At 39.0% G+C, this 144179-nt stretch overlaps 5 protein-coding genes across 5 annotated transcripts; 2 read left to right on the forward strand and 3 right to left on the reverse strand.

Moving 5' to 3' along the window:
• The first annotated feature begins 11213 nt into the window (after window positions 1-11213).
• supt16h.L (SPT16 homolog, facilitates chromatin remodeling subunit L homeolog) lies at window positions 11214-30872 on the forward strand. The gene is made up of 26 exons (XM_018259826.2): window positions 11214-11552; window positions 15801-15893; window positions 16246-16416; window positions 16811-16966; window positions 17624-17770; window positions 18013-18164; window positions 18465-18637; window positions 19359-19449; window positions 20242-20315; window positions 20713-20825; window positions 21445-21510; window positions 21685-21783; window positions 21960-22075; window positions 22402-22555; window positions 22866-22993; window positions 23362-23497; window positions 23583-23709; window positions 23791-23909; window positions 23997-24122; window positions 25836-25948; window positions 26858-26933; window positions 27298-27467; window positions 28177-28306; window positions 28882-29011; window positions 29101-29178; window positions 30020-30872. Exons 1-26 carry the CDS (start codon window positions 11487-11489, stop codon window positions 30124-30126), a joined length of 3111 nt encoding a protein of 1036 aa, XP_018115315.1. The 5' UTR covers window positions 11214-11486; the 3' UTR covers window positions 30127-30872.
• Window positions 30873-34326: 3454 nt separating this feature from the next.
• On the reverse strand, window positions 34327-54658 carry rpgrip1.L (RPGR interacting protein 1 L homeolog). The gene is made up of 25 exons (XM_018259832.2): window positions 54125-54658; window positions 53885-53944; window positions 53580-53712; window positions 52999-53288; window positions 52175-52277; window positions 51765-51908; window positions 51145-51250; window positions 50912-50935; window positions 50154-50300; window positions 48769-48842; window positions 43739-43875; window positions 43199-43362; window positions 42509-42811; window positions 41227-41344; window positions 39762-40202; window positions 39274-39413; window positions 38503-38851; window positions 38249-38370; window positions 37924-38157; window positions 37765-37828; window positions 37577-37665; window positions 36298-36490; window positions 36122-36212; window positions 35174-35301; window positions 34327-34891 (listed from the first exon to the last, which is right to left on the reverse strand). Exons 1-25 carry the CDS (start codon window positions 54210-54212, stop codon window positions 34779-34781), a joined length of 3855 nt encoding a protein of 1284 aa, XP_018115321.1. The 5' UTR covers window positions 54213-54658; the 3' UTR covers window positions 34327-34778.
• Window positions 54659-59601: 4943 nt separating this feature from the next.
• LOC121401400 (ovarian cancer G-protein coupled receptor 1-like) lies at window positions 59602-61297 on the forward strand. The gene is made up of 2 exons (XM_041586002.1): window positions 59602-59700; window positions 60017-61297. The coding sequence occupies exon 2, from the start codon at window positions 60031-60033 to the stop codon at window positions 60994-60996; it is 966 nt and encodes a 321-aa protein (XP_041441936.1). The 5' UTR covers window positions 59602-59700; window positions 60017-60030; the 3' UTR covers window positions 60997-61297.
• Window positions 61298-64298: 3001 nt separating this feature from the next.
• On the reverse strand, window positions 64299-95906 carry LOC121394448. Its single transcript, XM_041565454.1, has 14 exons — window positions 95633-95906; window positions 92980-93273; window positions 91928-92200; window positions 90582-90875; window positions 85745-86047; window positions 83633-83917; window positions 81852-82139; window positions 80688-80987; window positions 77620-77721; window positions 75643-75670; window positions 75046-75084; window positions 73309-73364; window positions 71171-71211; window positions 64299-65242 (listed from the first exon to the last, which is right to left on the reverse strand). The coding sequence occupies exons 1-14, from the start codon at window positions 95877-95879 to the stop codon at window positions 65132-65134; spliced, it is 2661 nt and encodes an 886-aa protein (XP_041421388.1). The 5' UTR covers window positions 95880-95906; the 3' UTR covers window positions 64299-65131.
• Window positions 95907-96129: 223 nt separating this feature from the next.
• Window positions 96130-105993, reverse strand: LOC121400926 (Fc receptor-like A). The gene is made up of 5 exons (XM_041584866.1): window positions 105852-105993; window positions 99662-99697; window positions 97873-98157; window positions 96507-96791; window positions 96130-96152 (listed from the first exon to the last, which is right to left on the reverse strand). The coding sequence occupies exons 1-5, from the start codon at window positions 105991-105993 to the stop codon at window positions 96130-96132; spliced, it is 771 nt and encodes a 256-aa protein (XP_041440800.1).
• Between the last annotated feature and the right edge of the window lie 38186 nt (window positions 105994-144179).

Below are 144179 nucleotides of genomic sequence, written 5' to 3' on the forward strand. Positions count from 1 at the left end.
GAAATGGATTTCAGTGCAGAATTCTGCTGGAGCAGCACTATTAACTGATTCATTTTGAAAATTTTTTTTTTCCCATGACAGTATCCCTTTAAGACAGAATCCGCTATATGCTAAAATTGAAAAATTCACCTTTAGGTATCCTCTATTCATTTTCTGGGGTACATTATTTCACAAAAGGGCTTAGAGATGGAGCCAGTCACGGTTCAGGCCATTTTAGACTGGGTGCAGCCCTTTTTTTTGCCCACCATTCAAAGGTTCTTAGAGTTAAACAATTATTGCAGACAATTTATTAAAAAAAAAAAAGAAATCTTCTCTGGTGGCTCCAATCGCCCCTTACCAAAAATGGGACGGATCCTAGTATCTGGTCTGATGAGGCTGTAAGGGTCTTTGAGCAATTGAAAAAATGCATTCACCTCTCTGGTGCTCCAGCATCCAGATTCTACTCTTGCTTTCCTGGTAGATGTGGATGCCTCATAACAGCATACATGTACTCGTACTGATCTGATCTTACTGGCTGCTAGTTACACCTCCCTCTCTAAAGGCATCTTCCAAACTTGAGCATTCTGTTCACAATTAGGTAAGTTACTTCCGACAAAAACTTCAGTAGCACAAACAGAAATTTTTGATTAAAGGAACCGTAACTCCAAAAAATGAATGTGTTTCCAGTAATTAGCACTTCACCTACCAAGCACCTGCTGGCAAGCAAAGACTCAGCCAAAAATATATCTACGTTCAAGCTTTTGCTGCAAGTTCAGTGGGAGAGGAGTGATGCCAGCCCTGTGGCTTGATTATTGCAGGGCCGACCCCCCAGACAGCAGCCATATTGGAACCACATATCTGCTGTTTGGGCTTCTGCTGCATATGGACATATTTACAAATAGACATACAGTATTTACCAATTTTGGATTTTCTGGGTCTTTGTACAGTTAAGACACATAATATATAGACCGGAGACTTTTCAGAATTTTCAGTTGAAAAAATTCATATGCACTATTTTCATATTTGGTCACATACTTTGGTAATCTATACATATTTTGCTTCAAGCTGTTCAGTAGACCTATGGTGTGCATATTTAGGGTGTTTTACCTTTGCAAGTAGCACAATTGTGTCAGATAATGGCAGCAAGTAATATTAGCAAGCAATATTTTTAGATGATTTTCAGAAATGTCATAAAACCTCTAACTTTACCATTTGCATTCATGAGAAGCATTAAGCATTTGCAATCATTAGAATGTGTACATTTCAAAACTGTGGTTTTCTTAGGACTTTGTACAGGTATAAGAATGAATAGAAAGTTTATTAAGGTCTAAACTCACATTTTGATAAATCTGCCCATAATATGCAGCCGGGGGGTCATTTATCAACACTGGGCAAATTTGCCCATGGGCAATAACCCATTGCAACCAATCAGATCGTTGCATTCATTGTTCTACTTGCAGCTGGCTTTAAAAAACTAATCCCTGATTGGTTGCTATGGGTAACTGCCCATGGGCAAATTTGCCCAATGTTGATAAATGAGCCCCAGTGTCTTTATTTGCAGCATCTGAATTGCCAGATGAGAATTGATATGCACGATTTGCAAGTCCCTACCTGCCACATACTTTGGGAAATCTGTGTACATTAGGCATCAAATTATTCAGTATACATCTGGCATTCATATTTAGGGAGTTATATCTTTGCAAAAAGTTGAGCATAATAAAAGTAGCATAATGAGTGGGATAACTGCAGCAAATTGCAGATGTTTGCTTTCATTGTTTGCCTTGCAGCTGGCTGAAAAAAATCACTGATTGGTCGCTATGGGTTACTGCCCAGGTGCAAATTTGCCTAGTTTTTATAAAAAAACATTTTTCTCTGTTGTCTCAAGGGGGACACAGGGACTATGGGGTTAAGCTCCACCCTCCAGGAGGCAGGACACTTATTCAAATGAAAAAAGGGGGCGTGCCAGTACTGCGGCTTAACCCCAGGCTAGAGCCAATGTATTCAGTTTTTAAGTGTCCTGCTTACTAGGAGGATGGACATCCTGCAAGCTCCAAGCTTCAAGTAGACAGGGGTGCTACCACAATCAGGGATACCTGTTTCTGTTGCGTACACCCCCTCCGTGGGAGCCCCACTGGAGTCATTCCCTGGCCTCTAGGCTATACCAGACTCGGTTAGGCATACCTGCACTCCTTGAGGGAGAGCAGAGGGCCTTACAGTGCGGCTGCATGTGAGTACAAAGCATTACTTTCATCTCACCTTGGTTGCTCTCCCCCCTACCCTTCTAATCCTGCTCTGGCTGTTGTGCTGCGTAGGGTCCGTGCTGCCTTGTCTCCCAGGTCGCCTGATGTGCCTCCCCCCCCCCCTCCTTCATCCTTCCAGGGTCGGTTTTTTCCCCTTTACGCTGCTCAGGGGGTGTTTCTACTGGCTCCTCAATTCATTTGGGCCCATTTGCGCTTCGGCGCGCTTCCTCTGGAACGCATGGCTGGGAAGGGGGCGGAACCGCGTTCCAAGCCTCTATTTCACGCCGCATCTCGCGCCCTTTTGCTATGCGGCGGCCATTTTTTGTGCTTCCATTCACCTGCGCACATTCCTCTTTTCTCTGCCTGTTTCTGCCTCAAAAGTGGCCGTTTTTGGAGCGCATCTCCTGGGCAGCGTTCTGTAGTGATTGGGGAACAAGCTGCTTAACCTTTTTCAAGAATCATCATTTTTTAGTGCACACAGCCAGTGTTTTCAGCAGGTACCACAGGCACTGCTCATGGCAGAAGGTAAGTCTGGGGGACTATTCCCCAGGGCGGGGGGGGGGGCAGAGCACCAGCAACAGCAGGACAGATCACCTATTTTGCCTGCAAGAATTGCCAATCCAAAATACCAGGGAGGCAGGGGGATCCTCTCTGCAGATCTTGCTCCAAGGGTGCTGCTGTTGTACCTGTCTCAGGGGGCTCTAATTTTCCTCACACAGAATCACCGGGTCCCCCATCAGGAGATGACACTCCTCAAGACAGCGCAGCTGGGCCCTCTTCTGAACCCCCTGCTCCTCTGTGGGCTCTTCAACTCTCACAGTCTCTAGCCTCCCTTCAACATCTACCTGCTATTGCAGATAATTTGGGGAAAGCCTTATCTAGACTGGGCCACAGATCCAGCGCAAAACGCAAGAGACCAGAACCACACACTGGGACCCATACTCCCTCTGATGGTTCAACCGCAGGTGGGGATTCCTCTCACTCTGAGGGTGAACTCCTCCCCTCCGAACTGTCGTCGGAGGATGAAGAGGAACTTGAAGATGAGGCTAAAGGCCATGAGGTTCAACACGATATTGAACATATCATCAAGGGTGTGTCTGATGTGTTGAAGGTTTCTCAGTCAAAGGAGCAAGCTCAATCCTCCAGCTTGTTCAAGAGACAACACAAATCCTCCATCTGTTTTCCATCTCACGATCAGCTCCTAGCTATCATACAAGAAGAGTGGAATTATCCTGAACGAAAATTTCAAGCCACTCGCAAGTTCTCTAAATCCTACCCTTTTCCTAAGGAATTGGTTGACAAGTGGTCTATGCCTCCCACAGTTGATGCCCCTGTTTCTCGTTTGTCAAAATCAACTACACTTCCAGTCACAGACGCGGCGGCATTCAAAGACCCATCTGACCGACGTCTTGAAGGGTTTCTAAAAGCCGTTTACTCCTCGGCCGGTTCTACCCTTCGCCCAGTCCTGGCATCGGCCTGGGTAGCCAGAGCCATTCAAGCATGGGCCGACTCTCTCCTTACTGATATTCAGGAGGGTGTTCCCAGAGTGGACCTAGTCTCGTCTGTTCAATCTATCGCTGAGGCATCGGCCTATCTTTCCGAAACCACTCTAGATACCGCACAGATCACCGCACGGATTTCAGCTCTATCAGTAGCCGCTAGGCGAACTCTCTGGTTGAAAAATTGGTCTGCTGACCTCAGCTCTAAGAAGTCCCTAACTTCTATTCCCTTTAAGGGACAGAGACTTTTCGGTGAGGAACTCGAGAAAATTATTTCCCAAGCCACTGGGGGAAAGAGCACGTTCCTTCCACAAGCTAAGAATAGACCTACTCAGTCCTTTCGTCAAAGGAAATTTTTTCGTGGCCAATCTGGACGATCTTCAAGAAGATACAGTCCGCCTCGACGCTCCAACTTTCGCTCCAAACCTTCTGATAAGGGACGCCCAACTTGGAAAAATTCTAAATTCCAGAACAAGTCTTCCTCCGACAAGCCAGTTTCAGGCTGACGGGCCACCCCCTCCGGAACCGCAGCAGTCCTTGGGGGGAAGACTTCTGCAATTCCCGGGAGGTGTGGAGTCGACACTCCTCAGACGCCTGGGTCAACGAGATCATCACAGAGGGTTATCATCTAGATTTTTCGTCCCTTCCCCCACGAAAATTCCTCATGTCCAGAATTCCAACCAGTCCCTCCAAGGGTCGGGCCTTCCTGGATTGCATCTCCAAGATGGAACGAAGTGGGGTCATTGTACCGGTGCCCCCGTCAGAGACTTTCTCCGGTTTCTACTCCAACCTCTTTCTAGTCCCCAAGAAAGACGGGTCCTTCAGGCCGGTACTAGACCTGAAGTTCCTCAACAAGTACATCCGCTCGGTTCGTTTCAAAATGGAAACCCTGCGATCAGTCATTCGGGGCATGGAGTCGAAGGAATTTCTGATGTCCCTCGACATCAAGGATGCTTACCTTCACGTCCCTATTTGGCCTCCTCATCATCGGTTTCTGAGGTTCGCCTTCAAGAATCATCACTTCCAGTTTGTGGCGCTCCCCTTCGGTCTCACGTCAGCCCCCAGGGTGTTCACCAAACTCATGGCGGTGACGGCCGCAGCGTTGCGTCTTCAGGGGATTTCGGTGACCCCTTATCTGGACGATCTGCTCCTCAAGGCCAGCACAGCGGAGAGGAGCAAGGAGAATCTCCGACGAGCAATTGTCCTTCTACAGGAGTTCGGTTGGACCATCAACTGGAAGAAATCCAACCTCTTGCCCAGTCACCAGATGACCTTCCTGGGTCTCGAGTTCAATACTCTCACACAACGTGTCCTTCTCCCCCTCGAGAAACAGGAGAAACTACACTCTCTGACCAGACTCCTACTGCATTCTCAGTCCCCCACTGTCCACCTGGCCATGAAAGTCCTGGGTTCGATGGTGTCCACCATAGAGGCGGTGCCCTTTGCTCAACTTCACCTACGCCCACTTCAAGCCAACATTCTCACTGCCTGGAAGGGGGGATCTCTCCTTCAGAAGATGACTCTCCTGCCATCCACCAGGCTATCTCTCCAGTGGTGGCTCAAGCCCAGCAATCTCGCCAGGGGTCAATCCTGGGCGACGCCGGATTGGACGATTCTCACGACCGACGCCAGTCTTCTAGGGTGGGGCGCCACATTCGACTCCCTATCCGCACAAGGTCTATGGTCTCCCGCGGAGTCCAAACTCTCCATAAACGTCCTGGAACTCCGCGCTGTAAAGTTGGCGCTCCGGCACTGGTCCTCTCTTCTCCGGGCCAAAGCGATCAGAGTCCAAAGCGACAACTCCACCACAGTCGCATACATCAACCGCCAAGGAGGAACCCGCAGCAGCGCAGCGTTGGCGGAGGTTCAACAGATTCTGGGTTGGGCAGAATCGAATGCGGCAAGACTCTCAGCCATTCACATCCCGGGAGTCGACAACACACGAGCCGATTTTCTCAGCCACAATCTACTGGACCCAGGGGAATGGGAACTTCACCCGGAAGCCTTTGCGGACCTCGTTCATCGTTGGGGGCGTCCTCAAATCGACCTGATGGCCTCCAGGACCAACCGCAAAGTGAACACTTTCTTCGCTCGCTCACGGGATCCTCTCGCTGCCGGGGTGGACGCCATGACTCAACGTTGGCTATTCGACCTGGCCTACGTCTTCCCGCCTCTTCCCATGCTCCCACGAGTGCTAAAGAAGATCAAGCGGTCTCCGGCCACTGTCATGGTCATAGCTCCCTTCTGGCCCAGAAGAACCTGGTTCTCGGATCTCCGGGACATGTCCGTAGCTCCGCCAGTTCGCTTAGCCCTCCGGACCGACCTACTCCGTCAGGGCCCCATCTACCACCACAACCCGGGCCTCTTCGTTTTGACGGGATGGCTATTGAGGCGGCCATCTGGAAACGACAGGGAATAGCGGAGGATGTCATTGCTACTATGCTGCAATCACGCAAGCCTACGTCCTCTAAAGCTTATCACAGAGTTTGGCGCAACTATTGGAATTGGTGCAACGAGACCGCAATTCCCTTCACCAGCCCTTTTTCCTTCACTGACTGTAACGTCCCTAGAGTACTGTCCTTTCTTCAACGGGGGCTGCAGTTGGGCCTGAAACTCAGTTCCTTAAAGGTCAAGTCTCAGCTCTTTCCGTATTGTTTCAACACCGTTTGGCTCTGGATGACTCCGTCCGCACCTTTCTCCAAGGCGTAGCGCACATCAGTCCTCCCTTCCGTCCACCGGTTCCCGGCTGGGACCTGAATACTGTTTTGGATGCTCTGTTGGATCCCCCCTTCGAGCCTCTCGGGACTGTTTCTGAACAATGGCTTACCTGGAAAGTTGTCTTCCTTGTGGCAATCTCATCTACTCGGAGAGTCTCTGAACTCAGCGCCTTATCTTGCGATCCTGCCTTCCTTGTTTTTCACAAAGACAAAGCGGTGCTTCGCACCTTACCGTCCTTTCTGCCTAAGGTGGTGTCGTCCTTTCACATTAATCAGGAGATTGTATTGCCTTCGCTGTGCCCTGATCCCAAGAACGACAAGGAGCGTAGACTTCATGGTCTGGACGTTGTTCGAGCGCTGCGCTGGTATATTCAGCGATCCAAGGATTTTCGACTGTCTCAAAATCTGTTCGTCATGCCTTCTGGAGCCCGCAAAGGTCTGGCAGCTTCCAAGACTTCCATTGCTCGATGGTTACGGGAGACCATTCGTCAGGCTTACCTAGCCAAAGGTAAATCTCCGCCTGAGGGCGTCCGAGCCCATTCCACGAGGTCGGTTGGAGCCTCCTGGGCTTGGCGCAACTCGGCTTCCTTGGACCAGATCTGCAGAGCTGCTACCTGGTCCTCCGTTCACACCTTCACAAAATTTTACAAAATTGACACGTTTTCCTCTGCGGAAGCCGCTTTTGGCCGCAAGGTGTTGCACTCGGTAGTGCAATAATGTGTCTCTTTTTATCTCGCTCCCACCCTGCTGTTCTGGGGCTGCTTTGTTAAGTCCCTGTGTCCCCCTTGAGACAACAGAGAAAACAGGATTTTTGATACTCACCGTTAAATCTGTTTCTCTGTGGTCGATAGGGGGACACAGGGCTTCCCGCCCTATGCGAGTTGTTTGACCAGTTTGGTTTGGGTGGATTTTCTTCCTGAGTTATCTGTTCTGCCGTTAATATTCATATGAGCTTTCCTTATTTCTTTTTGATTAGCAGGTCTTTGGTACCAACTGAATACATTGGCTCTAGCCTGGGGTTAAGCCGCAGTACTGGCACGTCCCCTTTTTTCATTTGAATAAGTGTCCTGCCTCCTGGAGGGTGGAGCTTAACCCCATAGTCCCTGTGTCCCCCTATCGACCACAGAGAAACAGATTTAACGGTGAGTATCAAAAATCCTGTTTTCCTGAAAGGGGTCTCTACATGCTACACGTACTTCAATATGGGTGATCTTTATTACTTTTTTTATGGCTTCACCCCACAAAAAATACTGTAAATATATTGACTTTGTAGTCAGAATGACAGAAATGATAGATTATATGGAATATTTTCATTTTGGGGCCCCTTACATGCCCCATACTTCGGTAAACCTATGCACATTGGGGCATTAAACTCTGGCATTTATATTTAGGATGTTTAATTCTGTCGCTATGGTCTGTGAAGCCCAGCAACTAGTAACAGACTCTCTCTCGTATTCGTCTTCCAGTGTCCCTGCATTTATCTGCATTTATTTTGTTAAATTTTTTTTTAACTGCCTGATTATTAGTGTAACTAGGACCCTGTCAACCTGATAGCAGTGTATAATAAAGAGCTAAACAACAACTGTTTAATAATTTTAAAACCACAAATAAATAAAATAAAAAAAAGCCCATTGTGAATTGTCCTAGAGCAGTGGTCCCCAACCTTTTTTACCCGTGAGCCACATTCAAATGTAAAAAGAGTTGAGGAGCAACACAAGCATGAAAAAGTCCCCTGGGGTGCCAAATAAGTGCTGGGATTGGTTACTTGGTTGCCCGTAAATTCACTTGCAGATAAATGGTTAAAACCACTTTGCTCCGTGCACCGTTCCTATGTTCAGATGTGATTCTAGCCCAGTCTCAACCAAAAAGAGGCAGTGGTCCCTTGATATACCAACGCTGAGCCCAACAAAGCAGTGTGGAGATGAGGAATATTCAATCAGGAAAGCTGCCTGCATGATGTTTTTGGGGGTAGATATTGTACCACACTGTTTCTGTCATAAAATGCTCTTGGCCAGACAAATGCTTAGTGCCAGACTATGACATGAATATGAAATGCTGATGATGGTAATTGCTTGCAACAGTTGGTGTGCTTTGGTTAAATGGGCATGGTATTGTGGGGGAGGAGCAACCATTTTACCACAGAGTGCTCCCCCTTTTCATTTTCAGTTATAATAAGTATAAAATACCAAAAACCACAAAAGGACAGAAAGCACATGATGTTCCATAGTCCTAGCATTATGAAATAAAATGCCTTCAGAGTCCTGGTCTCCAACCAGCTGACTTGCAATGTGTAGATTCCGGGAAATGCCAGAGGGACTCTTGTAAGATCCCATGGACACAGAGCTGCCAATCCACCATTTTTTTTTTTTGGCAGTTACCTGATTTTGGCTTCTCTTCCCCCAGTCTCGTGTCCACATGATAATATTCTCCCAATTTTTTAAAAGTTTGCTTAAAATTCTGGGTGCACATGTGCTGTAAGCATTTGATAAGTGCATAGGAAGTATATGCATAGGAAGCATTCAACGGCTTCAGGAAGGCATTCGTATATATGCATGGCGCCACTTTGGGGTCTCGGCGAAGAGCAAGGTCCCCCACAAATAACGGAACCTGGGGCTGGTTGGCAGCTCTGTAGACAGTCACTATTAATTGGGCCTTTGGAGGGCTGTTTGCATAGGCCCTGGAATTTCAAGTACACAAGAGGCCCAAACTACCCCCCCACTAAATAGTGAGTGTCTGTGGCATCTTACAGCAGCCCCTCTGCCATTTAACAGAACCCACAGACAGCCAGACCTCTGTGTTCATGAATAACTAGTGCCTATTTTAAATCTCAGTTTAGACCTGCATGTGGAATGATTCTGCGAATTCTACCAATAACATTTCTTATGGAAAGCCTTTTTAGAGAATGTTAACAGCACTAAATAAAAGAGCAATCTAATATTAATACCCTTGGTTTGGGAATGAGAAGTGGTAGTCCCAGTACTTCTGGTGATATCTAGAGAAACACCCCGTCCCTGTAATGCTGTATGGATGCTGTGTTTTATTTGGAGGATAACAGAAACTGGAGAGTCTTCAAATGTGAATTGATTTTATTACAGCGCTACATGTTTCGGACCTCTACGGTCCTTCCTCTGGTGCAAGTTACAAAGTGTGAATAAAATGACCTTTTAAACACTTCTTTTACCCATAATCCCCAGTGTACCCACAGCTTCATCTAATGGCCAGTGGAAAGAATGCATCAGCATAATTACAAGCATATGAATACTATGTTGCCATCTATTCAATAAACACCAATAATACTTCTTAGTAGTGTTACAAAAGTATCAATAGTAATAGAAATTAAGAATTAAGAAATAACATACTAAAGGCCTGACAGCTTCCATGCCCCTAACACTATAAAAGGCATTCCCAAAGGTCGATTCTTAAGGGTGAGAAGAATAGCCTCAGACGACATAAAATACTTGGATGCCGCTAAGAAACTAATAAAAAAGTTTGCAGCCAGAGGCTACAATAAAGATACTTTGTGTGAGATAAGGGATGAGGTCCTAGCCTTACCTAGGACGACACTATTGAAAGAAAAGAAAACACGCAAAGGGGATAGAAGGATACCCTTTGTGACTGAATACGGTGTCCTCAGTAAACAAATTGAAGGAATCGTTAGAAAACATTGGTCCATTTTAGGACATGACCATAATTTTGGCAAATTATTCCGTGAACGCCCACTCTTTTCATATAAAAGAGGTAGGAATATCTCCAACCATTTGGTCAGAGCAGATATTGGGACACAGAAACCCACCACAAGATTCTTAAAGGGATACTGTCATGGGAAAAAAAAACATTTTCAAAATGAATCAGTTAATAGTGCTGCTCCAGCAGAATTCTGCACTGAAATCCATTTCTCAAAAGAGCAAACAGATTTTTTTATATTCATTTTTGAAATCTGACATGGGGCTAGACATTTTGTCAATTTCCCAGCTGCCCCATGTCATGTGACGTGTGCCTGCACTTTAGGAGAGAAATGCTTTCTGGCAGGCTGCTGTTTTTCCTTCTCAATGTAACTGAATGTGTCTCAGTGGGACATGGGTTTTTACTATTGAGTGTTGTTCTTAGATCTACCAGGCAGCTGTTATCTTGTGTTAGGGAGCTGTTATCTGGTTACCTTCCCATTGTTCTTTTGTTTGGCTGCCGAGGGGGAAAAGGGAGGGGGGTGATATCACTCCAACTTGCCATACAGCAGTAAAGAGTGATTGAAGTTTATCAGAGCACAAGTCACATGACTTGGGGCAGCTGGGAAATTGACAATATGTCTAGCCCCATGTCAGATTTCAAAATTGAATATAAAAAAATCTCTTTGCTCTTTTGAGAAATGGATTTTAGTGCAGAATTCTGCTGGAGCAGCACTATTAACTGATTCATTTTGAAAAAAAATGTTTTTACCATGACAGTATCCCTTTACTTACACCTAAGAATGGCACCTTCCCTTGTCTCAATGGCGACATGCAACGTTATGTTATTGCTGCTTGGCTCTTATTGGACTACAAGTCCCGAGCTGTACACAAGGAGCTTCTTGGTGACACCGTATTCGCAACATTTCATTGAATCCTTGTGCTTTACAGAATAAAGGTACAGGCCACGAATAATTTATCGCGACCTCGTCGCATCTTCTTGGACTACATCCCCCACCATACCGCTGTTTTGGTGGAATTGTGGGAATCGTAGTTCAGACATGACAGGAGCTTTGGTACCATCACCGTGTGTGTATGTCGAAGCGCTAGGGGGCGCTGTGAGGATGGCTCGTTGCTCCGCCTCTCACGGCCCTTTGCGCCCCCTCGGTACCCCTGTGTTAGGCTCCCGGTGTGAGTTTCCCGCTCTCTCTGTCATCATTTTGTCTTATTACGGTGTCCCGCCTTGGCAGGCCTTTCTGAGTCTACAGCCTTTGCACATTTCTACCCCGTGAAAAGGAAGGGAGCCCCCGGCCAGGAGAGCAGGAAAGACACGCGGGAAGCCCGGCCTGCTCCGGGCGGGAGGAGAGACGTCCCAGGTCGGGCCACAGGATGGCGGTCACTCTAGACAAAGAAGCCTATTATAGACGAATCAAACGTCTCTTCGGCAGTTGGAAGGTGTGCATCCTCCGTACAATAGACATGGTGTTTGTGTGATTGTGATTTACAACGACACGCGTGTATTCCATTGTATCAGTCGCATCATGCGAGACTTGTGTAAATTGGTCCCACCTCCGGGAACGGCATCTTTTTGGCCTAACATGGCTTTTGTTTTCTGTTCTACCCACTCACGTGACCTTACCGTAATACATTAGTTGTGTAGCGACAGCCGTATTCTCTCAGGTCGCTCACCTTCACCTTACACATGCTGCAATGGCTCCCCTGTACTCAACACCACTAATAACTGATGCCTGTCCCTTCTGGAGTGATCACATACTGACACATTATCAGTCAAACAAGTGCAGCAGGACTGCATACACAGGGGATTGCGCTCAACTGCATTCTTTTCATTCAATCAGACTATATCTTGTTTATGTGAGGGATGCTCAACCTGCAGCTCTTCTGCTACTATTACTGATGATGGTTGCAGTTCATCAGCCGGCTGTATAGGGTAGTGCCATGTAATTCTCTATTTGTGGGGAGTCCTGTGCATGTATTGCAGAGTCTAAAGCTTTCTCCATCCTATAGTCCTCCTGCTGGTGCTGAATCAGTATCACACAACAGCTACTGGATGGTTTAGTTCTAATATCTAAACCTGTGGTCCTACCCCAGCCCATCTCTCCCATGTTCTGATCAAATGACCCACAGGCTGAAGTATTGAGACTGTATGAGGGGCCACACATGGATTGCCATCTGTTTATTGCTCTGATCATTCATTTTAAAGGGGAACTCCCGCTTCCAAGCCAAAATTTGATAAAGAACACAAGAAATCCCTAATATACCCATCACTGTTACCTGTTTCTTCAAAAAATATGAATAAATGCCATTTTCTATGCTGAAATCCAGCTTTTTAACAGTTCTTTTCTTTCTGCATCATTTGAAATCCTGGCAGGGAAGAAGGGACACTGATGTTACAAATTGTAACAACTTCTCCACAGCTTACAGACAACATGCAGGAGCTACATAACACACAATGCATTGCACCAGGCCCTGACTGAGAGTCAAAATTGGCCCTGGCATTTCAGGTACACAGTGGCCCCACCAGCCCACTAAATACTGACTTTCAATGGAACCTTATAGCAGCCCCTCTGGCATTTGCCAGAACCCACAGATTGCCAGTCCGGTCCTGCATTGCACTGTGATGTTCTGTTCCTTATTGAAATCACGTGTACAAGGAATTGTGGGGTTTGGAGGATGCAGGCTGAGGACTGCTGGCTGTTGATACAAAGTAATCAGCCAGCTCAGAAAAGTAGTCAGACAGATCAGCAGCGGAGCAGGAGGCTAGGCTTAGGGAACTGTTCCAAACCATTAAATATCATGAAAAGTCTGCATATTTTTTAATTGATCTATATTGCAAAGTTGCTTGAAATTATGTTTACTTTTCGAAAAGCTTAAGTTATGTTTGTGTGGAGTTCCCCTTTAAAGTGCATGAACTACCGGAGAGAAGAGGCGCTGCAGCAGCTTGCTGATGTATTGTGCACTGGCCAATGTATTGTGCACTGGCCAACATGGTGCATAAGCAGATGAAATTTTGAAACCTGGCTAATCCCCGAAAGGAATGGCAAAGGCTGCCATTCATGTATAGATAAAACACATGTTGTTGGTGTGTCTCTGCCCACCTTTAAAGGGGTTGTTCACCTTCAAACACCTACATGTATTCAGATTGTTCACCAGAAATAATGACTTTTTCCAGTTACTTTCTATTTTCTGTGTGTGCCTGTTTTTCTAATATTGAAGTTTAAAACAGAATTTTTCACCTACTGAAGCAGCTTTGGGGGGGGTCGCCAACCCTGCAAACGTTCTAAATTGATACATTTAGTTGATAGATTTTTTTATCTTTTGACCCTGCTGAGCAGAATCCTTGAATTTAATTACAGGAAGCTGTTGGAATTGATACAGTAGTTGCTAATATTCCTGAGATGCTGCTGAAAAATGTATCAACTAAATGTTGCAAAATTGTAACAGTTTACAGTCTGCACCTGAACTACTGAGCTGCCAGACTCAAACACCAGAGACAGGGACATTTAACTTAAAGGAGTTGTTCACCTTCTAAACACTTTTTTCAGTTCAGTTGTTTTCAGATTGTTCCCTAGAAATAAAGACTTTTTTTCAATTACTTTCCTTTATTTATTTTTTACTGTTTTTCAAAATCTAAGTTTAAAGTTGAACGTTCCTGTGTTTGAGTCTGGCAGTTCAGTAATTCAGGTGCAGATTCTGAACTGTTACAATTTTGCAACATTTAGTTGATAGATTTCTACTGTTGTATCAATTTCTACTGTTGTATCAATTCTACTATTGTATCAATTCTAACAGCTGCCTGTAATGAAATCCAGAGATTCTGCTCAGCAGGGACAAAGATAAGAAATATATCAACTAAATGTATCCATTTAGAACAGTTTACAGGGTCGGCGACCCCCCTTCCAGAGCTGCTTTAGAAGGTGAAAAATTCTGAAAACAATTGAACTGTAAAAAGTGTTTGGAAGGTGAGCAACCCTAAGGGTAAGGCCGACACGAGGAGATTCGGGGAGATTTTGTCGCCTGGCGACTAATCGCCTCGTCTTTTGCGCGACTATCTCTCCGAACTGCCTCTGCGTTTTTCCCCATAGGCTAGAATGAAAAGTCGCCTGCGCTAATGCACACGCGGCGATGCGTTTTCAATAGTCGCCCAAAGTTGCCTCAGTGAGGCCTTGTCCTGAATCCTGCCTAGTTTACTTCCCCTCCCCATTTTTTTTGTTTTCTTACATATGGTTAGCTATGGTATATTTGTTAATCTAGAACAAGCTTCTAATTGTTCCAGCTGGTCACATTTTTGAAAAGTTTAGGCAAGCGTTTCTATTTAATGCCTTATGGATTTCTTATTATCTTATATTATCTTAGTTTGTGCAGATGAGATGATGCTATATGATCTGTGCTGTGTCTTATTTTATAGGTTAGAATCTTTTTAACTTTTTTTTTAAGGGAATGTTCATTCTGTTTCACTAAGGGGGAAGAGACAGAGCCACTAGAAGCAGCTTCTAGTATCGGCTACAAAATAGAGAATAGTGATAATTGGCTTTGCTAAGGCACTCCGTGTGTTTTAGGGCAGTGTCCGACAGGGAGATTGTTGCAAATCTCCTGAAAATGCCTCTCCATTTCAAGTAATTTCAATTGCTGGCGGTATGCCCAACATATTCATAAATTGCTGAAAGTTTCCTCCTGAGACAACTTCGGCTGATTTAGTGATAAGTTGGGCATACTGCCAGTGATTTCAATTATTTTCAATGGAGAGGCGTTTTCAGGAGATTTGTCGCCTGCAGTCATAAAAAATGCAGATGACAAAGCTCCCAGTCAGCCACTGCCCTTGATGCAATCCTTTGTATAGTCTATGGCAAGATATTTGTTTGGCATTTTGTAGCCACCACAAGTAGCTGCTACCAGTAGCTCTGGGTATTCGCCCTAGTACTTTTACTATTTGTTGGCTTAGGTTTTTATAATATATTTGAATTCCTCAGCGTAATTTTTTTTTCTAGCTGAAAGTGCACTTATGCTGCCAGATTTTATCTGATCTGATTCCTTTTGCAATGCATGTTAGTTTGAACAAGCAAACAAATCCACTATTTGTAACTTTAGAATTTATGAATAAAAAAATCAAAAACCGGTTTGTGAACAAGAATTCTACATCCTGTGCAGTTCTGGTGCATGTTTCTACATATGTTTTTGAAACAGTGATACCACGTGCCAAGCAGTCAGTTTGGTACTGTCTTAGAAGCATCACTATATTATCACTATATACAGCTCACAAGTTCCACCTAATTATCTCATTTGTTGTAAGCAATGTGTGTACTTTGCATGCATTTTATAGAAGGAACTTTATGTAATATCTCAAATGTTATTTTATACAAAACAAATGTTCTGTTTACACAAACAGTGATTTTATTATGTGTATATTTCATAATGCTACATCTCATCTGCTCAAACTAAAATAATATAATCTCTATCTGTGACTTCACCTCATTGCCATTCTTGTGTTTTTCCTGCTTTTCTTTCTTTTCTTTTTTTTTGGTCATTGAGATGCAGGTATTCAGTGATTAACATACAATAAGCTTGTCTTCAAGTACTAAACCCGTATATTTTGACAAAAAAAATTCATTTTTGTTAACTGATGTTTTTAGTTTGTTCTAAAATTGGTGATTTCTTTTATATAATTGCCATTTTTGTTTTCAACAGAAAGGAGAAGATGAATTTGCCAATGTGGATGCCATTGTGGTGTCTGTGGGAGTGGATGAAGAAATTGTTTATGCAAAATCTACTGCCTTACAGGTGAGTAGAATTATTGTAATAGTTTTTGCACTTTCTGTGATTGTTGGCTGGTATAGTTGAATCAGACATGTCTGTCATGGGAGGCCCAAATTGCTTTAAGTTTTTTTGGGAATGGTAAATGAACAAACAGTTCACTTTGTGCTATTTTGTGGAATGCTGATCATGATAGATGACCAGTATTATAGAATTTGAAAATCTTAGTCCAGAGTGTGTACCAAGATTACCATATACTTATCTTTTTTTCTGGATTGTGGGTTTTTGGATTAGAAATCCCATGCCTATATTTGCAATCATTTTCAAACTGTATATGTACGTGTATTTGTTTTATACAATAAATATCTTTGTCTTTAAGACCTGGTTGTTTGGCTATGAGCTTACGGACACCATAATGGTATTTTGTGACGAGAAAATCCTCTTTATGGCCAGCAAGAAGAAAGTGGAATTCCTCAAGCAGATTGCTAACACCAAGGGGAATGAGAATGCTAATGGTACTCCAACAATCACACTGCTCATCCGAGAGAAGGTGAGGGGGGATGTTAACTGTGCACAATTTTGCCTTTCACAAAGGACATTTAAAAGTAAAGTTGAAACGTAGTTAGGCTGCCTTATACTATTTGCAATCAACACGCAGGGAATGATTCATGGGATCTGAAATACTAGTACAGCCAAAGCAAAGCAGTACTTCTGTTGACTTAATGGTACTAAGATGTTGAGTTATTCACTTGTCAGATATGATATTTTCAATAGGTAAAATTAAAAATGGCAGCCGAAACGGGGTCTGTTTAACCTATAAAATATTTTAAAGCTCTGCAGTGAAATAAATATAGCCCCTTCTTGTATGTTTCTCTCCTTGTGATCCTTTGCCTGCTTTGTTGCCTGTTTATCACTAGATGAAAGAATTTCTCATTTTTTTCCAGCAAAATGAAAGCAATAAAGCTAACTTTGATAAGATGATCGAAGCCATAAAAGGTAGCAAGAAGGGCAAACGCATTGGTGTTTTCATAAAGGATAAATTCCCAGGGGATTTTATGAAGAGTTGGTATGACATCCTGAATAAAGAGGGCTTTGAAAAGGTTAGTGTCTGCCTTGAATTTCTTGTAACATGGAAGCACTCTTTTTTTGCATAACAAAAGAAAATCAAATTCTTGGCCTCTTTCTAGTATATATTGGTTAAAAAAGTGTGAATGATTTTTTTGATATGTAAAGGTAATTGCATTTGAAAGCAGCATTTGTTGATCCCTTTCTGGTTTTTAGTTCTTAAACAAGGTAGCAGAAGCCAATACTCTTCCAGGTCTTTTGAACTGCTGGCTTCAGCTACATTGTTTCAGGATACAGAACAACTAGTGTTGAGAGTAGCAAAGAACATACCGATCATGCTTTCAATAGCAATTACATTTAGAAATAACTTCAAAAGTACTGAAAGTTATTGTGTGGACATTTATGCATTGATATTCTTTTGCTTAATTTTTTTTTTCTTTTTTTAACCTGTAGTGCTCTGACTATTATGTTTAGGTTTCTCATATGAGTTTCTTATATATTCCAAAATTAATTATAGACTTGTAGAATTTTAACTAAGGTTTGGCATTCTTAGTTACTTATATAATGACTATGTCAACGACAATGTGTCATCTGGCCATTGTTTCCTGTTCTATGTATCACCGTTCCTTAATATTCAACTTTGTAACATACCTTCTATCTTTTCTATTTTGTCTATTTTCTCACACATTCAGGTGGATATCGGTGCTTCAGTAGCATATACCATAGCAGTCAAAGAAGAGGGTGAACTAAATCTTATGAGGAAAGCAGCTTCTATCTCATCTGATGTCTTCAGCAAGTTTTTTAAAGATCGAGTGATGGAAATTGTGGACGCAGATGAGGTTAGCATGATTTAAAGGTTCATTCTATCCAGATAACATTTTGTCTAAAAAAACAGACTAGTACATGGTTTTCTGCACTTTCTGTAAAGTTTTCTGCTTTGGATTATGCACTGTTTCTCAGTGTTGGGATAAAAGTACTCTTGCTACTTTTTTTTTATTGATTATCCATACAGTATTTGCATTATTTTTACATACAGCATTCAAATGCTGCTTTTCTAATTGTGTTGACCCCCATATTCCAGAAAGTACGGCATAGCAAATTGGCTGAGTCAGTGGAGAAAGCCATAGAAGACAAAAAATACCTAGGTGGGACAGATCCATCCACAATTGAAATGTGCTATCCTCCCATAATACAAAGTGGAGGCAACTACAACCTTAAATTCAGTGTTGTCAGGTGAGTCTCTATTAGATCATGTTTGTCTTATTGGCATTTTCTGCTGAAGGGTTCTTCAGTTTTACAATACACATGAGAGAATCATGAAGTGGGTTAAACATGTCTCCACCACAAGATTTTGTTTCCACATGAGAGCAAGTTGTCTTTTTTTTTTTTTTTTTTTTGCTTGTGCGTTTGGCCTGATCTATTGCTTCAATGGATGTTGGTTCTGACAGACGACCCCTTTTGTATACATAGCTGACAAAAGTTGAACGTTGAAACATCATAGTTTATGTATATAATCGTCTGTTTCACTTACAGTGACAAGAATCACATGCATTTTGGAGCAGTTACATGTGCTATGGGAATCCGTTACAAGTCATACTGTTCTAATCTAGTCCGAACCCTCATGGTGGATCCCACACAGGAAATGCAAGACAATTACAACTTTCTACTGCAGTTGCAAGAAGAGCTGCTAAAGGAGCTTAAACACGGTATTCAACGGCACAATACATTTACAAAGATTTATTTTGTGTCCGCAAAATCAAACTTTGAATTTAGTGCCTCTGGATATTTTTTTTTTATTTTTAAAGTGGATGTTTGCCTTAAAACACAATGATAGCTTTTCCCATTTTAGATAATATTGTCCGTTTAACACATTTTTGCCATCTTCGAAGTGTGGCTGAAACAGCAAAAGTTTGTAACCTTGTTATGGATTAAGGAGGGCACTGACCAAATGTTGGCCCTTAAATGGTGGTGAACCAGAAAAATCAGTGGAATGATATTAAGGGAAATGAGAGGTGTTTATAGATGTGGTTACAAGCAAAGTAGAGAAACCTGACTAATATAATGTGCCAGGGTTTCATTGTTTTTGTTATGAAGGCATCTTAACTCTGGTTTGTCTTGTGATTGAATCATGCTTTTGATATTAGTTGCATGTTCATTTTATTTATTTCTTCTGTACTAAATGAACCGTTTGTCTGCTAAAGCTGCCAATTCTATGTCACTGACAAGAGGACAAGTAACATCCTGCCATTTATGTAGAATCTATATTTGTAGGTTTACGTTTATGCTACGGGGAAAAGTAACCATCTTTCTTGCCAAGTGAACCTCAACTAGGCTCAACTGCCAGGGACAGGGTGAAAGGGCATGTTCTCAGCAGTCTTCTATTAAATTTGTTGCTCACTGACAAGTACACTGCTGTCTTCTTACCAGGTGCCAAAATATGTGATGCCTATCAGATAATCATGGATCAAGTAAAGAAACAGAAACCAGATCTCATGAGCAAGATTACAAAAAATCTGGGGTGAGCATTGCATCGAAGGCATTTGTGTTGTATATTTAGCCCTCTGCAAAAGTTACATGTTTGAATCCCACGGGAGTTCAGTTGGGTTGAGATCAAGGCTATCCACTCCCATCTCAAAGTCTGTTCTGATTGTGTATGGGAATTCTTTTACCAACACTGGAATGGGTCTTCCTCCAAAACTGTTAAGGAGGAACGAAATTGTCCGTAATTGAACGATGGAACCAGGGGCCTTAGGACTAGCCATGATAAATCGCCCAGTCCATTATCTTTCTTCCACCTTTCTTTACAGTCGGCATTAGGCACCGAAACAAGAAACTTTTTCTGGTATTCACAAAACGTAGTGATTCCATCACTCGAGAGAATGCATTTCCACTCCTCCAGAGACCAGTAGTGGAGTTCTATACACCACTCCAGCAGACACTTTTTATATCACACAGTGACATTAGGCTAGTTTGTGGTTACTCTTCCTTGAAAATATTCCCAACAAACTGTTCTTGTGCTGATGCTTGCTGAATATTTTGACAGTGTTCAAACAGATGGCATGGAATTTTAGGGGAGTATAGGTAATTTTAACCATATTGTGTTATATAAGCAGCTACTTTGTTGATGGTTGCCAGAACATTCTAATCATGATGAACTGAAAAGTCTGTAGGTAGTAGTTAAACTCTGCAAAATGTGTTTTTGCTAAATACTGGGTGATTGTCATTTTTATAAAAATGTTACAGAAACCATAACTTTACCATTCTGAGCATCTGTCCTAAGCGCCATACACTTTAAAATTTTCTTTCCAAGATTTGCGATGGGTATTGAATTCCGAGAGGGATCACTTGTCATCAACAATAAAAATCAATATAAACTGAAGAAAGGTAAGTTGCTTGCAGCAAACTTTGATTATTAGATTATGCATGATCCATACTTGCTGCTTTGGGATTGATAGATATTATGGCCTCCGTGGATATCAAGGATGTTTATATGGGATTCCTACCACCACTTCCTCTAGTTTTGCTTAGGCTTAATATGACACTCTGCAGTTCATTTTAGTTATGGAACTAGAGATGGGTATTGAGGGTCATGTATGCATTTTTTTGCCTTTGTTTGCATTCATTTCATTAAATTATTGGCATCAAAAATTTGACCACCATTATAATGTAGAATGTATAAATTCAGCTGATAGGGGTTGTACAATTCCTTGTAGACTGTTTTAACCTGAGCCCTCAATTTTGCTGTCTGGGCTTTAAATTAATCTTAAGTATTTTGCTTTAGGCATGGTCTTCAGTGTTCACTTGGGGTTGTCAGAACTTCATAACAAGATGGGAAAGAAGCCTGAAGAAAAGACATATGCTTTGTTTGTAGGTGATACTGTGTTGGTTAATGAGGTAATGATATACCTTTCTATTATTACTGTGATTTACATGTATTTGTAGCTTTAAGGGATCAAAAGTTTTGCCACTTTAACCAAATAACTACTGTGTATAGGCAAAGAGCTTTGATATGTGCAGTATTATATGACTGCACAGAAAGCAGTGTGAATTTTGTGTGCTATTGTCATATCTTGTGCGCACAAGCACACAGATGGGAATGAACACCGGCAAGTAATTGAGTTAGGTTTAAATCTGTCAAAAAAAAAACAAACTTCTCCTTGTGACTTGATTTCTTGTGAGCTGAATTACAGCTCTTTAAGGGCAATCTTTGAGATGTGCATCTTTTCTGTCAGAGGGTTGCTATAGTTATAGGCTCTTTTTGTATCGCCATTGGGTAAAGTAATGCATATTTATATCAGCCTTAGGATTTTATTGTTTTTTTTTTTAATTTAGTGGTAGATCTGATGTTTTCATAGTTAAGCTATTAAATGAAAACTTTCTTATACAAGAGTTTTTCTAATTACATGCCTCATAGTACTGTAGGGTTTTGTTTTTCTTAACATAATTGATCTACCTTTATGCACCATGCAAAAGATTGTACCAAAATGAATATTTAGCTTTTCTTCCACCATAGGAAGGAGCTGCAACTGTTCTCACTCATGTTAAGAAAAAGGTGAAAAATGTGGGCATTTTCTTGAAGGTGAGTTGGGCTTAACTTGTCTTTTAAAACATATATTATAAAATATAAAGGACGTTTGACACTTTTGCTGCATCAACTAAGCTGTTTGTCATTTTGCTTTCATTTATGGAACTGGTTATGCCTTTGTTCGGATAGTATATTTGTTTTTCATTTACCATATGTTTATTTGTGTAGAAGGAAGATGAAGAGGAGGAGGAAGAAGAGAAAGATGAAGTTCAAGACATATTGGGTCGTGGTTCTCGTGCTGCAGCTCTTCTGACAGAGAGGACCAGGGTAATTTTTTTTTCTCCTAAATATATTTGTCAGAAATATTCAAAGGTGAAAGTCTGCACCAGAAATATGTTTTATCACTCAAGGGTAGCAGTAATAGTTTGGATGATAAGTTTCAATGTTTTATATATATATATATATATATATATATATTTTTTTTTTTTACCACCTTTCCATAGAACGAAATGACAGCAGAGGAAAAGCGGCGTACTCATCAAAAGGAGCTTGCTACACATCTTAATGAAGAGGCAAAGAGGAGACTTACAGAACAGAAGGGGGGGCAGCAAACACTGAAGTGAGATTTTACTTTGTCTTTAGGAGAATTTCTTTAGTAATTCCATCATTCCCCCTCCCCTCCTGTTTCTTAAAATAATACTTGAACCTTTAAGACTTCCATTGAGAAAATGTAGACAAGTGAAAAATGAAACCTTGTTTTGAGTTTTAGGGTTTTCTGATCATACCGTCTGGTGTTCCCAAAATACCATAAATGGCACATCCTGATGTTTACTAGCCCATTTATTGAGCTGCAACACCTTATATGTACACGGCAACTGCAGAGTTTGCATGGTTCTCTACATGTTTGAATCTACATGTCTCTTGTGTTGTGTTTTTTCCTTGCAGGGCTCGGAAATCCAATGTTTCATACAAGAATACTTCTCAAATGCCAAAGGAGTCAGATATTCGTGAGATGAAGATTTACATTGACAAAAAATATGAGACTGTCATCATGCCTGTTTTTGGAATCGCAACTCCTTTTCATATTGCCACTATAAAGGTGAGAGCAGAAGAGAATTGGAAAACAGCTAAATATAAAAGGCAATCATGAAATTTTCAATGCTTAAGGGATGGTACTGATATTAAGATATATTTTTAAGTCTGTTTTTTTTAGCTTTTGTAGCTAGCTTTTTGTAATTAGAATTTGGGGGTTATGTCAAGAATGTGATAATTATGTCCACTTAAATGGCGCAGTATGTAAATTGTTATTTTAGGGAAAATTTCATAAAAATGATAATGGAAAAAAAAACAAGACATTCACTTCTTGTTTACATTTTTTGCATTTCATCTGCTAATTGTTTTCTCTGCAGAATATCAGTATGTCTGTTGAAGGTGACTATACCTACCTCAGAATCAATTTCTTCTGCCCAGGCAGTGCTCTAGGGCGAAATGAAGGCAACATCTTTCCCAATCCTGAAGCCACATTTGTCAAAGAAATGTAAGCGTTGTTTTACTTTTTGTGTATATTATGCCTTGCGCTACAGATTTCTTTATGCAGTATGCTCAATTTCCATTCACATTGTACAACTATGTTAAAATCAAGAATTAAGTCCGTTGCAATGGGCAAAATAAAGAGCAAAAGGAGAAACAGATCAAATGATGGCACGTCATTGGCACATATTTTATCAGTTCTGTAACTGCACAGGCCCTCAATTCCCCCACAGTGATTAACTGGCATTTTGTTGCATTATATATTAGCACATTGAACCTGCATGTACGTGGCCAGGCAGATGTGTGATTTCATACCTGACCCTAGGATTTCAAGATATCGTATCTTCACATAGTTTATTTTATTTACATAAACAGAACTTACCGAGCCTCTAATGTGAAAACTCCTGGAGATCCCAGTGTGCCATCACTCAACCTTCAAAATGCATTTCGTATTATCAAGGAGGTGCAAAAACGATACAAGACCAGGGAAGCTGAAGAAAAGGAGAAGGAGGTAAACGGGTAATAGCGTTGTCAGAGAAAATGTTTAATACTTAGTTTTACATGACTAGAAGTATTCATCTCTTCTACTGCAATAGGGCATTGTTAAACAAGACTCCTTAGTCATAAATCTCAACCGCAGTAACCCAAAGCTGAAGGACTTATACATACGGCCAAATATTGCCCAGAAGAGGATGCAGGGTTCACTGGAAGCTCATGTTAATGGTGAGGCAAAATGGCAGTGTGAACCCTAGAACAGTGACATGCAGAAATTATTCTGACACCCCCTTATGCCTCTGTCCACAGGCTTCCGCTTTACATCAGTCCGTGGAGATAAGGTAGACATTCTGTACAACAACATTAAGCATGCCCTCTTCCAGCCTTGTGATGGAGAGATGATTATTGTTCTTCATTTTCACCTTAAGGTAACAATACAAATATGTCAACTTGGCAAGTTTTGTAGGCTTTACATGTGATGTTTTATTGTAAAACCTTGTCTCCTCACTCCATAGAATGCTATTATGTTTGGAAAGAAGAGGCATACCGATGTCCAGTTCTACACAGAAGTTGGGGAAATTACTACAGATCTCGGAAAGCACCAGCACATGCACGATCGTGATGACTTGTATGCTGAACAGGTCAGTTGGCAGAGGTTCAATTGCAAGTTTTAGTGAGCGCGGCAATACATAACATTTAATTCTAGGAATAATAATTTTGAATTGCTATATTTAAAGAGGTAGTGAACCACCAATCATAAATTGGACCTTCTGATTTATTTCCTTCATAAAGCCATGCCAATTGCTACTTATGATGCTGTGATTTCTAAATGCTGCTTAATCCTTAGATGGATATCTAATTGTCATTTGAGAATAAACTTTTTTGAATCTTTGATCTGCTTTCCTCCAATACATTGATACCATACCAGACAGGTGTAAGCCTAAGAAGAGTATACAACCATAGAAGAATATACAGCTTAGTTGAATTAAAACCTGTCCGTTGTTCTTAAGAATTTGTGAGTCTATTCTGGCATGTGGCCTTAGAGACACATTTATTTTGCTTCAAGGGGTTGTTCATCTTCCAAACACTTTTTCCATTTCATTTGTTTTCAGATTGTTCACCAGAAAAACTTTTTTTCATTTGCTTTTCATTTTTGAAAGTTTTTCCAAAATTTTAAGTTTGTTTGCTCCTGTTTCATTTGTTCTGTCTGGCAGCTCATTCATTCAGGTGCAGATTCTGACCTGTCACAATTTGCTACATTAGTTGATACATTTCTCAGCAGCATTTGTGAAATATTTGCAACTATTGTATCAATTATAACAGCTGCCTTGAATGAAACTAGATTTCTTTTGTCCCTGCTGAGCAGAATCCCCAACTAAATGTATCAATTTTGATCAGTTTACAATTGGTAACCCCCCTCTTCCCTTTAAAAAAAAACATAATGAGGTGAAAAATTGAACTTTACATTTATTAAACAATATTAGAAAAACGGTCACAAATAGAATGTTGTTGAAAAAAGTCTATTTCTGGTCAAAACAACTCAACTGTAAAAAACTGTAGGAATGTGAACAATCCCTTTTAAAGGTTTTTAGAACAATGTCCGCCACTGATCATTTGCCTTTGCTAAGCCTTCTTTTTCTGTTTGCTTGTGTTTCTTTTCTGATTCTTCCTTTTGTTTCTTTAGCAATTATAGTGAGAGCTATGACGTTGTAGAATTCTTTCCCCAAATCAATTGTACTGGCAGATACATTAGATAGTAAAAAGGCATCCAAAACCTTCTTAAAATTAAGTGAGAAAAGAGTTATTGAAAATAGCTCTTACTACAAAGTTCATCCATGGACTGGCCGAATTACACAGTTTAGCAGTACATGTGGTTCTCCAAACCAGAAATTAAAAAAAAATAAGCACCTGCTTTGAGGCCACTGGAAACAACATCCAAGAGGTTGGAAAGCAACATGTTCACCAGACTCTGGTTGGGGATCACTGCTCTAGCATTATGGCAGGTTAATAACTGCAGCCTTTAATGGGTGTCCGAACAAGATTTTGGAAAGCAATCACACAATAAGACTGTAAATCAATTTGTTAGGAATGAAAACTTTAAAAAAAAAAAAAAAAAAGTCAGTAAATTTATCATGTTGATTTTTCTTGCTTCAGTTTGGGAGAGACCGAAACACTGGGCTATAACTTCCTCTAATAAAACTTTCATTCAAGGTGGCATATGGAAAGGGTCAGCCTATGTATGGCCACTAGTGTACCAGCTAAATCGGACTCTTTGAGACCTGGGCATCCACTCCATTTAAAAAAAAAAAAAAACACTTATTTAATGTGTTGCTTTTTTTTTTTTTTTTAAACAGATGGAAAGAGAGATGAGGCACAAGTTGAAAACGGCTTTCAAAAATTTTATTGAAAAGGTGGAATCTTTGACAAAAGAGGATTTGGAATTTGAGGTTCCCTTTAGAGACCTGGGGTAATAAATGGCTCTCATTTGATATTATTACATTGTGGAATATTATGTTTTTCTCTTGAACTGTCCATGTGTATACAGTGCTTTGCATAAATATACACTTACACATTTTGTTCTGTTGCAGTCTGTAATTAAAATGGATTTAATTGTAATTTTTACTTTTTTTTTATTGTGACAAGAAGAAATTTGTTGTTTGCATAAGCATTTACTTAAGTTCAGTATTTGCTAGTGTTGCATATTTGGCTGCAGTTATATCTGCAGGATCCTGTAATTCATGATTAAATTACCGGCACACAGGATGCAATGCAAGTGGGGAAACCCCTGCGTGTTTATTGAATTGTAACGTTTCAGGGGCACGCCCCTTCGTCAGATAATTCTTGCCTATTCTTTGCACTGAATGATCCCATCTAATCCAGCCGTCAATCCATCTGTGCAAAAACTTGAAAACCGGACCATATTTTGAAGAGAACCTGTTTTCATGTTTGCTGTGCCTCCTACATGTCATTTGCACAACTCCAAAAGGGTTTTTAGTTGATGGCTTTTTTTCCCACAACTTAAAGCTAAAGCTTTGTGGACTGTCCATTTTATAGTTGCCCCTGATTACCAGAGTAAGGCCTCTGGTTGCTTCCAAGACTAGTGCCCATTAGCTAGAGAGAACTACCAATAAAAAAGCAGTCACACGGGGGCCCAGGGAAAAGGGGGGCCCGGACTGTGGGCTCTGCTTCCTCTATATCTAGTAAAAAAAAAAAAACTCTGGCGGGAGTGGGTGGGGGTTGGAGGCAGGATGTAGGCGGGACTGGAAGTGGGAGGATGAGGATCAGAGTGCGCCTGGACCCACTGAAGATTTTTTTTGCAGGGGATTACAAACCTAAAGTTTCAAATTTGGCTGAGTTGTCTTTTGTTCCATAATAGGTTCAATGGAGCTCCATACAGAAGCACCTGCCTCCTTCAGCCCACTAGCAGTTCACTGGTAAACACCACAGAATGGGTAAGTTTAGTTTTCTGTATAAAGTAAGCAGACTGGAAAGCTTACCTGTAGCTTGACATGTAACTAAATCAGTAATAGAAAATGGTTTACAGTAGCATGCCTCCCTCTGTTTAAAAACTGGAAAGAGGGAAATTCACATTTCACTCCACTCCACTCTACAAATGATCCTCAAAATTGTTAAAAGCTTGATTATGGTTTCTACCATTTTTTTATTTGTTCAAACAGTTAATGCATTGCTGGGGTAATTTGATTATTTTCACTACATTGCTGATAAAATGTTTAATGTGTGGCTTTAGTGGTACACCGTCATAGGCCAACTGCTAAATATAGAAATAGATAACTGATCATTTTTCTTTCCCCTCAGCCCCCATTTGTTGTAACGCTTGATGAGGTGGAGCTTGTACACTTTGAGAGAGTGCAGTTTCATCTGAAGAACTTTGACATGGTTATTGTTTACAAAGAGTACGGCAAGAAAGTCACCATGATTAACGCAATCCCCATGGCTTCACTTGACCCCATCAAGGAATGGCTTAAGTAAGTGTTTCATGGAAAATGAAAGATGTTCCTGCAGTGCTTTTACTTCCATATTAAAAAAAAAATCTTCTTGCATATTTCAATATGAATACCCATGGGCTATTAAGCGTTTACTTTGACCATTACGATCACATGTTATGCTCAGACAGCTGGTTTGTTGGGACATGGATAGTAGAGGCTTTACTGTGCAGAAGAACAGAGCCAGTGAAGATTCATGCAAGAGAATGAAGATTTGGGCTTCTGCTCTTGTGGGACAGACAGGAGATATAACCAGGGAGCAGCCATTTATGGACTTGGAGCCATTTACTAACACCTTCTGCATCTGCTTTATAAGCTGATGTGTGTATTATTTTTCTGCAGACAATTTGGCTCAGGGGAGGGATGGGGAAATGTGCACATCAGAGCATTTAATGCCCGTATACTGTAAAAGAGTGTAGCTGAACTCTTGCTGGTTAAATTTGTAGTGCTTGGGTGGGGGGCAGTGACATCATGTAAACACAAAATGAGGTGAGAGATCCATTGAACATGGCAAAAGACTGAGGAATAAGGGAAAACCGGAGAATGTTGTTCTCACTATCTCCAATAGAATCCAGTCTGCAACATTATATTAATGATGATGAGGACATGGTGACTTTATAGGTGTTCCCTTTAAGATACGGTGCTTCTCATACTACTGGGTAGTGTTCTCATTGAAAGCTTTACTCCGCAGCTCCTGTGACCTTAAATATACTGAAGGTGTACAGTCACTAAACTGGACGAAAATTATGAAGACTATCGTAGATGACCCTGAAGGTTTCTTTGAGCAAGGTGGCTGGTCATTTTTAGAGCCAGACGGAGAGGTGAGTTTTGCATTTTTTAAAAACTTATAATATAATTTTTATTTATGATAAAGTAGGTTTATTCAGTTTTATCCCAATCAATACTTTTTTTTACTTTATTCACATTTCTAAACATTTTAAAAATGTTTGGTATGGGAGGTATTTTTGAATTTAAACTGCAGAATGTCTTGGCTTAACTCTGCTTTCTGGTGTTACAGTATCTTTCAGTTTCACCTTGATTATTAAGAGGAGCCTTCCTCTGTTGCTGTCCCTCCCCCCTGCAAGGCTTGCACCTTTAGCTTGGCAGTGGTGGTGCCTAGTTACCATTCTTAGCCAAGAGCATTTATTGTGCCGTACCGTTTGTTTCTTTTTCTCTTGACATGCTGTTTTTTTTTTATCCAAAAGTTACCTCTAATACTTCATTGGTCTTTTCATGATTTCTTTTGTAAAGATGAGCATGTTATTGATCAGACTAGCCTCTTTTTATTTTTTGGTTCATCATAACATCAAACTTGACTGGTTGTGTTTCTTAAACTGAAAATGATTAGCATTATCAATTTTTAGTATTTGATTGATAATGTATTTTGCTTATACAGGGCAGTGATGCAGAGGTCGGTGACTCTGAGTCCGAAATGGAAGATGAAACATTTAATCCTACTGAGGATGAATATGAAGAAGAGGAGGAGGACAGTGACGAGGATTACTCTGATGAGACAGAGGAGTCAGGTATGTGGGGAGAAAGTTGAAAGTTGATAGATAGATAGTTGAAGTAAGTGAATGAATATTAGCATTGAATGTACCTTTTTTTTTAACAGTTGGCAGTGAAGATTCCCTTGGAAGTGATGAGGAGAGTGGAAAAGACTGGGATGAACTAGAGGAGGAGGCCAGAAAAGGTTAGTTATCTACAGTTTTCAAAATCAAAAATTTTACTAGTTCGAAATTTCAAAAAATTCAGCTAAATTATGACACAACCCCCCTAATTTTCTAATTGTCCATTTATTAAAAATGTCTGTATGTTCACCACTAGCACTGAAAGAGTCATTAGTGTGATGTTTTTACCCTATTGGCTGTATAGGTGTGAGAATCTGTTTTAGATGACCAGTGGTTTAAATTAATTAAAGGAATAGTTATTTTTTTTCTCCCATGGGATTATTATTTCTATGGCATACCAGACAGTGCTCTTAGGGAATACATCATGTGGCCTATATATCCTTTCCACTTCGTATTGTTTTGGCATTCCTTAATGCTTTCTGCCTGACAACACCAGTGTCTATTGCTATTACTCTGAACAAGCCAGGCAGGGGACTACTGAAGTTCTGGAGTTGAAATTGCCTGGCATGCCATAGGCTTCATAATGTATTTAATGAGCATATGTCCATGTTGAAGGACTGGCTACTCCAAATAAGACAAGCTTTCATATGCATTTATATATAATACTTTTTCCCCTGCAGTAGAATACATTGTGTTTTTACTTGAGAAACGTAACTACAGTTTATATAAATCTGCTGTTTAGCTATGGGGCAGCACTTGAAGTGTATAGGTCAAAAAGAATCCAGTTACACAACACTAGAGTGCAATGGTTTTCATTTTTACAAACGTTAAAAAAAAATCTGTTGCATGTTACTGATCCTGTGTTGTGAGATCTTGTGCTTCGTAAAACCACTAATGTCACAGTTAGAGATGTTGATGTTTAGTGCTGTGGTTTTGTGATTCTCATGGCCTAATTTCTTACAGCTGACCGTGAAAGTCTTTACGAGGAAGTGGAGGAGCAGAAAAGTGGAAATAGAAAGAGGAAAGGCCATGCGCCTCCTCCAAAGCCTTCTAAAAAGAGGAAGAAGTGACCCATTCACTCCCTTACGTCCTCCTTATAAATACACCATGATCATCTGTCGTATTAATTCTTCTCCCTTTTAACCACCCACCATGAAGTCAGAATTTCTGACCTTGCCTGAAGTGCATCTTTTGCTTTTGTAAGGTTAAATGGACCAATGCAATATTATTTAAGTGTACTTTTTTACCCAATGTCACCCTTCTAATGAGAAGTGTGTTGGTATTGTATTGCAAGCCTCGTGACTGCTGAAACTGGGCAGTGCTCTTGTGAGTGATGTGTTCAGCATTTATAAATAAGTGGATTGCGTCAGGGACACTCTGCAAGGAAATGAACCGCTTTTTCAGCGACCCTCTCTGCCCCTTGTGCAGGTTTGTTTCTGCTTTCCCTTGTGCGTTTGACTATTTCCCTTATTTTATTGCCGAAGTCTGCTTTCATGAGCTACTCACAATTTACAGTTAAAGTTTACGAAAAAGAAAAAATAATAATATTTGCATAATGTATTTTGTTTTAAATGCCAAGTGTCATAAATTGTTTTCCTCGCTGCTGCTCTAAACTCAAGATATATGGCTTTTTGATGCTCCCCCCCCCACCCTACCCTCAGCTAGGGGGCTGTTATAAATGTGTAGTGTATTTTTACTCTCCTTTCTCTTGTGTCTATTTTTTTCTTATTATTCTCTCCTTAGCAGTGAGGTGTAAACGGTGTTTTTTCAGACTTTAAAGAAATATAAACAAAAAATAAACAATTTTTTTTTTGTACGTTTTCCTCTTGCCATCTTTTGAACCTGTATATGAAACCATTGAATACTGTTATTAATGTGCAAGATACATAGGTTTAACTGCAGCATGTTCTATTCTATAACAATTAAATAAGACTCAGGGATACAAGACACTTTCTTGCTGTTTTCTCCTTGTTTTAAAATGCTACTGTACTGTACATACATAACTTACCTTAGAACATCTAAAGGTACTAAATGTTTGGTTTAAGTATGAAATCTGTATATTAATCTGCATGGGACCACTAAAGTCACAAGTTAAAAAGTTTTAATTGCAAATAATGTGTGTCACTCCACATTATAGGTGCAAGTTATTATGGAATGACATTAATATATAGTAAAACTATATTGAAATAGAGACTCCTGTCCTGTCATTGGAAAACATTTTTTTTCAAAACACATCAGTTAATAGTGCTGCTCCAGCAGAATTCTGCACTGAAATTCATTTTTCAAAAGCGCAAACAGATTTGGTTATATTCAATTTTGAAATCTGACATGGGGCTAGACATAGTGTCAGTTTCCCAGCTGCCCCCAGTCATGTGACTTATGCTCTGATAAACTTCAATCACTCTTTACTGCTATACTGCAAGTTGGAGTGATATCACCCCCCAGCAGCCTAACAGAATAATGGGAAGGTAACTAGATAGCAGCTCCCTAACACAAGATAACTGGAAGATCTAAGTACAGCATTTAATAGTAAAAGTCAAGTACCACTGAGACTGATTCAGTTACATTAAGTAGGAAAAATAACAGCCTGCCAGAAAGTAGTTCCAGCCTAAAGTGCAGGCACAAGTCACATGACTGGGGCAGCTGGGAAACTGACAACATGTCTAGTCCCATGTCAGATTTCAAAATTGAATATAAAAAAATCTGTTTGATCTTTTGAGAAATGGATTTCAGTGCAGAATTCTGCTGGAGCAGCCCTATTAACTGAAGCGTTTTGGGAAAAAACATGTTTTCCCATGACAGTATCCCTTTAAGTTTATCCCCCCAATTGGAAACAATAAAAATATAACACCGCATATGTTTTTATGTTTTACTTGTTGAGCTTTAGGCTAATGGCATTTCCACACTTGTGCACATGAAATCTTCCCTAGATGAGTAGTGACCAATAGATTTCACTTGTGTTCATGTTCACATTTACAAGGCAGTAGGGGGCTGAAAATGTTGTGTGCCATTTAGTCTTGGGGCCCTTACACAAGGGAGCTTCATCACTGGTAATTGCCTGAAAATGCAGAAGGCTGCATTTTTCAGGCAATTACTGGGGTTACCGCATATATTGTGTTTTACATGCTGAGATTCAAAGGAAAGTCAAGGGGCAGGTATACTCTGATGCTTTGGCTGCCACAGGATAGATTTCTTGATGGCCAATGAATCCACCATGTGACATTTGTTTTTCTCTTTGTCAAGCCTTTCCATTGCCTGTGTCAGATTAGCTGAGGATGGGGGGGGCTGTCTTTCGGTTCCCATAAATAAGCCAATAAACCGCAAATGTAGTCTGTAATGCTGGAGTTGCCAGCCAATGTTGGATGTAACCTTTCATGACACAGATCATGAAAGGTCATAGGTCTGCTGTTCCATTCTATGATTTTCCATTAGATGCCAAAATTTGAGTACACCCACCAAAATGTCACCAAAACTATTGCCCCTAAATCACTCTATGATTACAATTGTACTTTTTCAGACAAATTAGGAAGCTATTCTGTATAGCTATAATGTGTAGACTATTTGTTCATAAGAAGCAAGATTGGCTAACCAGAAAATGTTGGGATGAGTTAATTATGATTGGGAGCAATGGGGGACTATGATTTAAATCGTCTGCCATGTTGTTTTGTTTTTATACCAAAATTTGAGTAATTGTTTCTGATCAAAGTCAACCCAAATTTGCGTGTGCTGCTAGTTCTACACCAGCCTTCTAGAAAAACTTGGACCTATTTTTAAATGCTGTGCATCTTTTTATCTGTGTCTATGTTCCGTCTCCAAGTTATACATCATGAATACATCATTCAGCATTGGCTTGAACCCATCCACCACTCTGCTTTAAAAGGTGCACAAAAAAAGATAATGTTCCAATTTCTCTAAATTCTGGGATGAACTGGATGTGTAAGGTGGAAAATTTAAATCACCGTCTGTACTGCAAGGAATATCAGTGCTTCCATTTCAACTGGGAAATTATTATCTGGATACTTTGCCTTCTAAGGAGCATTCTAGCCAGCAAGAGTTTTTAGTCTCTCTTCTGCTGAGCATTAAACTGTTTTGGGAGACTGGACTCTTTATTTTTACCTCCCTTTTCTTCTCCGTTTAGCAGTTTTCCCCCAACTAAGGCACTGGTTACCACAATGTGCTGCATACTTCTTCACAGGTCATCTAAACCGCTTGCAAAACCAATAGTGCAGAGAATTTTAAGAGCGACATGGATACTACATTCAAAAGCAATTACAAATAACTATTTACATTTGTAATTCATGTATATTGGAAGGTTGCTGAGCATTCTATTGCTTAACATAATGCAAATATGATTTATTCTTTTATACAGTTTTTCTCCAGTTCTTTTGTAAGGACGTGATGATCAGTCAGTGCATTGATCAGTGGCTTAATTTCAGTGATGTTTAAGTCTTATCCAGGCAGAGCTTTATTTTGTGTAGACCATTGCAAAAAATTAAGATAAAGGGCATATAACCCAAGAAGCCTGATTGTTGGAGACTGGAAGGGTGAGTTCCACACAGCACCAGCTATAAACTGATGTAAATGAGCCTGGAACTAAACAGTAAGCACATGCTATTCCTCCAAAACTCATTTTAATACACTTGTCGATTTACAGTTAGGTCCATAAATATTTGGACAGACAACTTTTGATTGGGAGGTGTTTCATAATGACCCAAAACATACAGCCAAAGCAACCCAGGAGTTTATTAAGGCAAAGAAGTTGAAGTCAGTCACCTGATCTGAACCTAGGGTTACAGCCTCGGCCTGCCCCCGTTTTGACCGCCCCTTTGTTTCCCTGCCCCCACCAGCCGGTAAAGAAATTTTAAAAAGGCGGCAACCCTATCTGAACCCAATTGAGCATGCATTTCACTTGTTGAAGATTAAACTTCGGGCAGAAAGGCCCACAAACAAACAGCAATTGAAAGCCGCTGCAGTAAAGACCTGGCAGAGCATTAAAAAGGCGGAAACCCATAATCTGGTGATGTCCATGAGTTCAAGACTTCAGGCTGTCATTGGCAGCAAAGGGTTTTCAACCAAATATTAGAAATGAACATTTTATTTTCAGTTTTTTAATTTGTCCAATTACTTTTGAGCCCCTGAAATGAAGCGATTGCATAAAATGTGAGGAACTAAAGCCTTTTTTTTTTTTAACACAATGTTTTTGTTCAACCCACTGAATTAAAGCTGAAAGTCTGCAGTTCAACTGCATCTGAGTTGTTTCATTTAAAATTCATTGTGGTAAGGTACAGAACCAAAATTGAAAAAAGGTTGTCTCTGTCCAAATATTTATGGACCTAACTGTATATGCTGAGGAGAGCCTATAAGATTCTATTTAGCCTTGCCAGCTTTGTATCTTCCTATATTATCATGTCTCTTGGCCCTTTTACCCATCACAGCAAGGAGTGGTTTATGTTTCCCAGTAAAGATTTGGATTATACATGGAAAATATTTGGCTATAACTTTTTGCATTCAGTCTGGAAAACAATTTAGTTTCTTTTAAGCTCATGATTTCTTTTCACCCTAAAAGTAAGAATATCTCTCTAGTTCCATAGGTGAACTGTTTCCAAATGACGGAAATATATTAGTGCTGATAAAAGCATCAAATGCCTGCACTTTTTGGCCTTTGATATTGCATTCTTTCTTCTTTGGGATGTGATGGTTTTTGACACGCTGAGATAAATCTTCACTCTGTTTCCATTGCTCTCCTTGTTCTGTGAACGGCCCGTGCCGCTTCTTTTGCTTCTATTGCTACTCTCAGTGCTCCAATGACTTGTTCTTGATTGGCTACATCTAAAACTAGGATAGAAGACAAAGATATTTACTCTGGTGCTAAGAATATCATTTATTTTTTTTTAGTCAGCCAAAAACCAATCAACTGTTGTGGGTGGGGTTATACTGCACTTCATTAAATAGGTGATTTATTTATGCAGATCCATAGACCAATGTAAGCTGGGCCTGATCTAGGTGTGTACAAATTCAATTTTAATCAAAAACGAACAGGACCATTCAGTAAGAATCAATATAATATATGTATGCTTAACTTTTTTAACCATATATTCAAATTAATGAAACACTAACCTTGTAAAGTTTCCTCAGCTTTGTCTTCCGCTCTTCTTAGTAGAAAGCGGAGGTCCATATAGGCATAGCCCACATCACGACATTCTTCATCCTCGTTAATTGGGTCACTCACCACAGTGAACCTGAGCCTGAAAAATACCCTGGCCATATTAGTATATTATTCTCCTTTGGTATTGCTCTCATGTCTTTATAGAACCCCTGGGATGTATGAATATTAATGAAGAGGAAAGAATTTAAAACTACAACTCACAAGGGACAGAAGCCATTTTAAAATATTTATATATATTTATATTTTCATGATGGCAAACATAGAAAACGAGGAACTGATTGCCTTGCATGCAAAGTCAAACCCCAAATATTTTTTAATTAATAGTGAAACAATACAGGTTGAAAGTGTGGCTCCATTAAACAACGGAAATCGAACAAACTCACAACTCAAATGGTTTCTAATTTAAGAAAAAACTCGAATGTAAAAAAGTCGGAACAGTGAATTGAGTTGAAAAATGCGAAAACTCGAATTGATCGGATTTTCGGCGGAGCAAATAGCTCGAATTGATCTAGTTTTCGGCTGATACCCACTGAAAAAAAACTCAAACATCATGAAGGCTGCAAACATCTTCAAATAATTCAAGGGACATCTGCCATTGACTTCTACATGACCTCGACAGGTTTTAGATGGTGTATTTTTGGATTCAAGCTATTTCCAGGTTCGGGATATAATAAATCTTAAAAAATTTTTTTTTTTTTAAACTGAAATCTATTTTTTGACCAAAAAATACCCTCGAAAACTTGAATTTTTCATGGAAAAACAACTCGACCTTCGATAAATAACCGCCCTCAATGTTGATAAATATCAGGTTATGCATCTGGAATGTAAAAATATGCAAGGCAATTATACCATTACTGGGACTGTATTAGGCTATACTAGTTCACACAATCGTGTTTTACCTGACACTATCTCCATTTGAGTCTGATCCCTCTAATAGCATGTAGAGAAAGTCTCTGCGCTCAGCATGTTCTGACCCATCCAGATGTATCACTGAGTAAAGATAAAACTAGTCATAAATTCATTTTGATGATAAACTTCAGTACGTAGGTTTAGTCTTGATATACAAATTGCAAACCTTTGCTAAAGTGATAGTATAGCTCCTCGCCTTGGTTGGGTTTGCGAAGTGACACAGGGGTCTCGGTTTCCTCTGGAGGGACGCCAGCAAAGCGGAATTCCACAAACAACCTTTGTACTGCGCTGTCGCCCATCACCTCTGAATATGGATATAAGGTCAGAGACATGATTTCAACACGGATCATGGATGAAGGCTGCGATGAGAAAGAATGTATTAGACTGAGGCTGCTCATCTAAAGGTATGAATAGTGGAGTAACTAGATTATACTGGGCCCTACAGCACATTCATTTTAGGGAGATTGTACTGTTTTACCAATATATGTTGAAATTGCTCTTTAATTAGGTACTCATGGGGCCCCCTATAAGTTCCGGGGCCCCTGCAGGTGCAGGGTCTGCTTTTTCTGTACTTACGCCCCTAGTTCTGAAACAGATATGACCCACAGATACATTTTAATGGCACCAAGCCTACCCAATGCCCCCTCTTTTTATGACATCAAATCAAAAATAGAAAAAGAAATGGCAACGTTTGCTCTAGGTCACATAACCCATTACAGTCATCAGTAAACGGCATTTGTTGGTCTGCTGTTTACATGCATTGGTATGTGTAACTAGAGCCCACATAAACCAGGAACCTGTCTTTTTTGATTCATTCTTGGCTTTGATGTTTTGCATTACACGTCATAGATAGGGATGTAGCGAACCGCCGCCGATGTGTTCGCGAACGCCGTTCGCGAACACCGGCATAATTTGCGAACTGTTCGCGAACTGTTCGCGAACTTCGATCATCCGAAAATCGTTCGATTCGAACGATCGAAGGATTTTAATCGTTCGATCGAACGATTTTCGTTCGAATCGAACGAAAATCGTTCGATTTTAGCGATCGAATGGTCGAATGGGCGACCGATTTTGACGCGAACGCCTATTGGCGAACGTCGCGCGACGTTCGCGAACTTGCGGCGGACGCGAACAGTCGAAGTTCGCGCGAACTAGTTCGCCGGCGAACAGTTCGCTACATCCCTAGTCATAGAGTGGGTGTATATCATGGTTACATAAATGAGTCACCCTTGGTATTTGTCTCTTAGAAATCAGTGAATATGTATATAAAACTGATCATGAGCAATAGACTAGTTTATATGGTTGGGTCCATGAAAATATACGCCTATGTGTTGGTACCCCTTTTTAATATTTGATAAATAAAAGCTCAGTTGATGAGAATTCTTCTCTTTTGTTCGCTATAAGTGAGAATTACCTATAGAGCTGTATTTATTTTATATACTCACTGTTTTTTCTGCAACATGTGGTTTTACCACTAAAATTAAGTCCTCATCATCTGTACTTTGTGGGTCATTTGCATCTGCTGTGTGGTCACCTAAGCAAATAACAATATACTTATTTATCTATATTAATTAGAATATAGTTTCCACTTTCAATAAAGAATTGCATATAGTATGTTTTTTATTGTGCTCACCATTGATTTCATCCTCATCCTTTATGTCTTCCATTTTCTCACCTTCCTGCACTTGTACAGCTTCCTGCAGATAAAAAAAATTCTCAACTTTTTTTTTTTTTGAACTAAGCATTTTCTCTAATCCTTATGACCCCCATGTTTGCATTTCTGCCAACCTACCTCCTGTTGTGTGCCCAGATCATTGCTGTTGTATCCAGCTGGCAGAAGATCAGAATTTTGAAAGGTTTGTTTTGTGTTTTGACTGGATGTTGATGGGAAGTCCTTCCGCCCCCTTTTGCTGGAGGTTAAGTCATCTTGTTGATCTTCCTCAGCCTTACGCGTTTTGGACTGCTTCGATTGAGTTAAGTTAACCTTTGGTATAACACTCGGCAGTAATTTCATATGGGTGCAATGCTAGTAAATGAACAAAACGCATGGTAATTCAGTAAATGTTCTACAGCCTCTCAACTGACGTTGAAACTATTTTGGAGACAAGGCTTAATACCTGTGAAAGTGGAACCTCTTGAGTACTTTGATAGCTTGTAGCCTTGATAGGATATTTCCATTCCATACTGAGTTGTATTGATCCAGAGCACTTACCGCAAGGGTCCAGCAGTGCAAAATCTCCTGTAAGGTAGATGGAGAGACATTGACAATGTAAAATACACATTAACTACTAATTGATTAGTATTTTAAAATGGTAGATGCGTTAAGTAAGAATAAACATTGCATTGAGCGAAGTGCATTAGTATGGCTCACCTTGAATGTTGTCTCCCCTTGCTAGGCTGACTAAAGGCACTTCTGCTCTTCCCAGGTAAACTCCAGGCTGCATATCTTCATCGTCAAACACATAGACATATAAGCACTCCTTCTGGAGATATCTCTCAAGGTCATTAGTTATTTGTAACGGATAGACAAATTCATCTCCAAACTGAGGATTGTTGCTGCATGGTATGATAGCAGTAGAATGATCAGGGTGATGGTAGAAACGGTACATAGCATACGGGCTTGGTTGGTATCCCAAATATCCCACCTTCAGCCTTCTACAGCCCCATATTCTGATGCCAAGTTTATTTTGAGTTCCAGTAGAAAAAGGTGATGCCAATGACTGCAAGAAAAAATAAACTCAAACCGTATCTCCTTATATATATTAACACAACACTATCCTTTTGTGTATAGTAAAACTGAATGCTGTCAAACCTCCGATTCTATCTTTTCAGGTTGTTGCTTCATTCAAAACTTAGTTTATGCATTTACTAACAGCAGGCAAAGTATGGCTATGTTTTTTCCTCGGGAATTTCACTATCATTGAGTGATAGATACCCACCCACTGCACTGAACACTCACAATAACACACAAGTGGATTTATATGCCCATGGTCCTGCAAGAAATTCAATACTGGATGATACTAAACATTCACTTTTTAAACATTCTCCCATATATGAAACTCAGAATATAAGATAAATGCAATTTGCTTGGGGCTGCTTTCTTTCTGATCTGTAGATATATCAGCAACAAAAGGAGCCTCACCTTCTCGGAATGGTAATGGCCGCCAGCTGAAAGGTAGCTACGAGCTTTTTTACTCTGCTTCTGCACACGCTGCACCTGAGATATGGATCCATGTAGACAAATCCAGTAATCCAGTTCTCCTATATCTTCCCCAGTGGCATCTTAAAAAGAAAATAAAAACAGTAGAGAATGCCTCTTCTAGTCAATAATTGTTGCTACAATATGCAGGGAATGTAGGCTATTTTCTGTAATAACTTGTCAGTGTTGGTGGATATGGCTCTCCCTATCCATGTTTCAAGCACCAATTGAACGATTGATTGAAGTGTCATGACTTTTTTAGGCCAGAATTAATGAAAATGTCATCAATGCATTATCTTCCAGGTAGGAAGACATGGGCTCTTATTTATTGATCTAAATCACAGATTCTACAACTGGCTCCCTACCATAAGACTTGGGACAAGTACTGTGCAAAAGTCCCACCAGGCTAGAAAGCAATTTATTAACATTACCAGTCAAAGCAACGGCTCCATGTATCTTTTCAGTGCTCTGCAATGTTGCTTCCAGTTTAATGTGCCCCCTTGCCAGCATTCTATGCTCTCCTCCTAAGGCTTGATATAACTCCACGGTTAAAATTCCGACTCTCAAATAGCGAAGAAATTCAGCATCTGGAGTAACTGCATAATGAGAGGTGAAGTTGTACCGAGGGCTGGTGCCAGTTACTACTGGAGTGGCGTGTGTTTCATAGTCACACAAAGAATAAACACAAAAGGTGTTTGGATGAAGGTCACTGACTTCCCTTAGACCCCGTGGTGTGAAGCAGACGGCACCTATATGAACTTCAAAGAGAGTCTCTCCCCGGCGCAGTGATGGAACAGGTGACATATCCACATCAGGAGACTGAGACTCATGTCGGGAGGGAATTGTTCCATATGCAATGTCTTTGAGCTGAGCTGTGGGAAAATATGTGAAAGAAATTATTAAAGCTTGCTAAAGAATTTTTCATATAAATGAATGGGGGGTTTGAGGGTTTATTGCCCAAGTGCTGGGCTGAAAAGTGCCACTGCAACAAAAATATTAAAGTTAAACTAAAGATATGGGGCCTGTCATCTGGAATGTTGGGGACCTAGGTTTTTCCAGATAGGGGTCTTTCTGTAATTTGGATCTCCATATTTGTCTACTAAAAAAATCTTTTAAACATGAATTAATCCATTAGGATTATTTTAGTTGGGATCAAGTACAATGTATTGTTTCATTAATACAGAGAAAAAGGAAATTGTTTAAAAACAAACAACCTTTAATTATTTGATGATAAACTAGGAGTCTATGGGAGGTGGCCTTTCCATAATTCAGAACTTTCTGGATAGTGGGGTGTACAGATAACGGATCCTATACCTGTACTAGGAAACCATGTAAGCATTAAATAGGTTGATTTTGCATCCAATAAGGATTAATTATCTCTTAGTACAAGGCACTGTTTTATTATCACAGAGAAAAGGGAAATAATTGGGAAAAAAATGGATTATATGGATAAAACGGAGTCTATGGGAAACGGCCTTTTGTAATCCGGGGCTTTCTGGATAATGAGTTTCCATATAACAGATCCCATACCTGTACTGTTTTTTTTATTAAAGAGAAGAAGGAAATCATTTTTTAAAATGTGAAATATTTGATGGAGTCCATGGGAGATGGGTAACGGGTTTCTGGATAACAGATGCCATACCTGTACTGGAATTTGTTTCTCATCACAGCACTGTGATGAGCCAGCATAGTTTTATGCACAAAATAGGCTACCCAACAGATCTCACTGGCCTCTGTAAGTAGGTGAGCAGACACGTACACATTGGGGTCAGAGTGGATGTGATTTTATTTATGGGAGAGAGGCTAAAGAGTTGAAATTGATGCCCAGTTGTCTTTTCTCCAAGCTAAATGAAATACAAAGGTAATGCTATGGAGCACAAACAAGGCTAATATTACCTTCTAGAGTGTGGATTCTGGCTCTGTACTTCAAAATGCTAGCCTCATAATGACATTTCTTTTCCTCTTTGTCTCTGCTTTCACTCTCGGCTTTAAGCCTCACTGCCGTCAGTTCCTCCTGAAATACAATCAAGAGACATAAAAAGAAAACTGTAGGGGGGAAGTAAAGGTAACTTAAGTGCACATCCTCGGCTCAGTCACAGTAAAACAATGCTAACGTTTTTAGAAACATGCAGGCCCGGATTTGTGGCGAGGCCACAAAGGCCCAGGCCTAGGGCGGCAGAGTAATAGGGGCGGCATGCTGCTAGGGTTGCCACCTGGCCAGTATTTTACCGGCCTGGCCAGTAAAAATAATGGTTGATCCCAATGTTATTTATAGGGAAAAAAGATAAATATATGGGAAGGCTGTTTACCGGGGAGCACAGCTCCACATCGCTCCGGTGCAGGAGCGCTAGCACAGGAGGGGGGTATGCCGGCGGGCGCTAGGACCAAATTAATTTGTGATAACAGAACATGTATCCATTAATATCTTGGAATTAAATAAAAAAAAAAAAATCAATGTACATTGCAAAAGTGCTTAAAATAGCACCCTTATCAATTTTACATTCACTTATTTTTAAGGTTTACTTATCCTTTAATTTTCATTTTACCTTTGTATTTCCTTTATGCTAGGAGATGAATGTATACTTTCTCCTCTTTTTCATTTCATTAGCTGGTCACCTGGTTACTGCACCTGGTCAAACTTTGTGCCTTTTATTACATACAGGAGTAATAAGTAGCTTCAGCTTTGAATGTTTAAATAGGACGTATGGCATCAATTTTTTTTGTTTACGCTCATTCTGTACTTGTATATCCCAAAAAAAAACTCATTCCATGGTCTGCATGATATTCCTGGGCCAGGTCTATCTGAACGTTGACTTGATATAGACATAGCTGCAGCTGAAGCAATCCTTATGTTTGCTCATAAAACTCCTGTACAAAGAGATAGCATAAAGCTATGCTTCTTCACACTATTGTGGGGTTATGTGATGAAAGCCACTAAGTTGACCCAGGTGCAGTAACCCATAACAACCAATCAGCAGGTAGAATATAGCGGCTCCTGTTTAAAAGCAAACATCTTATTGGTTGCTATGGGTTACTGCTCCTGGGCAAACTTTTATTGCATACGAGGGCATGTGTCTAATAGACCTTTAAAAGTTTCAATTCATATTACGTATGTTAGACCTTAGAATAGATGTGTATCTTGCATTTTTAATTTCAGTGTACATAATGTTTTTAGTACCTGATAGTCATTGTTAATTTTATGTTGCAGGAACAACATTTCCCTTGTCTTTTCCAGCTCCAGGATTGTCTCTGCATGGTCTGCATCCATCTTGCTTATCCATTTCTGCCTCTCTGCTTCCTCTGCCTTTTTCTGCTCCTCTTCCTCTCTTTGCCTTTCACTGTCTCCTCTTTGCCTTTGTTCATCTTCACATCTCATCTGATGTTTCATCTCTTCCATTCTTCGTCTTTCTCTGCCATCAAACCATCTATCCATAACTGCATTGAATTCCCTCATCTGGTGGTAACCTTCTAGTCCGGGAGTCTAATTTATTTAAAAAAATCACATTTGAAGCTGATGAAAATTAGCCATAAGTGGATCTATTATGAATAAGTGCAACATTATGAACACACAAAAGCCCTGTACAAAACACATAACTTATTTGGTGGCAAGTGAATATTATGCAGATGGAATGCATTTAACATAAAGCTCTCTTTATAACCATAAGATACATATGGGCCTCATTAATCAAGATGCACGCCACATTAAGTAGTAGTGAGCAACAATGATTAATCACAACTTACTCACTTGGGCATGAACTGATATAATTAACCATGTAAGTTATGAAATAAGCAAATGACTGTAGTGAGAGCCTCCTGAGAATGCAAAAAAGAGAATCACAAAAAGAAATAAGCTCCAGGGATTTCTCACAGAGGTTCTTTGCAAGGTGACAGCTGGTTGCTCCTGGACAGGGCCATTGACTGATGATGACAGTATGGCTGACACTTTTTCCTGATAACTTTTGACTTCTTGAATCTTTTCCAGGAGCTGAATATGCAGTTGTGAGACTTCCTTCTTTAAATGCTCATTTTGTTCTGAAATCGAATTGGTAAATACACATGTACCAATTTGATAAACATACTTTTTTTTTTTTTAGAACTTTTCACTTCACAGAAGGATAGATATGCATGCAAAAGTAGGTAGAGCTTTTGTTACAGTTCACGTTCTCACTAAAGATGGACTGTAGTACTTACTGGATGATAGTATCAGTATTGAGTGATATCTACTACACGTTAAGTCCACCTATGAGGAACCAGGGGCTACCGAGACGTTGCTGAACTACAACATAAGAGCCTGCCAGTTGGACATGGCAGATCAAGCCCCATCATACACAATATTTTTAAGCAGTTATATTTCGGCTACAATATATGTAAGGTCAGTATTCTTAAACAAGAAATATCTGCTTCTTACCTCTTTCATGCTGAAGCTGTTCATTATTTAGTGTATTGTCAGTCACATGGCAGTGGATTTGCTCCTCCAACAGAGAGATCTTTTGCCGCAATTCATTCTCTGTTGCTTGTCTTAAACCAACTTCTTCATTTAGAGAACTATGGAGGAATAGTAAGTTAAAACAAACAAACAAAAATAGAAACCCAAACTAACTGTTGTGCAATAAAGGGGCTATTCACCTTCAAACACCTAGTTGTTCACCAGAATTAAAGACTTTTTTATTTCTAATTATGTTCTACTTTCTATTTGAGACAGTTTTTCTAATATTGAAGTGTAAAAGATAAATTTCCTATGTCTTTCTGAAGCAGTTTGAGGGGGGGGGGTTGCCGACTCTGCAAACTGATATAAACTGATTCATTAAGTTGATACATTTCTTATCTTCGGCCCTGCTGAGCAGAGTCCCAGAATTCCCCTTCATTAAAGGGATACTGTCATGGGAAAATTTTTTTTTTCAAAACGCATCAGTTAATGCTCAAGCAGAATTCTGCACTGAAATCCATTTCTCAAAAGAGCAAACAGATTTTTTTATATTCAATTTTAAAATCTGACATGGGGCTAGACATATTGTCAATTTCCCAGCTGCCCCAAGTCATGTGACTTGTGCTCCGATAACAAAAGAACAATGGGAAGGTAACCAGATAACAGCTCCCTAACAAAAGATAACAGCTGCCTGGTAGATCAATAGTAAAAACCCATGTCCCACTGAGACTCCTTCAATTACATTGAGAAGGAAAAACAGCAGCCTGCCAGAAAGCATTTCTCTCCTAAAGTGCAGACACAAGTCACATGACATGGGGCAGCTGGGAGATTGACAAAATATCTAGCTCCATGTCAGATTTCAAAATTGAATATAAAAAAATCTGTTTGCTCTTTTGAGAAATGGATTTCAGTGCACAATTCTGCTGGAGTAGCACTATTAACTGATGTGTTTTGAAAAAAACATGTTTTCCCGTGACAGGATCCCTTTAAAGACAGCAGTTATAACGGATACACTAGTTGCTAAAACTCCAGAAATCTTGCTGAGAAATGTAGCAACTAATGTAGCAAATTCTGCTACAATACAATAAGGAAAGGTTGTGGGAGCACTCCATGGCTAAATAAAGATATACTAAAATACAACGGAAGTGCTACTGATCTGCCCAAATTAACTACAGACAGATAAAAGGAGATTAATCAATGCACATTCCCTGGTCCCCTGTCACATAAGTAATCTATGTAGATGCATGTTTACAAAGACAGGGTTTTTTATTTACAAAATTATGCTCATAACATTGATAAGCCACTATACCATGTCAAGGTAAAACCCATATAGCAGTCCCTAACTAATAACCTCTGGTCATAATACTCAAATGAAACCAATAAAGAGAAAGTAGTAAACCCACACTATCTGTTTACTTTATTTGTCACAGTCACTATGAATAGGGATGTAGCGAACGTCGGAAAAAAAGTTCGCGAACATATTCGCGAACTTGCGCAAAAACGCGAGCGGTTCGCGAACGGTTCGCGAACCCCATAGACTTCAATGGGAAGGCGAACTTTAACATCTAGAAAAGACATTTCTGGCCAGAAAAATGATTTTAAAGTTGTTTAAAGGGTGCAACGACCTGGACAGTGGCATGCCAGAGGGGGATCAAGGGCAAAAATGTATCTGAAAAATCTGCCTGTGTGTGCTTGGAAGAGATAGTGTAGGGGGAGAGCTGTTAGTGATTTCAGGGACAGATGATAGTAAGTTTGCTGGCTAGTAATCTGCTTGATACTGCTCTGTATTGGAGGGACAGAAGTCTGCAGGGATTTGAGGGACATTTTAGCTTAGGTAGCTTTGCTGGCTAGTAATCTACTGTTCTCTTTAAACAACTGCCATACGTTGACCTTGTAGGCATTGTTTGCCCAGTTTTTTTGGACGCAGCCACTGAAGCACAGTTGCCAGAAAAAATATGCCATATAAATGCTGAAAATAGTCATTTTTCGCCATACGTTGACCTTGTAGACATTGTTTGCCCAGTTTTTTTGGACGCAGCCACTGAAGCACAGTTGCCAGAAAAATTATGCCATATAAATGCTGAAAATATAAATTTTTTTGGTTGCAGCCACTGAAGCACAGAGGCCAGAAAAATTATGCCATATAAATGCAGAAAATATGCATTTTTTTGGTCGCAGCCACTGAAGCACAGTTGACAGAAAAATTATGCCATATAAATGCTGAAAATATAAACTTTTTTGGTTGCAGCCACTGAAGCACAGAGGCCAGAAAAATTATGCCATATAAATGCAGAAAACATGCATTTTTTGGTCGCAGCCACTGAAGCACAGTTGACAGAAAAATTATGCCATATAAATGCTGAAAATATAAATTTTTTTGGTTGCAGCCACTGAAGCACAGAGGCCAGAAAAATTATGCCATATAAATGCAGAAAATATGCATTTTTTTGGTCGCAGCCACTGAAGCACAGTTGCCAGAAAAAATATGCCATATAAATGCTGAAAATAGTCATTTTTTGCCATATACGTTGAGTCAACGTATGGCAAAAAATGACTATTTTCAGCATTTATATGGCATATTTTTTCTGGCCTCTGTGCTTCAGTGGCTGCGGCCAAAAAAACTGGGCAAACAATGCCTACAAGGTCAACGTATACACTACTACAGCGGTGGATACGGATTACGTAAAATATATGAATGCTGATTGAAAAAAGTGACTCCGGTGTTTTTTCTGGAGACGGTAATATTATGGATATTTAGACAGAATGGGAACAAGGTCACACAGCTCGATGGCGGGTTGAAGAAAACAGTGTGCAAATAATGCCTACAAGGCCAACGTATACACTACTACAGCGGTGGATACGGATTACGTAAAATATATGAATGCTGCTTGAAAAAAGTGACTCCGGTGTTTTTTCTGGAGACGGTAATATTATGGATATTTAGACAGAATGGGAACAAGGTCACACAGCTCGATGGCGGGTTGAAGAAAACAGTGTGCAAATAATGCCTACAAGGCCAACGTATACACTACTACAGCGGTGGATACGGATTACGTAAAATATATTATGGCTGCTTGAAAAAAGTGACTCCGGTGTTTTTTCTGGAGACGGTAATATTATGGATATTTAGACAGAATGTGAACAAGGTCACACAGCTCGATGGCGGGTTGAAGAAAACAGTGTGCAAATAATGCCTACAGGGCAAATAATGCCTAAAAGGTCAACTTATACACTACTACAGCGGTAGTAAAATAAAAAAAAGTAAAATAAAAAAAAATGAATATTAAAAAAAAAAATTAAAGTTGGTGCTGCTGAACTACTAGGAGCAGCAGATTAGCACACCAGTCCCACTCCCCAACACTGCTAGACTAATAGCACTGGGCTCTTATAGTAGTAGTAGTAGTAGTAGTAGTAAAACAACAAAAAAATAAATAAAAGCAGTCCTTACAAGGACTACTGTTATTGCAGCAGTCAGCAGATGAGATCAGAAGCAGGACAGCTGCCCACTGCAGCTACATACAGAGCACTGCAGTAGAAGGTAGATTACTAGCCAGCAAAGCTACCTAAGCTTAAATGTCCCTCAAACCCCTGCAGACTTCTGTCCCTCCAATAACAGAGCAGTATCAAAACGATTACTAGCCAGCAAACTTTCAACTGTCCCTGAAATCACTAACAGGCAGCAGCTCTCTCCCTACACTATCTCTTCAGCACACACAGGCAGAGTGAAAAAACGCTGCAGGGCTTCGGTTTTTATAGGGAAGGGGAGTGGTCCAGGGGAGAGCTTCCTGATTGGCTGCCATGTACCTGCTGGTCTGGGGTGAGAGGGCAAAAAAAAGCGCCAACAATGGCGAACCCAAAATGGCGAACGTCGCGCGACGTTCGCGAACTTCCGGCGAGCGCGAACACCCGATGTTCGCGCGAACAAGTTCGCCGGCGAACAGTTCGCGACATCTCTAACTATGAAACAAGGATTAACAAACAACTAAAGTGAAAAGTTGTAAGGTGCTAAGTGCTTAATATAAGTGCAAAAGATATATACTTAATTAACTGCTATCACACATTTTTAATTAATCTTAGTTAGTTAGTAGTTACAATTAATATGTGAATTCATTTAAACAACTTAATGATTATATTCCAATTAACAATATCAATTAGAGTATAAAATCATCCATAAGTTGATTAAATTACTAAAGACAAATCAAGTATTATTACTTAAAAAATATTAAATAGCTAGCATTTCATGAAATAAAAGATTGAAAATGAAAATAGAGTAAAGGTGGAGTTGTCCCAAAATCTGCTACCTATGTATTTTCTAGGTCCTGGGACACCACACAGGGAGAAAAGAAAGACAAACCCTCAGTACAGAACTCAAAGCCATTCATATCTAATATAAGTAATCTAATCTAAAACAACTGGACTTGCTGATTAATCATTGTTTAACTACTCATCCGAGCAGCTTCTTCAGTTCTCGGCATATAAAATCAAAGCTATTCAGTTGGCTCTGTTTTATTGAGCGGATTGAGCTAGACTGAGTTGAATGCAGCATTAGCAAACAGCTAGTAGCTTTCGAGTAGCCGAGTAATAGGGGAGTTTTGCCGTTTAGAGAGTGGATTGTTGGTATAAAAACAGAGGAAGGGGTTATGCCTCGAAAGCTTGTGCTTTGAATTTTCTGCAAATAAATGTGATCAAGGCTTAATTGCCGAACAAAACCGGTGTGCTTCATCCTTACACGCATCTTGGAAGGTATAAAAACAGAGACATTTTGGAGTGGAATGGTGAAAGACAATATAATTGTAGCAAGGGATGGCTCCATATCTATCAAGGGAGTCTATGTCTTGTGTAAAATATCACATATAATAAATAAGCACAGATATAATGAACCCTCTGCACAGTTCTTCCCCTGAAGTTTGTAGTTGCAGACTTCTTGCGAAGACAAAGCTGCAGTAAAAAGGCAAGACTGCTGTGCTCCAAAGTAAATAAATAAATGCTATTTATGTGTTACACATTCTTACCTTTTAAGTAGGTTCTCATAATTTTCTTTGAGGAGCCCATTTTCCTTTTCTACGTCAGTTACACGCTCCTGGAACTACAAAAAAAAGTTCTTGATACATTTGTGGCAAATATACTGTGGCAATAAGTTCCATTTGAATTTACTAATCACTTCTCATGAAAATGTAGGAAGGAACATGGCAGCTGAGCCTTGTTAGGATTTCAGATATTTTGTTCACAGAATACATAGATTAATTTGAAATTAAAACTGGAGCCCATTCCTACTTAATTTCCTTCTTCAGTTGCCCCATTTTTGTTCCTTTGGGACCAGTGAACCAGTGGCATAATGGTAGAGGGTGCAGCCCAGGGAAGCAGGGGGAATGCAAGGACAAGAGAAGGGGGTTGCAGGTGACTTATGATGTGAGCAAAATTGCAGCTAAAAAAAATATCTGGGCCCCTGAAGTTACACCCCTAAGGAGCACCGACCCAGATGTACAAATTAGTGAGTCTGTTGCCTTTTGTGGATTAGTATTTTTTCCAGAGTTATGTATGCAGTACCCACTGAGCAAAAGACTCAGTATAGGTATGGGACCTGTTATCCAGAATGCAGGACCTGTGGTTTTCCAGATAAAAGATCTTTCCATAATCTGGATCACCATACCTTCTAGTCTACTAAAAAAACATTTAAAGGGGTGGGTCACCTTTGTTAACTTTAAAATCAATGCACGGTTGCTAGGGTAATTTGGACCCTAGCAACCAGACTGCTGAAACTGCAAACTGGAGAGCTGCTGAATAAAAAGCTAAATAACTCAAAAACCACAAACAATAAAAAACTAAAACCAATTGCAAATTGTCTCGGAATATCACTCTATACATCATACACATGGGGAAATGTAATTAAAGGCACTAAGTTTGCCCAGGGGCAGTAACCTATAGCAACCAATCAGCAGGTAGAATTTCCTGGTCACATGTTTAAAAGCAAACATCTTATTGGTTGCTACTGGTTACTGCTCCTGGGCAAACTTAGTGCATTTTATTACATGTGGGGGCAAGAGTTAATTTAAACTTTAATTAAACCCAATAGGCTGGTTTTGCCTCCAGTTAGGATTAAATAAATATTAATTGGGATCAAGTACAAGGTCCCATTTAATTACTACAGCGAAAAAGGAAATCATTTTTAAAAAAAATTTAATTATTTGGTTATAATGGAGTCGATGGGAGATGGCCTTTCTGTAATTTAAAGCTTAATTGATAATGGGTTTCTGGATAACAGATCCTATAACCGTATAATGAACAAAATATTCACAGTATTATCTCACTGTAACCACCAATTAAGGTAAGTCCAAGTGCAACATATATGCAGTTAGGGTGTTTAGTCAATATTTTTATGGCAGCATCATGATGTTACCTCTTGTAATGATCTCTGCAAGTTAAGGACACTTTGTTGTTCAATTTCCATTGCCACCACCTTTGTCCTTTCTGCTTTCAGTTGGGATGTGAGGTCCTCCAGCTGGGTCAAAACAGCCTCATGGCTCAGTGTCAGGGACTTCTGATTCTACAATTGTGACAAAGTCTCAGAGCAGCCGTATAAAGAGATACACAGAAACCAGTCAAGTAGAACACATAATCTGTACCCACAACCCACACGCACGTTTGCCTACTTCAGCCCTCAACTTGTGCCCAGATTGCTATTATTTTACCCAAAGATCAATCTTAAAGGGCAAGTCAACCCCAAAATAAAAATTTGCCCAATAAAAGCAAACATAATTAAGTTATTTGTAAAAACAATTGATATTGAACGTAGCATTTGTGTGTTAATCAGCTGCCTTGTCTTACATTGTATCAACAGTCTGAGCCATCAGGGCAGAGAATAGAAAGGGACAAACATTGCTTTCAATAGTGATACATGTACTGTACACATAACTTACCAACCATAGAACATTTGTAATGTATTTATATTGCAAAGTTGCACAGAAAGATGTCTTCTGTTATTAGGCAAATGTTTATTTTGTGGTTGTCTGGCCCTTTAAATACACTTTCCTACAGCAAGCACTAATGTAACATAAGGGAAATTGGGGGTGGTAAAGGTTCAAGTGCATAGTTAGTCTACATGACTTGCTAATTTTTAATTCAAATGTCCATTATGTCTTATGCAGTTAAACTTACCTGCTGTAGTTCTGTTTCATAAGACTGAAAGTAAAAAAGCAAGAAATAAGCAACCCAAGGTTTGTAATAATAAATTAACATTTGTTTGGTCAGATGTACAGATGAAGACCATACATCACAACTGCAAACTAATGAACCAACATTAGAACAACATGAAATCTAGAACTAAACTCATTAAAAAACATTAATCTATTGTTATGCAGAGAGCACATAATGATATGTGTATTGCTTGCCTCCTTTAGCTGATGGAACTGTTCCCTTAGAGCACATAGAGTTGTGTTCTTCTCTCTCAGCTCTTTCTGAAGTCGTATCACCATTACATTCTCCTGAATAGCGGTCCTGCAGGGATAGGGGGATTTATTTAAGTACTTCATTACAATGGACAACCGGTCTGTAAAAGAGATTTCCAGACATGAGCTGGAAATAATTCTTTTCCATTCATTAGCAGTTTCTTGTATTTTGTGAGTATACAAAATTGCAATAGAAAAACACATCTCGATTTGAACAGCAGAGCACTATAATATTCCAAAGTAGATACAATGTTGTGCATGAGAGCCCTCTAGTGGCCAAATAAAGGTAATGATCAAAATTTAAATACACTTATGCACCTTCATAAGTTAAAAAAGTACATTTATGTGGACATATTCAAATTCAACAAAAAGCTTTCTTGTGGGGACTAGTGCATTTTTATATGTCCAAATAAATGTAATTTTTAACTTATAAAGGTGTATAAGCATATTTAAAGTTTGACAACCCTATCTATGTAACATATGAAGCATGTAATATTATGTTACCTGTGTTATCCCCAAATGTACAAATTGTATTTTCTTTTGGTCAAAGCCATTACGCTTACCGTTGCTTCTCAGCCTGCTGAGTTCTTTGCAGAGAGAGCATCACTTCTGCCACCGCATCCACTGACCTCACGGACTCCATATTATTTAGCAAAACGGCAGACTTGTCATCAGCTCTGTTATTCTGACTTTCAATTAAATTGAATCTAAAGGGCAAGCAATTGATATTAGGTTTTCCAAACAAAGATACACCATACATTTGACTGATTAGAATGTTTTACAGACAGACCAATGATGGATAGGACTTTGTAAAATTGCTAATAACTGGTGTCTTATTGCTTAAATGAAATGAACATAAGAAGTCCTATAAATCCACGATTAAATACACCACACAGGATTTATAAATAGACCATATTGCACAATTTTTACACAATTTGATAAATAGGCTCCCAGGTGCAATAGGGATACATACAGCCTCTCAATCTCTGCTCTGGCTTCATCACTGAGGGTCTCTCCACATGCCTGAACTTGGAAAACTTGGGGCGGCCTCACTTCCAGACTTTGTACCCGCAGACCTAAAAATGATACATTAGACATTAAACCACATTTATCATAGACTGAGGGTGATGTTTATGTTTGGAGAACCTAAATAAGACATTTTCTGCAATTTTTCTGCAATTTTTCTGCAATTTGTTCTGTGAAATTGATTTGATTTCACTGTCTTAGCCTTCCCAAGACTTCATTACAATCCACCTATGACCTAAAAAATGACTTGATGAGCATTGGTGGACGGCAAATGCCATTGTACAAGCTTTAATAAGTCATTGAGCACTGGATATTTCTTAATATTACCATGTAAGACTGCCTTTAATGAATATTAGTGATGGGCGAATTTGGGGCATTTCGCCGAAAAATGTGCGAATTTCCTGCGAAATTCGCGAAACGGTAAAATATCTGCAAAATGGCGTGGGCATCTCGTTTCTGACGCCGGCGTCCATTTTTTTGACACCGGCAGTTTCACAAATTTATTTGGTGGTGGTGAATCGCAGGAATTCGCCACAAATTCGCCCATCACTAATTAATATAAAACTCATCGAAAATAGTGCTTTTTGAAATGGACAAAATGGGCATTTTCCCAGAGCCTATCAGGATAACATCTGCAATTACTTGTTAGTAAAGCATTACCCAAAAATGGCCTGAGGCACCTCTTGGCTGTCATGGAAATTATGAGCTGGGGCACCTTTCATTTTTGTTTTTTTGTACCCAGTGCCTGCAGGCCAGCTAGAGTGCACTCACCTCTTTTAATGTGATCTGGCAGAGCAACGTTTCTTCTGACTCCAGAGTCTGTTCGTGCTGGCACTGTGCTGTAGGGGCAATGTCTGCACCCGCTTTGCACCTGTAATCGCTGCTTGTATGTAACCAGCTTGTGCCTAAGGGTTTCATTTTTATGTTCCAGGTCTCGGACTCTGTCCTGTAAGTCTTCTATAGTCTCCTCAGCGTCTAAATCTCGCCCGTCACGCTTCATTCCAGCTGATTTTCCTGTCTGCACAAGATCTGAAGTTACCCAGAGCATTCTGGTGCCCATTCTGTGGACAAGAATAAGAAACGTACTGTAGCTCTTTTGTTTATGGAGCATTTGAAAAAGCATGGGAAAAAGACTAATAGCTTCATTGTAATGTTAGGAGAAGAAAATATTTCTGAAATGGTGGGGGATGCATGACCGTGATTTGTGATAGAAACAAAAGCAGGGCTAAAACAGGTGAGAGAACTGGCTAAACTGAACTAAAGTACTTGTTATCAATTCCTTTTTCACACTCCATTTAAATGTCACTTTCTTTATCAAGGGACATAACCTATATGATAAATGTGCTTATCACCTTTTTATCTTGTCTTCCATTTTCCTTGCATGGTCCTTGAGGAGTAGATTTTCCTCGTGAATACGGAGGAAGTTGTCCTCTAGTTCATCTCGACCAATAAGGGAGACCCTTCGGCGCATCTTCAGATCCTTATCTAAAATGAATATTACATGGAAAAAATACACTTTAGTATAATAGTGTTACTATTATTGCCTGAACAGAATAACATATGACAGTATGACCATGTACAGAAAACTAAAGCAAGAGTATAACTTCTTCTGTATGATATAATACAAAAATACACTAAATAGTGTACAACTCATTACCTTTTATTTTCATTATTCTCTGGCCCTGTTGTTTCCGAGAGTAGGGAGCGGCTACAACCTCTACAAAAGATTTCGGATTAGTGCAGCACTTTCATAAATAATTACAATAACCTGGGAAGGATAGCAATTATGATAAAGGATAGGGGGCATATGGGGGAGTAAATAAGACACAGATAGGAAGCCTAGGGCAGGGAAGAGAATTTAGGTTTGTGACAGGAGAACTAGTTGCTTTAGTGATACCTTGTATTGCTTTAAACACCGCTGGCTTACAACCTGTATCCCTGACGGGAAGATCTGAGCAAGTCTCATCCAACAGGAGTACTGACATCTTGCCTCTGTTACTTGTTCAGACGTATAAGATAGTAGTGGATTGATAAGAGCTGGGGTTTTAGTTTTCTATCATGCCAGGCTTGTAGTCATTGCCAGAAAGTCTTCTGAAACAGTACTTGTCCCATTGTCCGATATCAGGCAATATCCTGCATATCTGAGTTCTCGCCTTTTTCAGACCTCTCTTTACTATATCACTGTCTTCCTTCTAGTATTCAGTCCATGAGGTTTACGGCTTAAGCTTCTCTTCTTGCACCTTCCTCCCTGTCACTGCTGCATTAAGCCCTTGTTAATCCTTTGGTCCATCTGCTGAGAAAGGAACACTAGCCAATCTACTGAGGGCATTAGCCTGTTTCACACATGAGCCAAATCCTGTCAAAGATTCATTCATAGTCATATATAACGATTATAACACAATGATAAAACGAAATGTACAATATTGAGTCGCCTTAATTGCACACACATTAAAATAGTTATACCCAACTAAAAATATAGATATTACAATTAAAAAAAAAAGATTATAAACTATATATGAAGTAACATAACAGCAAGCACACACTGGCATATTCTGTGTACACATACAAACAAATGCCCAGTTGTTATGGACAGCGAGCCTAGCAACCTGATACCAATTTTAATGTCAAAAAGAAGAATTTATGAAAAAATACCTTCATTTAAAAGAAAAAAATGAAAATATGATTTCAGGCAATAGGGATTATTAACCACAGACACAGGTATGGGACCTGTTTTCCTGAAATCTCAGTACCTGGGGTTTTCTGGATAAGGGGTCTTTCCATAATATAAATCATTTTAACATTAAATAGGATAATTTTGCTTCCAATAAGGATTCATTATATCTTAGTTTGGATCAAGTAGAAGTTACTGTGTTATTATTACAAAAGTTTGAGAAAAGTTTGAATGATATGCTTAAAATGGCATTGATAGGAGATGGCTTTCCTGTTATTTGGATCTTTTTTGATTAACGTGTTCGCGATAACAGAACCATACCTGTATTTGTAATGGAGCCCTAATAGCTGAGCAGAGATCTAAAGGAAGGCAACTAGCATTAAAAGAGTACTAAGCAGTACTGCAGGGCTTTTGTTGCAATGGCAGCCAGCAGTACTGATTTGTTTTAATGGGGTAGAAACTAGTTTTAAGGGTACTAGCTCACAGGATGATTTACAGTGTTTTGTCTCCCTCCCTTGGAGCAATACATCTCTGGGCAAGAAAACTCTGCAATGCTAGTGGCTTTCCAAACCCTTGAAAGGGTCACATTATGGGTAATGGAACATGCAGAAATTAGCAACATTATCACTCCGAGGGTGGGGCACAAAGAAATGCAAACTCCCCTCTATTGAAAGTGAATGGGAAACACTATGATCATAAGTAAGAAGAATTTCACCGGCACACAGGAATTGTAGTAGCAGGGCAAGCCCTTGCAATTTTATTATGCAGTAGTGCACTACTGCATAATAAAATTGCAAGGGCTTGCCCTGCTACTACAATTCCTGTGTGCCGGTGAAATTCTTCTTACCCTTGTTGTGAGGCTGCCGATTCCTCTATCACTGGGCACCAGGATAAGAACCTTTGGGAGTGTGTGGTGTGCGGCTTCTCCATATTCTATTAAACACTATGATCATGCAATAAGGGTGGTTTAGTTGTCAATTATACATAACACATAAGTGGCTGCACCCCAAAAATATCAAGGGAAGTTTACCCCACAAATAGAGTGGACTTGCAACATGACATTTTAGTGTTCTTGTATTATTAATAACATGTATTTAACTATTAGATCCATAGAACGTGTTTCTATGCATGCATTTGCACTCTGTTGGTCAGTGCAGTCTGGACAAGTGAATTTGTACTCCACCCTATTAGCTGAACGTTGCTAGGAGCTAAGCTAAGCTTGGTTTATAGTAGCAATTTTAGATATACATTTACTACAGTGCAAATCTAAAATTGCTACTATAAATCAAGGAAGGAACTACCACGTTTCTTTACCAGACAGGAAATGAGTTAAATACTAGGAAACAATAATAATAATAATGAATGAGTCACACCAGGGTGAGTCGTATCATATTATAATACACAAAAGCCATGAATATCTTGTAAATTATATGCTTATAAACGGTGAGTTCTGATGTCATCAATTATAAACGGTGAGTTCTGATGTCATCACTTATAAACGGTGAGTTCTGATGTCATTTCTGTCACATGACTCACTGAAATTTTTGTATTATAATAAATAAAGTACCCCCAGTTGCAAAATATTAGATATTAGATATTAGAAGTTACCACGGAGTTCCATGACCTGTATAAAAGCACTCGGCCTTCAGCCTCGTGTTTTTATATGGTCATGAAACTACTCGGTAACTTATAATATCCTTATAATTTAAAGGAGGGGGTATTTTATTCACTATATAAAGCCAGTAACCCTAGGGTTAAGTGATTAACAGTAAATGCATAGAGAGTGCATTGCAAGAGTACCACAGAGAAACTTTAATTTGTAAACATCAATTCAGGTTGTCCAGGCTGCGGACCATACGTTTGTCAAGGCCCCCTCATAGTGTGGGCTACTTTAACAAGAACAGCCTAATCATTTGTGATATTTGCTGCCAGTCTGCCATATAAATTTCACTGTATTATTCTATCTACTGGAAGAGTATGACAGTACTTATGATATGGCTTAGCTGAGTGAGAATTGGTCAAGCTAGAGGAAGTTCAATGTTTTAGTTGAAGCAATTGCCAAGTGGATGAGACAGATTTTAAATTCTGCCAAATAAATAGTATAAGACAGAACAACAAGCACTACATACAGACAGTCAATAAATAGAAATAGAAAAAACTTGACATATGTGACAATGACGTGCCCTCCAAGATACCTATGACTACCTTGAGATTATGGAGGCACCTGCCCGAGATGCCCAAAACCAACAAAGCCCCTGGGGCCCACCAGGATATTAAATTGAATGGCAAATATTTGGATTTCAGAGATGTCAACTCACCACATGACTTCAGGGAGATAACGATCCACTCCAGATCTTTCTGAGACTTTATTTCATGTTACCTTAGGGAAAAGAGGAATTTAGGCTTAATAAAATCCCGGACTGTATTTTTTATCTCCCCTTGACATGAAGTTGTTTGACATCTCTTAAATCTACTAGGTTATTTTAAGTATCTGTCTCTTTATGATTGGGTTGGCTGGTTACTTGGCAAAGGTTGCTTGTTTAGGGATCTTCACAGTCTCACCACAGAGCAGCAGGCCAAGTTTTTTTTATAACGGTCTTATATTATACACAGGGATCTCACCTTATTTTGTTTCAGGGAATCCTGTGAAACCGGTGAGTGATGACATAAGTAAATATTTCACTGACAAAGTACATTTGTTTATTATAAAAGAGGAACTCCCCTGATTGAGTTACTTTAATTAAAAAAAATTATAAAGGTCCATATAAAAGAAATGATCCCAGTTTAATATGTTCAAACTGTGAGTGTTTAAATTTTCAAGGGGGGTTGTGACTTTTTTTCTTCTTTGTTTTTCTTATCGAAGCAAAATAAACTTATAAGCTTTCTTTGTTCAAAGGGTTAACATTTAACATTAGCTGACATAATTAGAAAGAAAAGAAACCTTATATACAATGAATACCGCAGGCTGCCTGACTGCACGTAATTTGTGGGGATGATATAGTCATTGATAAGAGGAAGTGGCTATGAACTTTCAGTAGCATCAGAACACTTGACAACAAAACACGAGCAACAGAACAACAGGTATGAGATCTATTATTTCTATATACAGTGAAACCTTGAATTTATATCCCCCGGATTTTAAGTTTTCCCTCATTTTACATTGTTCTTTTGTGGTACCACCTATATATTATACATAGTACATTTCCCTGATTTTACATTTTCCTGGATTCTACACAGTTTTTTCTGGTCCCCTGAAAAACATAAAATTGGGGTCCAAATATATATATATATATATATATATATATATATATATTGGTCTTGTTGCTTTGGTACTGGATTGTGCGAATGTTACTCCTCTTTTTAAATTACAAATATATCACAATAACATTCATGCTAGGAATATTTTAAGGGGAACACTGTGAAAATGAACATTAAACGTAAGCTTCATCATACTGAAATTAGAAACTTTCTAAGTAAAATCAATTGAAAAGTCTGTACCGGTTCAAGTTTATCTTCACTATCCCGCTCTCAGCATCTGTTTCTCTTCATTCTCTCTCTTCGTGCAGCAGTTGGGTGTCCAATATTCATTGACAGTTAGTTCCAATATACTGTATCTTATAGGGTGGACTCCCTTTCCTAGAAAAATGTATTAGATCTCACTCAAATAACCAACTGCAGCACAAACAAAATGTAACTAAATGACTGGCTGGCACAAATGCTGCATGTAGAGAGAGAGAGAGAGAGAGAGAGAGAGAGAGAGAGAGAGAGAGAGAGAGAGAGAGAGATTTTGGGTGATTTTGAATGATGGAGCTTGAATAAATCTTCTAGGCAAAATGAGTCCCCCCCAAGTGCTGTATTAGACTGTCATAATCAGACACCCAGCTCCTGCATGAAGACAGAATGAAGAGAAACAGAAGCTGTGAGGAAGAGAGTGAAAAGTAACTTGATTATTTCAGAAACAGGTCAGAATATTTAATTAATTATACTTGTTCCTGGCTGCAGTAGCCTTAGCTTATATTCTGACTCCCTCTCTGCTATGACAAGCACAGCCACAATAACAGAACAAAATGCAAAGCAGCGTCTTTTTACTTCTATATAACCAAGAACTGAAAGTAAACAGAAGTAACTGATAATGGGAAGCTGAATTTTCCAAAAGGAGAGAAGAGTTCTGCATTTACAAGGTATTCTCTGTAGCACTCAATTTTTTCCAACACTAATCCCCATGTATATGGTAAGATAACATACTGATAAACTATTCTGCAAAATACAACACACAAGGGACGCAACTACAGAGGAAGCAGACCCTGTGGCTGCAGGGAGTGTAGACGGCGCAGTAAGGCCTTAATTATGAGCAATTTCAATATATCTTGGTGAAATTGGCCAATTTAGCAAGTAGTTTTGGAGCATTGAATTTGCTATAGGGCCCAGGAACTAGTTATGCCACTGGAACCCTGGATCAGTATTTCACATGATGTAATATCTAATATATTTATGAGAGTGTAAACCACCACTCATATCACACACAGTAAATGATTTTATATGTTTTACACATTATATTATTCATGTTGTAATATCATAGACGTTAAAGAGATTCTGTCATGATTTTTATGGTTTACTTTTTATTTCTAAATTACGTACATTGCAAATAATTCACTCTGCTATTGAAAATGTTATTCTTGAACCAACAAATGTTTTTTATTCAGCTGTAATATTGGTGTGGAGGCAGCCATCTCAGTGCATTGTGCCTGATCCTGAGGATTGAGAAGGAGCTAGCACTTCATGATGGAACTGCATTGAGACAGGTATTGTTTCTCCCCTTCCTAATTGTATTATACCCCAACATAGGTCGTTTTTACAGTGCTAAACAAGCAGGAAAAAAGCAGAGGTTTTCCTGTTTAAGTGCTATTCTCATGTCTACCACTAGGCAAGGAGCAATTTTAGCAATGCAAACACATCCTTCAGCAGAGGTGTCAGATAGCTGCTATCTGTTTAGGTGTTAGTAAAAATGCAAATTCAAGAAAATGCCATTTCATAGTAATATTGGGACTGCATTTTGAGGACCTCAGATGTATCACAATATCAGACGAAGAAGTCTTAAATATCGTCTTCTTTCCACAGATGCCTGATGCAGGATGTCCGTAGGAATTCATTTGACTACCACCTCCCTGCTCATCACACATATCCCAGACTCATCTTTAGTTCCGCTGTCTTGCAGCTCTGGCTCCGAAGAGTGCCCCCCAGTGCTTTCATGTCTGTACATTGGCATCTCTGTAGTTGCCCTGCCACTTAACATTCTGGTGGTGTGGGCTATATGGCCTCAGGTCAGAGGTTCCTATGGGCTTTCAGTTTTTGTAATTAGTCTTCTATTGGCCAGCCTTATGGAATCTGCTGTCCTAGCCTTTGGAGCAGCGTATACCTCTGGCATCTTGAAATTGGGATCTCTTGCTTGTTCTATTGTCTTTGTTATCCCAGGTTTTACACGAAGGATTGCAACAACATTTGTGGTCTGCATGTTTGTTTTACGTTATTTAGCAGTGGCACATCCAATAAAATACCGTAAATTCTGTTTGGGATGGATAAGGTGGTTAATCAGCCTTTTTGTGTGGTTGATCGCCATTGTACTTTCCATAGTTGAAACATATTTAATAACAGGCAAAACAAATCTTTGTTTCCCTGACTACAACATGGAACCAGAAACAGCCATTTTGGATCTGCTTTTTTCATTCCTCTTTGGCCTGATCCCTTTAGTGATCCTAACAACCTTCTGGGTTCTAATCTGTTGTGCCCTGAAAAACTCTCCATCTGTTACCACTGGCCAACAGACAAGGATCAGAACCCTGCTCATGCTGGTTGTGCTTGGTTTTGCACTGTTCTTTGGTCCAATCAATGGGATTCAAGGATACCAAAGCATTCTTCTTTTATTTGGCCAATCTCCAAGTCTGCTGAAGAAGGATTTGCTCCTTCCATACCAGATACTATTTACCCTCAACGGTTTTTCTTTAATTTTGCCTCCACTTTTCTATGCCTACAGCTGTGGTGAAGTCAAAGAAAGACTAAAAGGTCTTTTTAGCAAATGCAACAGGGATGCATGTGAATAAAACTGTATGCTGCAAAAGCTAAACTGAAAAACGTGTAAGAAAAATAACAATTGGATTGAGATTGCTCTAAAATAAAATACTTTGTGGTTAAAGACCGAGATTATTGAAGATGTGTCCAGACAGAAAATAATGTTTATTGGAGGTTGGTGGAGACAGCACTACTTATTTCTATCCAACAGGCCAGCTAAATGGACAAAATTTATGAATTTATAGTCACATAATAATACCTTGAATACTTGATCCATTAGTATGGATACACATTTAGGGGGTTATTTACTAAACTCTGGTCAGGCTTTTTGGGGCGAAACTCGAATTTTTCATTTTTTTTAAACCTCAAATTTTTCAAGATTTGAAGATCAAAGCCCAATTCTGCAAAAAGCCCGAATCCAAACATTCTCCATGTTAGACCTGCTGAGGTTGTGTATAAGTCAAAGGCAGAGGTCCCTATCCTATTTTGAAGCTACTGTGGTCTGAGCTGGAATTAGCCCAAAAAGTCGACCTTTTTGGACTTTTCTGGCAAAAATACAAAAAATCCAGGTTCTCTGAAGAAAACCTGAAAAAATTTAGCGATTTGTGAAAAAACCCTGAAAAAATTGTATGATTCGGGTTTCGTTTGATTCTGAGATTTTACCTGAACCGATTAAATCGAATTCTTTACATAATAAATAGGATAAAATTGGATATGGAGGTTTGGTTGTGCTTTTTTTATTTAAAATTAGATAAATTCGAACTTTAGTAAATAACCCCCTGCATGATGTTTTCATGGAAAAAAAAAACGAACAATTGCGAATTATATAGTTACAAAGATTTGTAAGAAGTTGCTTTAAACTAACCAACCGATGATACAATATAATATCTATTTAAAGATGTCCCTGGAAAGCAGCATAGTGTGGGAACGTTCGGCTCCTCAAACGGTGTCGTAACTTCGACAACTCTACTTCAATATAGACGCATCTCAAATAAAACAAAAAACAACTTTTTCACGAATTTGCTCTCCAGTGGAATGTTTGTTCAATGAGACAACATATCCAAGACACCCTGTGTAATTCCACATTTATAAACACTGCATGAAGATTTTAGGGGTGATTTGCAAAGTGCAGGATTGCAGACACAGTGGAAATAATGGGCAAAAACCACCATGTTTTTTTGCCTCTCCTGCACAGCCATACCCCAAATGTAAGTGCTCTGTTACTTTTGTCTGTGGTCATAGTAAAAGACTGCTTTTTGTTCATCCTTTTGTGTAGCCACTGATAATTGCGGTAAAATACATTTTGGTATATACTGCTATATTGCTAGCACTTTTGACACCTACGATAAAAAAAACCCAATAAATAAATAAATAAATACTCCAATTTGTAGCAAGTAATGATTTTTAAGATCAAGAAACATGCAGCTAGTTCACACGCATGGACTCTAGCAGTGCACTATAAATATTCTACACTGCTGTTTATAGTTTTTTTATAGAAGGGAATATTAATGATCATACTGTATCCAGAAAATTAAGTTAACCTGAACATTTTGATATGTAGCTACATGGAGAATCTCATCCAAATAGACAGACTTGACAGTTTTCTTTTGTTAAAGGCGGGTTTGGTTGCAGCTTAATGTGTGACATTATAACTGTGGATAATATAAAGGGTCTATGCAAATACCCTGTGTACAGGCTTATTCATCAATACATTTGAAGTAAAAATTGCATAATAGGGTTTGAATGGAGGTTTTCTTTTTCAGGTGTGAATAAGTCAGTCCAAATGAAGCTGTGAAATACTTTCATAGTTAAATAGTTATATTGGGGTTAAAAAAAAAAAAATCTGTCACCCTTATGTGTATCCCTGACTCATATTAGGAAAGGAAAAAACATTGCTGCTCGTGGCTGATTCTTCACCAGATATATCCTAATGGCAGGTATCTTGATTTTTAGAAAATGAGAAAGTGCTGTTAAAGTGGACCTGTCACCCAGCCACAAAAATCTGTATAATAAAGTCCTTTTCAAATTAAACATGAAATCCAATTCCTATTTTTTATTAAAGCATTCATAGCTGTTGTAAGCTCATTTAAAAATCTCAGCTGTCAATCAAATATTGTCTGCTCCTCCTCTATGCCACGGGCATAGAGGCGGGACAAACAATTACTTTCACTTTCCATTCAGCACTTCCTAAATGTCACTGCTCTCCACATATTCCCCCATTCTCTTCACCATTTAATTGTGTAGCCAGGGCATGGGGATGGACATCAGGTCCCCCATTCTGGTGCACAAACAATATTCTGAGCTGATGCAAGACTTGCCTTAATAACAGTGTCCACAAAATGGCTCCTGCCTGCTTGCTATAATTTTGAAATCCCAGACTGAAGGAAACAAGATTCAAATAATTTATATAGTGTAATTAAAGTTCATTTTGCTTGACTAATGTGATAAAAAGTATTTTGAATAATTTTTTTTGGTGACGGGTCCCCTTTAACAAATGTAATACATTGCTGGCTCATGGATTGTATAATGTAAACATTGAAGGCATATTGGATATGGCATTTGGATCATCTAAAAAATAGGATATGTACCTGTGAATTCTTAAATTTGATGAATGTGAGACTTTCTTTGTCTCAGCAACTGTTAGTATGGTAGCACCCAAGTTCATTTTTACCCTGATCAAGTTCTTTACTATCCCCGTTTCCAGTTAGGTACTTATAATGTAGGAGGGTCAATTAATAACTCATTGGTCCAGCAGAAAGGCAGAACAGTGACAAGACTAAGTACCAGTACTTTGTGCTGTCAAAGAGTTAAATCCCAGAGTTAGCTGGCCCAAACAGAGGAGCTAACGGATGGATCAATGGGGTATCTGGAGTAAAGGATAAGTGTTATATCATAAGAACAGTAAGACCAGTGTGTGCACATAGTTTGTTGAAAATGGAGATAAAGGAGGTCCATAGTCAGAGAGTGAAGACATGAGGGCAGCCAGATTCAGAGCCTAAATGGATCCCCAGTCAAGGGAATCAGGAGTTCGAGGGGCAGTTGCATAGAAACAGAGCAAGTGAGAATGGCTAGTACATTTAGGTCCAATAGTAGTTGCAGGGGATTGCATGTATCCTGGGGCTAGTGGGGCAGGTTCACAAGTTATTAGCAGAACTGTAGCTGTGCAGAACTAGTCAGTGAGTGTGGTGATGATCGAGAGCCGCAACATTGCAAAATGACCAGTTAGGCTGAAGGCAAGGTTATAATGCAGTGAGAGTGGTACTAGTGTGACGCCTAGCTGAAGTAATTTCAATCTCAGCATTGAACAGTGTGGAAAAAGAATTTTAGAAGCAGACATGTCTAAAGGGTTTTTTATTTTTATTACAAGGGTCTGTTGAGGTGTGCATCTAAGTGGGATGTTAAGGTAAAGATTATTTTTGAACAATACATCACTGTCAGCTGGTTATGCAGCGGAATATAGTCTGTGGTTAAAAAATTGTGAGACTGTGAATAACCGTTTCTCTCATGGAAACAACAGTAGGCTGGTGGTCATCACGGCAAGGGGAAATAGCAATAAAAGAAGCAAGAAACAAAACGATTTGTTCTGTAGGCTCAGCTTTGTGCAGAGCATTGGCAAATCTCACCTCAGTCTGATGCATTTATCTGCTGTACTTTTAAAATCACCTGTGGGCAATTATTCATTCAAGGACCAATAAAAAAAACATCCTCCCCCAGCTGTAGTCTTTGTTAGGCTTTGAAATAAGGAGCAATTAATTATACAGAGGGTTTCTCAGTTCTTATGAAAAAAAGGTGCTAGACTGCACTTACTGAACGGCTTGTGACGTATTTAGATGCAACAGTCTTTCCATTTATACTTTGAAAACCCATCCTGGATATCATTTTTTATCTCTGGATTATGGGTCAGATTCAGTTCAGTTTGTCATAACAGAATTAAGAATATGCACATTTTCTGTTCCTTACTTTGGAACACAGATTTTTCCAAAATTTACTCAGCTCTAAACCCTGCAATATCATTTTATCACTTATGTTTAGCCTCAACCCCCCCCCCCCCTTTTTGGGTGGGGTGCGGGTGATGACTAAACCAATGTATTTTCTGTTTGTATAATCAGTATCTACCATTCAATGAGGTAAAATAATAAAACGCATCCTGTTGCCTGCAGGTGATATTTAGATAAATGTTGATCCATAGTGAGGCTCCTGTAAGGAGAGGTCTTTCGATTTTCTTGAAAGAGTTTTGAATGTTGACAGCTTGAAAGCGGTTCCTACGTCATCTTCATCCTGTTGAAAGAACAAGAAATTAAATACTGGTGACACTATGACTGTTTTACATTTCTTGTATTAACTACTAAATAAGTGTAACGTCACAATTCTTGCATTCTACAACCACTCATTCCTTCAATAAGTCATAATATACATACTATTCACATATATGTTACTGTAAATCCATTGGAATTTATGCGATTATTTTATATATTTTATTTTATCGTGCAAATGGTCCTAGTAAAGTAAATAAACAAAAGGTCCATTACCCATGCGGAGTATATCCCCCCTTTATATATTAGCAATACAATACTGCTCCCTCACTGCCCTTAGTTGCCCTAGCTGTACTTTCCTTGTAATACAGTTGTACATAATTGACCTTATGGGGCAGATTTATCAAGGGTCGAATTTCGAAGTGCAAAAAACGTTGAAATCCGACCATTGAATAGGCTATTTCAATATTCGAAGTCGAATTCGTAGGATTTTTAAGATCGTACGATCGTACTTCGAATTTAAAAATTCGAACAATTTAATCGTACGATCGTACGATTTTACTTCGACTTCTAACAACGTAGCCAAACAGGTTCCAGGAGGTCCCCATAGGCTAACATAGCAATTCGGCCAGTTTCAGATGGCGAAGTCGAAGTTTTTTGAAAGAGCAAATACTTTGATTATCGAAATGGTCGAATAGTTGAAGCATATTCACTTCGAATCTAAGTCAAAGTCAAATTTGGCCTATTCGATGGTCGAAGTACCCAAAAATGACTTCGAAATTCGAAGTTTTTCAATTCGAATATTCAATTCAAATTCACTTCGACCCTTAATAAATGTGCCCCTATGTATTATCTTGGCTTTGTCAGTAGTTGTTTTAACACAAATGCTTTATTATCACATCCACAAAATCAGCACACATCGCATATTGAAATGAAACGTGGAATGGCACATACAATGACCAGCATTGAAATATTGCTACGCATTGTGAACATTAAACAGAAAACTGTAAATCTCTCACAACTGTGTCTCCTCATTCGAACAACAGCTCTACAGGGTGTCTAGATTCGACTGGGTAGCCACATAAAAGGAAGAACAAAACATAAAAAGGGGGGGTTAGAGAAGGAAAGGGAAGGAAAAGAGAAAAAAAAAAAAAAAGGGAGGGTCGCAAGAGCAGAGAGGGCCTAGGGCGGATCTACCTGGATAGAATTAGTCCTATAGAGCTGCCACGGCAGCCAAATTTTAGTATGCAGATCTCTTTTATCTTCCAGAGTAGCAGCCATCTCTTCCATACGCTCACTGGAAGAAAGTAGGGTGATAAAGTCCGCAAGATCATAATCAGAATCAAGTTTCCATTTCCTAGCAATGATCGTAGCAGCTGCTGTAAAAATGTGGAACAGCAATTTTCTCATAATGGGAGTAGAATCCGGTGGGGCTGCATGAAGGAGTGCTATCTCCGGTTTGATGGGTATTATCCAACCTAAATGGGTCTTGATCCAATCAAAAATCAAAGTCCAAAACCTACGAACTTTCCGGCACTCCCACCACATATGTAACAGAGTACCTGTGTCAGCACAACCCCTCCAGCATTGTGGGCTATAGGTGGGGTTGATACGACCAATCTTAGCGGGTGTCAGGTGCCATCTGAGGAGAATTTTCTTACTGAGTTCAATATGGTTGGTGCACCGAGTCGCGCCCTTAGAGGCCGAAAAAATCAAGTCCCACTCTTTTGGTGCAAGACTGATATTGAGATCCTGTTCCCATCGCAGCTGAAACAATAGTTTCTGATCTGGGACCTTCTGTAAAAGCATTTTGTAACAGTCCGATAGCACTCCTTTGCCATACCTGCTCGATCTGCATAAGTGTTCCATTAAGGTAAGAGGCCTGATGGACCGGTAGGTCGGTAACTGTGTCTGCATCAGGTGACAGATTTGCAGCCAAGGGTATCTAGCCTGCTCTTGCAAGCCATATTTCTTTTGTAAGTCCTCAAAGGATCTCCAAGTGTTGGCGAAGTAGAGGTCACCCAAATTCCTAATACCCTTAGCTTGCCATTCCCCTAAATGAATGAGCGGAACCAAACGTTTAAGTGCCGTGATAGGGGTGAGTTGAGAGGGGAAAGTTCCAAACTGAAATTTCTTACAATGAGCGTCCCAGGTATGAAGTAGTAGTTTAGTCGTCGGTAAGGCTGCAGGCGTAGCCGGCCTGGAAGCCCGAGGAAGCCAGATCAAATCCGCTAGGGAGTGGCCAGCTAGAAAATGGGATTCCAAATCCACCCAAGATTTACAGCCAGGATCGCTATGCATTCTAACCACATTTTCAAGAAGGGCCGCCTTGTGGTATAGGGAGACATTGGGAAATCCTAAACCCCCTGAGTGTGTAGGGTAATGTAATGTATGCAAGGCCAATCTGGGTTTCTTACCCTTCCACACGAAAGCTTGAAGAGCCTTTTGGAGATCTTTAATATATTTGGGCGGTAGGTAGACCTGTAAGGTGCGAAAGAGATAAAGGATACGAGGGAGAATGGTCATCTTAATTGTAGCTATACGGCCCAACCAGGAAAGCTCAAACTTTTGCCATTTGGTGCAGTCAGACTTAATAGAGGTCAGAAGTGAAGGAAAATTTAACTGGTAAGCGTGGTGGAGAGTCTTGGGAATCTTAACCCCCAAATAAGATATATAGTCGTCCCTCCATTCAAATCGGTATTCCTGCTTTAAAGTCGCGACCAAGTCATGGGGAATGCCAATGGGGAGGGCTTGAGTCTTACTACAATTGATTTTATAATGGGAAACATTTTGGAAATCCCGCAGTTCCGCAACCACACTAACTAAAGACGAGGTCGGGCTCGTTAGGGTGAGGACTATATCATCCGCGAACAAACCAATCTTATGCTGTTCATTCGCTACCTCAATGCCCATTATATCTTTGTGAGAGCGGATCCTCTCTGCTAGGGGTTCAACCATAAGAGCAAAGATAAGGGGTGACAGCAGGCACCCCTGTCTGGTCCCATTGGCTATGTCAAAGGCGCTCGACAGGGCCCCGGGTACTCGGACCTTCGCCGAAGGGGCAGTATAAAGGAGCACGATAGCGTTTAGAATATTCCCCCGGAGACCCACCTTCTCCAGTACTTCCCTCATGTACACCCAATTAACCCTATCGAACGCCTTTTCCGCATCCAACGAAAGCACCAGCAGGGGGAGCCTATCCCTTTCCGCAACATGGATAAGGTTTAACAATTTCCGAGTATTATCAGGGGCCTGTCTCCCCGTAACGAACCCGACCTGGTCATTCCTGACAAGTCCCGGAAGAAATGGGGACAGTCTGTTAGCTAGAATCTTGGCGTAGATTTTGACATCTGTATTCAGAAGCGCTATAGGCCTATAGTTGGCACAATTGTCAGGAGCTTTGCCTTGTTTTGGAATAGTAACTATATGGGTGGTTAGGAATTCAGAGTCGATCAAATTGTCAGAGACCCAATGATTATACAATTTTGCGAGTCGGGGAGCTAGAATAGATGAAAACAATTTATAGTAGATGTTAGGGAACCCATCCGGACCCGGTGACTTGCCCACTTTAAGATTCTTAATCGTATCTAAGATCTCAGATTCTGTTATCGGGTCATTTAAAGTCTCCAATTGTTGAGGGGAAAGAGAAGGGAGTGTAATGGTGGCAAGAAACGTACGAATTTCTGCCAATGTGGGGTTATGTTCGTGAGCCTGACCAGAGAGATTGTAGAGTCCCCTATAGTAGTCCGAAAAGGCAGCAGCAATGTCCCTGGGATTGGTAAGATGGTTACCACGATGCGTAAGGTACTTAATTCTAGACTGCGCCTGGACCTCCTTAAGTTTGTTAGCTAGCAATCTGCCAGCCTTGTTGCTTTTAGTATAATATTTCAATTTCAGCAGCTTGAGTCTGAATTCAGTTTTGGCAAGTAATAACCGGTGGAGCTGCTCCTTACATGCTGCAATTTGTTTCCGAATCGCAGCCTGTTCGGAAGGGCCCAGAGGATTCTGAAGAGAAGCCTCAAACTGTTTCAGTTGGGACTCCAAAGAACTTTGTTGGGCCTCCCTAGCGCGTTTGACCTGCTTGCTAAGATTAATCAGGGCCCCCCTAGTGTCAGTAGTTGTTTTGAATGTCAGATTGTGTAGTATATTTCAAGACATTGATAGGACACCCTTTGTCACCCTCCCTTAATCAAAACTCAGTAAATATAAAAAACAAGAATATCCGTAAGAACATGTCAGTATTACTAAAGAGCAGTGGCAAAAAATCTAGCTGGCCAAAAGTCTCCCAAAGTCACCCCAATTCAGCAGTACTTACGATTCTCTGCAGTTGTGCCAGTCACGCTGGGCTGGAGATGGCACAATCCTTTCTGGAGGAATGTTTTAATTTTTAATGGAAGGATTGTGCCTCCCCCAATGCAGCGTGGCACCATAAAACCAGTGTGGCTTCATATACTCTCTGTCCCATTTATGCACCCTGCATGGTTACCCCATACTAACATTGTTTCAGTGTGTCCTGTGTTGTAGGAGATCAGAGGAAGATATTGCCAATTCCCTAGTTAATTGTTTTTTTTCCCTTCTACATTCACTTTACATAATATCAATTTTTCTTATCTATTGACAAAGACCCGTTTCATCTTGTGAGAAGAATTATACAAGTATGTGCCATCTTTCTTTTACCTAAATAGCCACCAATTTCTGTAAGTCTACAACTGTCTCAAATCAGCACTGTTAACAGACTGCACATTCCTGAAACCCATTTTCATAAAAGACTGTTTAGCTCAGCACTGTACCTTGAAATGCTCTCACATCTCATTGCCAGAAATATATTACTGGGTCCCACTGAACCCTTTTTGACAATCTCTGAACAGAGATACAGAACACAAAACAAAGACACGTAGAGGCACAGCAGAGAGGTGAAAATATCCAGACAAGATTTGAGAAGCCAGTGAAAGATTTCAGTAATGGAGCCTTAGGAAAGAGACGTAGTAAGGATCAATCCCAAGGAAATGTAGACGTTGTTCATGGGAAAAGAAAGACACACTTTACAATGACTTGAGCAAATGCATTACAAATTAAAGTACAAAGTAAAAGTAAAACTGTGGAAAAGAAGTTTAAACCAAATGGATAAATCCCTGGGTCAGTGACCTACAAGAGAGGCTGTTTGTGTAACATTGACAAAGAGTAGGTGTGTGATTGCCTTGAATAGAGGAAACTTGTCTCAGGGGGTATTCCTGCCTAGGAGGGAACTGGCTGCACATACGCATGAAGTTTTACATATATTCCTATCGTGCATATGAAACCTCAATAACCAAAGTTCCTTTTGTAAGAGGAAGTTCATTTCTTACAACAGAGGGAGTATATTACAAAAGTCATGCAACAATAAGAGTGGTGTTCTTTAACCCAGGTCCTGCACTTGACAGGTAAGAATGTGGCTCTAGTGGTTAACTTGCTACACATGGCAGAACATCCCACAAAACCCCAAACCTAGATGCCAAGCTGGGAGTGCACCACGGCTATATACGGACAAAGAGCCAAATCCTCTTATTCTAACATTTTTCATTCTCACAGCTTAACTGCATGTATTAGGCTCCTCCTGGGTACATACTCCATTTTCATTGGTTTAAAGGTTATTTGTAACTGTAATGGACACCAAAAGAAGGTAACAGAATACAGTTCTTGCCTAAATCTGTCAGATGGCTTCTGCTACACGTTTTACGGTTATCAGAGAATATACATATGCTACTTAGATTTACAAATTGATGCATTATGCAAAAGACTGGAGGTGGAAAGTTTGGGTGGAGAATTTTAACCTATGGGTACGGACAAAAAAAATGAATAAATAAAAATTAAAATAAAGTTAAAATCCAGTAACATGCCAAAGAAACAATGACCTCTATAGTGTGTGGGGGTGCGTGCATACAGTGAGGGGATAACAGATATGTATATGACATACCTTGACAGTTGCAATCGACAACGGCTTCTTATTTAGTGAATCTGTAAAAGAGAGACAGCACTACTGTGGTAAAAACAGACACTAATTTGTGCATGCATTGACCATATTCATTAAGCAGCAAAAGCAGACACTAATGCATTTTTTGTGTACCATGGAAGCGACAGAATCCCTACTCTGAACATGCGCTAACCACAACCCCTTTACTTGCAAGGTGCGCCGCATGCATTTTGAAATATTGTGTGCATTTGTATTTGCATGGACAATGCAATGACTGCAAATTCTGGGAAGAATACTTTTGAAGATTAACAGTTGGTAATTGTGCGGGCCGAAAAAGACTGGAAGTTGTCCCATGTAGCATTGGTCTAACCTTACCTTGGCCTAAATCAAACCCATATCCTTTGGGTATTGTAAGCAGTGTTTAATGGTTTGTTGCCCAAGAGTTCTGTAACTCAATTACAAATTATTTTCATCTCCTCCAAGTGACTGGTTGCTCATCACTATCCAGGGTACACACCAGCATCAGTCGCATTTCATGATACCCATTAACTTTGAATAGGGGGCGATTATGATCATTTGCTCCCCCATTTGTAGACCAAAAAACCTTCAGGAGATAAAAAGCTTGAAATCACTGTGTCTGCTATTACTGTTAAAGCCATGTGATTGTAACTCTAGACCAAGGTTCTTCAATCTTTCTTACCTTTCTTACCTGTGAGCCACATTCAAATGTTAAAAGAGTAGCAACATAAAGCATGAAAAGAGTCACAGGCTGTAATTGGCTATTTTGTAGCCCTTATGTGGTCTGTCAGAGGCTCTGTTTGGCCATGCCGCCAAAACTTGCCTCCAAGTCTGGAATTCAAAAATATGCACCTGCTTTGATGTCACTGGGAGCAACATCCAAGGAGTTGGTGAGCAACATGTTACTCATGAGCCACTGGTTGGGGATCCCTGCTGTAGACAATGGAATGTGACAATTACAGATTCAATGCATCCCTAAGTGTTGCACTTATAAGCTTTGTCAGGAAACAGTACAGAGATGCATACAAGGACTTTGTCAGACATTTCTCCAATAGTCTATAACTGCCTCTTATATGTATCATTTTGACTGCACTAAACCAATGCACATTAACAGGTAATTTGTTGCTCATTCTGCACACCCACATATATATATATATATATTGTGGGGATTTGCTCAATTGGTGGCTGCAGTGCTTGCACAACATGAAGTGAACCGCAAGTGGAGTTTGTAAACAGGACTGGGCCTGCTTGTTTATTCAGCAAAATAACACAGTTCAAGTGTAAAATGAAAACAGCTTACTTCAGCATGGCATAAATCCAAACAGTCGGGAACATTCAATGCCTCCTTACAAGCCCCAGTACCGCTCCCAATGAGTGTGGCTGGCTTGGTTTTAGGGAGCCTGATTTTTTTCAAAATGAATCAGTTAATAGTGCTGATCCAGCAGAATTCTCAAAAGAGCAAACAGATTTTTTTATATTCAATTTTGAAATCTGACATGGGGTTAGACATTTTGTCAATTTCCCAGCTGCCCCAAGTCATGTGACTTGTGTTCTGATAAACTTTAATCACTCTTTACTGCTGTACTGCAAGTTGGAGTGATATCACCCCCTCCCTTTTCCCCCCCAGCAGCCAAACAAAAGAACAATGGGAAGGTAACCAGATAACAGCTCCCTAACACAAGATAACAACTGCCTGGTAGATCTAAGAACAACACTCAATAGTAAAAACCCATGTCCCACTGAGACTCCTTCAGTTACATTGAGAAGGAAAAACAGCAGCCTGCCAGAAAGCATTTCTCTCCTAAAGTGCAGGCACAAGTCACATGACATGGGGCAGCTGGGAAATTGACAAAATGTCTAGCCCCAAGTCAGATTTCAAAATTGAATATAAAAAAATCTGATTGCTCTTTTGATTGCTGGAGAAGCACTATTAATTGAAGCGTTTTGAAAAAAACATGTTTTCCGATGACAGGATCCCTTTAAGTAGAAGAAAAACTGGATCATATGACAGCTGACACTGCAGCTTAAATGCAGAATTGATCAGACAAAGCCCAAAACTCAGTATAATAGTAAAACACACACTATTCAGTTACCAACATGTTGGCAAGGTTATGTACATTTACCTGATAGCTTAACAGTCTTGGATTTTTTTTCAGTGCTTCCATCTGAAGAAACTGGGCTGGAAAACACAACAAAAGCACACAGCCCTTCAATGTGATATGCAACAATGTATGGACACTTGAGTTGGCAGTTTGTCTGGGTAAAGTAATACTGTATAGCTGATAAACATCTCAAAATGGAGATATGGAATATGTTGCAACAAGTGGAAGGTTTCTGTTGGTTTTTGTAACCTGTAGCATTTGATTAGAATTTACTGGTCTGATTAAAAGGAAACATTTGACTGCTTGCTTTGGCACTGGAGCAAACTTTACAATTTTTTGTAGAGAGGATTGATATCTAACACATTGCTCATTCCCAAAACCAGTCTAGCATTTAACTGTGGGAGAATTGGTTGAGAAGGGTGTTTATTATTGATGTTCTGTTAAGAGGTGATTATTTACATGAAGTTCTATAGGTTTAATCCAGGGCTAGAACTAGGGGTATGCAGGGAGGGCATGTGCCTATTATGAAGTTGTGGGCTAGGGTTGCCACCTGGCCGGTAAAAATGATGGTTGATCCCAATGTTATTAATAGGGAAAAAAGATATATAGGAAGGGCTGTATTTTTTTCCAGAAAAGGTGGCAACCCTAGGTGGGGGGCATATCAAGAGGTAATGAGCCATGGACAGGAGCAGTTGGAGTGAGTAGTGAGCTGCGGGTGAGCAGTGCGGATGAGCGGTGCCATAAGGCAGGCAGGACAACAGAACACATATGGGGAATGTAATAAGAGTCGCAAAGAGCAAAACAATTTGCACAAATAAGATTAAAATTTTTCATTTCGCAATGTAATACTCTTCCTAAACTATTATTGCATTGTGAATTTTAATTGCGCATTGCCCACTTTTAAGAAGTGCTTGAAGGTGTCATACACCCATATGTAATAAAAGGCACTAAGTTTGCCCAGGAGCAGTAACCAACAGCAACCAATAAGATGATTGCTTTGAAACAGGTGACTAGTAATTATTGCCTCATTATTTATTTATGGTCTGAGGAATTATTTCAGGTAATCATTAACTGTTCCTCAAGTATTATATTTAATTGCTTTGTGTATTTGTATTTAAGTGCTTTGTGTATATGAAGTGTATTAATTATGGCCCATGCAGAGTAGCAGAGAAGTGCTACATTGCCCACATGCCTATTAAGCCTTAATGTAAAGATATTTTACAACCAAATATTTTTTGTTTTGCTCACGCTTTCTGTAGTTAAATTGTCTATCTATAATATTGGTGTTATCACTGTTTTATTTCCAATCATGGTAGCGCATTTGAAAAATGTTTCAGAGATCACCCAACAGCTTCTTCAGTGCAACATAAGGGTAATACAATCACCATTAGCCAATCACAGTGCTTCTGTGACTTTTGTAAATATCCTGCTGGAGATAAATAGAGTGCAAGGAGGCTGTATGTTTGCAGGCTGTGCATCTTTAATAAAATATGATTTATTCATTTTGTCGTTCTTCCCTTTATTTATTAGAGGTTTCTAGTTATGTACTGTATATGTTTGAAATGGCCTTTAGGGACTGCAACTGACCAATGGACACTAAATGCTAATTGGTGGTGATGGTTTGTGTAAAACCTTTATCTGTGTCACATATATATTGAGCCAAGGCCAGAATAAGTGAAAATAAAATGGGGAGGCTGCAGCGCATGCTAGATTTGTATATAAGAATAATGCAGTTAAATGTAGATAAAAAAAACTCACCATGGAAAAGGATTCCTTCGTTTGTCATTCCAATACCAGCTGGAGGAATAAAATACAAAAGAATCACAATAACACACAATGAGGCAGCTGAGGTACTGAATGGCCCTTAGTGGTGGGGAGGCCTCGTGCAATATGGTCTATGGGTGGCTCCATGATTTATATAAGTGATGATTATCTAACCTTCGTTTTAGATACAGAACAGCTGGGAGGTGTAGCTCAACAAATGAAGACTCAAGCCCCAATGACAAAAATGACAATTTTCCCACTGGCAGCTTTTAGCTGATATTAGGCCATAGTACAACTTGATCCAGAGACTGGTCTGATTCCCCTTTCAGAGTCAGCCATTTCAAAAAAGAAATGGCTGATGGATACCCATTTCCTGTAGCAGTTAGGAAGGGTTCTTTATGCCCAAAAGTTGCACTTATTGGATGTGTGTCTTTTATTAATATGTTACAAAATATAAAAATCAGTGAATTCTGGATATTAGTTAGTACAAAAGTTGATGGAAGGAAGTATAGCAAGCAGAAGAGGAAGAAGTGCATTATTAGTATGAGGCCCAAGTAGACCTTAACCAGGGCATATTAAAGCTAAACGTACCTGAAACGCCAATTGTTGAGTTTATTTTCTGAAAGTGAAGAAAATACAATGTTTGGTACAGCAACATTTAAAAGAAATGTATCAACCCCCATTTAACTTTTTGCAATTAAAAATCTGCAGAAATGTTTTACCCTTTGATATTTGTCATTTCCTCCTTTCCTGGTGAAGCCTCAGCCATGCAAAGCCTCAGCCTAATAAAGGGCCAGCTGTGATTTGAAAGGTTGCTATGTACTCTATGCCATTCATTTCATAAAGGCAATTTTCACATTGATTTCGGAGGATTTTCCTCTTTTTATAGAGCATTCGTTTTGTGTCTGTCAGTGCCACCATTATAATGGATTGGACCCTACAGCTGTCATATAATTGCCCCACCAACTCCCAGTATATTTATGGTCTATTTTTCCACATGTACTGTATAACTAAATTTAGCACAAGGAAAATTGGTCAGCACTCACCCAAACCAAACAATTTATCGAGATGATGCACGTGCAGGGTTGTCCACTCCAACCGGGTAAATATGCCAAAACGAAATCACAGCACCATCCAAAGCGTATTTTTCTTAAAAAGCCTTTATTGCATTTTCTGGCTTAGATCTCGAATGAACAACTTTTCAGGCCTATGTGGCCCTTGATAAAGGGCCACATAGGCCTGAAACGTTGTTCATTCGAGATCTAAGCCAGAAAATGCAATAAAGGCTTTTTAAGAAAAATACGCTTTGGATGGTGCTGTGATTTCGTTTTAACTAAATTTAGCATCAAGGGGAATTCTCAATAAGTCCAGGCCCGGATTTGAGGAGAGGCCAACAATGCGCAACCACACCCACATTGGTTCAGAAACACTTGGGATAATTTTTTCAAATTTCTCGTGCACCAATCCCCATTGCTCCGATCCTGTTGATGAAAATTTGAGCGAATAAAAGGACGGGGAAAGGGGCGGCGAAAGGCAGCAGGCCTCCGGCACCGGCTATGTGAATCCAGCCCTCACTTAATTCTCTATAATCCTGGCTATTCCAGCACCTTTGGGTCTGCTGTCTGTAAAATAATATCCTGCATTCTGTTTTATCTAATGCCTTCAACTTCTGTCTCTGCAGTTCCCGCAAACAAACCTGCTGTTTATGTATAATAGTATTAATTACCTGGGCTTTTCTAAGTGATATTCAAGTACACAGTGTTGATGACACATCCATTATATTAGAAATCAGAGACATACATAAATTAATGCATTTTAGAAATGCACTTTATCTATGCACTGGTTGTATTGTGACTTGCTTCTATTTCATCTCGTATATTACAACATTTATATATTTCAGGTGGTTAGAATTTCTTTTGGTTTGCACTTTTGCTGCATATGAAAAAAAATATATTCATCTTTGTATTTTTCAAGCTGGAAATGTACAGGTATGGAATCTGTTATCTGGAAAGCTCTGAATTATGGAAAGGTCATCTGCCATAGACACCATTTTATATAATCCAATTTTTTTCTCTATAATAATAAAACAGTTACTTACTAGCTACTAACTTACCCCTTCGTGCAGATTCTGTCCAGCGGAGTTCGCGGACGCCATCTGTAGCTGCTTCGGTAATCTTCGAAATGAGACTGATGAATCGGCGCATCTGCAGTTGGAGCAATTTTATGTTTCTCACCGAAACTCAGGAAAATTGCAGAAGCGCCGGTCTCATCCCAAAGATTACCGAAACAGCTGAAGATAGCGTTCGTGAACTCCGCTGGACAGAATCTGCAGGGAGGGTAAGCAAAGAGTTATGGGCCCATGGGGGGGGAGGAGGGAGGGGGGTCTATGTAGGGTAGAGGGGTAGGGTTTTTTTTATTAAGGGTTTGTTTTTCCTTTAAGGTATGAAGAACCAAATTATGGAAAGACCCGTTATTCGGAAAACCCCAGGTCCTGAGTATTCTGGATAACAGGTCCCATACCTGTACACACACAAATAAGCAAGTTTTAAGCACACATTGTATACTTACGTCTTTTATATTTCATATAGAATAAAAAGACCACGATCAAGCATAAAAGAACTGACAGCCCTCCAGTAATAGCAGCAATCACAGTGGGTGAGAACAATGAGGCTGCAAGACAAACAAGGACATTTCTGCTATTAAAAAAGAATGTCTATGTAGCTGCACCACTAAATGCTAAAGTAATACTATGCCATTTCAGTTTTTTAAGGAATGAGCCTGTGTCAGTTTAGCATCTTTTATGGTGCTGTGTGTATCTAAACCACTGCCTTTTCTTTTAAAAATACATATTGGACTCTGGCTGGTACACTGAATGCACAGCAGTGGGGGCAGTGCAGAGATCTGTTAAAATGGGGGCACTCCACTTATAATATCTTTGTGTTATTTCCAAGCTAATGTCATGGCCTCACGCTTGTAGGGAGGTGAAATTAATCTTGTACAAAGGTAATGTTATATGTGGTTCTCTCAGTAGGTGGCAGCAACCTCTAATATTTTCCTGTTCATTCCTGCCAATCTGTGTTTGCAACTGCTGGAGGCAGTGAGTGGGACACAGGTCTGGACTGAGAATTAAAATAGGTCCTGGCATTTCAGGTACACAGAGGCCCAATCAGCCCACACAGAGGCCCAAACAGCCCCCACCAGCCCACTAAATACAGACTTTCTGTGGCACCTTATAGCAGCCCCTCTGGCATTTGCCAAAATCCACAGATTGCCAGTCCTGGCCTGGTGGGACAGTATTCTGTCATTGCAGCGGGCAGTGTCGGACTGGGACACCAGGGGCCCACCAAAAACCCTTAGACCAGGGGCCCCAACCAAACACCTTTAGACCAGGGGCCCACTCTAAGTATTATTTTCTTCCTTTCCTTAGTCAACCTCTATTCTTCTATTCTCTTTTCTTTACATACTATAACCTATTATTCCATCTATTTAGCCTCTTTATTCTCATAGAAATTGGGAATAGCCATGAAATAAGCCAAATGTTTAGAAGCAGGAGGGCCCACTGACACCTTGGCCCACCGGGAGTTTTCCTGGTATCCCGGTGGGCCAGTCCGACACTGGCAGCGGGACTTGCAAGCTACTATTTGAGTCCAATCTGAGTTTAGCAATTAAGACCATTTGTAATGGCAGTCAAACTCTTACTTTCCTCCATCAGAGTCCCCACATAGCAAACGCAGAGGGTTACCAGATAAATTGACAATTCAGGAACAAGTCTAGAAAATTCAGCTAAAAGGACTGTACTGACTGCAATTTAATTTACATGCAACCAGTGCAGCCCTGCAGCTTGCACTTATTAACCTCATTCTACAACAGCCAGCAGCATTTTCCCATCGGAAACACCTGACCACTCTCCAATGGTCTTTAGTCCATGGAAGGATCTGCTATGTGCAACACATAGGGGCCTTTTACAGGGTTGGACTGGACCCGCTCCATGCATGGACATATTGCTGCTGCTTCCGACCTCCCTTTGTGGCCCCAGGCACGACCATGGAAGAAAAAAGATGCGGTTGTGGAGGCTGCAGGGGGGTTGCAGCTAGGGCGGTGCTGGGAGGGAACTTTGCGATTGTGGGGCTGGAGGGGGCTATGCAGTTGGGGTACCAACCCCAGTCCAAAGCTGTGTATTTATCATGCTGTGTAAAACATTGGAGAGAAACATCACCTGTGATGTTGCCCAGAGCAACCAATCAGCTATTAGATTTCAACAGTCACCTAAAAGTTAGAAAACAAGTGCAAACGTCTGATTGCTCATCTGACCATAAATAGCAGGCTGGTGAAACTGTAAGATACCTTTCTAATCACTGCTAACCGGCAAGATGCTAGTTACTTCAAATGATTAGTATTCACTTAAATCATGGACAAAGGGTATGTGCGTGTAGTAGTGTAGACCGAATAAATATACTTTACAGTTATTTGTTGCCCTTTAAAATCAGACTCATATGTACAATATAATGTTGGTATCAGTCACATTGGCAGGATTATGACAATTCCATTGGGAAGCAATACGTTTCTTCTAAAACCACAGCCATCGCCTCCTGTTTTAAAATGACTTTCCTTCCAGGAGTCATAAGCATATGGTCTCTTTCTCCTGTTCTGCAGTAAAGGGCATACAGAAAATAATGTCCTGGTGTGAGCGGTACAAGTGATAATGCATGCTATGGGGCCGATTCACTAACTTCGAGTTAAGGATTCGAATTTCGAAGTGTTTTTTGGGCTACTTCGACCATCGAATGGGCTACTTCGACCTTCGACTACGACTACGGCTTCGAATCTAAGGATTCGAACTAAAAATCGTTCGACTATTCGACCATTCGATAGTCAAAGTACTGTCTCTTTAAGAAAAAACTTCGACCCCCTAGTTCGCCATCTAAAAGCTACCGAACTCAATGTTAGCCTATGGGGAAGGTCCCCATAGGCTTTCCTAAGTTTTTTTGATCGAAGGATATTCCTTCGATCGTTGGATTAAAATCCTATGAATCGTTCGATTCGAAGGATTTAATTGTTCGATCAAAGGAATAATCCTTCGATAGTACGATCAAACTATTTGCGCTAAGTCCTTCGACTTCGATATTCGAAGTCGAAGGATTTTAATTCCCAGTCGAATATCGAGGGTTAATTAACCCTCGATATTCGACCCTTGGTGAATCGGCCCCTAAGTCTTCTCTACCGTAAACCGATGTCTATATATGTATACAGGCATGGGATTTGTTTTTTGGAAACCCTTTATCCAGAAAGCTCCAAATTAGGGAAAGGCCTTATCCCAAAGACTCAATTTTAACGAAATAAACCAAATTTTAAAAATATAATTTCCTTTTTCTCTGTAATAATAAAAAAATAGGGTGTACTTGATCCAAACTAAGATATAATTACTCCTTATTGGAAGCCAAGCCAACCTATTGGGTTTATTTAATGTTCACATGATTTTCTAGTAGACTTAAGGTATGAAGATCCAAATTGCAGAAAGATCCATTATCCGGAAAACCACAGGTCCCGAGCATTCTGAATAACAGGTTCCATACCTGTATTATAAGACAATGAAAATGAAACAGATTTGACAAAGACATTAGCCCAAGCCCACTTACCCATAAGAGTGATGTTAAGGACCTCACTGCTCTTAGACTCTATTGTTCTTCCATATATGATGTCTTCATATGAACAGGAAAATGCAACATTTTCAATAGCCTCCACTTCCCACTGCAGAAAGCCTGACACACTTGTAACCTTTCTAGATTGTGTTGGGTTATACTGTCCCTCCATCCTCCAGAAGCTGAAATTTCTTGCAAGGCCCAGGTTTTCTGCAGAACAGTTTAAGGTCACCTGAAAGCCATTTTCAGTTTTCTGTACTGGCTGTGCCAAGGTGAGATATGGAGCAGGAGGGGGATCTGGCGGAAAAATAAACACAGTAAAGAATTGGCAATATAACAGCATGAAATTAAACCCATGTTTTGCCTTATAGTAGAAAAAGCCGGCTGAGTTTTATGTTTTGTGTGGCTCTTTGTGTGTGCTCAATTTCATTACTCAAAATGTTTATACAGATATGGAGTGGGCCAACAATCTGCAAATGTGTGGGCCGCTCAAAATCTGCTTTTATACACTGTTATGCGATCTATTCAGATTACATCTGATATGAGATCAAATCAGAGAAAAAGGATTCCAAATAAAGATACTGCTATAAAGACTCCTTCCTAGCCTACAACAGGTAATTATTAGCAACCACCCATATGGGAGGGGAAGAATAAAAAATTTAACTTTTATTCAGTCTGAACTAAAAAAAACAAAAAACAAACCTTGGTTGGAATAAACTTTTAGTATGTTTACTGTAGTCAGTGATGTGTTGAGACAATATTAATCTCATCCATACTTGTGATTTATAGAAGCAGCTGGCTGATAAGAGCAAAAATTCCCTGGTAGGCTAGTCCTATAGACACGAGAGAAGCATAATGGATAGTGATGGGCGAATTTATTCGGCAGGCGCGAATTTGCGCGATTCGCCGCCAAAAATTAGCCGGCGTCAAAAACGGGCATCAGCGTCAAAAACGAGATGCCAGCGCTGTTTCGTGATTTTTTCGCTGTTTCGCGCATATTTTTCGGCGAACCGAAACGGCGCAAATTCGCCCATCACTAATAATGGAATTTCACACATTGAACTGTGCTCAACCAAATTTGCTCAGCTGCTGTGCAATATTAACATCACTATAACACACTGGCATTGTCTACATGTGGAACAGACAAAAATATATACCTACTTGACACAAAGACATTTTCAGGGTAACTGCTTTTGGTCTCCATCTGACGCCCTCCTGGAAGAACTTCTATACATGTGCAGGTATAAGACCCATTGGAGCTGGTTTGTAGTTTTAGTGAATACCGGAATATGTTGCTTTTGCTGTTAGAGTTCTGTAGTATGTGACCAGATTTATATATTTTATATCCATCGCTGTCTGTACAACCATAGCAAATAATGGTGAGGGGTTCTTCTGTTATATATATTTTGTGCTCTGGAAGAAGCATTAGAGAGGGTGGTCGTGGGTGATCTGAAACAGAACACAAAGCACCATTAATAAGGTTAACATGCATTATATATGTACATATTATATATGGTCTCTTTGTACAGTATATCATTGTTTGGGGGTTTATGTCAGTTTAGTCTGAAACAGTTTGTATTTGGGTCTTTGTATAATGCAGACATTGCATTAAATGACAAAATAATGTGCCATTCAGTGGTTATTTTTTTTAATAAACATATATGGTATTTCTTTATTCCACCCTAAAAACTATAGGTTATAATTTGGGAGCAGCAATAAGAACTGTTTTCTTGCAAAAAAAAGATTTGAAGTGCAGTTGTTCCTATTTAAAACTCCGGAGATTAAAGGAGTGGTTCACCTTTAATTTAACTTTTAGTATGTTATAGAATGCCCAATTCTAAGCAACTTTTCAATTGGTTTCAATTTATTTTTCATAGTTTTTTTTAGTTATTTGCCTTTTTCATTGGATTCAGCTTAGCTTTAAAATGAGGGTCACTGACCCCATCTAAAACACATGCTCTGTATAGCTATACATTTATTATTATTGCTGCTTTTTATCACTCATCTTTCTATTCAGGTCCTCTCCATATTCATATTCCAGGCTCTTATTTAAATCAGTCCATGGTTACTAGGCTAATTTGGACCCTAGCAACCCGATTGCTGAAATAGCAAACTGGAGAGCTGCTGAATAAAAAGCTAAGTAACTCAGAAATCACAAATAACACAAAATGAAAACCAATTGCAAATTGTCTAAGAATATCACTCTCTGCACCATACTAAAAGTTAATTGAAAGGTGAACATCCCCTTTAGAAATTCAAAGAATAGAGAATCGAAACAAGGCACTGTTTGTTGGCAACTATCAAGACCTTGATTTAATTGTATGTCAAGAGAATGTTATATGAAATAAAATTGGGTACCAGGAGTTTTGCACTAAACCATCCTTTAAAAATACATATTGAATGATTACAATGTCTTATATTGGGCAAGAACAGTTTCAGTCTTGGATGAGGTACAGCGAATGGTGCAGTTGGAAAGATTGTGTGATTCTGTAACTGATTTACCTGTAGATAGGAATGTGTGACTAAAGAAATCATTTTTGATGGCTACCATGTACTTACTAACTATTACTGAGATCCTGGAGTTACTGTGACGTCATGTTTGTATGGTGCAAACAAAGAATGGCTATTTAGAGCAAACATTCTGACAAAAGGCACAAGTGCTTACGTAATGATGGTGCAATATAGAAACATGGTGGTTGCATTCATTAGAGACAGTACCATATTCTATTTCATGTCACTGGTACTTGTGCACTACCCATTGGAAGTTGGAGGCCACAAACTCTACTGTATAATTTGCTTTTATATTCTATCTGATATTAGTCAGCAGTCAAAAAAAAAGAATCTTAACAAAATTTAACCCCAAGATCACCTCTGTAGCATTTCAAGAAATAAAGAACAATTAAGACCACCAACATAACAGCTGGAATCTATGAGGTATTTACCAACAACTCTGATAGGAGCAGAACGAGGCTGAGACTGTATCTCTCTCCCAGAATGTATTGTTACATATCTGCATACATAATCTCCAGCAATATCCATATCAGGTATTAAAAATGTTGCTTTTCTCTCGTGTGCATCCTTGGTCTGGATTACTTCTCCATCCTTGTAATATAGTATGTTTTTAATGGTAACATATCCAGGAACTGAGCATGTCATATTTACAGACTCTCCTTTAAGGTATACAGGGTGTGCGGGGATCAGGTCTATTGAAGGTGGATTTGGAACGTCTGTTAAACAAAGAAAGAATTTGGTTGGTGAGATTACATGGGAAAATACTTTTTTGAGGGATCATTTCAACCTTCTCTGCAGTTTGCATCCTCTTTTAGTTCATTTTGCAATGAACACCCAAAGACCTGTGCTTCTCCCTTGAATGCATGGCTGCCCACACTGAGTGGGTCAGGGGCCCCTCTAGTATAAAACCTAAAGGTGCAGTACACAATGGCAACATTTTGAACATACACTAAAGATAAAACATGTTTTATGTAATATTAGCATTAGGAGTGTGTACCCCCAACTAAACCCAGACAGAGCTTATACATGTGAGCAGGAACCTACCTGCAAGATTGGAGTTCCCTGTGGTTGAAGACGGTAGAGAATTTTCAAGTCCTATGTGGCCAAATAGGAATATATGCCCCTCCCCCATGTATATAAGTGGTCTAAATTAATATTTTTGTTCCACTGTGAAGTTAAAGTGGATTTCTGAGCATTGCTGGGGTATGGAGCTCCCATCACCAGTCTAAGTTGGGGTGTCAGCAAGAATTAGTGTAAATACAGGCAGTCAATCATTAAGCATTTCCAAATTTCTAAATTTTAATACAAGGTTACTGTGAAAAAGTCAATAATCCAACCAATTTATTATTATTTCTGCACAAAAACACAAGAAAATATAACTTATATTACGTATAACTTATATAAGTATAACTTTTTCCTGGAAAAGTTTTGTATTAGAGGTTTTCAGGGTTTTTACACTTAATAAATCTCAAATCTTTAGCGCTTTTAGAAAAAATAGGAAAACCACAATCTTTTAGATTTCATAAAAAAAAATTTAAAATTCGATTGTAAGTAAATCAGCCCCTTAGCGTTCTACTTCACCAATTTAAAACCATACATATAATGAATTTTCTGCTGCATGGTAAATTAGCAATTACATTAGAAGGCTGATGCTAATTGCACAAAACCAGAGTAGGCTGCAGTATGCATCTTAATTTATTGATAACCATGTAGGACGTTGGCATCTTATATTTAGGAGCACCTTGACATACCATTCCTTGAAACTTCATAACAATGATTTAAACTTGTAAAATGTAATAACCAAATGATGAAAGAATTTTCCTTAATGCCAGCCGATGGCAGCTACAAGTGAGCAATATTGAGAAAACAAGACATTATGGTGCATATTCATTAAAGTGGTGATTCACCATAAAGTTAATGTTTAGTATGCTATAGAATGGTTAATACTAAGCAACTTTTCAATACGTCTTAATTATTTATTTTTTATAGTTGTTTCATCATTTCTTCTGACTATTTCCAGTTTTCAAATGGTAGTCACTGACCCCATCTAAAAACAAATGCCCCATAAGGCTACAAATGTATTGTTATTGCTACTTTTTATTACTCATTTTTCTATTCAGACCTATCCTATTCATGTTCCAGTCTCTTATTCAAATCACTGCATGGTTGCAGGGTAATTGGACCTTAGAAACCAGACTGCTGAAACTGCTGAAACTGCAAACTGGAGAGCTGCTGAATAAAAAGCTAAATAACTTAAAAACCACAAATAATAAAAAATTAAAATCAAATGCAAAGCATCTCATAACATCACCCTCTACAGAATACTAAAAGTTAACTAAACCCTGAAGAGCCCCTTTAAAAGCAAAGTAGTAGTAGTTAATACTGAGAGCTTATTGAGAAGAACATGGCATAGTGCTGCAGATACAGGGTAATGGCACTTCCTAAAATTAAAGTTAACCTTAAAGATTTGATAAATGTTGAGCCTCAGTATCAAACGTGAATTCCAGGATATATTAAACTGATTATAGTAGTTGAAAACTTACCCACTACTGTAACCTGGATACTTTGACTGGGCTCTGAAAGTATCTCTCTCCCAGAAACTATGGTTATGTATTTGCACAGAAAGTGTCCAGTATCCTCCAAACCAGATATAAATAGTAGATATGTAGCCTCTCCATCATGTGCTTCCTCAACTTGAATTTGATTTTCATCTTTATAAAATTGCACTTTTGAAGCTGCTGATTGACTATGAGTTGTATGAGTTGAGCAGGTCATATTTATAGATTCTCCCTTCAGGTATACTGGATGTGAAGGCCTCGTGACGATGGAAGGTGGACTTGGAATGTCTGTAACATGGAAATGGAAGACTGTAAAATTACATCTCAAAGCCATCTGCTCTAAAACTTGCTCCTTAATATTTTAGTTGGAAAGCATACTAAAGCCCAACAAAATATGTTGTATGAATATTCCCCCGTTTCTACAGAAAAGTATCACCTCAAGGGCCTGAAAAACATAAAGTCAGTGTCGGACTGGCCCACCGGGATACCAGGAAAACTCCCAGTGGGCCCAGGGGTCAGTGGGCCTCTTGCTTATAAACATTTGGCCTATTTCATGGTCATTGCCTATTTCTTTATGAGAACAAAGAGGCTTAATAAAGGAAGAATAGAGTATAGTATGTAGAGAAAAGAGACTAGGAGAATAAAGAGGTTGAGTGAAGAGAGGAGGAATAATAGTTTGGAAAGTGGGCCCTCAGCCTAAGGTTTTCTGGTGGGCCCCTGGCATCCCAAAACATCCTATATCAAAAGATAGCTCTCCCAAGGCTTTTTTCTCCAGTTAAAAAAATATTTTATTTAAATTCACATAAAAAATTCAGATACATACTGACCCCACAAGGCCCACCTTACGCGTTTCGCACCCTCCGGCGCTTAGTCATAGGTGTGTTTCCCCTGGCATCCCAGTCCGACACTGCATAAAGTACAGGTTTGGGATCCGTTATTTATTAGAAAAAGCTCCATATTTTTCACCTTTCAAGAAGTTCAACAAGTTCTTGTCCTCCTCTGACAAAAATGTCTCGTTCTAGCCTTGTTTGGATTGTTTAGCAACCAGGGAACGTATGTATATGATAAAATCTGTCATGGTTAGTGTAGAAATGGCAGTTACCGCATACCTCCCAACATTTTGGAAACAGAAAGAGGGACAAAAAGATGTTCCATGTGTAGCAAGCCGAATCTTTTTGATGTTTGTGTTATTATGGTTTTGCTAATGAAGGTGAATTGCCCTTCTGGGAGATCGGCAATTTCCGTCCAATTCGGCACATGCGCAGTTGTCGCAAACTAGCAAACTGCTCCAACTGCGCATGCGCCTACATACCGATCTCCCAGTCAGCTTACTGAGAACCCGGAAGATGTCTGCGTGGAACTCCACTGGCAGAATCTGCGCCAAGGGGTAAATATAAAGTATGGGGTATTTCCCGGGGGGGGGGGGGGCAGTTTGCCATAAAGTATTTGCCCAATGTTTTTACATGACCTATCTGACTCCCTGTGTTAGTCTATGAGGGGGCTGCCATATTTGTGCAGCAGGAGTCTGTTAGCATTAGAGAATTTAACTGACAGGGTCAGGTTGGCAAAACAGTCAGGTTTAGGAACTTCAACTAACAATTACTTACAAAAATTAACCTCTCAGCAAAAAACAGTTACCCATAGGTAACTTTTAATGTACATTCATATTTTAAAAAGTAGTTTTTTAGTGTCAGTATCACTTTAAGTATGCATTCTGGGCTCTCTGCCAAGAGCCAATTAAGTTAGAAACTTTGTATCTTTTTCTGGCAGTTCAATGCAGCAGATCAAAGACATATCAGTACATATCCGGGACTGCGGGTTGAGCTGTCAAACGTGGGACTGTCCCGCTCAAAACGGGATGGTTGGGAGGTATGTTACCACATAACCTGGGGAGTGAAATCACTTCCTGTTACATCACTTCTGACCCCAATTTGTTTGGCACCCATCTGGAATATACACTAATATTTATTGAGTTTTGTCAAATATTATGATTGCCTGCTTTTTCATGGGGGTTGAAACACTATGGTATTTACTAAAAAAACACTTTCTATTTTCTCACATTTTGAGTGCCCTCTCTCTCTTTACTTAAAGGAATTGTTCAGTATAAAAATAAAAACTGGGTAAATAGATAGGCTGTGCAAAATAAAAAATGTTTCTAATATAATTAGTTAGCCGAAAATGTAATATATAAAGGCTGGAGTGACTGGATATCTTACATAATAGCCAGAACATTACTTCCTGGTTTGCAGCTCTCTTGGTTTCCACTGATTGGTTACCAGGCAGTAACCAATCAGTGACTTGGCACATGGGTAATATCTGTTGCTTTTGAATCTGAGCTGAATGTGGAGGATCAATTGCAAACTCACTGAACAGATATGTACCATGTGGCCCCACTTTAAGTCGCTGACTTACTCAGAGTTATCGAACTGAAAGGCAGGCTAAATATCTATGAGAAACATTTTTTATTTTACACAGCCTATCTATGTATCCAGTTTTTATTTGTACATTGAACTGTTCCTTTAAAAGAAGGCTAGGATAGGGCAGATATGTTAATCTATCTGGATCCATCTGGTCCTCTCCATTTCAACAGTCTCTGGAAATGACCCCTCAATGACCACATTTGTTGCCTCATGTAAATATACCCTTTACTAAGAGGTAGAGGGCCTCTCATTCAACAAATATATACAGGAAGCAATGAGCTACAATCCCTGGGTGGGTAAAGATCAATAGAAATATAAGGATTTTAATACATATTATCAGGGCTGTACACACTTTTAAACATGTCTGCCTAAATCCCATGTACAGTATAATAGTCCCATACATATTGTTTACAGTATTGTTAAATTGGTTACACTCAGTGGCAAAGTCATTCAGTTTCCAGTGGGCCTGAATGTGAGGAGCCTTGGAATAATTATTTTGAATAAGAGCATTCTGATACAATCACACCACCCTATTAAGGCCCCCATACACGGGGCAATTAAAGCTGCCAACAGAAGAGTCGGCAGCTTATTGGTCCGTGTGTGGGGCCCTCCGATGGGCTTTCCAGATCAATATCTGGCTGAAAGTCGGCCAAATGCCATTCAGACAGGGTAAAAAATCCAGTCGGATTGCATCTGCATCTGTTCGTTGATGCGATCGGATAGCTGGGCTCTAGGGCCCATGATTGGATCAGCCCGATATTGCCCACCTCGGAGAGATCCACTCGTTTAGCGACATCGTCAAACAATCGGATCTCCCTGTGTATGGCCACCTATAAGCTTGATTGGCCATTAAGTGTTTAAGTGTTCATACTGTATATAATCTTCACCAGGAATATGAAATGGGCATTCTAGTGGTACAATGGATCAGGCCCTGGAGTGTTCCATGAACAAGGTCATATTACACAGCGTCTGGATCTGGATACGATATGCAGACATCACATAATTACTCAATTAAATATTAGTGTTTGTCAGAGGCTAAATAGTGTTTTGTAGTTTATTCTTCTTCACATCTTTGTCACACACAGCATACACTGCAGTAACATTATTTATTTGGAAATATAATATTGAGGCTCTAAAAATAATAACTTAGCTACTACGGATGTTTGTATTGTGTGTTGTGCAACTTTCTATTTGTGGGTGATAGCAATGAGAAGAACTAAGATTAATTACAGACTATTGGATTTCAGAGTTAGTCATCTATATCATTGTATGGGCCCACATATGTTGTTAAAGCCATTGCAACTTTGAGAGAACATTTGGGCTACTATTGGACAGCTATTAAAAAGGCTATTGCCAAAAAGAATTCAGTGACTAAGGATGAGGCCCCTAAGGATAAGAAAAATGTTTGTAAACAACCTTTTTCCCACCATTTTGCTAAATGTGGACATTCCTTACCTACCCATCAGTGTGTGGCAATTGGTCATGTTCCGCCGATTAGGAGGGGGTGATAGACATAAAATGCATCTACAATGTGAATCTCACTGGATCCATAGGTTACTAATAGTGGCACCTAAATGGCTCAATTAAATCTTACCATTAATTGCTTCATTTAAACTCTGTTTGGTTTGTGTGTGTGCGTGACAAGGTTATTGGATAGCTTATTCCCAATAAGTGGGTATGTTACACCTGTGCCCCAGTTATTATCCATCTTCATATGGGTATGATGGTCCCATAAATGATGTTACATGGTACTGGGCACCCAGAGGCCACCAACTAATGTGGCCTGATTTTTAATATGAGCTTTTCCTTACCTGTATGTGGTACAGTAGCATGCACGGGGTGCAATTCTGTTAATTTATTGTTGGTTGCAGCTTAGGGGATCCCAATGTCTTAATTATTGTTGACTATATTTTGGGGATGCTTATAACTTAATTTATTGATGAGCACCACACTATTGATATTGGTCTGGAGGGCATGAATTTGCTTCACTATTGCAACGAATGTCAGGGTCGCTAGTTAGGAGACTCTTTTTGGTCAAGCCGGCTGATGGTAATCAATAGCCTTTGAGGACACGCACTCTAGGTCTGTAATCTATTCCCCTCTGTTGGTAAATTGCCTGGTTCTATTTAGCAATGTTGTCACAAATCCTGTGAGTGCTTGTTTTTGATGGGGATTCTTGCAATATACATGTTAAAGAGGTGCTCCACATATCTAGATGTTTTTGACCTTCACTGATTGCTTTGTGTAATGTCATATACAGTATTCAAATAAAGCAGTTGATATCTTTTGTAAAGTAGACAAGGAAATTGTGACGTGGCATCAATTTGAAGAAAGTATTGCATGACTGGACACTATACTTAAAAAAATTCTTTATAAACCTTAAATAATATCATTACACTTACCTGTTATTCTGATAGCTACAGAATTAGCAACTGAAGAATGAATGTTTCTGTTAAATATGGTGGTCCAATAACTACAGGAATAGTTTCCTACAACCTCAGCATTATTAGTGGATATCACATAAATCACAGTTCTCTCATCTGTCAGTCTTGTGTGGATTTCCCGTCCATGCTGATAATACTCAATCTGATTTGCTAAATATCTATCAGGAACAGAACATGTCAAAGTGACAGGTTCCCCCCTGATGTAGATGGAGTGGAATGGGTTCAGTGAGATGGAGGGTGCAGGTGGGATGTCTGGAAGAAAGAGGGAGGTGCAGATATGAGAATCATCTAAACAGTAACTTGTATTTACAAGATCATGTGTTGAGTGAGATGCAATTACTTCCCCGCACAAAGATTTACAAACATAAAAATTAACCTCCTTATATTTATATAATTCTGTCTGTATAGTCAACATTAGTAATCTAATAGGATGTGGAGATAAATTGAAAGAATAGTATAATCACATACTTTGTACAGAACAGTGCAATTTCATTGGCTATTCACCATCTCTGAAGCTGGTTATGTACATGCCAATATTATCTTCTGACTTGGTCAGACCAAATTGGCATGTTATTAGGAAGGCAGGGGTTGGTACCCTTGCAGTACTTGCCAGTCAGGGACACATTTTTAGAGACAAAGTTTAACATAGACTATTTATCCACGTAAAGTCTCTCCGTTACTGGTAGGACACATGTAATGGGGCTGCCCATAGCTGATAGACTCCCGGCACAGGACTTTGCTGTTAAAAATAGTCATCTGACTGTAATGTAATGAACCAAGGCACAGACTTTATTCACAGGTATGATAGGGTAAAGACCTGGAGTACTGGAAGCCAGACTTAAGAGTATATCACTTACACAAATGAGCACTTCTCCAGAAAATCCTCTAACATCCTGGAACACATAGCATTCCCTGTCCTGAAGCCTCCATGTAGAAAAGCACTAGCAAAGTGCTATTAGCCATTGAGGGGCATAAAATAAATAATAATAGGATGACTGAGAACATCTGAAGCACTGGTGTGAAGCTGTAAAGGTGAATATCTGTTTCTTAGCTCATCTGCATCAACAGGAAAACTAAGGACATGTCTAATAAATGCAGGTTACTGGGTTGTAGCAAATGCAAACTAACTGCTGTTAAATGAAATGGAGTAAGTGAAGTTAAATGTGAGTATTCACAAGATCTGTTAACTACCTACCGAATCACTTACATTTTCACCAAATTCAGAAAAGAAATTAAGGCTTTTGTTCAAATTGAATAGCAGAAACTCCCTTCATCAAACAATACAATGAGATAAGTTAATTTACCTGTTATTTGGATTGTCACATAAACACTGCTCATTGAATTTATCTTTCTATTGTGGGTTTCAATCCAGTAACCACAGGAATAGTTTCCAGCAGATTGCTGAGCTTCTGTATATATAATATATGTGGTTGAGTGGATTTCTTTGCCCTGGTGGGAATATTGGATTCCTGACGCTTTATATGGATCAGGAGGAGAACATGACAACGTGACATGCTCCCCCCTAATATAGACAGAGTGTGAGGGGTTCAGTGAGATGGAGGGTGCAGGAGGTTGGGCTGTAAAATAAATAGATGAAAAATACAGAGTTGATGGAGGTAATAAAATTATCTACTTAAAGGTGCAGTATAACCCTTGTGCAATATTTAGATCTTAAACTGAACATAATTATGGCCTTTTGCTTTGATCATGAAAATCTTTGAGGTTTGCAATTTCATGAGCTAAACAGGGGCAAACAGGGAAACTGAAGCTCCTTCATGTTTGGTTTTCTGTTTGGTTTTGCAAGGTAGATAATTACATCACAAGAATAAACCCACCCTCTCCAAACCTGTTGTTGTGTTTTGTCACAAAAAAAATAATCCGCCGGGATTATCTGTGTGCAGGTAATCTACCTTGGAAAGACCAAACAGCAAACCAAACATGTTTTTATGTATGGAATAAACAAGTACTTTAAGTAGTAGTATTACATTATAGTGGTAGTATATTGTATTTGGTATTTAGCAACAACGTTTAGGGAATTTACCCTTTTTCATTGTCTGTTTAATCACCTGCTTATTAAGAAACCTTCAGAAATGTTATATTTGTTGACTTGTAACTAGCCTTGTAAATTGAGTGCATACTTTCTGATATATATATATATATATATATATACTGTATATATACATATTTATATATATTTATATATACAGTATATAAATATATACTGTGTATATATACACACACAAACAGTCAAGATAGATTCGTAATGAATTCTATTAGAACTGATTAAATTATAACAAAATTGCAACACGCATAATTTACTTTATATAAAAGAATGTACCTTAAATGCGACTGTTACCTGTTATTCTAATTGCTAAAATATTACTCAGCAAAGAATTCACATTTCTGTCAGATATTTTTGTCCAGTAAGTACAGGAATAGTTTCCTGCAGCCTCTTCGACATCTGTAGATATGGCATACTTCACATTTCTCTCATTTGTCTCCCTTGTGTAGATTTCTCTTCCATGTTTATAATACTGGATCTGATATGCTGAATATTCATTAGGAACAAAACATGTCAAAGTGACAGCTTCCCCCCTGATGTAGACAGAGTGGAATGGGCTCTGTGAGATGGAGGGTGCAGGTGGGATGTCTATAAGAAATAGGCAGGTGGAGATATGAGAGTCATATAGATAGTATCTTCTACTTATATGATCATGGAAACAATAAGTCAACATATAGTATTTCCCCACTATTTATTAATTTAGAAAGTTTTTAAGATATGGGACCAGATACATATTGACCCTATTGTTCTTGAAAAAGCAGAAGAGTGCAGAACATGTGAAAGTTTTGTGCCCAGACCTGGCACACAAAGGGACATAATGACCTAAGAGTGGGGGTCATTTATCAACACCAGGCAAATTTGCCCATAGGCAATTACCCATGGCAACCAATCACATTGCTGCTTTCACTGTTTTACTTGCAGCTGGCTTTAAAAAGCTAATCGCTAATTGGTTGCTATAGGTAACTGCCCATGGGCAATTATGCCCAGTGTTGATAAATGAGTCCCTGAGTAAAAGGGGGCCATGCATAGGCAGATTTGCTCATTTGGAGAGGACGCCAAATGAGCAGAACTTGCCTTGATATGCCCACCGAAAACAGAAGTGATAGTACAAGTATGGGATCCTTTATCTGGAAACCCATCATTGAGATGGCTCCGAATTACAGAAAGCCTGTCTCCCATTTTATCCAAATAATCCAAAGTTTTAAAAATGATTCCCGTATTCTCTGTAATAATAACACAGTACTTTGGACAGGTATGGGACCTATTATCCAGAAGGCTCTGGACCTAGGGTTTTATGGATAATGGATCTTTCTGTAATTTGGATCTGCATACCTTAAATCTACTAAAAAATCATTTAAGCATTAAATAAACCCATTAGACTGGTGTTGCTTCCGATAAGGATGAATTATATCTTAGTTTGAATCAAGTACAAGCTACTGTTTTATTATTACAGAGAAACAGGAAATCATTTTTAAAAATGTGGATTATTTGATTATAATGGAGTCTATGGGAGACGTAATTCTGAGCTTTCTGAATAATGTGTTTCCAGATTATGGATCCCATACCTGTACTACAATTAAACCTTATTGAAAGCAAAACCAGCCTATTTGGTTTATTTAACGTTTATATGATGGCCCAAAAGATCTGGAAAACCCCAGGTCCCAAGCATTCTGGATAACAGGTCCCATACCTGTATTGTCTTGTATTTCCCCCACGCAATTATAACGATAATGCTGAGCAGTTCACACTCACTATTAGTTATTCTTTACCACCCTTCTATATTCACATCCATACGCCCCAGAAAACAATGGCTTAGTAACAAAATTCTTGTTCTCTCAAATCTGTGGGTTTTGAAATAACTTTACATAAGCTGTTTGATATTCTGTTATGCTTCAGACCAGTCTCTGTTTTTGTATTGTAGTTGCTGTTGATGTTTTCCACAGAATTCTAATGATGTTGTTGTTATTCTGGGATTTGCAATCCAGCAACAACTGAGTTACGTTTGATTGAGCAGCACAGTGCAGTAGGGTTTACTACCCCTTTAAGAAATGCAAAATGTATATGGGCACCCTTGTACTACGAAATAGAAGCAGATTAATAGAAGCTAGGCTTTTTGATAACATGTAAGGAATAAAAAGGTTACCAAAATTGTGAGTCACACTTTGGGATTCACAGCTCTACACCTTCTGATTCTTAAATACTCTTTTTATTGAATTTCTTCATATCCAACAAATGTTACGCTCCATTCTCCATATTTTGAAGAAATTTAAAGGAGCACTAATTCTAGATGCATCATATATCTACCATTTTGCCTTGTTTTGCCTAGTTCTGTTATAAACTAGGTAATTCAGCACGGTATCTATATGCCACCCATAACGAACTCCAATCCAGATCTATTATTTGTTGTACATTTACTTCACTCACTGTAAATTGGTAAGTATACATTTCTGCAGAAAAGTTTATATCAAAAACGATATAAGTCCCAAGGCCTCTTCAAGTAAAAAATATTAATTTATTGTTATTCACATTAAAACAGTAGCTAGTACATACTACCCCACATACCCCACCTTACGCGTTTCGCACCCTCCGGCGCTTAGTCATAGGCTAATCTCATATATAGTTACACAGTTACATAGTCAAATTGGGTTAGAAAAAAAGACCAATGTCCATCAAGTTCAAACCCTTCAAATATACTTATGAAAACATACATAAAAAAATCTTGATTTTGGCTATTAGAGGGACTGCAGGGTTCAGTCAAATAGGCTAATTGAAGGCGCTACAGGTCTAATCACTTATAATAAATATTCAGGAGGAAGAAGTCAATAACGGTCACCTGTTTAACACATCTCATTGGTTGCTATGGGTTGCTGATCAAACATTGTGCGTTTTATTTCAAATGAGGAAAAATATCCTTATAAATCAAATAAAATGAAATCAGTGAACTTACCCCTTACTCTGATTGCTCTATTATTGCTGACCAATGAATTAATCCGTCTACCATTTATTTCAATCCAGTACCCACAGGAATATTCTCCAGCAGATTCCAGGGCTTCCGAATTTATAATATGTGTTTCTGAGTGGATTTCTTTGCCCTGGTGGTAATACTGTATTTGACCTTCCTTATACTCATCAGGAGGGGAGCATGTCAAAGTGACTCTCTCCCCCCTAATATACACAGAGTGTGATGGACTCATTGAGATCGAGGGTGCAGGTGGGGGGGCTGTAAAACAAAGAGTTTCAGGGATGACAGTTGCTGGAGATTGTGGAACTTTATTGATATATTTAATAATCTGTAGTGGTAACCAAACACAGTATTTCCCAACCTTGGTAGATCAGGTTGCTATACCATATCTCTCGGCATGGAGTTTTTACAGAGTCTTAAAATACTTAAATAGAGCTAGCAGTATAAGATTTAAAATTGTCCCTACATTACTTCCAGGATTTTCAAATAACAGTATAATCTGCAACTATCAATATAAAGAAACAAAAGTGTAGGTTGCCTAAATGAACCCTAATTCACATTCAGTACCTGCATGTTCACAAATATATTTTATGAACAAAACCTTTATTGGCTTTATGTTGTTCTAGTAAAATCTAGCAAACCTATACTTTCCAACTGTAATATTCTGATTTCTACAATGTGATATGTAATAATTATTAGATCTGCATAAAGTAATTACAGGAACTTTTTTGAAGCTAACTGCTGTTCCTTTTTAAAGCACATTGGAAGTAAAAGAATTGTGTATTTGTGCTTACCCATTTAAATTAATCTACCTGCTTATAACTGTATAATATCAATACCAAGAGCCAGTACAACTCACCTGAAACTTTAATATCTATAGGAGAGCTTAGTTCAGATTGTATTTCTCTTTCTTTTAATATTTCCCGATATCCACACTTGTAACTCCCAGCAGTCTCCTGCCCTGATGTTATTATATATCTGTCTGTCTGTTTGCCAGTTGGGTGGATTTCTTTGCCCTCCTTATAAAAGTGGAACCCTGACACTTCCTTGTTACCAGGAGACAAACACGTCACAGTGATTTCTTCTCCCACTAAATACACAGGGTATGAGGGGTTCAAAGATATGACTGGAGCTTGAGGGGATTCTGTGAAAGAAAAATACATATTTGTCAAACAATACAAACAGAGTTTATAAACTTGAGGAGGAATCTCCCAGCACTTTATTTCAACTGTATAGAATGTTTAGGAGCAAAATCGTTTATCAGTATTCGCTTTATTTTCATATACATGCCTATAATATCTTATACACTTGAAGAGAAAGCTGTAAAATGCCCCTCTGCACAGACATTGGCATTACATACAGTATATGGTAATGTGAGTTGAGAAAACAAGCTGGACACATATAATAATGTTGGACATTTCTGCAATAAGGCATTTTTTAAAATTTCAATCGCCTCCCTTTGTTCAAGCGACAATGGGTCAGATTCAATTGAGTGAGAAAAAGGTTTAACACGTGAAAACACATGGAAGTGTTCATGTATGTGTTTATCTACAGTTAACAACAACAAAAACATTCTCTCTAACAATGCCAAATGTTGAGTGTTTTTATCAAAGTTATATTAATCCAAGGTGACTTATGATATCTTGATATTTTACGACTGGGGCTACAAAATTAGTTACTTAACCAGAGAGGTGTAACCTGTGATTGTCCAGGTGAACTACAGTTGCCAGCATCCATTGAAATATGATTATATGGCTAATGCTGTACCTGAATCACACGTAGAAGAGGCAGAAAGGCCTCTGCTAATAAATTCTCATGCCATATCTTCTAAACTAAATCTCCACCCTAATTTGTATGCTCAAATTTGATCAAAAGTTGAAATAAGCGCTATTTAAATTTTAAAAAATGGTTTTCTTAATTTGTGCAGTGATTGAAAGTCACACTTAAGTCATGTTAGATTTGGTTGAATACTAAAGATTTAGGGCACATTTACTTCGATCGATTGAACGATTTTTCCTTCGATCGTTCGATCGAACAAATTGCGCTAAATCCTTCGACTTTGATATTCAAAGTCGAAGGATTTAACTTCGAGCGTCGAATATCGAGGGTTAATAACCCTCGATATTCGACCACTAGTAAATGTGCCCCTTAATGTACCAATAACTGGCACATTTAATATATACAGTATACTTATATAACTGCTTTCAGATACATGTTGAACCTACCTGTAATATTCATAGTAATGGGCTGACTCCTCCTGGGCTCTGCATTTATTCCATTATCACTTGGCCAGATTGCACAATGGTACGGTCCTCTGTCTTGCAGTTTCTGGATCACAAATGAGTGCTCCGAGCAAATGTCTGAAGAATTTTGGATTGAACGAATCTCTGTCTCTTCTCGGTAAAACCGGAGTTGCCAAATAAAGTCAGAACTGTGATGACAGCACCTTAAATTGATTTCATCACCAAACATATAGATCTGATAGTTTGGTGTTAAATGAAAGCCTGGTTCTGCAGGTGAATAATACAAATGCATCAGAGAGAGCATGGTTAAATGGCTGAGAATGCTGAAAAGAAAAAGAGCACTTTATATATTGAAGATTAAAACCAATGTATTGCCTTTGCAGGGTCTGCAGGTATGGTAATTATGCTACTGGATATAGTAATGATGCAAAGGGATACTTGATGATGTACCCTAGTGATTTATTAGCTGTGAAGCAGTCATATAGTAGTGATAGTTAGTTAACAGTGGCAATGCTTGTCTTTGCCAAGTGATCAAAAAAACCCCCAAAAAACAGCTATTTGCCTGCAAAGGTTTTTTTTGCACTATTCACTGCTGATTGTGATTCACTGCTATGAGATATTAGACATTTACAAATATTGCAAATGTCACCACAAAGGTCTTTTGGTGATTTTTCTAATAAACACTATTGTCATACTTTATGAAACAGTTAAAGGAACATTAACATTAAAAAATCAAATTGTTTTTAAGTAATACAAATATAATGCAGTGTTGCCCTGCAGTGGTAAAACTTATGTATTTGCTTCAGAAACACCACTATTGTTTATATAAATAAGCTGCTGTGTAGCAATGGGGGGCAGCCATTCAGATAAGAAAAGGCTCAAGTTACACAACAGATAGCAGATAAGCTCTATAGAACATAATGTTATCTATTATCCACTATTTAACCTGTGCCATTTATCCTTTTTTCAATTTCCGCCATTGCTACTCAGCAGCTTGTTTATATGAACTATAGTAGTGTTTCTGAAGCAAACACATCAGTTTTACCAGTGCAGGGCAACACTGCATTATACTTTCATTACTTTAAAACACTTTTATTTTTTGATGTTACTGTTCCTTTAAGCAACATATTTACACTTGTGGGATGGCTATGCAATTTTACTGCAGAATAAGGTTAAAAAGGGCAACCATTTGGTAGTTTTAACCTTGAAAGAAAGCAAGCAGTGCAGGTTCCTGTGTAAAATATATAATGAAGCAGTGAAAATCTTATGGGGTTATATAAAAATGACATTAAGTTTGTCCATGTGCAGTAACCTATACCAACCAACCAATCAGTAGGTCGAATTTTAATAGTAACCTGTTTAAAAACAAACATCTTTTTGGTTGCTATTGGTTACTGCTCCTGGGCAAACGTAGGGCTTTATATTACATATGGGGTAAATAAATCAGATTAAAGTGAGTGTAGGACTTGCCAGACCAGGGTTGACTTTGACATAGTTGGTCATCTTGAATTATATTGCAATGTATGGAAAAAAATCCCTGTTTTGTCTAAAGGGAGGATATTTTGCAGCTCATTTTTATTTTATTGCAGTACGTTGTATAATGATAGTGTAGAACATTCTGGGCTTGTGGACAAAACGGGTAAAAGAGGTGTAAAACTATACAGATTTGACTACCAGTACAGCTGTAGAAACCACCCCATTAGTAAGTTATTGTAAATGTATGATATCACACTATAAAACCACTTTGGAATACACAGGGGTTGCTCTTTACCTGATGCCAGGACACTGAGAGGAATGAAGAAAATTCCTAAGAGGAAAAAAGGATAATATTGGATCAGAAAAAAATGAATGGAGGGTCTAATTCTTATGATCTAATTCATATTGATTAATTTATATTCATATCATTATATAAAATAAATGTTTTGGAATGCTTGTGCTTTGCAATGGGGTAATGTAATTAATACTACAGCACTGTCCATTGTGATATCCATTTCTCATAACCAACAATATTACTAACAATGTAATTATAGTTTACAATCTAAACAAAGTAATTATAGATTAAAATCACTATGGGAAAATTAATAGCAAAGAATATTTTACAGAATAAAAAATAATAGAGTTGCAGAACTCAGTGTCAGACAGCAGCTGTAAAGTCAAAATAAATATTAATATGTATGAAAAGAGCATTTGGTTAAAATGTTACATGAATACATATATTTGTATTATGCTATGAGCATGGGGTATAGCATAAACTTCTAGCTACAAAAGAGAAGAAATAATTGCAAACAAATTAATTACTATTTTCGCATAATGAAGTGTTAATTCTAGTCAACTTTACAATATATATAATATATATATAAATAATAACGGGTAACCAAAGGCCTGTCAGCCCTACATCTCCCAGCACCTGCCACAGCCTTCTGCTATGGGTGAGATCATATTAGTTCAATAACATCTAGAAAACCTCTGGTTGGCTCAAACTGCCTAATGTTTTTCTTTATCCATCATGCTTCCATCTTATGCTGAGCAACAGTAATTGTACAAAAAACAAAATACCTAATAAAAAAAAAAGTCATTGAAGTATTACTTTTACCTTCATGGAATTGTGGGTGTTTTGTCTATGAATTGGGGGATTTGCCCTGGGCAGAGACTGTAGAGAGGTTGATGTTTTTCAAACATTTACTGGCAGACCCTTTAAAGGGCAAATAATTGACAGACATTTCCGAGGACGCATTGGTGGCGAACATCAGCCAACGAATGTACTACATAATCTGCTGACAAATTGGCACATTGCTTTGTTTTTGTTTGGGTGTTGAGTCTTTTGGGTGTACCAAAAGTGTGTTGATAGTTTAAAAAACACATGAATGGTATGTTTGTTAAAAATCCTCCTGCTTTCCGGCACTCCAGATTTGCATGGGATAACAATATTGGTTTGTCTGCATCTCCCCTCTCTGTGTTGGTTTTGTGCTCCTGCTTCACTTGTTTGCTGCTAGACAAAAACCTAGTATGGGTAACCACAAGTTTTTAAAACTCTTCTGAGAATAATAAAGGGGACTTCCCTACCACTCATATAAGTGGTGAATAAGAATGAAGATCAGTTAGCAAGTCCAGTTGGTATACTTGCAGGCCAATGTGACCCTGTCCATAGAAGTGAGTGCTGACACATTTCCATGTTGTGCAGCACGAGCAGTTGGAGATAATCAAACTGGTTTTAGAGAACCTCATTGCCACTACCCAAAAAATGTATGTATGGACTACAAGTATATGCATGCATGACAAATTGTATCATTTTTGAAAGAGAGGAACAAAAGTGATGTGCAGAGTTTGGAAGAAAATAAAAGTTTGTGGCACATTGTTTGTGCAAGTGTGGTGATGCAATGTTCTTAGGGCTGCCACCTTTGCAAGTGCAGAAAATGGACATGGGGGAAGGGATGGTGATGTAATGGGTGGGAAGATGGTGTAAGGGGTGGGTTATGCTAAAGAAATCTGTGGTCTCCCTCTATCATGACTTATCTGTGCAGCAAAAGTCAATTGTATGTGAATTTACATAGAATATACTTGGTGTGATGTGCATGCTGTAGCTGTATTTACTGGCAGTGAGAATTGCCAATCCTAACACATCTCTCAACACATATGTATATAATGATAGGTGCTGCTGGTAAATGCACTGCTCACAAAAACAAAATGCAAATGATGCTCGAGTTAAAGAATTTTGTTTTTCACTTTTGTATTTCCTCAACTCAATGGCTGACAATAAATCTTCCCCTATATGTTTTTAATGCAGGAACAAAAAGCTATCCAATAGCTAAGTAAGTGCAGCAGGTTCTTTCCTAGTTTATACATAGCATGGTATGGATGGGCCTTGCACCATTATGTCTATAGGAGCAGGGGTACTTCGCCAATGAGGCGAGTTGAGACTGTCGCCTCAGGCAGCAGCGCCCCACTAGGTACCAGGGGCAGCAAAAATGCTGCTCCTGGTACTTTAAGAGCGAATTTCCGGGGGAGGGGGGGGCAGCAGCAACTGCTGCTGCCTCAGGCGGCGGAGGGGCCAGGATCGCCCCTGTATAGGAGAAAGGACTACCTTAAAAATACTGTACAACTGTATTTTCTGAAGTGGATACTATATAGATGCCCACAAAGCAAGAGTAGGGTGTGATTTGCAATTAATGAATCAAGCACAATACACTGACTGGGGTTATTATTTATATATATATTTTATTTATATAAATTAATTATCTTGTTCACTCCCTCAATTTACATGTTGATCTGTAGACTAATAAACCCCTACTCATTTGAGTTCCTACAGCCTGGTGACATAACCATTATATAAACTACATTCACTACCACTAGACCCATTGATACACATCCTTCCCGCAGCATATAATGGATGATTTACAGGAAAATGATACCTATATTTTTTTATTCTTTTTGTTAATGTGATATAGGCTTTGTACAGGTGCATGCAGGTTTTCCACCTTCTCTGCAGGATGTGCCATTTACTATTGAGTCACCTAGGAAGAATAGCATGATTAACTTTGATATGTTGATATGTTCCCTTCCCACACAATGAAAAGAAATCTAGGAAGATCCCCTCTGGTGAACTGTGGTGAAGTTTACTTTCACTCATTGTTAAATATGCCCATTTGTGTAAGGCAAGCTGATCTACCCGTGGTAAGCTCAAAAAAGCAAAGGTTTGATTTAATTTTCTGCAAAGTGCTAGTATGGAATGATCTTAGAATCAAAACAGAAAAAATGGGAAGAACTAAGGTTAATTTTAGCCTTCTTTTTTCTGTGTATACATTGTGACACCTGGTTTCCCACAATACTGGTAGATATTGTAAGGAACACCTCTTCTCTTATATAAAAAGTATTCAGTTCCTACATTTTAAAATTGCCGGCTCATACTACAGTGCCAGGGGCGTAACTATAGAGGAAGCAGACCCTGCGGTTGCAGGGGGGCCCAGGAGTGTAGGGGGCCCAGTGAGACCCTAATTAATTAGCAATTTTAATATATCTTGGTAAAATAGGCCAACTTATAAATATTTTGGGGCCATAAATTGAATTTGCTATGGGGCCCAGTAACAACTAGTTACGCCACTGTACAGTGCTGTCCAACTTCTGTGGTTACTTAAACCACACCCACATTAAACCATACCCATGTTACCACAAGAACTTTTAAGACTATATCCACATTAATTGTGGTAGTGCACCATAAAACCAAATCGTTGTGTCTCACTGCAGGGATATCACTCATGTGAAAAAATGTATTAAACCATATTAAGACATACCCTTAAATCCATATGGGTATGTTTTTCGGCACCATGCAGCGCCTTCGTTCGTGCATGTGCACCGAGCGGCACCTTCGCATCACAGTAGGGGGGCCGGAGGGGGGCCCTGGACAGAAGTCTCGGTGGGCCCCGGGCCCCCCAGTCCGATTCTGCGCCTCATCCTCTCCTGTGGATAGCACAGCAACCCCCAGCACATGATTAAACACCTTAGGGTCCCCCTAAAAGTATTTCCAAATGCTCAACAAACCCTAACCAGGTTCACTTCCCACAGGCAGAGCATGGCACAGACAGAGTATGACACACACAGGCAGCATAGGGCAGACAGAGTATGGCACACACAAAGAGCCAGTGGTGTAACTCAGTGGTGGAACTACCCCCTCAGGGCCCCCCGGCAGCGCCGTGCGCCACTGAAATCCCCCCGGCAGCGCCGTGCGCCACTGAAATTCGGGCCCGGCTGTGCGTCACGTACAAGAGCCCGCCCCCCTCTAGTTACGGTACTGGTGTAACTAGATGTTTTTGGGTCATGCAACAAATTAATTTTAGGGCCGCCAATTTTGCAGAGGTTGTCCTCTATTGCAAATATAGTACATATTAAAATGGCTCATTAATTATGGCTTCACAGGGCCCCTATACCTCCTTGGCACCTCTGCAGCCACAGGTTCTGCTTCCTCTGTAGTTATGCCCCCTGCAAGGAGCATAGGGCAGGCAGAGTATGGCACACACAGGGAGCACATAGCAGACAGAGTATGGTATACATAAGTAGCATAGGGCAGACAGAGTATGGCACACAGGGAGCATAGGGCAGACATAGTATGGCACACACAGGGAGCATAGGGCAGGCAGAGTATGGCACACACAAGGAGAATTGGGAAGGCAGAGTATGGCACACACAGGAAGCATAGGGCAGGCAGAGTATGGAACACACAGGGAGCATAGGGCAGGCAGAGTATGGAACACACAGGGAGCATAGGGCAGGTAGAGTATGGCACATACAAGGAGAATTGGGAATGCAGAGTATCGCACACACAGGAAGCATAGGACAGACAGAGTATGACACACACAGGGAGCATAAGGCAAGCAGAGTATGGCACACACAAGGAGAATTGGGAAGACAGAGTATCGCACACACAGGAAGCATAGGACAGACAGAGTATGACACACACAGGGAGCATAGGGCAAGCAGAGTATGGCACACACAAGGAGCATAGGGAAGGCAGAATACAGCAGGAGACTTATCAGAACCACTCTAAGATCAACAGTACATACTGTACTACAGTAACACAATGCTGTGCCTCTGCAGCAGTTTGTCTGAAGTGTGGACAAGTGAACAATGTAGGCACTTATCATCTGGGACTGAGGTGTGAACAGCACAGGTTTTTAGCGGTATGAGCAATAGAGGTGACACAGGTTTGAACAATGCGGGGGGGGGTTAAAGGTTTGACCCTTACTGTCTGAGTTTGAGATGTAAACAATGCAGGGGGCAGTTAATCTCAGTACTGATACTTTTTAAATCTTACACAAAGTAAGCAGTCACAGCAGGCAGACTTTCATGTAGGGGGCCACACCAGGGGGGTCAGTATGACAGTGTACTGTCCAACTGGCGGCCGGCAGGCCTATAGTTATATAGGTTATTGTGGTTGAAAAAAAAATAGCTGCCCATCATTTTCAGCCTTTCTGTTTATGTGACAGCATAACAGATCTTTATTAGGAAAGAAAAATATGTACTTTGATAATGCATATAAGAGCACACATTTTAATGCTAGAAAAAGTATATAATCTTTAACAGATAATGCAGACCTGTTTGTTGAAACCGCTACATAATTTATAGTATGATATGTTTTGTAGAACATTGTGACTCATGTTAAGAATGCATGTTATCTAGGGGTCAATTGAACAAAATAGATCTGGTGGGGTTCAGTTTAGGAATAATTGGTATGTCAGTTTAAATTAATTTTGTATGTGTGTCTTACTGGTACTTTATTCTAATGTAACATAGTGAAAAATTGTAGCGGCCTCAAAGTTATAATTTCCTTTACTGCTCAGTAACCTATGCTCTGTGGGAAGATGGTTACTCAATTGGATGAGGAGTAATGTGACCAGTTCCTGTCAAGGGGAATGAGCACATGGATCACTGTTTTTGGTCCTACCTAGTAGCAGAGTTTGATGTGCTGGGGGCCTGGAGTAGAAGGCCCCAGAACCAAGATGAGTCATAAGACAAGCAACAAACTTGGTGAAGATAGGGAGCAGGGCCTCTTTGAACATGGTTAGATTATACAAAGCAAGCTCTGTCATGGAACACTCATAGGAGTTGTCAGACATACAGGCCAGTTTAGCTCCACTGAGGAGAAATTAGTCATTGCAAGGTAAAACCTGCCTATGTGTATGGGCCATAGTTTAAAAGGGACTCCATGAGAGTCTTCCACTGTAGCAGATACATTAGGTGTATCTTATGTTCAGGTGTTCCTGAATGGTGAAACTATTCCTTCACAATTTCTCCTATATGCAATGTTAGATGAAGATCTGTAAATGGTTTGACCTATGCTGTACCACTGCAGAGTGAGTAGATTCTGGGTGTGCAGTGTATTTATTACATTACTGTTGACCTTTGCTGTACCACTAATAAATTTCTAGTGTATCAAATACCATCTATGGCTAAGAACTATTGACACCTACGTTTCCTTTTATGAAGAATCCGTTGTTGAGTGTTGTAGTTTAGTTTGCATAAACATTCCTCCAGAATTGGAGTTGCATTGTAACCGCTGTAATAGACAACAGCTGGAAAAGAAGGAAAATAATTCAACTCTCCCTTCGACATGTTATATATTGTGATATGCCACTTGTATTCCTTTTGAGGCATCTCTTCAGATTTGAAATTTGGGTTCAAATATAGAGCAGAAAATTATTCATGATGTTTCAAAAAGTACTGGAGAGTTTACTCTTCTCTATACTGGTGGTCTTACTATATATATATATATATATATATATATATATATATATATATATATATATATATATATATATATATATATATATATCATATATATATAATCACTTTCTATTGAATTTTCATTGTAAGTCAGTGTCCTTGTTAGTGGTGTCTTTAGAAGACTGTAGCAACCAGGGGATTGAGTGATATAACATTACTGATAGAGACATAGTGCCAATGGCAGATTAGATGTGTGTAAGGCCAATTGTGTTTTATTTTTTATCTGAAATCGCAATTAGCAATATATATTATTATTTTTTCAATCAAAATGTTTAACATTAACATTGTAATCCCAAGCACTGGTTGGAATGCTATAATGGTCACCGACAGTGACCTCCGGCACAATGGTAATGTATTGATCAATAATTTCCTGTTTCACAATCCGTAAGTCATCTCTGACATATGAGACTAGGTTTGATGGATATAAATCAAATGAAAAAAATACAATAATTGCAAAAGAGCAGAGTGATTCTATATTCCAGGAAATAGAGAAGAAGCGTTTTCAAGTTTATATTTTGGACTTTTATACATATGGATTTGATGGATGCCAGAAAATTGATTTAGTGTTTTGTAATATAACTTTTTTAAGTAATGTACTTAATTTACTGTTTAAAACTTATAATGGTGCAAAGTGCCATGTTTTTGGCCACAATTCATCTTGTGCTTGAAAATGGCAAGTGCAAATGTTTGCTTGTGAATGGTGGGTGAGACTTAGCCCAGCCCACTTTGTTAGGGGCAGAATGTATGTAGAATTTTGGGTGCCTGCCTGCTGTGATCCATGTGCCAGATGCGTCATAAAAGATACAAACGTGTTTAAAGAGCAGTAGCTGGACTGCTGAAAGTGCTCTATGCATCGTGTACTCATGCCCTCTAGACTCCTAACTCCAGTGGTTGTGGGTTTGGGAATTACAGTCCAACAACCACTAGAGACTGCTGACATAATGAATTTAAATATACTTATACGATATTTTTCCAAATAGTAAAATTAAATATATCAGGGCAGGGTTTTTAAACACTGTGGGTCCAGCCCTGGTGGGGTCCCAAAATAGTGGACGAAGGACTAGTACAGGTATAGGATTTGTTATCCGAAAACCCGATATGCAGAGTCCTGAAACCTGAATTACGTGAAGGTCCTCTCCCATTTTAATCAAATAATTCGAAATTTTGAAATATATTTCCTTTTTCTCTGTAATATTGAAACAGTACCTTGTACTTAATCCCAACTAAGATATAATTAATCCATATTGGTGGCAAAACAATCCTATTGGGCTTATTTAATGTTTAAATGATTCTTAGCAGATGTAAGGTATGGAGATCTAAATTACAGATAGATCCAGAAAAACCCAGTTCCCAAGCATTCTGGATAAAAGGTGTTATACCTGTAATATATATTTTTTTGTCTTGCATAGTCTTAGAAGTATAGCAGGGGGTTGTTTCAACTATTCCATTATAAATAAAAATGTCTGAATACGCTAAAACTTTTTAATAGGGTAAGGAGGAGCTGCCAAACTTTGAACCACCACTTCAGTCAAATTATTCTGAAAACTGCTGATCATTTAATACAATGTGACACGTGGAAGATTTTAAACTGCTGAAATAGAGAACATCTTGAGAAACATACAAGATGGTACAAGAGGGTATATAAAAATAAAAACTATTCTTAAAAAAGAACTAAATGGAAAATGCTGCACTTACCAAAAACCAACATGATGTGAGAAGAAGTGGCCTGCGTCAGTAGAAAGCCTGAGTAAGAATAAAAGTAGCGAGCATGTGAAGGTGTGTGACAAGCTGGAAGGAAGTGAAGTGACACTTCAGTGAAAGAAGATGACACATTGTAGATTGAGGTTATTTATTTATATATATATATATATATATATATGGCAGTTGTTTTATATTGCCTGTCAGTACACCCCAAGATTTCTGTTTTTATTATTTTTACAGCACAAAGAGTAAGGCATTCTGTTACTGGACCATGCAGCTAAAACATTTTAGGGCCCTAAACTTTGGGAATAAGACAATGTAATTATTATGTACTGAAACTGCTTATCATTGAGTGCCCCACTTGTTCCCTTATACCACTTTGTCCCCACAGCTTGAATGGGCCGACTGGACACCGGAAACACCAGATGGGACCTGGCCCTCATGGGACCCAATGATCCAGACCAGATACTCACCAGCCCTCTGTCTTCACTCCCCCAGCTGCCCTCACTCCTTCAACCATGTAGTGTATATGGTGTTTGCTAAGGGGTTGGGGAGAAGGATAACGGTGCCCTAAAAGAGGTGTGGGGCCCCTGGGGTAGAAGCACACCCCAGTTTGACCCTGCTCCCTTTCTCCTAATAAACCAGCTCACTCTTATTACAACATTCCTCTGATACCAGGGCAGGAACATTGGATCTTTTTCCCTTATGTTTTATCTGTCAACATTACATATAGTAAATATTATATATAATACATATAATACAAATAGTTGATTCATTTAGTATGCAAGTAGGGACGTTTAATGCTGCCATGAGTGCAATCAGCCATATTGGCTGACAGTATATATAATTCTGAGGCTGCTACTTCAGGCAAGTACATTAGTGGTTAAGGTTTGACATTTTCATTTCCTGTGGCTTGCACATTCTAAGGACAGGCTCTGCCTGATATTAGAACAGGTGAACAAATGCACAGCTGCAGAAACACTGTCTCGGAACCTTTTTAGTGACCGCCCCAGTTTAGTGCTGTTTTTTGCCATGACCCACCTTTTAATATATTTAATTATAAATATAACTTCCAGCTGGAACAAGTACAATCTTTTTAATAACAATTCTGCTTTATTTAGTGGCATTACATGCTCATTGCAAGCTCATTGTGTTCCAGCACAAAGTAAGATGTAAAGACTTCTCTACTTAGTGTAGAAGAATCATTTGGCCATTTAGGTCTGACTGACTTTACCACTGCAATATACATATATTCAAAAGCTCTCTGGTGTGGAACATCAGCAGATATCTGGTTGCTAGAGTCAAATATAACCTATCAAACAGGCAAGTACTAGAATGAGTGACTGGATGACTAGTCGTGTGCACTTAATAGAATAATTTTACTTTCGGCAGTCGAATATCGAGGGTTAATTAACCCTCGATATTCGACCCTATGTAAATCTGCCCCTTAGGGTTGCCATCCAGATGGTATCTTACTGGCCAATGTAGTTGCTCGTACATTTGTAACATTCTCTAGGGTTGCCACCTGGCCAGTATTTTACCGGCCTGGCCGGTAAAAATGAGGTTGATCCCAATGTTATTAATAGGGAAAAAAGATAAATATATAAGACGGCCGGTATTTTTTTCCAGAAAAGGTGGCAACCCTGTCCTCAACCCACCCCAATCTTACCTTTTCCCTTCCTCAATCTCCCCTCTAGCTGCCTGTTGTGTTAAAGCCCTGCCCCTTTTGACATCACCTGCCCCATGTTATGTCGCCATTTATGCCCACTTGTGTCACTGTCCACAGCAAGAGAAGAAGACATTTAAAAGACGGAAACCCTATTGGCACACCATAGCCCTCTCCAGTACTAACATTAATAATAAATATGGTTTAAGGAGGTTGATTGTAGTGCAGTAATAACAATTTGGAGGCACTTCACAAAAATGTAATACACAGCTGCTATAAGAAAGAGTCGGTGTCTTCTCAGTCATGAAACGTATTTATATAAAAGACAGAAACTTTTTTTCATTCTTCATCTTGCTCTTTTGTTTTTACAGTTTTCCCTCTCCCAATGTGTTGGTTCAGGAAGGGGACCTAGACTCCATGATCTTGGTAAGTGTCAAAGTTCTCTAAAAATCTTCTGCCTTTATTTGGGCATGGGTGGAGCCAATTAATGAGATCTTCGCCCTGGCTGTGGAACCAACCTTGCACCAATTTTTAAAAATAATTTTTATTAAAGTTTTCAATTACAACAAATGATTTTTTGCAAAAAAGTAGGTATCATCATTTCACACAGGTATCCTGTGTTTATCCTTAAATATTTACTTAAAGAAAGTGAAAGCGTCTCCATCTTTGTCTGTTGTGAATTTATGCATTTTTGCAATCCAGAATTTTGTATTTGTATTGGTGACAATGTACATTACCTATTTCCATACCCAGTGTTGGACTGGAACACCAGGGGCCCACCAAAAAACCTTAGACCAGGGGCCCATCCTCAGTACTATTATTCTTCCTTTCCTCACTCAACCTCTATTCTCCTAGTCTCTTTTCTTACATACTATAATCTATTTAACCTCGTTGTTCTCATAGAAATTGGGAATGACCATGAAATAGGCCAAAAGTTTAGCACTGACACCTTGGCCCACCGGGAGTTTTCCTGGTATCTCGGTGGGCCAGTCCGACACTGTCCATACCTCCCATCATATTGGAAATAGAAAGAGGCACAAAAAGATTTGCCGCACAGTGAAAACATTTTCATTACACCCCACACTCCCTAATTACCACGTTCATTTTACAAAAATTGGCAGGTTATGAACACATTTCTGTGGTTTAATGTGTTATTACAATTTTGCTAATGAAGGTGAATTGCCCTTTAAGCTGCAAGTCACAGTTTCCCTAAGAGACCTGCTTATCTTAAATTGTAACAAATGTGCCTAAGTGCACCTGCCACATATTCTGGGCTCTCTGCCAGAAGCCAATTACGTTTTAGAAACTTTGTATCTTTTTTTGGCTGTTCAGTGGAGGAGATCAAAGAGAAAGTCGAGACATTTCAGTAACAATCCAGGACTACGGCTGAGCTGTCAAAATCGGGACTGTCCTGCGAAAACCTGGACAGTTGGGAGGCATGCCCATATCTACTTCTTCCTTTTCTTTTCTTTTCTCTTAACTTTTCTGTACTTTAGGACATTATGTGAATAATGATAACATAATATAATATTCAGCAAAACAAACCACACCCCTGGTAAAATGGTGCACACATTACATCTATGGGTAAGTTAAGGGTAATGCCACACAGGACACTAGTGTTGTACAAATATTAGTCTGTTGAGAGAACTGCCTGAACAAATGTGCAGATGTTTTATTTAGGCAACTATCTCCTGACAAGTCAATTGTCGACTTTTTTTGGGAACTTTAAAGCCATATTTTTTGGACTGCTTAAAAACAGGGGGCTTAAATGCCCAAACAGCCATTTCCCTAAATTCAGTAATGTCATTTAGAGGTTTGAAGATGTCAGTAAATTACTAATACTACATCATGAAAATCTGAATTCAACTTTGTACAGTGACGGTAAATAACATTCACTAAATATAATATATTTATACAAATAATACCGAAAACAAGCACCCTATATATATATATATATATAAATATATTCTACACTATATACAATCTTCAGCACAGTCAGTTATAAGAGGCACAGTTCAAACTTTACTCTGCTTCCATTTTTGGCATTACACAGTAATAAAGAGAGTAATAAAGAGTGTGTGTCCTACTAATATCTGTACACTACAAATTGGAGATACCTGGGCATGAGCCTTTTATGGTGAATACACATTGAAAATAATTCTAATTTCCCATTGCAACTGCTAAGGAAAATTGAAAAATCAAAACATATTAATATAATTTGTGTGATGGTTTCAATATGAATAATCTCTGACTAAATAGAAGCTGGTTCCATAATTACAAGGTATAATGGAAAGGAGATCTCAACCACCACTTTTACTGTTCCACCTGCTCATTCATCTTTGTGGATCTGTCTCTTCTTTTCCCATTCTGAAAAAGAAATAATGTGTCAGCTCACATGGTTTTCTTAATATTGATGTTTTTCGTCATTACGACCATCCCACATACATAGGGGTAAAATGCAAATTGTACTCCAATTTAAATGGGAAAAATAGTCAACTTTTTGTTATTATTTTTATAAATATTCAAATCTTTCCCCTTTCAGCTGCCTACCTTAGGCTTATCAGCATCACACGTATTCCATAAAAAAGCAGCAGAGAGAGGAGAACCAGGATCTTCCCAACAAGCACACTTGCATAGAGTTTAATTCCAGCATGAAAAGCAGTGGGACAGAGATAATCAGAGATTATTGTTGTCAATGTCCTCCTGCAATGCCCTTGTTTCAATTCTTATTTCTGAATAGCTGTGTTTTTTACTCTGTGACTGTCTGAAATACACTTGAACCTGTTACTGTTGAAATAGGTAAAATTTGGTAAACAAGGTGCATCTACAGATATTCCATGAACAAGGTTATCATGAGGAAGTTGTTAAATAATAATGCATTATGCTGTAAATGTAAAATACAATAATATGATAATAAGCTAGGGTCTGTGGAAGAAAACAAAATGGCAAGATGACCAGATCCTGTATCATCGCTGAATAAACAATAACCTTGTCATGTTCTACAAATACATCTAAACTCTTAAGATAGATACAGACAGAGCAGCCAGTTATCCTACTAATCAGAGAAGTTGAATATTGTCCAATGGCCAGCCACAAAGATGACCAATGATTAATTGGCCGAACAAGTAAAGTTCAGTTCAGTCTGAAATAAAATAGGCTAACAGAATGGCCAGATCATTGGGCAGAATAGTAAAAACTGGACAAACTTTCTGACCAAAACTGGGCATGTGTTCCCACTTTCCTTTCAACTATCTTTTATTTTGTCTGCTACTATGACCTTTTTAAAGAAAGAATGCCACAGTGACTGAAGATGAACCATCTAAAGGATCATTAGAGAGTGCACAATAGAAGAAACAGACACAAGCCACCATCATTTCTGCATATTGCTTCCTGACTTATAGGTAGGTAACCATAAGATGAGTGACTATGAAGATTCTCATTCATCCAAGTCATGGTATATCTAGTATAGGTAAATCTAAAAACAACTGGACTTACTCTTCATAAGATGAGTGCATTTACTGTATGCATTAATCAATTAGGTTAGAGGTAAACCCACAACTCTGTAAAGACAAGGAGAGGTGGTGGAGGGAAATACTCCCTGGAAGCGGATGGGGGCAACTACGAGCTCAGAAAACAAAAAAGCCGAGACAGGACCTGCATCCTTCTTTTTGCCCTTGAAGATTCCTATTACGCTTACAACAGTAAATCTCACTAACTATACAACCCTATGGACCAATAAGACTAGTTATTAAATTGTGCATTGCCCACTGGTATCTATATAAGCACATTTATCAAATTGTAAATCAGAATGAATAAATTGGCTATAAAATCAGGGAGGAGGAGTTCAGTTCATGAAGCACTAGTGAGAATAAGTGCATTGTCCAGGGTATATATGGCATAGTTACTAAATGCTAACTATTCATTAGATTGCGTGCAGCAGTCATCAGAAGAAGCAGGAAAGACACATTGGCTCAGAACATGTGGAAGAGCAAGGAGTGTATTTGGGCACAAGAAGTGTAAATTTGTGCACCCCATTGAGTTCACTGTAGTGCACCCACATTTTCAGCTCATTCATGAATGAGCCTTTTTTGTGTTTTTTTTGTACTGACCTTTACTGTTCTTTTTGGTTTTATTTACCTTGAAGAGAAAAAACAGAATAAATCTGGTCCTCTTGTTTTTCACATCCTCTTCTATTCGATTCTGAAACTAGAGAGCCACCAATAAGAGTCATAGAGATGTACAATACATTCATACAGTAGTAAAAGAGAATTAAATACAGGTAAGGGGCAGAATGCTGGGGACCTGGGATTTTCCTAGATAATGGGTCTTTTTGTATTTTGGAACACTATACCTTAAGTTTGCTAAAAATCATGTACACGTAAAAAAAAACCCTAATAGGATTGTTCTGTCTCTTAATAAGGATTAATTAGATCTTATTTGGGATTAAGTAGGTACTGTTTTATTATTACAGAGAAAAAGGAAATCATTTTTAAAAATGTGAATTAAAATATAAATTATTTGGTTAAAATGGAGTCTATGGAAGATGGCCTTTCTGTAATTCGAAGCTTTCTGGATAATGGATACTTGTATATTTAATACCATATATTTGATTCATAAACTCTATTGAGATACTTTTTATAGAAGGTCTATATAGTGCATTAACCTCACAGTTTGTAATACAAAATTAGCTATGAGTTTGAATCATTATGTGCTCTAGTAAATGTTATTATGAATCAAAGAGCAGCCATATTTTCATGCACTAATAGTAACTTCTTTTCATTTGCACACAGTGTTTTCCAACATTTTCAATGTAGTGGACTAGATTATAGTAAAATAAGTGTTATTGTGAGCTGTCTATACAGTGTATATAACTCCTGTGTTGGAACTGAGGTTTTACAACCACTGCTCCAATTACAGTTGCGCTGTTTCTCTATGTTCTTTGTTTTGTATCCTTTGTCCATACCTACTAATGGCTCCTGACTGGCAATTTGGTGGATCAGGCATGCTGGGGTATTACTGGCCATAGCTTGGGGGATATTCTAATTTTGATGTCTTGTTTTGCAGGATCTTTTATATAAAGTTCATTGCAGAACTGAATGTGTAAGGAAAAGATTAGGCTAAAACTCCTGGCCCCGTGGGAAAGAGCATAATTTTGCTGCAGAGCATCCATAGAGAGGAAGATAATCCATAGAGAGGAAGAGCATCCATAGAGAGGAAGCATTCATATTATGGGGCAGATTTATCAAAGGTCGAGGTGAATTTTCGAATTCAAAAAATTCGAATTTCAAGCTATTTTTCTGTACCTCGACTAGGTAATAGTCCAAATTCGATTTGAATTTAAGAAAAAAATTGTACTGTCTCTTTAAAAATTTGACTTTGACTATTCAACATCTAAAACCTGACAAATTGCTGTTTTAGCCTATGTGTAGAACATGGAGTCAATTAGTGGACTTTGAAAAAAAGTTTTTTTGGAAAAATTTGAATTCGAATTAGATCGAATGCACTATTACCTTAATTCATACGAATTAGCCCGTATAAGGAGCTTTCAATCAAAAACAGACCTGTTAGGCCAAAACAAACTTCGACTTCATTTCGGTTGGTCTTTTTGAATTCGAATTTCGAAGTTTTTCAAATTCAAAATTCGACCCTTGATAAATATGCCCCTTTGTGATAGACACTTGGGTGTTGATCATGAAAGACTCCATTTGACCCTTTATAAACTTTTAGCCACCTTTACAAAACAATGCAATTTGTAAAATGCAAAAGATAGGCACAAAGTGCAATTATTTTTGCACTAGGCTCCATAAATGGAGGACATGGAGGGAAGTGTTTTGTGAATGTTTCTTGAGCTCTACATAAGGATCCACCACTTGCAGCAGTGGGATTAGTAAATGATTAGGACTCCAGTTACAAGTACAGGCCCATTTCTAGATGGATGTTAGAGTGTACCTTGTTTTGTAAGTACAACTTAAATTAGTATAGTAGAAGGTGTTTAATATTTCAAAGCATTTTACCTCTGACCACTTCCTGTTCTGAAAATGGATTTATCTGCTTTTGCAGAAGGACACCTATTTTCATTTGTTCTCTGCAACATACAGTACTCTTCATTTCTATAACAGTAGGACATGCAATCATATCTATCTTGTAAAAAAGTCTGTACTCTCCTCAAATTAAACATATAAATTGAATCTATGCATGGACACTAAGTTGAAATGTCCTAATATTCAAGATCACATTTTAAGTGATTTGATAAAACCGAGCAAATCCTTAAAGGATTAGTCCAATTAGAAATTTATAAAACACAGTGTGACTGGTCTTACAGAGAAACAAATGTATTCTGTCCTATCCAATAGATGGGTGAGTAAAAATGTGCTCGCTAAACCAAAGTAAATATTTTTCATAAAAACGTGGTTACTGTAGGTAACTGTGGTTGGGATTCTCAACACTGTCCTCATTTCTACATAAATACTCAGAAAAGAAAGATCCTTGTGACCTTTCTATATATATAATTTTTTTACTAGCTGTGTGGGTATTTGCTTTAATTGGTCCTGTTGTGATCTCTTTGTTCATAAAAGGTCTGGCCATCCCCATTTTGCACCAATTCAATATTTTTTCCCACAAGTTGTAAATAGTAAAAATGCAAAAAAGTCACAAAGTTTGCACCAGGTCTTGTAATCTATAGCATCTTATCAGATGTTTGCTTTCAGATGTGGGACCCACACATGCATCCTGCTGATTTTTGCAGTGGAGTTGCTCGTGCGTGAACTGCTGGCTTGCCCCGAGGGGGTGCAGGCCATCTCTGGCGGCTTCGTATCCAAGATGGTGGTGCCCATGAACCACGTGGGCCGACGCTGGCGTCTTGAAATGTAATTAAAATAAAAGGACTTCGGGGGTTCAATGCCTGATATAGGAATTGCTGAATTGTGTTCCTGGGTTTCCTAAATTTCGTAAATTGCTGTTTCCTAGATTCCTGACCCTGTGCTATACCCTGATTCTGATTCTTGCTGCCTGCCTTATTGAACTCTTGCCTGAACTTGACTACGCTTATGCCTGATCCCTTTGGATACCGCAAACTTGGACTTTAACCCCTAAGATTCCTCCTTGGTCCAGGAACCGATAAGCCCCTGACATAGGGGTGGTTTTAGAATGGCATGGGTGCAGCATTTGCATATGATTTGGCTGGCAGACGTCAGTACCACGATTGACGCAACTTACTAGTTCTGTCTTGCATAAAAAAGGGCATTAACTCAAGGGATGAAAACATAATTATGCCTCTTTATAGGTCCCTGGTAAGGCCTCATCTGGAGTATGCAGTCCAGTTTTGGACTCCAGTCCTTAAAGGGGAAGGAAACCTCGTCGGCGCTAACCCCCCTCCCCCCCTCCCGTGTATTGCCCCCCCTCCCTCCTCCCCCCTGGCCTACCCCTCCCGCTGGGCAAATGCCCCTAACTTGTTACTTACCCTTCTGCGCAGGTCCAGTCCAGGGAGTTCACAGGAGACATCTTCTTCCACGCGATCTTCTTCCTCCTTTGACCGGCGTTTTGGCGCATGCGTAGTAGGAGCATTTCGCCGGTACGGATCTACTGCGCATGCGCCAAAAGTCACGCACATGCGCAGTAGATCGTACCGGCGAACCGATCCTACTGCGCATGCGCCGGTCAAAGCAGGAAGAAGATCGCGTGGAAGAAGATGTCGCCTGTGAACTCCCTGGACTGGACCTGCGCAGAAGGGTAAGTAACAAGTTAGGGGCATTTGCCCAGTGGGAGGGATAGGCCAGGGGGGAGGAGGGAGGGGGGCAATACACGGGAGGGGGGAGGGGGGTTAGCGCCGACGAGGTTTCCTTCCCCTTTAAGAGGGATATAAATGAGCTGGAGAGAGTGCAGAGACGTGCAACTAAATTGGTTAGAGGGATGGAAGACTTAAATTATGAGGGTAGATTGTCAAGGTTGGTGTTGTTTTCTCTGGAAAAAAGGCGCTTGCGAGGGGACATGATTACACTTTACAAGTACATTAGAGGACATTATAGACAAATAGCAGGGGACCTTTTTACCCATAAAGTGGATCACCGTACCAGAGGCCACCCCTTTAGACTAGAAGAAAAGAACTTTCATTTGAAGCAACGTAGGGGGTTCTTCACAGTCAGGACAGTGAGGTTTTGGAATGCACTGCCGGGTGATGTTGTGATGGCTGATTCAGTTAATGCCTTTAAGAATGGCTGGGATGATTTTTTGGACAGACATAATATCAAAGGCTATTGTGATACTAAGCTCTATAGTTAGTATAGGTATGGGTATATAGAATTTAATTAAAAGTAGGGAGGGGTGTGTGTATGGATGTTGGGTTTTCATTTGGAGGGGTTGAACTTGATGGACTTTGTCTTTTTTCAACCCAATTTAACTATGTAACTAACTATGTAACTATGTAACCCAGGAACTACCACGTGTTGGAAACCACATGTAGGGTTCCCATGTGCCAGTATGTGCACTTGCAAGTAATTCAAAAGAGAAGACTGGACAAGTGCATTGGTGCTGCTGCAAGTGGTTAGGAGCACTTATGGGCTAGGTACCATTGAAGTGGCTTTAATGCAAGCTCAATTTTGCATATATTTTAGCACCTTGCATTTGTTCTTGCAGTCATAGATGAGTCTGACTGCCCTAGACAGGAACAGGAATTTTCTACCCATAGACCAAAATCGTGTTTCCACATTGCTTATGGGTCTCCAAGATTCCCATAATTACAGTGACTGCAAAAACCCAGTACCTAAGCCTAGTGAGTGAGCGTTGATGCAAATGAAATCTTTACTTTATGGTGTGTTTATATTACAGTAATTCTAATGCATTGTGACATCTTCTTACGTTACTTTTGTCTGTCAGGAAGTGCAGACAGCTCTCAGGGGACTTTATTTATTGGGCCAGTTTTTCCTTGAAGGTCTGACAAAAATAGAATCCTTCAGAAAGATTATTGTACTCAGCAATGACAAAAACATTTTCCTTTTGTCCAGCTGTTCCTGTCAGCTCTTTGCTATCTCTGTCAAACCGATATCCATGGATGGTGGACGGTAATGAGGTCTCACAGATGAGTTGTACTTTATTATTTTCAGTCTGTGGGTTATTTGGGAAATCACTTAATGTTGGAACTGGAAGGGGTTCTAAAAAGAGAAAACAATTTGACTATTTACAGCATTCTTTTGACTTTTGTACAGGTTTCCAATACATATAAGCTCAAAAAGCTCATTTACTGAAGTTGAAAAAGGTGTAAAGTTCAGAAAACAGGAACCCCTAAATGTTAATGGCAATGTAAAGGGATCCATGAATGTCCCCATACATGCCTCATACTAGTAAACCATTCTGCAGGAGGATTATGCCAGAGCCTGCACCTCTCCAACAGTAAATGAGCACAAATAGGTTTAGTATATCTGTATTAGCTCATTTTATATACAGTATAACATACAAGGATGTAAATGACAAGTGCCATTATAACAAATCTAAGAGAACATGTTATCCACTGCATTGCTTTTTTTTGCATTAAACTGAATTGGTATAAAATGCCAAAAAAGACAAACATAAAATATAATAATATAAGCAGAACAGACCATAAACAACAGCTTTGTAGATTTTGCCCAATGAAAGCAAATAGGATCCACAAAATGAAAACCGATTTACTAAAATGAAAACTACTACTCAGTGAATAGTGACAGATATTGCATGAAGATATATTGCCCCCTACTGGCAGAAAGATTTATTCTCAAGAATAAATAATAAATGGAACATTGCTTAGGAATAATACCCAGACCTTCTTCCCATACAGACACTATTCCACACACAGTTCCATTAGTCATATGGTATTATAATTATTAGGAATCAGCATCCACAGGAGCCTTTGTATCTCTCATATATATGCTCAGCCACTAACATCATGCAATGTCAATGATGCAATATAACTGTGATCTAATAAAACATTAAGGGAGGGGGATGTATTTAAAGTCATAATAATCTGTGCTGATAATAAAAAAAAATAAAACATGTTTTTTCATTAAACCTCGCTATTACGACCCTTGATGCAGGAATTTGTGCTCTGGAATCTATGCATCCCCTATTCTGCCCCCTAGCAAGTTAAGAAGTTCTAGTAGGCACAGGGTGCTTTAGAGCCCCATAACACAGTGCAAGGTGCAAAGTGCAGTAATGCACCAGATGCAAACATTGTGCAAATGAGCACTAAGGGGCAGAATAGTGTACATAAATGTCATCTAGTGGCTCTTAAGGAAGACATTTCAGAGTACTGTGCACTGAAGCAAACAACAAAACACAAGAGGTCATTTTCAATGATACAGGACTCCAAAGTTATCAGCTTCAGGCAACAGCCTCCTATCCTGATACAAGATGATTGCTGTGACACCTACACAATTTGGTACCAGGCAACTTAATGTTACCTCTTGCCCTATAACAAAGACAGAGTACTGGGGTTGCAAAGACAGTGATGGAGTAGCCGGTCGCTCTGAAAACAAAAAGAAAGAATATATATGTGGTATTAAGTTTAAACAACGGATTGCCTGATAGCATGATCTCACTTAATCAACTGTGGTTTTATTAATGGCTGGAAAAAGCAGGTTTTTTTTATTAAATAATATAATCAATGATAAATGTATAGATAGACAGACATACAGGTAAGGGGAGAACACATTTAAATATTTTCAGTCTATTATGTTTAAATTAGGGACACCGTTTGGTGATTTGGCCTACCAAACTCTATTTGTCTGCAGATTAGTGTTGAGAGAGTCGACACTTGAGAGTGTATGGTGCTTTATGTAGTAATTTCTTTGGTACAAAGCAGGGGTCATTTAAAAGAAACCAAAAAATGAAAGTGTCTTAAAAAAAAGTAATGAAAATATAATCTCAAAATGAAAGTGTCTTAAAGTAATGGAAATATAATCTACTGTTGGCCTGTGGTGGTAAAACTGGTGTGTTTGCTTCAGAAACTCTTCTATAGTATATATAAACAAGCTGCTGTGTAGCCAGGGGGCAGCCAATCAAAGCTGAAAAAGGAGATAAGGCACAGGATACTCAGCAGATAACAGATAAACTCTGTAGTGTACAATGGGATTCTTAAGAACATATATGTTATCTACTGTTTATCATGTGCTTGAATGGCTGCCCCCATGGCTACACAGCAGCTTGTTTATATAAACTATCATAGTCTGAAGCAAACACACCAGTTGTACCAGTGCAGGAAAACTGCATATTATATTGCCATTCCTTTAAAACACTTTAAATATGAATGTTCCTGTCCCTGGTGTTTGAGTCTGGCAGCTCAGTAATTCAGGTACAGACTCTGAACTGTTACAATTTTGCAACATTGAGTTGATACATTTCTCAGCAGCATCTCTGGAGTATTAGCAACTATTGTATCAATTCTAACAGCAGCCTGTAATGAAACCCAGAGATCCTACTCAGCAGGGACAAAGATAAGAAATGTATCAACTAAATGTATCAATTTAGAACAGTTTACAGGGTCGGCGACCCCCCCTCCCAGAGCTGCTTTAGAAGGTGAAAAATAACACTTTACACTTTAATATCTGAAAACAACTAGTTTTTGAAGGTGAACTACCCCTTTAAGAAGACTGTGTTAGTGCCTGATTATGTATGAATTTGCACCCAAGCTGTATGGGCAGGAGCATGGCAGGTTGTAAAGTATAAGCAACATTGTTTGCACCTGTTTTTCTTTGCACTTTAAGTAAGTCAGTAAGTAAGTAAGGAGCTTTCTAGTTTTAAATTCATAATTTGTTATCAAACATCCATTTTATAGTGCTGGGATTTTTAGACTATGCTTTTGGAAATGTTTCTCATTTGTCATGTGCTTTTACTTGATTTTTTTAAAGCCTCTTGACATGCATCGGTCCCCAACCTTTTTTTTTTACTCACAATCCACATTCCACAGTTCCACGTTCCAAAGTTCCACAAGACCCAAGTCCAAATTTGTTATGTAAATAAATATAGATTTACAAGGATCTACAATGGCATCCAATTGGTAGATGTTAACATGCTCACTCACCAATAACATTAAGTGCTATGTGATTGCTCTCTGTGGAATCATCCCAACGTCTGGAATAAGGTTTAGTCAGAATATTATTGTTTGTTTTTAGTGTTTCTAAGACATCTTTATAGTAACGGTAATTTCTGACTGTTGATGGGTTTTCAGCCAGACATCTTATTGTTATGGCTTCACCTTGAATGTACACTATTTGCTCGGGCTCAAATCGGATTACTGGAACCTGAGTGACTCCTGGAGAGAAAAATGGAAAGTTTGATGTTTAGTTGTATAAGCAAAAGAAGAAAAGTTCATTATCATTATTGTCCCTTGTTTAAATTAAAAAAAAAGCATCTTGGGAAGAAATATATTCTGTAGGCAACTGCTGGATACAGAGAGTCCTCTGAGTGCAATTGAATGGAAGCCACATTTGAAAGCATATACATATTATTATGTATCAGACACCATTGCATAGGTATACTGTAGGATGAATTACTGACACTGCTTAGGACTTGCGGTATTCCATGGAGCACATGCCTTTTTCTGATTTTTCACAGCTTTCAAATGGAGATCACTATCTGACCCCATCTAAAAAAAACAAATGATACAAATATATTGTTATTGCGACTTTTTAATACTCACATTTCTATTCAGAGCCTCCCCTAATTATATTCCAGTCTCTTATTTAAAGCAGTGCATGGTTGCTAGGGTAATTTGGACCCTAGCAACCTAATTGCTGAAACTGCAAACTGGAGCGCTGCTGAATAAAAAGCTTAATAACTCAGAAACCACAAATTATAAAAAATTAAAACCAATTCCAAATTGTCTCAGAATATCACTCTCTACATCTACATCATACTTAAAGTTAACTCAAAGGTGAAAAAAAAACCTTTTGTGTTGCATTTTGCACTAATTTTGGACTGTTTACCTTGCAGCCTGCCCAGACATTTGTAAATGATCCCTCCTGTTTCTTACTGCATAATGTATTTGGGGTATCAGGACACCCTGCTTCTCACTGGGTTTAATTACCGCAAGTGGCATATTTTTTTTTAAAACACTTAATTGCAATACTGTTGCTAATAGCAAACAAGCATTTTAGTTAGAACAATCTGCTTCAAGTTAAAAAATATAAATTACCACCAATTTAGTCGCAACCGCACGCACAGGTGCAATTTAGACTAAATAAGCTCTAATGTCTTTTACTATACAGGTATGGGATCCGTTATCCGGAAAACCGTTATCCAGAAAGTACAGAATTACAGATAGGCTGACTCCCATAGACTCCATTATAATCAAATAATCCAAATCTTTAAAAATGACTGCCTTTTTTCTCTGTAATAATAAAACAGTATAATAATAATAATAATAATAATAATAATAATAATAATAATAATAATAATAATAAAACAGTACCATGTACTTGATCCAAACTGAGATATAATATTGAAAGCTTTTTGGGTTTATTTAATGTTTACATGATTTTCTTGTAGACTTAAGATATGAAGATCCAAATTACAGAAGATCTGTTATCCGGAAAACCCCAGGTCCCAAGCATTCTGAATAACAGGTCCCACACCTGTATTTGTTTGAGGTATCAGTACACAATGGGGCAAATTCACTAAAGGACGAAGCGCCTAACGCTAGCGTTAATTCGCTAGCGTAGCGCATTTTCGTTAATTCGCCGATTCACTAACGGACGCTGGCGTAAATTCGCTAGTGTTACTTCGCACCCTTACGCCTGGCAAATTTGCGCAACGGACGTAACTACGCAAATTCACTGACGTGCACATTTTTCTGAACGCTACCTTTTACGCCAGACTTCCTTCGCCACCTCAGACCAGGCGAAGTGCAATAGAGTAGATAGGGATTGCTTCCAAAAAAGTTAAAAATTGTACTAAGTCCCAAAAAACGCTGGCGTTTTTTCTTTTTTAATGGGTGATAGGCTGAAAAAGATCGAACATTTTTTTGGGGCTACCCTCCTAACTCATGGCACCTTAACTATACAGTGGGCACATGTGTAGGGCAAAATAAAAATTTTATTTGCTGTTTTGAAGGTTTCCCAGGCTCGTGTTGTTATATATATACCTCCCTTGTAACTTCAATTTGGCGCCTTATGCAAATTAAGCATCTCTAGCGTAGCTTCGCTTTGCTTGGCGAATGAACGCTAGCGCAACTTCACAACCTTACGCTTCCCCTGAGTGCAACTGCAGATTTTAGTGAATTTGCGTAGCGCTGGCGAAAATATGCCTGGCGAAGTGCAGCGAATCCAGTATAAGGTGCAGAGGGCAAGGAAACATACACAGCCAGATATGATGCTTGATCCCTTATAGAGTCATTAGCAATTCTCTTCTTAAAGTCTTTTTTTGAAATATCTATTAACAGAACACTCATGATTATCAACTAACATATCTGAAATCCATAAAGAATGACATTTGAGGAATTGAAATAATTTCTTATCCTAGGGACAGTTGACCTTAATAATTTGCAAGTTTATCATAATGTAGTTAAGCATTTCACAACATCCAGGATTCTGTTCCTGTTTCAGATCTGACAGATTATGACAAGAGGAGGAACAAGGAGGGACAAGTCTCATAACCTCTTTGCCATATACTGGGTAATCTTTTCTGGCCCTGTTGGGAGACTGATTTGTTTGCAGAGTAATCACATTAGCAAAGAGAACTAAGAAATGCAAGATTTCCTGCTCCTTACATTGAATATCTATACAGCAATGACAGCCAATCACTTTAACTGTTTAGTGTATCTTTATATATTATCTGAATGTCATTAAAGCACGTTATACTGATCTACTAATTAATATGTCATATTTTTCCAGGGGATGTTTAGTTTTTAAAGACATGGGGGTTATGTAATAAAAGGCACTAAGTTTGCCCAGGAGCAGTAATCCATAGTAATCAATCAGCAGGTAGTAGTAATGGGCGAATAAATTCGGCAGGCGCAAATTCGCGACGAATTTCCATGTTTCACCGTCGGCGGATAAATTCAAGAAACTGCCACAAAATTCACTGAGGAAAATTCGCCGGCATCAAAAAATTTTGGACGTGCGTCAGAAAAGTCGCTTGCATCAAAACCATGTGTGTCATCTATATTTGGACGCCCAGTAACTTTAACGCGAGCATCAGAATTAATGCGAGTGTCAAAATTCGCGTTTGCGAATTTTTCGCCGTTTCCCAAACGATGAAAAATTTGCAAAATGAGAATTTTTTCGGAGAAGCGAAACGGGAAAAATTCGTCCATCACTAGCATGTAGCATTTCATTGTTTAAAAGCAAAGGTCTTATTGGTTGCTACAGGTTACTGCTCCTGGGCAAGCATTACATATGGGGATTGTGTGGCAAAGTCAGACAAATATTCTATCATGAAAAAAATTCTTGCTTTGTGTACTTATTCATTGGAAACCATGACCATGATGTGTTATATCTTGACTGATAAAGCAATACCGCAATAAAATATATCGATCAGTAAATGTAAGGCCTATTGGTATTTATTTATTGCCTTACGCGTATTTCCCCAACAAATTGGTTGCTAAGAAAAACGCTAAAGATCATTTTTTTGCTGTAATAAAACATTTCTATTACAGGTAATTAATTTTATTCCGTTCCCTCCAAAATGATTATATGCAGTACTTGCAATGATGGTTTAAAATAGCTATTTTTATGGTTCCATACGTAACCTGTGAATGCCATATACATTATGATGATAATGAAGCACACTAAAAGACAGGATAAAGTTAGGATATTTAATATTCCATAGCTATATTATGTATTTATTGAACTTTATGTCTAACAAATAGTGATGGGCGAATACATTTGCCTTGCTCAAAGTAATATAAGTAATTCCCGTGTTTCACCGCTGGCGAATAAATTCGCGACTCTCTCGCGGAAATTCGCCGGTGAAAATTCACCTGCGGCAATTTCCGATTTTCAAGATTTATCCGTGAAAACGTTTGAAATGCTCGATTTTTTCATGAAAAGGTTTGAATTGCTTGATTTTGCGTGAAAACTTCCAAATTTCATGAATTTTTCATGAAAATGTCCGAATTTCCCAAATTTTTTGTGAAAATGTCCGAATTTCATGAATTTTTCGTGAAAACTACATAATTTCACGAATTTTTTGTCAACTTTCCATTTTCATGATCTTTCGGGAATTTTTCAGCGTTTCTCGAATTTTGCGGGAAATTCGCAAATTTTTCGGTAGATTCGCCCATCACTACCAACAAACCGTATATATTTGATCACTAAACTAATGTCATGCATTATGTTTTCACTTGGAAGGTATTTGCCACTATGTCAAGAATTTTATCTGCTAATAGGTAAACTAGAAACCACAGATTTGTAATATAATCTCTTACTGAACTATGTTCATGTATGTATTTATTTTTAATACCCTGTTCTGTTAGACATGAATGAATTACTTGTCGTCTTTCTTCCTATAACATTTGTCTGGATTAGGGATGTAGCGAACGTCGGAAAAAATGTTCGCGAACATGTTCGCGAACTTCCGGGCAAAAATGCGAACGGTTCGCGAACTTCGCGAACCCCATAGACTTCAATGGGAAGGCGAATTTTAAAAGCTAGAAAAGACATTTCTGGCCAGAAAAATGATTTTAAAGTTGTTTAAAGGGTGCAACGACCTGGACAGTGGCATGCCAGAGGGGGATCAAGGGCAAAAATGTTTCTGAAAAATACATTGTTGACACAGCGCTGCGTTTTGTGCTGTAAAGGGCAGAAATCACACTACGTCACTCAGGTGATGTTTCTGGACACGGAATGTGAAAAAGCTCACACAGCTAGGTGGCACTTGGTTAAAGACTGGGCAAACAATGCCTGCAAGGGCAACGTATACACTACAGCAGTGGATACGGAATATATTATTGCTGCTTGAAAAACGTCACTCAGGTGGTGTTTCTGGAGACGGTATTATTATTGATATTTAGACAGAATGTGAACAAGCTCACACAGCTAGCTGGCAGTTGTTTGAAAATGAAGAACACACTGGGCAAACAAATTGAAACAATGCCTGCAAGGTCAACGTATACACTACAGCAGTGGATACGGAATATATTATTGCTGCTTGAAAAACGTCACTCAGGTGGTGTTTCTGGAGATGGTATTATTATTGATATTTAGACAGAATGTGAACAAGCTCACACAGCTAGCTGGCAGTTGTTTGAAGAACACACTGGGCAAATAATGCCTGCAAGTGCACTACTATTGGTGCACTACTATGAAGAACAGCAAACAGCACTGAACAGTAAGATAAGTAAAATAAAAAAATATGTATATGTATATTAGAAAAAAAAAATTACTCTGTTGGTGCTGAACTACTAGGAGCAGCACACCAGTCCCACTCCCCAACACAGCTAGACTAATAGCACTGGGCTCTTATAGTAGCAAAGTAAAAAAACAACAAAGAAAATAAAAGCAGTCCTTACAAGGACTATTGGGTTACAGGCAGCAGTCAGCAGACGAGAGGTCAGCAGCAGTGCCCACAGCAGCTACATACAGAGCACTGCAGTAGAAGGTAGATTACTAGCCAGCAAAGCTACCTAACCTAAAATGTCCCTCAAATCCCTGCAGACTTCTGTCCCTCCAATATAGAGCAGTATCAAGTAGATTACTAGCCAGCAAAGTTACTATCAACTGTCTCTCAAATCAGTAACAGCTCTCTCCCTACACTAGCTCTTCCAAGCACACACAGGCAGAATGAAAAAACGCTGCAGGGCTTCAGTTTATATATGGAAGGGGAGTGGTCCAGGGGGTGTGGGGGTGGTCCAGGAGGGAGAGCTTCCTGATTGGCTGCCATGTATCTGCTGGTCTGGGGTGAGAGGGCAAAAATAAGCGCCAGCTAAGGCGAACCCAAATTGGCGAACGTCGTGCGACGTTCGCGAACATTCGGCGGACGCGAACACCCGATGTTCGCGCGAACTAGTTCGCGGGCGAACAGTCCGCGACATCCCTAGTCTGGATCCTTCTGCAATAAGATTTTGTAGGAGAAAACATATTCAGAAACAAATTGATTCTGCCATTTTTAACCAATTGGGTTTATGACAAATGTTGGGGCAGGTCAATAAAATATATATATATAATTACTAATGATAAGATACTGGTTACTGGTAATCATCACTCTAAAAGGGGTGCTTCACCTTTAAATTAACTTTTTGTATGATGTAGAAAGTGATATTCTGAGACAATTTGCAATTGGTTTCATTTTTTATTATTTGTGTTTTTTGAGTTATTCAGCTTATTTAGCAGCTCTCCAGTTTGCAATTTTAGCAGTCTGGTTGCTGTGGTCCAAATTACCCTAGCAACCATACAGTGATTTGAATAAGAGACAGGAATATGAATAGGAGAGGCCTTTAAATTAACTTTTAGTATAATGTAGAGTGTGATATTCTGAGACAATTTGCAATTTTTACTATTTGTGGTTTTTGAGTTATTTAGCTTTTTATTCAGCAGCCCTCTAGTTTGCAATGTCGTAGGGTCTAAATTACCATAGCAACCAAGCAATGATTTCAGTAAGAAACTGAAATATGAATACGAGAGAGGCTTAATAGAAAGATGAGTAATAAAAAGTAGCAATAACAATAAATGTGTAGCCTGACATAGCATTCGTTTTGTAGATGGGGTCAGTGACGCCCATTTGAAAGCTGGAAAGAGGCAGAAGAAAAAGGTAAATAATTCAAAAAACTATAAAAAAGAAATAATGAAGGCCAATTGAAAAGAATGAGCCATTCTATAACATTTTAACATTAACATAAAGGTGAACCACCCCTTTAAATGTGTTGTATTGGAAACATAACTAATGAATAGTGATGGGCGAATTTGCGAAACGGCGCCGGCGGCTCGTTTTTGATGCTGGCGCCCGTTTTTGATGCTGGCGCCCGTTTTTGGCGCCGGCGTCCGTTTTTTCGGAAAAACGCAGGCGAATTTTTGCCGCAAATTTTCGCGGGCGTTTCGCGAATTTATTCGCTGGCGGCGAAACACGCAAATTCGCCGCGAATTCGTGCCTGGCGAATAAATTCGCCCATCACTACTAATGAAAGGATATACAGTACATCATGATCATGACCATAATCCCTTCCCACACCCAAAGCATCCTATACAGCTTGCAGTAGTAAATCCAGTATAGATTTGTAAGTAAATAGCCAGTCAGAACTTCTGAACAATTACCTCTGTATTTTTTTATAAACTTCATTTATTTTATTTTTAATTAAGCAAACATGTATCCGGTAGTTTAGTAAAGAAAGCAGTTCCTGTCTGACAGGCCACTTCTGTCTCTTACCACAAAGGATGCGTTCATGTGCAGAGTCCTGCAAACACTTCCTGTGTGATTTTTACTTATAAAGATCAAATGTGAAATGTATCTATAATCTATAAATTGCACATACATATATATATATATATAGCCTGTTGTATGCTTGTGCTGATGTGATACACCATATGAGTAAGAATTTGTTCTCATACAGGCTTGAAATGAATTCAATCACCCCTTCAATTCGTAGCAAAGTGCTTTCCAATAAAGAAAGCTAAAATAATGTACTGTTAACATTTCCTATCCTTTGTGACCATGTTGTCAACCCTTTAGTTCAGGCTTGGTGTTGCCATGTGCATCCCTTGTCTATGCTTTGAGCAAAGTTGAGAGTTTAAAATGAGCAGAGTTTCATTGTATGACCAATTTTTTGGAAAAATAGTACAATATTACATTCCAAGTTGCTAAAAAAAGAATTCTAAGTTATACACCTGAACATTAGATATTGGTATTCGTTGCTTTTACATCTTGATTACCAGGGAAGTAGAATACCTGCAACTAAGAGAGAACAAATATACAGCATATAACCCCATATAACGTCCTCTAGCTAAGGATGCAGCTTAAAGGAGACCCAAAGCCAGACATTATGTTTATTAAATATTCTGACTATTTCTGAGTATTAACTCAAGCACAAACTTTATACGCAGGAGGTTCTCAGTTATAAGGGATAGTGCATTTTGAGAGATTGGCAGACTCTATGTTATCCTTCTTGACTTTCTGTCCCCATCTCTCTCTGACGATCAACAACCAGGAGCTATATATATATTTAATATATTTATATATTTTGTCAGAAGGACAAGTGGACAGCCAAAGCAGCCACCAGCTCTGAGTTTTCAATACTGGTATAATGGTATTGGTTTGTTAACTTCAGGGGGTCTCCTTCGTGTGATTTGGAAGAGATGGGCAGGTTCAGGGGGCCGATGCATAATCAATGGCTTTTGTTGTCCTTTAAAAGCAAATGTACAATCTAACGTTTTGAAAGACATGCAACAGGCACAATTTTGGTACATGCTTATATTTATTTGCCTTATAGACCTAGGTTCAGCCCCTGTAATTATAACACCTTCTTTGACACAGACTTGCGGAGTGGCTAGCTAGGGTTAAAGGGACCTGATTTTGAAAGAATTTTTAATGTGCACTCTTGTGCTTTATGTATCTCCCATATAACCCTGTGTATTAATTTTTAAGAGACTAACAGGATGCCCTACTAAGTTGTCTACCACTTTCACTAACCCTCAAGATAGATTTAATATACACATAGATTAAGACACTCCCAAATTGTAAATTATCTTTCTTTATATATTCATCTAAATAGCTAGGAGAATAATAACCCCTTCCCCCAAAAAATGATGAAGGATTGTAGCTATAGAAGCAATAGAAAATGCAGAAAACTGTGAACCATTTATTATGCAGAGCTAAAATAGAAGATAAGGGTATGATGAGGAACATTAAGGGGTTATTTATCAACGGACGCGGTTTAGAGGTTTCATATATATATATGGGGAAATGCATACACTATACTAAAAGGTATGACTGGGCAGGATGTTACAGTTCATTGAAGCCATGTGTTAACCAGAATGCTCATACGTTGGCTAAAAAAAATCATTTAAACATTAAAAAATCCAATAAAATGGTTTTGTCTTCAATAAGAATTAGTCATATGTTAGGCACCATCAAGTACAAGGTACTATTTTGTTAATATGTTTTAATATTTTAGTTATTGGTTTAAAATGGAATCTATGGGAGATGGGTGAGATTTTTGGATAACTGGTTCCTAGATAATAGATTCCATTCATATATTTAATTAAACCCACACACTTACCCGTAACTGCCATGTTGCTAATCCTGTCCTTTGTTGTTCCAGTGTTCTTCTCTTTGCCTAATCACTTCTTTTGGTTTTTATGTAAGAGGCAGTGACACAATTTCCTTGTCTCATGCTTGTGCCACCATATCACTGCAGTTACTGGAAAATATGGCACCTGCATCTTTAGTGGGGAGACAGCACAAAACAGTATCCCTGCAAATTAGTGACATTTAGGGGCAGATTTACTAAGGGTCGAATTTCGAAGTATAAAAAACTTTGAAATTTGACTATAGAATTAAAAAACTTTTACATTTTAAATTTTAAAAAAATTTGGCAATCCTGCAATCAAATAAAAATCGTTGGATCGAACAATTAAATCGTTCGAACCGTTCGATTCGAACAATTTAATCGATTGAACAATTTTTATTCGACCAAAAAAAAAACGTAGAAAAGTGCTGTGGAAGGTCTCCATAGGCTAACATTGCACTTCGGTAGCTTTAATTTGGTATGAAGTCAAAGTTTTTTTTAAAGAGACAGTACTTCGATTATTGAATGGTCGAATAGTCAAATGATTTTTACTTCGAATCGAAGTCGAAGTAAATTCGAAGTTGTAGTATCCTATTCGATGGTTGAAGTACCCAAAAAATTACTTCAAAATTCGAACTTTTTTAACTTCGAAAATTCACTCGAGCTTAGTAAATCTGCCCCTAAATTTAAAAAATCCAATTTATGACTATAATATAGTATTATTTTATTTTTAACACAAATGGGGGAATGTAATAATATTTGGTAATGGTAAATATAGTCACTATGCAAAATGGTATGCCCTTGTGCAAACAAATTTTCCTTTTGGTGAATTTGATATAGTTTTTACGAACCCATAAACTATTTAGCAACCACTTCCAAAACTGGAACAAAGATTGTACATTTTTCAGTTTGTATGCAGTGCAAAGTGTATGTAATAAAAACTTACTGAAAAAAGTTGTTATATTTCATAAGATTACACCACCTTCAAGCACATCTTAAAAGTGAGCAACGTGCAATTTAAATTCGCAAAAACCGACTAATGAAAACTTTACACAGCGAAATGCAAATTCATTCACCCCAAAGTGTTATGTTATAGTGTGGGTGCAGTTGACTGTTATGAAAAACAGCTTTTGTGAATTGGACTTGATGATAAGAGAAAATTTTAGTGGAGCATTTGATTCTGTATATGGGACTCTTCCCCCAGTTGCTCAACACAGCTTTATTAGCATGGATGTGAATTCAGCCTGGAATGTAAACTGCATCCGTAACTACACTCAATATGAAATATGGTATAGTCCATGCTCACTGGCTGAATGGAGTTGTAGAAACTGCCCATTGTTTCCGAGTGGCAGCAAGGCAAGTTACACTGTGAGGATGACAGGTGACCTGTCAATCTTAAACAGTTAATTTATTTAACAGTAATAAGGATAAAGGAGTGACAGACTAAATAACAACGTTCTGGGATACAGAAGTTGTAAAGAGTTAGGAATAAAGAAAATGTTGGTACCATGTATGGAATCCCTTATCCAGAAAGCTCCAAATAACAGGAAGGCCATCTCCCATAGACTAAATTTCTATGAAATAATTCAAAATATTCATTACTTAAGTGTTAATTTGGCCCCTATTATGTGTATCATCCAGATCATCATAGTAAGGTCTAGGGATGTCGCGGACTGTTCGCCCGCGAACTAATTTGTGCGAATATCGCCCGTTCGCGTCCGCCGAATGTTCGCGAACGTCGCGCGACGTTCGACAATTTGGGTTCGCCTTAGCTGGCGCTTATTTTTGCCCTCTCACCTCAGACCAGCAGATACATGGCAGCCAATCAGGAAGCTCTCCCTCCTGGACCACCCCCACACCCCCTAGACCACTCCCCTTCCATATATAAACTGAAGCCCTGCAGCGTTTTTTCATTCTGCCTGTGTGTGCTTGGAAGAGCTAGTGTAGGGAGAGAGCTGTTTAGTGATTTGAGGGACAGTTGATAGTAACTTTGCTGGCTAGTAATCTACTTGATACTGCTCTGTATTGTAGGGACAGAAGTCTGCAGGGATTTGAGGGACAGTGAGTTTAGGTTAGTTAGCTTTGCTGACTAGTAATCTACCTTCTACTGCAGTGCTCTGTATGTAGCTGCTGTGGGCACTGCTTCTGATCTCATCTGCTGACTGCTTCAATAACCCAATAGTCCTTGTAAGGACTGCTTTTATTTTCTTTTTTGTTTTTTTACTTTGCTACTATAAGAGCCCAGTGCTATTAGTCTAGCTGTGTTGGGGAGTGGGACTGGTGTGCTGCTCCTCCTAGTAGTTCACCACTACCAGCACCAACCAGAGTCAAAATTGTTACAAAGTATCTTATTTGCACCTGTTAGCTATTCTGAGCTCTCTGCCAAAAGCTAATTAAGTTAGAAACTGGTTTTTTTCTGGCTGTTCAGTGCAGAGAAAAGAGGGACTTTCCAGTACAAAAGAGGGACAGGGGGTTGAGTGGTCAAAAGAGGGACAGTTGGGAGGTATGCAAGTGCCACCTAGCTGTGTGAGCTTTTTCACATTCTGTCTAAATAACAATAATAATTCCGTGTCCGTAAACATCACCTGAGTGATGTTTTTACAGCAGCAATAATATATTCCGTATCCACTACTGTATACATTGCCCTTGCAGGCATTGTTTGCCCAGTCTTTAACCAAGTGCCACCTAGCTGTGTGAGCTTTTTCACATTCCGTGTCCAGAAACATCACCTGAGTGACGTAGTGTGATTTCTGCCCTTTACAGCACAAAACGCAGCGCTGTGTCAACAATGTATTTTTCAGATACATTTTTGCCCTTGATCCCCCTCTGGCATGCCACTGTCCAGGTCGTTGCACCCTTTAAACAACTTTAAAATAATTTTTCTGGTCAGAAATGTCTTTTCTAGCTTTTAAAATTCGCCTTCCCATTGAAGTCTATGGGGTTCGCGACGTTCGCGAACCGTTCGCATTTTTGGACGCAAGTTCGCGAATATGTTCGCAAACATTTTTTCCGCCGTTCGCTACATCCCTAGTAAGGTCCACTATTCTAAGAAGTGTAGGGAAACAAAATTGTTCTGCACCAAAAGTCAAATGAATATCTAAAAATAATAAATTACACTTTGACTTAAAGTGACACTGACAATAGCAAACTACTCTTCAAAATATTAATGTACATTAAGGGGCACATTTACAAAGCTCGAGTGAAGGATTCGAATAAGAAAAACTTCGAATTTCAAAGTGTTTTTTTGGCTACTTCGACCATCGAATGGGCTAGTTCGACCTTCGACTACGACTTCGACTACGAATCGAACGATTCGAACTAAAAATCGTTCGACTATTCGATCGTTCGATAATCGAAGTACTGTCTCTTTAAGAAAAACTTCGACCCCCTAGTTCGGCAGCTAAAAGCTACCGAACTCAATGTTAGCCTATGGGGAAGGTCCCCATAGGCTTGCCTATGTTTTTTTGATCGAAGGATATTCGTTCGATCGTTGTATTAAAATCCTTCGAATCGTTCGATTCGAAGGATTTAATCGAATAATCCTTCGATCGTTCGATCGAAGTATTAGCGCTAAATCGTTCGACTTCGATATTCGAAGTCGAACGATTTTACTTCGATGGTCGAATATCGAGGGTTAATTAACCCTCGATAGTCGACCCTTAGTAAATGTGCCCCTAAAAGTTACCTATAGGTCACATTGATCATTTTTCACCAATAGGTCTATTTTTGTAAGTAATTGTTACTTGACGTTCCTAAACCTGACCTGTTCCTAAACCTGTTTTGCCAACCTGACTGTCCCTTCTCCACCTGTCAGTTATAGCATCTAATGTTAATAGATTACTGCTCCACAAATATGGCAGCCCCCTCTTACAGGAACATGGAGGACCAGACAGGTAATGGAAAAGTGCTAAGCAAACACTTTTATGGCAAAATTATAAGTAGCAAGCAAGGACATTGTTATGATTCATGTAAAAATGGTTTGATTTCTGGTGTCAGTATCTCTTTAAGGGTTATATTTTAATTCCTATTTACCAATCTTATTATAGGAAGGAGAAACATAAAAAATAATAAAAGCTTAACAAATTCCATCAGTAAGGATTGCATAACCTGATAAATGTATTGTAATAATCTAGTCTCATTAGACATACCTGACCAACTACACAGCTTTGACTGCATTCAATTATCTATTAAAGGAGCAGTAACACCAACAATGTAAAGTCTTTTAAAGTAATGAAACCATACTCTAGTGTTGTGCTGCACTGGTAAAACTGCTGTATTAGCTTAAAGGGATACTGTCATGGGAAAAAAAAAATCAAAATGAATCAGTTAATAGTGCTGCTCCAACAGAATTCTGCACTGAAATCCATTTCTCAAAAGAGCAAACAGATTTTTTTTATATTCAATTTTGAAATCTGACATGGGGCTAAACATATTGTCAATTTCCCAGGTGCCCCAAGTCATGTGACTTGTGCTCTGATAAACTTCAATCACTCTTTACTGCTGTACTGCAAGTTGGAGTGATATCACCCCCTCCCTTTCCCCCCCATCAGCCAAACAAAAGAACAATGGGAAAGTAACCAGATAGCAGCTCCCTAACACAAGATAACAGATGCCTGGTAGATCTAAGAACAACACTCAATAGTAAAAACCCATGTCCCACTGAGACACATTCAGTTACATTGAGAAGGAAAAACAGCAGCCTGCCAGAAAGCATTTCTCTCCTAAAGTGCAGGCACAAGTCACATGACCGGGGGCAGCTGGGAAATTGACAAAATGTCTATCCCCATGTCAGATTTTAAAATGGAATATAAAAAAATCTGTTTGCTCTTTTGAGAAATGGATTTCAGTGCAGAAGTCTGCTGGAGTAGCACTGATGTGAAAAAAACATGTTTTCCGATGACAGGATTCCTTTAAGAAACACAACTATAGTTTATATAAATAAGCTGCTGTGTAACCATGGGGGCAGCCATTCAAAGCTGAAAAATGAGAAAAGGCACAGGACACACAGCAGATAATGGATAAGCTCTGTAGCATACAATTGGATTATTTTGAAATGATCTTGTATCTATTGTGTATCCTGTGCTTGAATGGCTGCCCCAATGGCTACACAGCAGCTTGTTTATACAAAGAATAGTTGTGTTTCAGAAGTAAACACACCAGTTTTACCAGTGCAGGGCAACACTGCATTATATTGTCATTCCTTTAAAACATTCAATGTTTTTGATGTTACTTTTCCTTTAAGGTATATTCAAAAGATTCCCATAGCATTCAGCCTTCCATCTCTCCAAAAGCCCCAGCCACTCCCAAAGGCCACCTGCCAGTTCACCCAGATGGGGAAAAACTACAATAATTCATGCTACTCCTTGGATCAGTAACTAACACATCCTTTCTTTTTTTAAAAATCACTTAACCAACGCCCCATCCATAAACACCTATTCATAAGATTATTTGGAAAGGATTTTTATAACGTGCTTGCCCTTACCCTAAAGAAATTCTCCAAGGGCTTGATTGTCTCCAAGGGCTTGATTTGTAAAGTCATGCACCTGGGATGTAAAAATATCCAAGCCACTTATACCCTAAATGGGACTGCACTAGGCAAATCCATTATGGAAAAGGACCTTGGAGTCCTTGTAGATGATAAACTTGGCTGTAGCAAGCAATGCCAGTCAGCAGCATCAAGGGCAAATAAGGTCTTGAGCTGTATTAAAAGGGGCATAGAGTCACGGGAGGAGGGGGTCATTCTTCCACTGTATAGAGCACTTGTAAGGCCCCATCTAGAATATGCTGTACAGTTTTGGTCTCCATCACTCAAACAGGACATTATTGTATTAGAGAGGGTACAGAGAAGAGCAACTAAGCTGGTAAAAGGTATTGAAAATCTTAGCTATGAGGAAAGACTGGCCAAATTGGGGATGTTCACGCTGGAGAAGAGGCGCTTAAGGGGTGATATGATGACTATGTATAAATATATAAAGGGATCATATAACAATCTCTCTAATGCTTTATTTACCAGTAGGTCTTTCCAGCTGACACGAGGTCACCCATTCCGATTAGAAGAAAAGAGGTTCCGCCTAAATATTCGGAAGGGGTTTTTTACAGTGAGAGCTGTGAAGATGTGGAATTCTCTCCCTGAATCAGTTGTACAGGCTGATACATTAGATAGCTTTAAGAAGGGGTTGGATGGCTTTTTAGCAAGTAAGGGAATTAAGGGTTATGGGAAATAGCTCATAGTCCAAGTTGATCCAGGGACTAATCCGATTGCCATTTTGGAGTCAGGAAGGAATTTTTCCCGCTCTAAGGCAAATTGGAGAGGCTTCAGATGGGTTTTTTGCCTTCCTCTGGATCAACTGGCAGATAGGTAGTTAATAAACAAAAAAAAAAAAAGGTTGAACTCGATGGACATGTGTCTTTTTTCAACCTTACTTACTATGTTACTATGTTACTATGTCTTGCACCCATTGTTAGAGTCCTGTAATATGGGTATATAGCAAAATGTATTTCTGCTTGTGTTTTATGTTGATTTCTGCATATACATTATTACTGATCTTAAAACATTTATAAAAGAGATATATCAGGTTTAAAATGTGTTTGTGGTATTCACCTATTTTATATGCAGAATTTAGAGAAATACACTGTAGAACTTCCGAATAAATACTGTGGTCACCTGTGTTCTGCCTATTCTGCAGTTTTCTTGGACCCACGCCAATAATACACAGCTGGCCAATACATGTACAGAATATTTATTGCTATGATACTGTAGCTGTGAAAAAAACCAAAAGGAAAATAGTCACCATTTCACAACTAACACATTGTACAACAGCTCTGGCGTGTCCCTCTCTGTAGTTCCTCTTTCATTGTACTGTATTTCCCAACTGCTTCAGGCTTCAAAGGTTCATTACAATATTTTGTTGCAGATTAACATTTTAAAACAGGACAAGAGCCATTACAGCATCAGTCTTTGTGCTCTTCAGCTTTGCCCTACAGTAAGATAGGTGTCAATGGCTTCAATGGACTTCACAGAGCTTGCTTTGTAGCACCAACCAGTTTTGCCATAGTCAGCAGTAGTATCCCCCGCTATTGTCACCATTGTATTCCCAGTATAAAATTCCCCTTCATATATCACCCACGCACCTTTCTCCACTTTGTGGGATGAAATTAATTTGTAAAGGCCATAAGGTTTCAGTGAATCTGCATCTTTTTGCAGAACCTGTGCTCGCCCTCCATAGTTGGCTTGCTCGTACAATGTAATCTTGGGCTCATACAAGCCACCTTTAACAATTCGAAGGGAAGAGATCAGTCTGCTGACACTTGGAATCGAGTTGTAGCTTCCTTCTTTGTAGACTACAAAATGCCCCTTGTATCTGAGATCAGTAAACGCAATCCAGGGCTCCCCAAATACTCTGAGGGACTGTGCTCTCTTGAGGAATCCAACCAGTGACAAATCCGGAGAGTCAGCAGACAATGACACAGAGTCGCCATGCATATCTCGGAATTCAAAAAGCTCAATTGTGCTCATTCTCTTGTTCCTTTCTGATAGACGATGAAGCAATTGTACACTTGTTCAGGGATCTCTATACTTAAAGATGTTCTGTGTCTATAGTGGTTGGGTTACAGAAATGTGCTGTGTAGCATCCTCTTTTTAAAGGATAAAATGAATTCCCGCAAACTACCGAGTCAGCTGTTTGCAAACATGAGTTAATAGAAGCACACGTGATTGTCTGATTTGCCACATTATGTTTCTTTAAAACAAACACAATTAAAATGTTCCAAAAAAAATATTCACTTCTTCATAATGGTTAGCTGGGTTTTTTCTATCATAATTATGTCCCTAATTATCTTCATTGAATGAGGTGACTTAAGCTGGCCAAGATTTTAGCCTCGTAGTAGTAATAAACGTAGTAAAGTACGGTAGTAAAAGATCAAATCAGACAATGTTCTGGCCATGACAGCAATCATACTAAAGCTATGTCCGACAAATAGTAGTGACAGTCACCCACTGATATCGTGAGGCAATACATGCAAATATATTATAGAAATCATCTAACCTGTCCAATCGACTAAACAACCGATCCCCATGCTATGAAAAATGTCAGGACAATCCACACACAGTCCGAAAATTGCACAAAATGAATTTTCGTTGACTTTATCTTTGCGTCTATGGACAGCTTTATTCTGCAGAAGAAGCTGGTGACTGACATGGCTGATCTGAGTTAATTGTATGCACAGTGAAAGTACAGGACCTACAGACCCAAGGGAGCCCTGCAATCACCACCTGCCTAGAGGACTAGGCAACTAAGTTGCACCCATTTAATCACATTCTAATGTTCTTATAATTGACCCCATGTGAGCCATGTCTCCAAAATATGTGAGAACTTTATAGGGGGAGTGTAATTAAAAGTTACAAGTGTTATATTGAGGGTTATTTATTAAAGTCAGAATACCGAAAATTCTAGTTTTTTCTACTATAAAATTTACATTTTTAGTGCAAAAAAAACCTCAAGATTTATTATACCCTGAGGATGGAAAAAGTCCAAATGCGAAAATCCATCATCTCAGACCTACAGAGGCTTTATACTGTATAAGTCAATGGGAGAATTCCCTATCCTATTTGAAAGTTTCTGTGGTGTCTGCACAGGAATTATCCTGAAAATTTGACTATTTTGGACTTTTCAGGCTAAAATCCGAAAACTGGGGGCTTTTCAGGAAAAAACTCAGAATAAATTGTACCATTCAGATTTTTGCTAGATTTTTTAGTTTTTGCCATCACTTTTTAATTAATAAATAAGGTCCAATCGGGGATTTTAGTTTGGTTGGACTCTTACGTTAAAAACTCTGTTTGCAATGTAAAATCAGCCGCTGGTGCAGTGGCGAAAACTACAATACACATGTTCTCTAAGCAAAGGTTTAACATTAACACCTGCTCTGGAGTTTCGTTAAATATTTTGTCGCTAAAAAGACATACAGGGGAATGTAATTAAAGTCGCAAAGAGCAAAACAATTCGCACCAATAAGACTAAAAATCCACATCTCGCATTGTAATATTGTTCCTTAAACTGTTATTGCATTGCGAATTTTAATTGCGCATTGCGAATTTTAATTGCGCACTCATAAGAAGTGCTTGAAGCTGTCGTAATCTTTTGGAGCAAACATAACGACTTTTTCAGTAAGAAGTTTTATTACATTGACTGCGCATTGGCGCAAACTATAAAATTCGCAAACGGTCTTTCACTGTCGGAAGTGGTCGCTAAACAGTTTCCGGGCTCGCAAAAGCTATATTAAATTCGCACAAAGCAAAATTTGTTCGCGCAGAGGCATAACTTTTCGCATTGCGAATAGTTTTTCCGTTAGCGATTTTTATTACATTCCCCCGTTTGTGCTTGAGAAATGTAATTACATAAGTTGCGAATGTTCGCAAAAGCCATTTGTTCTTTAATCAATCAAAAAGGATAATAATTCTGTGAAAAATGCTATATTGTAATTGAATAGTCTCTACTATGGCTGAACTGCATTAAACAAGTCAGAAATCAGCAATCTGCACGTTATCAAATTATTTTCAGGCTTGTTAAACGTTAATGTGTTTTTCACAAACTGCCATTCTGATAGGGGTTAACTGTATTTATTATTTAATTTATCTTAGTAATACAGAGCCCCTGAGTTTCTTTTACATACATGCTATACTTCTTCATTGCTCATTTGTACTAATTCTCTCAGAAATCTGATGCCTAAAACTGTTTCATATCCCTCACAGATGTCGTGGGAATTAAGCAGAAACAGGAGATTAAAAAGAAAAAAGAAAGAAAAGAACCTTGTTTGTTACTGTATCAGATTTACCAGACCTCTTATATTAAATACACACTTCCCTTAATATCTGTCACAGTGATAATGGTAATTAGTTTCTATTTGTTATGTACAATTAAACGAGCAACCTTATCTGCTTTAAGAAGCCAACTTGATACTTTGTTGTAAGTCTCAAGGATAAGCTAATAACATCAGGTTATAGGAATTGTGGAAAATACACAATGTATCTTATTTTCAAGATAAAGTGAGTTAAGCTTGAACCAGCTGTATAATAAATGAATATAACGTGTCACGTGCAATTATTTGAAAAATAATTGTTAAATATACACATATCATGGCAAAGGTACTATTACAGTTTTAGTGTAAAACCGCCATATCCAGTTCCCCATAATAAGTGAATACAATCGCATATGCTCCAGCAATCAGCATGTTAACATATAGAGAAGGCAGAATGACGTCTGGAGGGGTGGGACTTGGAATAGGATATGCGTCCGTCACTGAAAAACGCTTAGTTTCGCGAGAAGATGACGTTGATGCAAAGAACAGGCGGAAGTGAATATGTGGCTTTTGAAAAAGCGAATAGCGAAACGTACGTCAGAGCAACTACTGGACCATTATCACTGTGACAGATATTAAGGGAAGTGTGTATTAAATATAAGAGGTCTGGTAAATCTGATACAGTCACAAACAAGGTTCTTTTCTTTCTTTTCTATTTTTAATTGAATAACACTCCTTGTGTGGCTGAAGAGTCTTAGTATCCATTTATTTTAAGAGTTAATTTTCTTTTCTTGAATAAAAAAAAAAAAACAGAAACAGGACATCACTTGATGTAAAGAGTTGAAGTTGGATGCATGGATTCTGCACTCGCAAGAGGCAGAATACAGAACAAAGAACAAGGTGGGGGTTTTAAACCCCTTCACACAACACTCTACAAGATAGAAAAACAGTGATGATGAAACAATGGTGTGGGAGACGTACGTGGGAACCTTGAAGGAGTTGTACCTCCCAATTGGCCCACACAACCATTAAACAATAAAGCCATACATAGTACTGATAAGACCCCCCTATTGAGATGTTACACCAGTGGTGCAGCAATAAAAAGGTAATTTGTAACCACTTCACTGTGTCCTTGATGGTCGACTTAGAACAGAACTGATTACTGAAGGGGGGGGCATGAATCTGCAGGTGGACCCTGTGTATACAGAGTCAGGCCTGCTATACAACTTTAACCCTTAAAGTAAATTTAACCATTAAAGAGATATAGTTGCTGATATTGTTTAGCTTTGCTGCACATTAAGTGGGCACAGGAAACAAGGAAGGGTTTGAAAAATGTATCTGAGTTGTTCAGCTGCAAAACCCCTATTCCCAATATAATCAACAGTTATCTGTTTCAGAGGGATGATGGGAGTTATAGTCCAATAACACTAGGTCACAGGTTGGCCATGTCTGCTAATGGGCACCATTTAAAGGATTTACACTCCAGTCATCTCCAAACTTCCCAAGGATCACAGACTTGTCAGGCTTCCTGCACAAGGTGGCGCAGCCCATACAATCAGTACTACTGGAGCTGACATATATTTATTAGCTACTGTAAGTTTTGGTTTGAATTAGACATGACATTTTCATTTGGAAACTTGAACCTAATTTTCTGCCCCCATTAACACTGAAAAAGCACACACATATGACATTCCAAAGTTTATGTTTGATGGCCTTGTGCAGTCACTGGGTCTGCTAATGACGAGCTACACCTGATATCATTTTGGGAGTTGTCAAATCACATAAAAATGGGCTGCAGGTTACCAGTCTTTTTTACGTTAAGTCTTCCTTATACTACTGACACAACAGCATATACAAAGCTGGTTTTATTATCACTCCCCTATCAGCGCCCTGTTTATAATAACCTATAGTATATCTCTCCTAATATCTGACACACACCACTGACACATAGAAACACAAGGAATAATGCATTTAAAGAATTTATTATTAGCAAATATAAAAATAGCAAATAATCAGAATCAGGCAGAACACAAAAGCAATTATTAGTCCATATTTTAGCATATCTTCAGGAATTCTCAGTCCCAGAGAAGTTTGAAATGATGAGGGTCTTGCTTCTTCCTTGTCACATTGCTGTCAATCAGAGGAAGCAGAGAAGGAAAGAAGGAACTTGGAATAATTCTAGGCATGAGAAGGACGACTACATTAAATCATCATAGTACGTTTAATTAACTCTGGATTAAGCAAGTGACACGTGGACAGCCATAGATTTAAACTACAGTTTGATAGGTTTGATAGGCTTTGATGGCCTTCACAGAGTTTGCTTTATCATTCCAATCAATTTTTGTATAGTCAGGAACACTATCTCCAGCGATGGTGACCATGGTTTTACCTGTAAAAAAATCACCCTGATACAGGACCCAAGCTCCTTTGTCAACTTTGTGAGAAGAAACCATAGTTTCCATTCCATACGTTTTCAGTGAATCTGCGTCTTTGAGCAGAACTTGAGCTCGGCCACCATAGTTGATATGCTCATACACAGTGATCTTAGGCTCGTATAAGCCTCCTTTAACAATTCGAGTGGAGCTGATCGACTTGCTGAAGCCTGGAATTGAGCTGTAGATCCCTTCCTTGAAGACAGCATACTGTCCTTGGTATTTGGAATCAGTAAACACAACCCAGGGCTCCCCAATGACTCTTATGGATTGTGCTCTCTTCAGGAAACCAAATTGTGCCAAGTCAGGAGTATCATCAGTTAAGGAGTGAGAATCTCCCTTCATGTCTGGAAACTCAAATAGCTCGATTGTGCTCATTTTCTTTCTTGGTTAGAGATTTTATGTGCAGTTCTCTGAAATGTCAGAATGGTGTGACTGGCACTTCACAATGAGCTACAATTTATATGCTGTGTGCAATGAGGATTTGGTTACAGTCACGTCTCAGCTCTATGCAACATCCCATTTTTAAAGAAACTGAAGCCAAAGTGATTCCCCACAAAAGTGCTGACTTAATGGCTAGTAAATCCTAAGCAAGCTCATTTTTATGATTTTTTGTTTTGCTGTTACTGCACGTGACATTAACAATTACCCGGCTGCTGTATGAGTTCCCCATAAAAAAAAATCCTAAATCCTCCAACATACAATCTGCAAATAATCATAAAGCAATAAAAAGTACATGACTGAAATATGGATAATTCAGTTTTAAGTATGTTATAGAATGTGCTGTTATTAGCAACTTTGCAATTAGATTTCATTTTGTATTTTTATTATAGTTTTGAATTATAGTTTTGAATTCTTCTTTCTCTTTTTTGATTTCCCCGTCAGCCAAAAATCTTTTGCTCTGTGAGAGTATAGTTTTATTCTTATTGTTACTTTTGATGAATTATCTTTCTATTCAGGCCCTCTCCTATTGATATTCCAGGTTCTCCTTAAATCCCCTGATTGGTTGCTAGGGTAAAACGACCCTAGTGACCTTATAGCAGCTTAAATTCCAAGTTGGAGTGTTTCAAAACAAATAAACTAAATACTGTAATGAAAAAAAAAAATAAAAACCAATTTCCCTGATGAAGCAGAATCCAGTAAAATGAGCGTTGGCGTGGAGGCATTAAGGAGGAAAGTGCAGCAACTGTGTGCAATGTAAGAAGGAGTACCAAGCCTGGTAAAAGACTACACAAACAAA

This window comes from Xenopus laevis, chromosome 1L (assembly GCF_017654675.1).
Source record: "Xenopus laevis strain J_2021 chromosome 1L, Xenopus_laevis_v10.1, whole genome shotgun sequence".
NCBI classification, from domain to species: Eukaryota; Metazoa; Chordata; class Amphibia; order Anura; family Pipidae; genus Xenopus; species Xenopus laevis.

Bases quoted from the DNA above. Each gene is read 5' to 3' on its own strand.
- supt16h.L (XM_018259826.2), top strand. From the start codon at position 11,487: ATGGCGGTCACTCTAGACAAAGAAGCCTATTATAGACGAATCAAACGT. The intron at 20,826-21,444 runs GTAATGATATAC...CTTCCACCATAG, and splicing joins ATACTGTGTTGGTTAATGAG to GAAGGAGCTGCAACTGTTCT. The intron at 23,710-23,790 runs GTGAGGCAAAAT...CTCTGTCCACAG, and splicing joins ACTGGAAGCTCATGTTAATG to GCTTCCGCTTTACATCAGTC.
- rpgrip1.L (XM_018259832.2), bottom strand. From the start codon at position 54,212: ATGTCAGTACTCCTGTTGGATGAGACTTGCTCAGATCTTCCCGTCAGG. The intron at 41,345-42,508 runs GTACTAAAAACA...ATTGTATTTCAG, and splicing joins AAATTAACAATGACTATCAG to GAGGAACTGACGGCAGTGAG. The intron at 36,213-36,297 runs GTTTGCAATTTG...ATCTTTACTCAG, and splicing joins ATACTATCACTTTAGCAAAG to TGATACATCTGGATGGGTCA.
- LOC121401400 (XM_041586002.1), top strand. From the start codon at position 60,031: ATGTCCGTAGGAATTCATTTGACTACCACCTCCCTGCTCATCACACAT.
- LOC121394448 (XM_041565454.1), bottom strand. From the start codon at position 95,879: ATGAGTCCATCACACTCTGTGTATATTAGGGGGGAGAGAGTCACTTTG. The intron at 90,876-91,927 runs GTAAATTAACTT...TCTTTCTTCCAG, and splicing joins TGTGACAATCCAAATAACAG to ACATCCCACCTGCACCCTCC. The intron at 77,722-80,687 runs GTAAGTGGGCTT...TTTGTCTTGCAG, and splicing joins CCTTAACATCACTCTTATGG to CCTCATTGTTCTCACCCACT.
- LOC121400926 (XM_041584866.1), bottom strand. From the start codon at position 105,993: ATGTCGAAGGGAGAGTTGAATTATTTTCCTTCTTTTCCAGCTGTTGTC. The intron at 99,698-105,851 runs GTAGGTGTCAAT...TTTTCCTCTTAG, and splicing joins GATTCTTCATAAAAGGAAAC to GAATTTTCTTCATTCCTCTC. The intron at 96,153-96,506 runs GTGAGTTGTACT...TTATATTGATAG, and splicing joins TATAGATATTAAAGTTTCAG to TTGCAGATTATACTGTTATT.